Source organism: Aythya marila (genome assembly GCF_965140915.1).
Source record: "Aythya marila genome assembly, chromosome: 4".
Lineage (NCBI taxonomy): Eukaryota > Metazoa > Chordata > Aves > Anseriformes > Anatidae > Aythya > Aythya marila.
Genome location: NC_139045.1, coordinates 57955390 through 58058597, shown reverse-complemented (window position 1 = coordinate 58058597; position 103208 = coordinate 57955390). Strand labels below are relative to the sequence as shown.

General features: G+C 38.8%; 4 protein-coding genes across 6 annotated transcripts; 3 read left to right on the top strand and 1 right to left on the bottom strand.

Annotated features, from left to right (window-relative positions):
• Positions 1-886: 886 nt before the first annotated feature.
• On the bottom strand, positions 887-26961 carry SEPSECS (Sep (O-phosphoserine) tRNA:Sec (selenocysteine) tRNA synthase). The gene is made up of 11 exons (XM_082760167.1): positions 26703-26961; positions 25442-25596; positions 23105-23223; positions 22862-23020; positions 21793-21946; positions 17625-17727; positions 15958-16087; positions 15738-15829; positions 7067-7160; positions 6317-6407; positions 887-4627 (listed from the first exon to the last, which is right to left on the bottom strand). Exons 1-11 carry the CDS (start codon positions 26814-26816, stop codon positions 4378-4380), a joined length of 1461 nt encoding a protein of 486 aa, XP_082616293.1. The 5' UTR covers positions 26817-26961; the 3' UTR covers positions 887-4377.
• A 120-nt stretch (positions 26962-27081) lies between these two features.
• On the top strand, positions 27082-47699 carry PI4K2B (phosphatidylinositol 4-kinase type 2 beta). 2 transcript variants are annotated; one of them, XM_082760169.1, is made up of 10 exons: positions 27082-27179; positions 32495-32652; positions 36965-37165; positions 37744-37875; positions 39202-39355; positions 40324-40391; positions 40734-40833; positions 42047-42180; positions 43285-43344; positions 45557-47699. In XM_082760169.1, exons 2-10 carry the CDS (start codon positions 32518-32520, stop codon positions 45728-45730), a joined length of 1158 nt encoding a protein of 385 aa, XP_082616295.1. In that variant the 5' UTR covers positions 27082-27179; positions 32495-32517; the 3' UTR covers positions 45731-47699. The 2 variants fall into 2 exon arrangements, with proteins under 2 accessions (XP_082616295.1, XP_082616294.1); XM_082760168.1 differs by lacking the exon at positions 27082-27179 and adding an exon at positions 29668-30049.
• Positions 47700-48356: 657 nt separating this feature from the next.
• Positions 48357-59148, top strand: ZCCHC4 (zinc finger CCHC-type containing 4). Its single transcript, XM_082758639.1, has 13 exons — positions 48357-48476; positions 48607-48725; positions 50032-50114; positions 50751-51026; positions 51556-51636; positions 51937-52009; positions 52985-53135; positions 53626-53726; positions 54987-55108; positions 55729-55804; positions 56307-56358; positions 57079-57223; positions 58920-59148. Exons 1-13 carry the CDS (start codon positions 48359-48361, stop codon positions 59041-59043), a joined length of 1521 nt encoding a protein of 506 aa, XP_082614765.1. The 5' UTR covers positions 48357-48358; the 3' UTR covers positions 59044-59148.
• A 399-nt stretch (positions 59149-59547) lies between these two features.
• ANAPC4 (anaphase promoting complex subunit 4) lies at positions 59548-79625 on the top strand. 2 transcript variants are annotated; one of them, XM_082758794.1, is made up of 28 exons: positions 59548-59723; positions 61011-61116; positions 61701-61833; positions 63269-63343; positions 63482-63508; positions 63605-63649; positions 64308-64392; positions 64796-64906; positions 65474-65557; positions 65816-65902; positions 66634-66698; positions 66794-66836; positions 66948-67024; positions 67455-67555; positions 67635-67686; positions 67900-67955; positions 69170-69216; positions 70168-70224; positions 70390-70446; positions 70784-70877; positions 72028-72125; positions 72691-72752; positions 72836-72874; positions 72969-73070; positions 74182-74259; positions 75092-75262; positions 76464-76587; positions 76976-79624. In XM_082758794.1, the coding sequence occupies exons 1-28, from the start codon at positions 59616-59618 to the stop codon at positions 77189-77191; spliced, it is 2400 nt and encodes a 799-aa protein (XP_082614920.1). In that variant the 5' UTR covers positions 59548-59615; the 3' UTR covers positions 77192-79624. The 2 variants fall into 2 exon arrangements, with proteins under 2 accessions (XP_082614920.1, XP_082614921.1); XM_082758795.1 differs by lacking the exon at positions 59548-59723 and having other exon boundaries at positions 61015-61121; positions 76976-79625.
• Positions 79626-103208: the final 23583 nt, after the last annotated feature.

The window sequence follows — 103208 nt, the reverse complement described above, 5'->3', positions numbered from 1 at the left end:
ATTACAGAGCAGATACAGCACAATTTTTCAAGCTCTGGTTTCAAAATTAAAACCATTTGAACAAAGGTTCTCTCTGAGGAGTCACTTTGTAACTAATTCAAGCCTTTAAATAGCTATTGTTTAAAAACCAGCCAGCTACATACACTGTTTTTCCTTCAGATCCCAAACCCTGCCAAGCCAGGTTGATTAAAATGCTGCATCTTAAAATAAGAGGCAATCTAATCACCCCTTATAAACGGTGAAAACAGCAACTCAGTTTTTAAAGCATCGTGAACAAAGGGCTATAGCTCATCTATCATTCACATATGGATTCGTGTAATGATTCTTCAATTAGAATTATTATCTGTACAGCAACTGATGACTGAGAACTGCTGATACACTGCAGATGAGAACATTTGGTAGTCTCTGGGCTCCAGCCTTTCTTAAAAAATGATGATTGCACAATATAGATCACTCGGTTTATATGTGTATTAAGCTGCAATGCCAGCATTTACATTTGCAACATTACAATTTTGCTTTCTTAGGCTCAGGAGAATTTGCTGCATCTGGTAGCTTTTATTTGCTTTGTATCTTCGGCAATCGTTAGGAACAAAGCGCGAATAGGCGATATTATTGCTCAAATAATCCTTAGTTTTGTTCATTAGCTCAGTTACTACAAAAGTAAACTCGGAGTGCGTCTGTGGGATGGATCATTCAGTGTCAGTTTGCTTGCACTATATTATCCCAGCGCTATTTTTATAAGGCTAGTCCATCTGCTCCTTCATTTCTTTCACCTATATAGATTCAGACAGCATAAGAGGTAGCATCAGAGGGAAAGAAAAGCATCTCACGAAACAACTACAGGCGTCTGAGGGGGCATAAGGCGCTTCAGTGGTTCAGACAGCGGCAACCTGAGGGGTTGTTGCCTACCCACGCACCCTGCCACGCTGCCAAAGGTTATGATCTTCAGGGGCAGGTATGTGCAGACCGTGTTTTCTGCAGAACAGGAACCATGCTTGCTCCACAGGCACCGTTTCTTCTACCTGCAATGCTCACTCCAACACTCCTGTTTCGGCAGTTGTTAATACAGCATATGACTTGCGGCAGATGCCAAGTGGGCGGATTGCTTTGCTAGCCCTGCTACGAGGCAGTAACTTTTGGCAGAGCAACCAACTAGGTAGCAAGAGCAGTAACCTCCTCAACTTCTGAACCCTAAGTTCTTCCTGAATATTTCAAGTGCTTGCCCTTTCCTGTTTCACCGCTGGTAACCACGTGACCCATAACAAGACAGGGACAGGTAGCTACAGAAATAGCATGTTTGTGGTGTTCCTACTAAGGATTCCTGCTAAATGAACCCCAAGTGGTATCTGAAGCCCACGACGCTTTCCTAAATGTCTCATTAGTAACACGGATGCTGCAGATTACAGGTTGGCTCTAGCAGATTTTTGAGGTCCGTGAAAGTCTTTAGTGTCATGTGCCTATATAGAGGGCAGGAAAAGGGTCGCACCATTCATTTTTTGAGTTAAGAACCTTCTAACTTCATTGTACAACCTTAGAAAGAACTTCACGGATGGCAAATATTGCCAGTATATTTGTTTTTTGGCAAAGTTATGTCCATGTTATTATAATCTTTCAGCAGTACTACTTCTAGTGGGTGAGACCTGCCATAGCCATGGAATCTCCCCCTATCTATTACACAAAGAAAATGAAAACTCTGCTAATAGTTGCATGTTCCAGTATTATTTTATTACTTTATTATAGACATTGGTGAATAGAGAATAAGTGGTCTATATTCTCCTTGAAAAATACTATCTATCTGTTTCAAGTATGCTGTAAATAACCATTTCTTCTCCATTTCTTTTAAGGTATATCGCCACTTGAATTCCTTAATGTTTCAATATAATTATCATGGCATTATATAATGCTTCTGTCTATATAAATTTAGCATTAATTACAACTTACCACATCTCAGGGGACAAAGCAGGTAAACACAACCATGAACTGGTACAACTTACCAAAGTAACAGAATACAAATATTTAGTTCAAGAGTTTATACCTCATGGTGGGCGTGTTTCTCAAAATATTTTAAACTCCCTGACTTTAATTGGAGGAATGATTAAGATTTGTGAAGAGCTTTAAATGACACACAGACACACAATTTGTAACTAAACGTGTCACGTTAAAATGTTTTTCAATTAAAAACAGGTTTAAAAGCACAAAATCAGAACAAAGCAGGTAATTTTTTCCCTGGATATCTGTTCAGACAGTTTTGTTTAATTTTTTATCTTTGTTTTCAAGTGGGAAGCAATTTGAAGACAGGATAAACACTACCTGAGAAAGCAGTTTAATTCAGAGTAGAAGCGAGTAAATTATTTGCAGCAGACAATTTATTACAAGAACATACAAGGTAGAGTAGAGGTCTTTTCCTCTCAGAAAAGGCAACTGCTGTTGGGTGTTTTTTTTTCCAGTTTCAGGATATTACTCGTCAAATCCTCATTGTAGCTGCTACCATGCAGCCCCCCTAAACTCTCCTAACAGTAGTTCCAATATTCACACTTTGTGACTAGTCATCTGAATCAGTAACTTACGCTCATTCAGGCAGGAAACGGCAATACCCAAAACCAGGAAGAAAGGTATCACCAAGGCCCCGCGGTTTTCACTCTCTGCTCCAATGCTCTGAATACAGAGGGCAGAGTGAGCTACAGAGTTTTGTCCCTCAAGCCTGTGGGAGAGCTTTACTGACTGGAAAAACTGAGGTATAGCATCATCTCAAAACAAAACCAAAAAAGAGAAAAAAAATGTACATCTCCTTACGGCCACAAGGACCGAGTGGCCAAGTTATATTACCTTTCTCCTAAGATGTGCTTGTACAGCAAATAACAACTGTGCCTGTAGTCCAGGGAGCCATCCCTTCCACAAGCTTTAATCAATCTGAAGTGTAACTGTAGCAATAACAATGTGGGAGCAGGTTCAATTTAAACTAAAGATACAATGAGCTTCGCAAGTGAAAGCACCTTCAGGATGATTAGCAGTCTATTAACTTCCACATATGAACTTCACCTCTGGTACCAATCCATTTGAGCACGCTGGAGGGACGGTCCTTTCAAAAGCACTGTTTTGATAAGGCAATTTCCAGAGGGCTCTGAAGGATACGGCTTAGATCCCACCAAACAAAGTAACTAGAAAATTTCCTGACATTTAGAACTCATTAATCGTGGTGTCCCAAGTATTACTACGTTACGGACAAAGAAAAATGTCTTTGAATGTTCAGCTCACTCTGAACAGCAAATGACATAAAAACCTACATACAATGTAGTAATTGTATTTAAGAATAATTAGCTAAAAATTTTGCAACCTACAGCACTGTCACTCCAGTGATATGGAACCTTTGTTCCAGGAACAGACCCTGGATCTATTGTTTCTTTTATGAATTCAAATCAGTAACTGCACACAGCCACAGAAGCGCGAGTGCCAATAGCAGGAGACAGTTCCGAAGTGGATGTCTATAAATTTAAAAACAATGGACTAAAAATGCCAAAACACCCTCAGGTCTCGCTGCCCCTTGAAACTGCTGCATTCATCCCACAAAGCTTTCCTCCTTTTCAATAGATCTCTGACCTGAGTGCCCCTATTCAAGAGTAACCATCAAAGAAGTGATGAAATGAATAAAAATGTTTTTCCCACTCTGCTCCACAGACCCGTGCTTTCACAGCTGCTCTTCCTCAGCATTCCATTGGGTTGCTGAACTATGAAAATGTTCTCAAGAGCTGGGTATTGGCAGGATATGAGGTATTCTAGGTTCTCCTTTGCCACAGATGGCTGCTTTGTTCTAGGCAGTTCATGAGACGTGAGAACATCTAAAAAGACTACTAGTCCAACTCTGTAATTTCTTCACTGAGTTTCAACACTGTATTTAGTAAGGGCTATCCCAATGCTTTTATATAAATCTTTGAAAGCAAAAGAAAAGTGGCAAGTAAGCTGAGGAAAAGCAAGACCCGTTGAGAGTTTTGAGCATTTCTTGGTTGTGTACCTAGACAGGAACTTAGTCATTGCTACAGAAAATCTCGTTAACGAAGAACACATGAGTAAGCATTCTGCGACCAGTCCCAACAGTCACCCACAGGCTGACAGGCCAGGTCAAGACTTTTATGAATGCAGAGCTTTACTTTGGCAGATATTAAGTATACTTGTGTGGTGCAAAGAGCTTATGTCTGACCTTCTAGGAAGGGAGAATAGGAGAATATCATCTGTTTCCTCTGAGCCTGAATTTCACCCAAGTTTTGTTGTTGTTATTTGTTTTTTTAAGAATAAATTTTCTGCACTGCAGCTTCACAATGCAATACAAACCTCATACTTCAAACAAAAATGTATCTTCCTGTGTTACTGCATCTGTATCTTCTAGTTTGCAAGTTGTTCTGTGCCTGTATTAGAATCACATATTTCATTCACACTTTTTTCTTTGTTTCCTTCTTTTCTACAAGTCTTCAAACACTTGTCCAGTCTTTTTAGGAATACGTCTACGTCTCGCTTTTTAATTCCAATTGCTGATGCAGCATTGAGGTAAGCACAGGGATAGTCATTTGAATGCGACATAAAGCCTTTAAAAGTGTAGTTATTCACTGTCTGTACAGTCCCACAAGGAACAACCCTGAAACAAACAAAACTGTGATTCAGTTAAAGATGCCTTGAATATTTTGATGTGATACTCTACGATGAACATATTCATACAAGTTCATATACAGAGCAGTACCTCCTAACTCTAAACAAATGCCTGTAAGCAGGCTTCGAACAGGCATTCTCCAAGTTAGTGCTCAAGCATTGCTATGAGTGACAGTGGTAGCAGATCCTACATTAGGTCAAATCTGTGGGCATAGGGGGATGTCCCTTCCCCTCTCCAATTTAATCACTAAGATCTTCACTTCTGGTATTTTGAGTTCCCCAGCATGGGGTGAAAGACATCTCAGAATCACATTTCTCCCTCACAGTGGATACTTTTCACCACTGCTTTTACCTCTTCCTCATATGAAGAACCCCTACCTACTAAACTCTATTTCTCAGCACACACCCATTCCCTGACAAACCAAGACCTTAATCCACACCCTTCCATGTCAAACTCACCTTATGGCTCTAGTTAAGCCTACCCAAACAGTTAACACCAATCAATCGGTCAGAATTTAATAAATTCCCTGCAATCCATTTAGGAAACTGCGTTCAGACAAACTCCACCAGGATTAGCAGATCCTTACTGTACTGAAGTACTGAAACCACAGCTTATGCAAAAGCCTGTGTGCTAACAAAGCAGGAAGTTGCTATTATTACCACTGCCATGCACCACGAGCCTAACATTTAAAGTCTGTCAAAATGCCAGGTCTAACTGTGTATTTACTGCAAAAGAATCACTTGCTTATACAAGAAAAGGAGAAAACGGGAGCCTTTGTATCACACAAAGGACTGGAGAGCTTTAACTTTTCCAACACGGAACTTCTTGAATCATTCCAGCCAAAGATGACTGAAATTTCAGGACAAGCCAAGGTTAGGACAGGCAAATTAAAAAGAGCCTCTAACTACAGTACATATAGATTTACTGTCATTCATCTGTGCGGGAAGTGGAATAATCCAAGCTAATGAAGCATACCTTCTGATGTGGAAACAATCAACTCTGCTACAGAAAATGACATTAAGTCTACAGCAGAAGCTAGCATGGCAGCAGTAGTATTCAGATTAAAGAATTCTGCCAAAACAAATTCTAAATCATTCTCTTCTTTTAACATGTTTAAACCAAAATCATTAAAAATGATTTGGCTCACATTTCCACATACCAGTGTCAATAAGAATAAATTCAGCTCACACCGGCTCGAGTTGAAGTTGTTTTTTTAACACAGTTAGTTCTGGAAAGCGGGATTTTCTTCCATATGACAAAAAGCTATGCAGGGTATTAAAAGCTTATTCCCCTGACGTCCAGCACAACCGTATTTGTGCTGCAATAAACAAAACAAAGATCTTCCTTAAGCAGCTTACAACTTAACTGTAAGATCAGACAACAGCTGGAAACTAAATGAAACCAAGGGGTTCTAGGGAATAATGACACTGAATTAAATGGGGATAGATTATCTATTTAGTCTACCAAAGCTAACAAAGAAGGCCTCATTGCTAACTCAGGCAGGTACACACATTATTAGTAGATAACACTGAGGAAAAAGGGTATATTACTCTTGGAACAGTAATTGCCACACCGAAATCTGTAATCATGAGGCAACTGGCACAAAACAAGTATTATACTATATATTTTATGAAATCCTAACACAACCCCAAATTTTCAAGCTCATAGCATCCTCACCTTGCTCCAGAAACCTGTCTTGTGAAAAGCATAGATCCAAGCTGGGTAACGGCTACATCGTTATTTTCATCTAGATTCTTCAGTGACATGGCTGAAGTAACAAAAGATCAGATTAATACTACTACAAAGGTAATCTTTTCCCAAAAAGAGAACCGTAGGGGATAAGGTGGATAAGGTGTCTTCCAACAATAAAAGTCTGGCCAAGTATTTGTGTTTAGATACCAAGAAAGAATAAATACGATTATGTTTTGTCATTTTGTTTTCCCACAAGCTGTCATGGATTACTTCTTTGGTTGGACTATACGTAAGGCAGAGATTCTGCACAGGGGGAACATTACTTTGATGTTCAGCAGAATTTTTGGTTAGAACAAATATCTTGAGTAGGAATTCCATAATTTGTTTCACAGCACTGTAAAATGAAGTGAGAAGTAATTACACCCTAATTTATTTTAAAATCTACTTGTTTATGAAGTCTTACAACACGCTAACATCTTCTGCCTGCCTTGATTACAATAAATGAGTACGTTGGACAGGAGCAGTTTTGTAAAAAGTAAAGGGCCTGAGTCACTGCTTTACTACTCTGCTTTTATAGATGGTTACCTTATTGGGTTCAATGGTTTCATCCTGGCTTAAGAACAATTTAATGGAGTGTAGTGAACAATGACTAATGTATAGGAAATGTATATGAAACGGCATTACGAATGCACAGGATATTAGAATTTCTTTTGAAATATAAAAAACAAGAGTTACCTAAGGATATGGGATTATGTGGTGTGTCTAACAGTCTCTCACTGTAGGTATCTGCCAACTTCTTCAGCCCACTTGAAAGATAGGAAAACATCTCCTGGGGAAAAAAAAAAAAAAAGAAAAGATGCAATACTTCTGTTATTAGCTATCAAACAGAAAACAGTACCTATTTCACAAAACTAGTAAATCTTCATTACATCCTTTTTATGTGCACCGAAGAAGTTGTCCAGACGTATCTCTGAAATCCTTTTATAAATGAAAAGCTCCATTTTCTTAACCCTGCTCTTCCCCTCAAGATGATGGAAAGCCCTCTATCTGGACTAATATACGTGTTTGGGATGTCAGCCATTCTCGCTGTGGAACTGAAGCCTAGGGAAGTAAAATCTTGAAGAGATGACTGCTATACAGCAGGTCCTCCCCCACACTAGTATCCTGTTGAAGGAGTTGACCTTTCCCCACTCCTGCAGGAGCTTCCCCTCACCCTGGCCCCACAAGCCAAAGAATGATCTGTTACCATCACAGACAGCCACATTGTGAGAAACTGTTCCTTACATTCCTTCTATTCCTTCCTATTCTATTCCTTCTGTTCCTTCTATTAACGCATTCCAGACTAAAACCAGCACATTGTGTTACTACTTATTATGCAATCACGACTCCCAAAGGTTCATAGACTTTCTGCATGAGAAAAGCAATACAGTCTCTCAAGGAGAAGGCTGTGACTACATGGTTTTGTTTCATACAACATAAAATTCTCCTGAATACTCAGCTGTATCGTGTAGCCAGTCCTTTTCCTGGCATCAACCCCTCCTATTCAAGCCTACTAAAAAAAATGGAAATATCTGAATTCCTGATATCACTTACTTGGATTCCACCCTTATTGTGAAAGTATCATAAAAGTGAGATTCATAAATGTTTTGGCTAAGATACAAGTCACATTGCACATTAAAGTATGCTTCTCTTCCTTCATCCCTGTTTTATTTCTATAATAATCTACAATAACTGCTCATGGTCTTCCTCAGTTTATTGTCTTCCCCCTCACATATCAGCTCAAAACACAACACAGTAAGAATTAACACCATTCTTATATTATTTGGCTTCTCTTCTGTTCTTTTTAATGCTTTGTTTCTCATAAATAATATCAGAAACATGCAGATACTGGGTAGTCTTTAAAAGATACTACACATTAGATTTCTTCCCTTTCTGGCCAAAAGGACTCTGCCTCTCATCTGCTTCAATGTGACTGCCTGTTTCAGCATCCACATCAATATCTGGACCTGACAAGTGATTTTTCATTCTTTAAATAGAGTTGTCTCTTCTGTTTGCAGACCAGTGTCCTGTTCTGACCTGCACACTCTGACAGGTACGAATTATAGCTTGTGATCAAAATTATGCTCTTGAACAGAACCTCCCACAGGTCTTACGAAACCTCGTGAGTTTTGCAGTAGCTAAGTTAGAAGATTACAGATGTTTTTCTTAAGCCACTGCAGTGAAACCAGTCTCACTTCATGAGTGATCAAATGAACGCCACTCCTGACTTGCACTTCCTAATACCATGGAATGAATTCTGCCGGGGAAAAAGAGTACTGTGTTACTGTCTAAATAAATTAGGCTGCAGATTCGCTATCAACCAGACCATAAAGCTTATGCAATACTTTGAACAACAACAGAAAACTATGGGAGACATCTATGGCATTCCAGAGCTTGAAATCTGTGAAGAATCATTCCACTGACATTTTTAGAGGTATTTTGAAATCAAATGATTTTGTGGCTTTAATTCAGAGCTTATTTACAGTTCACTCGCAGAAGTTGAAAAACATTTACTCAAACATTCCAACACTTTTCCATTCCTCTTAGTCCCTCACCGAATATAAACACTTGTTATTTGCTTTCCACAATGAGCATCATTAATATGTTTAGCCATTATATCAGGATTTTTTTGGAATCCAACTCATAAACTAATTTGTGCTCCCTCTGCTGGCTATTTATTTCTACAACCAAAGCAGAGTTTTACAGAACTATACATTAATTGTGCCTACTATGGAGATATTATCGATGAAAACTGCACAGAGAAAAGCCTATTCTGGAAAAGAAAGAAATCCCCAAGCAATTCATTTGTCTTTCCCAAACCTAGGGAATTCTCCATAGCATCTATTATAGTATTTATTAATAAAAGGACTTCAAGTTGTTATAAACAGTTACCCACTGTACTAAATTACATTGAGTACCTGTGTTACTAGATCAGCCTTCACATACACAGGAATTTAGCAGAACCAGTAAAAATGCAAAGATGGGAAAAAAAAACATCCAAATGTGCATTTTTATCAGTTTGACTGAAGCTATCTGAAAAAAAAATCAGAACTTCTTATTTTTACATCCTCTTGATATTTTATAGTTTCAGAAGTTAAACAGTTTGTTGTAAAATAGATTAATGGCCTCTCCAAAAAAAAGAAAAATGAAATATTTTGTGAGGTCAAATCTATAACCAACCCCTATTACAAAATATTTCTATTATGTGGAAAATTTATAAGCACCCTAAGCAATTATACCCAAATGAGCTCTTACATAATTGAATTTCTGCGGTAGACATTCAAGTTTTCTCCAGTGAAGCTAACTATTATGCTGAAGTTGCACTGAGCAACCCAAGCACTAAATATCAATTATGTTTTGTTATTTAATTCTCTTTCCCCTTAAAAAATTAAAACTTTACCACCTCTTTGCACTACATACAGACTGACTCTCACATATGGAACCACAGAATGGTTTGGGCCAGGACCTTTAAGACTACCTGGTTCCAGCCCCCTTTAAAACCATTCCCCCTTGTGCCACACCATTTCATGCACACAAAAAGAGGCTGCAATGCTGAGCACAGCAGCCTGTTAATAACAGCACCAAGAAGCCCCTTTCGAAGGCTTCTTTTCTTGAAATGCAACCAAAAACATAACAGAAACTGTACATGTAATTGTGCAACACCTACACATACTACAGTCTCATTTATAGATTCTCTTGCATTTCAAGAGAAAAAAAAGAATTTTGTTCTGAATTCATAAATCAGTGGAAACTTTAAGAATTACAAAACCAATTACAGAACTTTGAAATCTTTGTATCACAAAAGCAACAGATGACCATTAACAGCTTGAAATTCATCAAAGGTAAATGGTGGGCTCTGCACCTGGGACAGAATAACACTGGTCATAAGCACAGACTAGGAGACAAGTGGCTGGACATCTAGACCACAACCTGAATAAGGTTCTATATATTTCACGATGAAAACCCAACAATTCTCCCACAGATTTGACAAACTACTGTGTAGCAAACTGACTAGGCCAAAAAAAAAAAAAAAAAAAAAAAAAACAATGCAATGAATATCTTTCTTCTTGCAAGAATATTTGAAGTTTTACATTTTTAATATGCAGCATTAAATCTTTTCTCTTAAATTCAATCTTAAGTAGAGCAGCAATATAAACTCCTACTGAACAGTACAAATAATTTATTCCTATCAGAACAAACCATGTTTTCTTACATCAATGATAAAACACAAAATGTAAAACCAGTATTTTACTGAATTGTAAAAATCAAACAAATTCCTCCCACTCGGTGTGGTTTTAAATATTTTAGATGCACACTCCATAAGGACATAAGAACGGCTCCAGATAATCACTCTAGAAAGCATACAGACAGATGAACACAGATATAAAAAGCTCCATCACACCCCAAGTAACACAGAAATATTTTTAAGACGATCAGAATTAAGTAAGAGTGGTACACTGACTAGTTAATTGGATTAAATGCATCGGTTACCTACACAATGGAGAACAGTTAAAAGGTACTAAGCCTGTTACAGAATGTAGGTCCCTTGCTCTCCACCGGGTCTGACATGACGATGGAAGCCCACTGCTCGTGGTATCACCCTCTACCTGCTACATGCAGCCTGGCTCACACAAACACACACATGCAGACAGAGTTTTAAGAGACCTGGCAATACAGAATACGGGGCACAACGTGACTGGCACTGAGCAAATCAAAGCAGTCAATTCATCAGGATAACCTTTACCTAATAGCATGAGTTAAGCAACAATATTAACAGATTTGACTATGGATCTGTTGTTATTGTCTGCACTACAAAAGGACCTAGAATCCCTGACTGGAATTAGAAAACCACTCCTCTATACACTACGTAGACATATCAAAAACCATACTGAGAATCTCATACAAGCAAGAAAAAATGACTGCTGGTTAAATTTTTTCCATCCTTTCTCAAGCAACATCAAGGCTAAATATGACCACGGAGCACATTCCTTGTTACATTGTCATAAATTGACACATTTACCCAGATAGCTGGACAGCACGTATGTGTTACTCCCTTGCTCTCCTGTCCTCTGATTCACTGCACCATTTTATTCCCTCGTATCCAAACATACAATTTCATACTCTTGGAGAATCTCAGACTCCATGAATGCTAGCCTGTCAGAAAATACCATGCTAGGTACATATCTGGCCCCGAGGCTGGTGTCACTGGCAGAATTTTGGATGTTTTTGGTCATGGGATGATCTACATAACACCAGGCCTGTCAGGATGCACCTTTCTCAAAGTAGGAAATGGATTTAGTCTCAAGAGTTTGCAGGGCTGATTGAAGGAGCTTTAAACTTCAAATCTTTGAAGGAGGAAAGGAGTAAAATCAGGCTGGCATGGGATGGCGTGCCAAAGTTTGAGGGGCTGGGTGCCTGCAAGGCCCTTCAGTCTGCTCCAAGATGAGCTGGATATGCTGGGGCTCCAGGAAAGCTGCCCTCCTAAATTTGCTGTTTGTAAACAGAGAGGGTTTCATGGCTGAAGTGGCAATTGGTGGCTGTCTTGGCCATAGTGGCAACGAAGCAGTCAAGTTTAAAATCTTTGAGAATACGAGAAAAACTGCCTGCAAAATTCTGACCCTTGATATGGGAAGAGCAAACTTCAGGCTGCTGCAGGAACTAGTTATGAAGGACTCCTGGGAATATGCTTTTTAAGGTATTGGGGTCCATCAGTGCTGACCACTTTTGAAGAGCCCTCTCTTAAGAGCGCAGGAACAGGCAGTTCAAGGTGTCAGGAGTCAAGCAAGCAGAGCAGAAGGCCAGGTTGGCAGAGCAGGAATCTTCTTCTAGAGCTTTGGCAGAAAAGAAAAGTGTATGACCACTGGAAACAAGGTCAAGGAACATGAGAGGACTACAGAGATGTCATTCACCACTGTGAAAGAAAATCTGTGTGGCCAAAGCTCAACTAGAGTTGAAGCTGGCCAGTACTGCGGGGACAACAAAAAGAGCTTTTTAAAGTATGTTAACAGCAAAAGGAGGACCAGAGGTAACATCGGCCCATTGCGTGATGGGGATGGCCACAAACAGTGACATGGATAAAGCAGAGATGTGTAAGGCCTTTGCCTCTAACACCAATGATGGACCTTGGGGCCCCCCAAGCCCTGAGTTGGGGTACCGTAACTGGGGGAACAATAAATTGCCATCTGACTCTGAACTTGTTCAGGATTTGCTGCTCGAGCTGAATGCACCAAGTCTGTAGGGCCTGAGAGGAGTCATCCCAGGGTACTGAGAGAGCTGCCTGCTGTTATCACAAGACCTCTCTCAATTATTTTTCAGTGGTCTTAGGAATCTGGAGAGACTGGAAGCTGGCAAATGTTGTTCCAATTTTCAGGAAGGGCAAGAAAGAAGACCCTTGCAATTACAGGCCTGTCAGTCTCACTTCAGTGCCTGGTAAAATTATGGAGAAAATTATCATGAGAGTTACTGAAAAACACTTGAAAGACACCACAGTCATTGGTCATAGCCAACAAAGATTCCCAAGAGGAAAGCCCTGTTTAACTAACTTCATTGCCTCCTATGACAAGGTTATCCATCTAGTTGTCCAAGGGAAGCCAGTAGATCTGATCTTTTGGGATTTCAGCAAAACTTTCAGCACTTCTTGTCACAGTGTCCTTCTGGACAAAATGCCCAGCACACAGCTAGAGAAGCACAAAATACAGTGTGTGAACAGCTGGATGATGGGTCGGGCTCCAAGGATTATATTAAACAGGCTGGAGGCCAGTCCCTAGTGGGGTCCCCCATAGCTCCATTTTAGGGCCAGTTTGGTTCAGTGCTTTTGTAAATAATCTGGATGCAGGACTTGAATGCATACTAACAAAGTTTGCAGATTATACTAAATTAGGTGGACATAATGTGAACCAGCAGTGTGCCCTGGCAGCCAGAAGGGCCAGAAATACTCTGGGGTCCATCAGGCACAGCACTGGTAGGGTTGAGCGAAGGGATTGTCCTGCTCTGCTCTGCACTGCTGCAGCCTCACCTCAAGCACTGTGTGCAATTTGGGGCACCACAGTATAAGGACATAAAACCATTGAAGTGTGTCCAAAGTAGGGCTACAAAGATGGTGAAGGGCCTAGAGGGGAAGACGTATGAGGAGTGACTGATGTCCCTTGGTTTGCTCAGCCCCAAGCAGAGCAGGCTGAGGGGAGGCCTGATGGCAGCCTGCAGCTCCCTCATGAGGGGAGCGGAGGGGCAGGCGCTGAGCTCTGCTCTCTGGGGACAGCGACAGGACCCGAGGGAACGGCATGGAGCTGGGACAGGGGAGGGTCAGGCTGGGGGTTAGGGAAAGGGTCTGCACCCAGAGGGTGGTCAGGCACTGGGACAGGCTGCCCAGGAAAGTGGTCACAGCACCGAGCTGCCAGAGTTCAAGAAGCTCTCAGACACATGGTCTGATTTTTGGGTGGTCCTGTGTTGAGCCAGGAGTTGGACCCCATGATCTTTGTGGGTCCCTTCTAACTCAGGAGATTCTATGATTGTTCTTTTCCCTTGGTTGTATGAAATTAATCTCTTCTCAGTAATATTCTGGTCTCTCTGGCTTGAGCTCAAATAACTTGAAATAACACTCATGAATAAGTATAAAAAGAGAAAGAAAAAGAAATATTGGAAGTTTTTTATAGCTGACTTTGTGTGAGTAGGTGTAACTGCACCGATATAGAAAGGAGTACTCAATGTCAAGCTATAAATAGTTCCTGCTGAGAGCCTAATAGCTCTGCCTCTGCCTTCACAGAGCACAGGCAATAAACTATCACTATTACATTTTTACAATTCAGGAACAAACACATTTAAGCAAAAAAGGTTTCTATTCCTACAGCAAATCCAATAAAAGAAACATATTTATGCCATATATAAGGCTATGTTTATAGAGTATACTCACAGTTGATATAAAAAAGACCTGAAGTTGTAAAAATGTAATGCTTTATTCACTTTAGAATCCTACTTCCAAGGAAACGATATAATTTAAAATATACACCTATTCATTAGGACAATTTACTTATGAAAGAATTATTATTTATGACTTGAACAATATTTATATTGCCCATTATGTTATCTGCTGACTGTGTAAACCTAAACATCAAAATCAGTATTGCAGAAGACAAGATAAATTCACTTGAAACTCTTTTGGAGGTGGGAGTAAAAGGAGTGAAATATAAAATTTGCTTTTAATGAAGACACAAATCATACATTGCAATAGGCACAGCAGTCCAGAATAAAACAACCTTAGAAACTGTATTCCAGCAGTGGCAAAAATGTGACTGCTTTCAGTGTTTCACAAGCCACGTTTTCAGTTTGGTGGTACTCCATAGCTTAAGTCAACTAAGCTGTTCTTTTTTTTTTTTTTTTTTTTCTCTATATTCTAGCTATTCCTAGGGATCTCAATTCCAGTACAGAGTATTTGCATGCCTGTACAAGGAGCTAGAAAAAAGTCATAGCATCTAGCACTACTGCTCTGCTCTGATATCAGAGGCAAGAGCAAGCTGTCAGCAGGAAATAATTGGAACTTATTTCATAAATAAAACAACGGAGCACATCATGCATGATTTAAAACTATTAACTTACAGTATGTAATACACAGCATTTCCTTGTCTAAAACCCTCTACAAAAATATTTCTCTACGTTAATGCATACAGGTAGCAACATCAGGCCTTTAATACGTCCAGAATTAAGGACAACTCGATATGTAGAGGTTCCAACTTTAGACCACAGGAATATCTGTGCAATGCAGTTATATCCAACTTAAAACACACAGTCTGGGAGAGGCACAGAAGAAACCTAGCTCTGTATCTAGATAAATGCCTTAAATTACAGTCTTTTAATTGTTTTGTGGCCATCCACAGGATTTATAACTTATTAGAAGTTGTGATTCACTAGAGAATGCTGTACAAAATAATTTAATTAAACACTACCATAGCACAAAACCATGATATGGCCATGAAGATGAGCAGAAACCCCTGGTCTGCGTGTCCAGTCTCTTGGTTTGGTCCTGGAAGCACTGTGATTATAACACTGTAGCATTTCTCAGATTCTACTGGGCAAAATCCTACTGTATTAGTCATACTCTGAAACAACAAATATGAATACTGCACGAGATAGATAGTACAGGACCTCAGTTTAACTCTCTGGCTTGGAATACAACAAGGAAATCAAGCTTATTCATGAACACCATTTGGCCATGAAGTAATTATATTGTATTGCCTTTCCAGATTAAGAACTGCGAGCTCCAAAGAAATTCAACAGCTTTCTATAAAGAAACAGGATTTACTACGCAAAGCAGTTTCGCAACAAGACTTTTAACAGCTGACTTCAAGAAAATGCTGATTTCCAGAAAGCTTACCTTTCTCTCTTTCAGTAACTGTTTGTAGCCACTGGCACCTAGAGACAGAAGTGTAATGAGGACATCTAAAGAAGGAGATGCAGAAGCTCTTCCTGGGAAAAACAAAAACCCAATATACAGATTAAATTTACAAAAGAAAAAAAATGTAGTGAAAGACAGCTGATAATCAAGTTTTCTACAGTTACTTTGTATGGATGAAATCAGTCTGTGAACTACTTACCTGGATACATTTTGCTGATCTCCTGAATGAAGGACGCATCGAAGCCAGCAATGATAGCACCACCTACTGGAACCATAAAATTTTTGTCCAAGCTCTGAACAAAAGCATCTATTCTGCCTACTCGAGCACCCTTTGTCAAAAGGAACAACAACAACAAAAATGCACAGCATACATTAGAAGAGACTTGTGATAGCATCATTATTAAACATAATTCAGCAATGTAACTGAAACAAATGCAATTCCTAAAACTCTCTGATACTGTATTTGTAATGAACAGTTAAAAATTGCAATATTACTTTTTCTTAGTGTTGCTTATCATTATTCATTGTCTGCTTACATAGTGTCTTAAAAATTCTCATTTTGCTGCAATTTGAAATATTGGTTTAGTTCCTGCAAGTCTATAAAATGTAGCTCATTCAGTAACTACCAAAAAAATCCTTGCAATTTAATGGAAATTATGCAGTTAAAAATGTACAAATCAAAAAGTCTCACAGATTCTGATAGTAAAGGGCTACACGTTAATGCTTCATGAGAAAATAAACATTTTTTTGAGATATATAAATATATCAAAGTATCAAGATATATATATATATATATATATATATATATATATATATATATATATATATATAAATCTATCTACATCAAAACAAGAGAACTGCGATGCTCTCCCATGGAAACGCATCTGGGGGTTCTGGCTGATGGAAAGTTGCATATGAGCCAGCAGTGTGCTTGGCAGCCAAAAGGGCCAACCATACCCTGGGGTGCATCAGGCACGGCATTGCTAGCCGTGGGGCACCACAGTATAAGAAGGTCATAAAACCATTGGAGAGTGTCCAAAGGAGGGCTACAAAGAGTTCAAGAAGTGTTTGGATAACACTCTCAGACACATGGTCTGATTTTTGGGTGGTCCTGTGTGGAGGCCAGGAGTTGGACTCCATTATCTTTGTAGGTCCCTTCTAACTTGGGATATTCTATTGATTCTATATAACGCTGCTTGCAAATAACTTCCACACAGTAGATTCCCCCTCTTCCTGGAAAACAAAATGTCCTTATGCCTAGCCAAACACACACTCTTAAAGGGAAAAAATAAAAATAGAAATTAAAAAAGGTAGATTCTGCTGTGTGACTTCAGTTTGATTAATTCAGTAAAATTGAACTGTACAATTCAGAATTATGCACCATAACAGAACCTGAAAAGCATATTCAGGAACATATATGCATATTAAATACTATGAAAGTAGATAAATATTAAAGTACTACATATTATTATTTTATTTTTTTTAAATTGAAAAGTTGAAAGAAATTGAAAATCTGTAACACATTCTATTGAAGGTTTAATCCACATTCAAGTATGACCCATTATTTTACAGTTAGTTATGTCAGTAAATTTATGAAGTATTTTAGGAAAGATTAATAAGGACATAATTCCACCATAACAGACACCTTTATTAAATTAGAAGCACATAATAGAAATAACAAGTATTGTTTTAAGTGCTATGTCCCTCTGCTCCTTGTTCTCAGAAAACTGTTCAACTACCAGGCATGCACAGGATTAGTCTTAGAGCTGTGAAACGTGACAAAATTTGCTAGCATTGTCTCTAATTAGAGATTTCTCTTTTTTGTTAAAAAAAAATATATATATATTTGAAATACACAGTTCCTACCTGCTGGATGAGATGCATACATTTTGAAGACTGAACTCCATAGGCATTGTTGACAATATGGGGAATGTCATAGTTAGCACAAATGACAGCCAGCTCCTCCAGCCTGTGAGTATAAAATTGTAATTCAGAGAAATACTGATAACTATAATTCATGCTATCAATCAGACCTTTAAAAGACTGAAAGGTCTACAAGAGATGAGAAGAACCTTTTTGATTAGTGCCTCATGGTAGTAGTTGTCACCTTAAGCAGCAAAGGTTAAGAAGAACCTGTTAGCTTTTACATGTACTACAAATTGTTGACCCAGGCTGAGATTTTTCATGCTTCACTGAAAGTTTTGTTTAGCACACAGTAAACAGATCCCAAATCACTTCCTTTCAGATATTAACATCTTTTTCATGTTACTTTACTGATAAGTAACAGAACTTTAGCCATTTACGCATTTTTCCTTTTCTTTTAATATTCAACCTGAAAATGGCCTGATGGAAGATTCAGGATGTGTCTTGGGAATTGAGAACTGAGAACATCATAAAAGAGGAAGTTGTGACATGTTTCCAGTTTTGTTGTTGCGTTTTGTTTTGTTTTTTTTTTTTTTTCCTTCAAAGAGCTAGTATTCTAAACTAAATCAGCTAAGCTGATTAACAGAAAGGACATTCTTCAAAGGAATGAACAGCCTTAAAATGATAGCTTTAAATGGATAGCCTTAAAATGTCTGAATGTGGACATCAACACATTAAAATTTTGTTCAATTGTCTACTCAGAAATAAAGAGAAAATTTTCATTTGCCTTTAGAAATTCCCCAAATTACACTGAGTTCAGCTTGGATCGATTTCTCAGTGAAACTAGGATTTATGTGGATGCAGAGGTCATTTCCATTAAGGGACTTCAGCTTTGTAAACACACATATGCTTAATAACCTTTTCAGGGCACTCCCATCATGCTTCATTTTTTTTAATCCCTTGATTTTTTACAAGCTTATGAATATCTTCTAGAAAGAAAAACTATATGTAAAAAATAAGGTAATATACAATAATCTGAAGTGATGATAAAAGGTAATATTAAAAAACAACAGAAAAATCCAAGCCTTCAATGTATTTTTGACTAGATCTCCTTTTGTATAGCCTCCCTCTGTGATTTACTGACACCCATATAAAATGTGACAGAGTAGGAAAACATTTTCCAAGAGGTGACATTCCTTTGTATTCTATTTTTATTACATTGCCCAGCATTGTTTTGTAATGCAAACTCGGCCACAAACCTCCGGCTCCATTTTCTGAACTTCAATCCTTAGGAAAACAGCATCATTACAGTCTTATTTCTAAAGAAATCACCAGTATGTAAATCACAAGTACGACGAGGTAACACCAGTAGTATCATGTACGTATTCATTTTCTACAGTCAAGATATTCAGCAAGAGCTGCATGTCCAGTAATTTTTCACATTTATCAACACCCTGAATCCTGAACTGCATAACATTAACAGGATACTTCAGGAAACGTAACACTACACAGGGCAAAGATTTTGCCTTCCGATCTGGATCAGATTCATCCCTCGCCTTCCAAAGAGACTCAGAGGAAAGTACTTCCCCCTCTGACAGGCTTCTTTTCAAGTGCAGGTAGAGGATTTCACCTACCTGGAAACATGAGGGTTTACTGTTATGTGTGCTCACCTTTCTCTACTTGCTGAGCCTTAGAGAAGCAGTAAGCTATATTCTACAAATCCTGAAAACAGAAAAGGCTCTTTACTTTTCCTACAACTATTCTACTGAATAATTAGATCCATGCTACAATACAGGATGAGAGGGTTGTAGCTTGAAAAGAATATGTGATTATGTATGGGAAGCACACAATTAACCACACCACTTGTCTGCTTCCAAGGATTAAACTGAACCATTAAGAGCAGCTAGTCATATCAGAAAAATAAAGCATTAATCTAAGTTAGGCTACTACTCAAGCTCCTAAAAGCCACAAACAGGACTTACAGAAATATTTTCCAATTTATTCCTTCTTCCTCTCCTGCTTGTGAAAGTTCATTTAAAAAAAAAAAAAAAAAAAAAAAAGCTTTGCTCCTTTTGCTCCTTCTTCTAATACTAATGAAAGTAACAAGATACAGAGAGGGCTCTGCTAAGTACAAAAATTAACCAAGAAGACACTTTTTTCCTTGTGTTCTCTTTCAAATACAGTAGTTTTAGAAACAACTCATTGTAACAGCAGGTAGACAGAGAACTGATGTCTCTCCAAGAAAGGGATTTATACAGGAGTGCATTATTCCAATAAAGTTAAATAATACTTCAAAGGAAAGCTATGGGTACATAGGCACAAACATCTTCCCTGACCTAACAATCCTAAATCACTAATAATTATAAAACACCACTACAACTAAACAAAACCTTAAAAATGTAAACTATTTAAAAAGAGACTTATAAAATGTTACCCTCCAGAAATGCTGCATTTTCCTTCCTGTAGGAAGATGGATGTTATGGCCTTCAATAGCTGACAGTATCCTTTAAATAGAAAGTGTGTGCATTTCCTCCTGTATCTGTGGTATATCATAACACAGTGCCACTACCTCATATTTCATCTCTTAGTTGTAGAGAACAAAACAATCGCGTGTCAAAAAGAGAAGGCAGATAAGGAGAAGATTCATTTACCCAAGCTATAAAATAGACCATTCAATTTTGATAGCTCTGATTTAAGCTAGCCAATAAATTTGCAACTCAACTTCAAACAATGCTCATGGTATTCTGACAGAATTATTTGTTTTTAACTTCCTTATAGCAACTAGGTTAAACCTCTGATAAATACTGTGGTGTTTTTTTAAAGGTAGGAAATCAGAAGGAAACATGCCTTTACTCACCATGTTTCAAACTCAGTAACATTTCTCTTCTAAATTTGCAAAAATTCAACTAATTTTTCAGGTAACACAGTAACTAACAACAACAACAAATGCACTGCAGATGAAAACTAAACATAAGTCTTCTCAACTTTGTGACAAACACAAAATAATTAAAGTGAGGCAACTGAGACACTACATTTAAAAACATGTAGAAAGTAAACCGTTAGTATCTTGCACTTGCATGTAGTACATGCAGGACCACAAAAATATACCTGTTCAATTTTAAAACCTTGCTAATTTGTTTCTTGATACTTATTTTCATAAGCAAAAAGAGAAAGTGGGTTTTGCAAGTAACAGTGCTGCTTAATTTGGTCAAATGATTCAATATACCAAATACTTTATCCACACCCTACTCCAGCAAGTCATTTTCAGATTGAGAGGTTTTTCAAATATTTCAGAACTAATCTACACATAAAAATAACGACTCAAATATTCACTTTCCTATTCCATAACTGTAGTGCCCATCTCTGCTTCAGCTAGTGCTTCAATTACACATTTTTATAGCAACTACAGAAGTTACGCACATGGACATATAACATTAGGAGGGAGTCCAATGTATTGTAAGTGGCGATTCTTTTAATGGTGATTTAACAGCTGGAAATCATAAGAAGCACGAGCAAGCAAGCAGGCAGCAAATGTTCAAACTAAGATATGTTACAATAGGGCAAATCGTATGTTACACTCCTAAAGCACATCTGCACTACAGATTTTCAAGAGTTTTCTTGTACCAGTGTATCTTTATTAGTGCTATGGACACCAGCAGAATACAGAAAAGAGTGGCTCAAAGGGTTTAAATGTTGGCTGTAGGGTTTTTTTGTAGTTTTTAATTAATAGCCTAGGAAAATTCATCATTGGCTACAGAAGAGTAGAACAGGCAAGAGTAATATTAAAATTTGGCATTAGGTGTGGAACTATATTTTCTGGACTATGTTTCTATGCAAGTCTACTCCTACTACTTCTGTGAAATTACTAGCAAATCACTGCCAAAGCAACATTATTAAATTATTAGCAAATCACTGCCAAAGCAACATTCCTTATACTAAAAGTGACCTCAGTCACGTGAGAGAAGGAAGACCTGTATTACCCTTACTTCCATCACACACTTTTCTGAAAGTGGAACATTGTTTGACAACTTGCTGTTACCCTTACCCAAGGGGATTAAAGTATCTGCCCTAGTTGTTGGCAGTAATTAGGCAAGGTAAGAAATACAGGGATCCAAAACACAGTTTTTTCACAATGACAACAAATAAAGCACTTCTTACGAAGACTACTTACCTATCAGGTACCCTCGGAGCAAAGCAAGACGTCGTTGAATGCACACAAAGAATATTTTCAGCACCGAGAGCCTTGATTTTAGCCTCCACTGCCTCAATGTCTGTCCGTAGCTCATCGCCTTCTAGTACATTCTCTATCACCACAGGCTCAAAACCTAACCAAATGGAACAAGACCTGAATGTGTATCATGGACTCTCCAACTGATTCTGGAGTTTTGGTTCTAGAATAAATCCAAAAAAATCTTTCTCCTGTTTACAGATTCTTTTAGCTTTGGATTAAGATGCATTAGTACAGAATCCATCCGTTTCTAATTTTTTGGTCATTTTTATCTAATGAATCTTTTATGCAGAAAATAAGCATTTCCTAGGAACTAAAACCAAAATCTATGCCACCACTGGCTCACTGAGCTGGAAAATTATGGTATCCCTTACTTGCCCTTTCCTTGATCCCACAAATCTGTCTGCAGGAGAAGACAGAATCAGAACAGGGACAGACTTCTACCCTTAGCTTGCTTATACTCTGCTAAACAAGGAATTGCATTTTGGAAAAGATAAGGTTTGAACTAAGAAAGGCATCAAACTCATTTTCTGAGCGAGCACTGACACTGCAAGATTACAAATGAATGGGACATCTAACACTTGCCATGTTCCAAAATAATAGAACGTGCAAGTCAGACGTCTAGCTTGTCACCTTCTGATCCCAGTTCCTAGGGGACATTTGTTTTTTGCATAAACCTGAGAGGGCTGTGAACCATGAGCCTCAGTCTTACAGTGTTCTCAGGAAAGCAAATTAGGCATCTAACTAAGGAATGAATGTCATTTCCTTGGTATTGTGCTCTCTATATGCATCTTCCTACCTCAGCATACTCCAACATTTTATAAGACATTAGGAAAACTCATGTGATTGCCTGTTAGAAATCAGGTGTGTAGAAATAAAGCACTTAGCACTGCTATGCATTAGACCTTTTCTGGATCTTACTCCGAACAAGTGAATTCACTATCACTTTGAAAGATGAAGTTTTACATGTGTTAGAAGAACACAACTGTGTAATCAGTTGTCCCTCTATTACCTGCAGTTATCATTGATTTAAAGCAAGACTTCTGGTCTATACGTGGCCAAATAATGTATTTTGCCTTTGGTCTCTTGTGCCGCAATGTTAAAAAACACAGAGTTAGACTCATGCCAGTTGCCATAGGAACCACAAAGCAGTTGGTCACTGTCTGGACACCTGCACATAAAAAACAGAAGTCAGAAATTAACACGAAGAACGCAGGATATGTATACACATAGATATTTTTAGATTTACACCTACCAGCCAGCTTTATAATATCCAGAACTACTGAATTAGTAAGTTTGTTCAAAAGGCTGGACCCTGCAGCCTTAGGCTGGACTGCAGAGATATCACCTGACCTTCCGATTCCATGGATCAACCTAAACAAAGAAGGTGGAAAACACAAATCAAGATTTTTCATGTTGCAAAGCAGCAACTCTTGCTGACTGAAAAGAACTGTTTGATAAACAACTGCAGAAAATGTATCCAATGTAATACCTGCTATTTTGAGTTCCATTATAACAAAATACATATACTAGTATGAAAGTGTCCTTTTTTTTTTTGTTTTGATCTGTAGATTAACCATGTTCCAGAATGCAAATAAAAACTTGGAGAAGGCCCAAAATTGCAAAACCTTTAGCATCTGGTTTAAATACACGCCAGCAACTTCTTGACGCATGTTGAGCTAGCATGATAAATACTGATACGTCCAGACACAAAAATCCAAAGCAAAAAAAATCAGTTGCCTATAGTGTAACATAGTATAGGCATGGTTGTACTATACGGATACTCCCCTGACAAATGCTTTACCCTCACAGGGCAAAGAAATAATACGTACCATGACAAAACGCCCTCAAAGACATCTAAGTTAGTGTATCTCTTTGCCCATCTTCTTCTATACCTGCAATTCATCTACCTCATTGTACTATTCAATTTATCTATTGTACAATACTGTCTCTCTCTGCATTCTACATTTATAAATAATGTTTATAAACTGTGCTTATAAACCTTAGATATTATTTAGCACCTTTCAGGATTGAAGTATCCTCAAATCATTTATAAAACCTAAACTGACAGAAATAACTTTACCTATGGCTAAAATGCAGCCCTTCAAGCAAGCTACTAACAGTACACACTTATTTATGGCTTTAATTCTGTTTTTGTCTTGGGAATGAAGTAAAATGCAGTCTCATGAGTGGATGAAACTCAGAACTTCTTGGAGCACAGTTTTACAGCTTAGTATTTTTTCCCCACTTCAGGCTATAGTTTGAAACGAACAGTGGCTTGATAATCAGTTGAAACTTGCACCCAATCCTCACTTCATCAAAATATTTTCTTCCCTTAGTTTCTGCTGCTATGTTCTTAATGGTTTTATCACACTTTGTTTTCTTTTCTGCACATATTTACTTCTTTCTAAGGAGCCCTCTACATCTTGCCCTTAGAATGCATTAAGCAGAAAGGACAGACAGCTTCACAACCATCTCCTGCCACCTCTAACTACTACCAAAGTTAGCTGGTAAAACATACTGCAGAAATAAGGAGCATGGAGGAAAGCCACTAAACCTTTCTTTGCTATTGCTTACACTCACAGGTGAAGACGCAATGCCATGGCTAAGGACAGCCTAGGCTCTCCATGGCCAGAAGCTGGGCCTGCCTTCTCCAGCATCTTCAGAAAGCAGCTATATAGATACTCCACTGGTGTGACTCTCTATCTCCCTCATGACATGTCTTAGACCAGACAGCAGTACAGCAAACAAAAACCCCAAACTGATGTATTAGTGGATTTCTCCATCAGTTTTTCATGGTATGGTGGGGCTTCAGAAAGCCATTAAGGTTCAGTAATTCAAATTCCATATGGTAAAGCTCACAAAAATTCTGGCCTTTAATATGCTTTTGTGCTAATATTTCGAGGATAAACATTCCAAGAAGTTTCACTGAGTTTCATTCACGCTGGACGAAATCAGCATACACTCAGCACAGGACACCATGCAAAAAAAGTTTATCTTCAGATATTAATGCAGAGCCACTAGAATTATAGCATCCAAAGCACCTGTCAAGTGTAAGAAGGGCTTCAAGCTATTAACAGCTTTTCTAGTCTTTATAAATCTGCTTACGTCATATATAAATTTTAAATAGACTGAGTTTTTATGCGCATATCAACTTATCACATTATAAATATATTAATGAACATTAAAAATACAAATAGCTGTTCACTAGGAACGTTCAATACTTTAGAACTCCAACATTCAGTACTTTTGAATAATACACAGAGGAGCTGCACAGCGTTAAAAAGGCAAGTAATGCATGAATTATTTTAAAGCAGGAAGATCTCTCCTTGCATTCAATCAATTCAACAACTCAGGCTTCTACCAGTTCAGCATACAGGACACAACCCTGACAAAAGATTTTTGTTATATTCAAGTCTTTCCAATGAGTTATTAATGAAAATTTAATACAGAAAATTGCATCAAGTCAATATCGCATTATACTGTTTTTCTCAAATGCTATCTAGCTCTCAGATAACAATTCGCAGTAAAATAAGCACCTTGGAAACATTAATAATAAAACAGAATAATTCAAACTGCCAATAAGGTGTACCTGTAATGCCTTCGGGCTACAAGTCCTGACGCCACTCTTCCTTCCCTCTCACCCACACCGCAGTTGCCCAGGAAGTTATTGCTATCCATTATGGCAAGCTCATGAAGAAACAGTTCAATGGTGCTTTCATCCCATCCATCTTCAGGACACTTTCCCTTAATAACAATATAAAGATAACTCCTAAACTTGTAAATTAAGAGCAAGCACATCTTTATATAATCTGGTTGATTGATGTTACCCTTCTTTTCTGCGCTGAACTGTAGTTTGTATTTTGATTCTGCTGTTACCTAGTGTTACAAACTTGGATTCAAAGAAACGTTAATAATGATTTTTCCATGTATTCAACACGATTACTATTACCATATCCTGATATTAAAATAGTCAGAGTATTTTTCACTATCAAGTACTCTTTAAGGTACACACACCACCACTGCAGCCCATACATGCTGATTGCTCCCTAGAAGCCTATGGATTATTTGATATATTCTCCACACAAAACCTAATAACTTCTGCAGAAATTCAGCAGAGCAAACTGGGTGAAAATGAGATAATTGGGATAATAGCACCAAAATTATTAATTAGAAGTGGAACATAGTTTCAGTTGTAACTCATCTTCCTATCCACATAGTTTCCTTTCTAGTTATTACCCTAATTCAAGACTTAACTACTTTCTGAAAGTAATTTGTATAGGACTACAACCAGATAGAGTTGTGTGAGCTCCTTTTGGTGTTAGAAACGCAGTCACCTCAGTGAAGTACAGAGAAGACCCTCACAGGAAAGGCACTGCAAACTCGTAAAGCATTACTATTGCAAATCAAAGGTTGGTGTTTTTGTTGTCGTTGTTTTGTTTTTGATAACAGAGCTAACTCGAGCACGTTTTTAAGTTAAAGGTGTTGTATGAAAGCGAAGTCCGTCATGGTGGATGATGCGACTAATGCAAACGTTCGAGAGCTAAAAGAAACTCCGGTAGTGGCTCCGGAGACAAAGAAACACATCCCTCCGGCACCTCACGAGAGGGATTTAATTTTGTTATCGACGCATTTCGAAACCATTTGGCTGCCTGCCACCTCCCCTCAGCACCGCGCGCCCTGAGGGCGCCCTGAGGCAGCCCTGAGGCAGCCTTCCCGCCCCCCACGCCGCGCGGCCCGGGCCGGCCCGTGGCGCTCCCGGGGCTCCCTGCCCGCGACCCCGGCCCCATTTCGGAGCCTCCCGGGCTCAGAGGGAGCCGGGGCCGTGCCGGGGGAGGCGGCCCTGCGGTTACCTGCTCCAGCAGGGCCCGCAGGAGCAGCTCATGGCCGCGGCGGCCCTGCGCCCCCTGGCGCACGTAGGCCGCCGCCACCAGGCGCTCGCTGGAGCCGAAGTTCTCCGCGTTCATGGCCGGGGGGCGACGCCCGGCTCCCCCTCAGCGCAGCGCAGCGGAGCGGAGCGGAGTCCCCGCCGCCTCCCGCAGCACCGCCAGCCGCTGCCCGCCCCGCGGAGCCGCATGCGCCGCCCGGCTGCTCCCCCGGCCCTCCCCTGGTGGAGGCCGGGCCCGTTCCGGGTGCTGCCGAGAGGTGTCGGGCTGCTGCGGGCTGCTCCGCGCCGCCGCCAGCCTCCATCTCCCCTCCTCGACCGGGGGGGCGAGCCCCGCGGGAGGTAGACTTGTCGGCCGCGGAGAGCTGGCCGGGCTGTGCTTGCTTCCCCCAAAAAGCGTAGCGGTAGAGAACAGCCACGTAACGCCCCTCGGGTGCCTCGCAGGGTAAGGAGACCCTTCTGCTCCTCAGGAGGTTTCTGCGAGCTGTCTGTGGTAAATAAAGGTGGTGTGCTCACGCGGCCAAACTCAGGCCAGGCCGGGCCTAGCTGAGCAAGGTACTTCAGCAAAAAAAGGCAAAAGTTCCATGACAGGTAGGGAAACATGCTGCTGGGAATGATCCCCTTTTCTTCCTTTTTGTGTTATTTGGGAAAATAGACAGTTAAGCCAGTTGGAAATCTGGGACAGGCTTTGCACCCTCGCTAGGAATTGCCAGCAAAGCCTGAGCAGGCAGAAACCTACCCACCCTTGTACCGGGGGGCTGGCAGCTTGCCCTTTGCTTTGCTGAAGTACCCAGTGGCTGGCATGCAAAAAAACAAAGAGGCACATTAAACACACAGTGTGTTTGTTCCAGGGCTTAGTCTTAACCAGCCCATGCCTGGTCAACTGAATTTGTTGATGAAGTTTTATCAGATTCTTCTGTTTTACAGTTTTAAGCTGAGGTGGCTAAATAACATGAGAAAAGTACACGGTGACCGTCTTGATTCTGTATGTTTAATTACCCTGATTAGGATCTGTCAGGTGTTTTGGCTGAGTAATTTTACACACCTGTTTGAATTGTCAGCTGTGACTGTGATTAACACAGTTTCTTACCCCTTTCAGCACAAAAGAGCTTTGCAAATTGAATTGTCCTGCTTCGTAGTCTCCGTAGTCATTCTGCATCTGGACTGTTATGAGGCATTGTATTAATATTATTTTAGAAACAGAACTATTCGGCTTGTTCTTTACTTGAAAGGATCACAAGAGGGCGCTCACCTAAAGCAAAAAGTGCACTTTGTGCATGTAGTCGCTGTTTTTTTTTTTTCTGTTTGTCCCGTTCCAGTGTTTTGACGTGGTGCTCAGATTGGTATTATAAACAAATGAGAATGCAGCCAGTGGGCTAGAATGATAGAGGCACACGTGTCAGCATGAGGAAAATGATCAAACTTATTCGCATGCTTTAATTGTTAGTAATTTTATTCCAGGTAGCTAATTGAGAGTATTAGCTGCTCAGATTTAAAATTAATTGTTTGTTAATAACTATTATGGTGGCGTGTATTTTGTTTAATGATGAGCTGTTGCAACACTTGAACTCTGAACCATTGAAGACTGAGGCAATGTAAAGGCTTTGAGACCAAAACACGGGCAAGTTACGGAATTCTCATTACAATAGCTCAAAAGTAAGCGTTAAGTACGTGTACACGTACACTAGCATGTGCAGATGGATCCCTAAAGCAGAAGAAATAATTGATGAGTTATTTCTTGTTTACCTTATTCAAGAGAAATAACTCTCAAATCTTTTAGAAACACATGGGTGAGCTGTTCAACAGAATACTAACAACTCACCCGTAACTACTGTAGCTAACGGGAGAGGCACTCTTCCTGAATGATCTGCTGAGCAAAATGTTAAGAGGTCTCTCATTTTAGTCTGCCCTTTTTGCTTGCTTCACGCAGGAAATAAGCAGGACAATTTTCTGCACTGCATGTTGCATCCAGTTGTTGTATACTTCATATACTTGTTTACTGGGCATAAAACGCCTATTCATTTGGAATCATAATTGACTGAATATGTTCGTTTTTAATAGAGAGGAATGGAAACAGAAATGCAAATGTGAACAGCTTTTAACAAATGTTACAGATACTAGTAATTACGTAACAACCCAACTTTGTTCCAAAGTCCACTTGCTGACAGGTAATCTGAGACAAAACAAACACGAGTGAAGTATTTCAGCAAGGCTTTATTTTGTTAGTAACTGAGCAAAGTAATTTTCTTTCCATGATCCAGGTAATGTACAGAATGAATCATTATGGCATGAATAATTATGAGAATAATGAATAATAAACACATGCTATTGTTTTAGCTGAGAGCTGCCTCACTCTTGGTACAGTCCAGAGCCTCAGTTCTGTAAAGGAACTCCACGTATGTATTTTTGTGCCGTATTTCACTAACGTCTGTGAGTGCTGTGCTAAGGAAGAATGCCCTTGTATAGGGACATGCATGAGGCTGAGTCCAGGTCACAGTGTGGTGGGGTATGATGGGTGATATAAAGTGAATACTTTACTGAGTTCTTCCAGTTAGAGCATGCCAGGACGGCTGTGGGAAGGTGCAAATAATTATGATATGCTGGTGTTGTTTTCCCTCATTGGGAAGTTGCACCCTGCGGCCTGTGCAGAACATCTTGTAAGGTGGGAAGAGGCGTCCAGGAGCCCATCCAGCTTCGGCTGTGGAGCTGAAGGAGCCGTTTCAGGGCTGTTTGTTGCGTTTTGACGCCCATAGGTGCTACTTCCCCGAGGAGCACCGCGCAGCGCTGCCTCACAGCGCCGCTTCCCTAGCACCTGCTGCTTCCCCCCTTCACGAACACCCCCAGCGGGCCCCTCCCCGTCCCCACGCGGCTTCCCCGGCTCCGTTTCCCCCCAGGACCCTCGAGCCCCGGGCCGTGAGGGGAACCCGCGGGGCTCCCCCCGCCGCCCTCAGCCCCCTGAGGCGGCGGGGGCGGGCAGCGCGCATGCGCGGCGCGGCGGCGGGCCCGGCGGTGGCGGCGAGGCCGCCATGGGGCGCGGCGGAGGGGCCTGAGCCCGGCGGCGCCTCCCCCGTCCCCGTCCCCTCATGGCGGAGCCCGAGGAGCCGCTGCTGCGCCTCGCCGAGCCGCCGCCTCCCGCCGGGCCGCCGGCCCTAGGCAGAGCAGCGCCCGGCGGGGCCGTCAGGCTGAGCGGGGAGCCGCGGGAGGTTGACGACGACGACGACGAGGAGGAGGAGGAGGAGGAAGGCGCCGAGGGGGATGGCGAGGAGGAGCCCCTGCTGCGGCCCTCCTGGGGCAGGGAGCCGCGCCGCGCCGCAGGTAGGTGCCGGCACCCGGCGGGGCTGCGGGACCTGCCCGGCGTTTGTCTTGCCCTGTCTCCGGATCCCACCTCGCAGAGGGAGAGGGACGGGGGTGAAAGCCCCGAAACGGGCGGGCTCGGTTATGAAACCGAGAAGCACAACGAGCACGGCTGCTGTGCGGGGTGAGGTGCTGGGGATAACCTGCACAGCCGCTGCCTGCTGCCTCTCCCCCGGCTTCCGAGCTCTCAGCTTCCCGACGGCTCTGCAAGCAGATGGACACCTCGGGGTTAGCTCTTCGGAGAGGGGTTTGTGGCCCTGACCAGGATGTGTTGTCCTCATCATACTATAGGATTTCTTTCCTGAGACAGGAGTAAAAAGAAAGTTTGTTTTGGAAGAACAGTTCGTTTTAAAAGCAACCAACTAACCCTTCCCCACCAATTTGAGCAAAAAAAGCTATGCTAGTAACTTTCCTTTGGGTAGCCATAGGGAGTTTTTGCTAGCATCCTGTGTTTAACCATAAGGAAAACAAGAAAAAAACAGTACTTAACATTTCGGAGTGGAGACGAGAGGCATGTGCCTTGCCCTGCTGGGGCAGTAAGGATGGTGAATGCAGAGCTCTTGAGATCCACCCGAGACTATGTAAGAAAATCTTACAGCAGCATCATTTCTCTCAGTCTCGTTTCCCTGTCCTCGCCTTTTCTGCCTGTCAGACACCTGAAGGTACAGGGGTCTTTCCTGCTGTTCCCTGGGTCACATGGAACAAATGCACCAGATGTTATTCGTGGTTATTATTACAACACCGAGACTGTTCTCATAATACAGTTATGGTCAGAACATGCATAGGAAAAGATTGGTTGAAGGGACTACCTTACTAATGTTAAGAGTATAAAGCAAGTTTAGTATTACAGGAACTGTCATGCTACACTGACAAAATATATTGGTTTAGCTTATGTCATTGCTAACTTGATGGAGGAGCAGGTTGAAGTGTACACAAGGGTTGTCACCCAAGTGTCATTGGGATGTCTTTGTTCAAATACAGCAGCTTCACAGCCTCAGACCTCGTGTGAACTAACTTGAGGCAAGTTAGATGGACAGTTAGCCTGTGGGGGTGAGCCCTGGTCTCCCAGTTGGGGGTTACTGGAAAGAGTCATTTTCACAGCTGTTGCAAGAAGAACCTTGAACACTCAACAACTCTTCAGTTCAGAGACTGTACTAGAAACAAAAAGTGACTGTTACGTGTTTTCACAGTGGAAAATTTGATTATTTTAATCTTTGAAGAAGGAAACCAACTTGGAAGACCCTCCCGCTTTCAATAGACACCGGTTCCGAGTCAAGCTGCTTATTTTCACTTGGGGACTATTGGTAAACTGAAAGGAAACTTCTTAAAACTGCCGATGTCCTTGCTTTCAGCCATATGTTTTTGTACGCCCCCGTCGCCGTAGTGATGGCTTTCTAGTAGCACAGTAGCAACACGAACAAATCCTGTTTCAAATATTTTTATCTTGAGCATACAGCATAACATTTTTTAAAAAAATTTTCATTTAATACATTCTTCCTGCAGTTATATTTAATTTAAGAAAACACGTGACTGAAGAATATATTCCCCGAGACAGTAAGGATTTTTATGGTTATAGGTTCTGGAGTTAATGTCAAGGAATTAAAAACTGACTTCTGAGAAAGCTAGCCTAAAGATATGTTGCAGAAATCTTCAGTTTAAAAACTTGCATGCAGAAAAAATGGAAAAAGTTTGAAGAGTAACGCAAGTACTAACACCTGCCAACTGCTTTTCCAGTTAACTTTCTAAATGTCTTGTATACTTGTAGAGCTGATCTTTTTGTCAGTGTGTGAAGAAGTCGTACAAGTAGGCAGTGGTGCTTTAATGCTGGAATGGTGATGGCATGCTGTGCATGACTGGGATGTGGATACCACTTGTCAGCTCTAGGTGTAGCATACTGCTTTGTGAATAGCATTGTGTCTTAGGAGCAGTTAGCGAACATGCTAGCCAAGCTGTGAGCTGAATAATGTGATACCATTCTAACAGTGGATAATGGACAAGTTCACTTTGTTAGCTGTTTCTACAAATCTTAATAAAAGCAATACATAAATCTTTAGTGCATTCATTCATTCATTCAAACACCCATTTTTATGGGTGTTTTTGATTTTTGTCTCCTTTTTTTTTAGGCTTAATTCTGTAAATAAATCTTTAAAAAATCATTGGAAAGTATAAACACTTTGCAAGGGTAGTCTCAAACGTTGTAAAAGTGTTGTAGATCTGGCTGAAGTTTATTGTATGTGGGTAAATCAGTGGGCAAGCTTGCACTGATTTAGTGGGCTGGATTTTTCAGCCTGCTATTGACAAGGCATTAGCAGGGAAAGTTACTAGTTCTTCTATGTGTTTACTTCTGTTGTTATTCATTCTTAGTGTAAATTGCACTTAAAATTGCTTATTTCCTTATTTTTTCAGGGCACACAGGACACGCTGTTGATATGAATACGTTTTTGGATGATCCAGAATTTGCAGAAATCATTCTGAGAGCAGAGCAAGCTATAGAGTGTGGAGTTTTCCCAGAAAGAATCTCTCAAGGGTCCAGTGGGAGCTACTTTGCTAAGGACCCAAAAGGGGTGAGCAAAATACTTCAAATTCAGAGACTCTAACAACTAATTTTAAAATGAAACTTATAAATTCCTTTTGAATTGAAAGCCTTTTACCTAAAATACTTAATACTTTATGGTATATCAAAATTAATTGTCTTTTATTTAGGATGTTTTTTTCTCTTTGCTCCTATGTGATTGGTAGACAGTCAAGATGAGTGATACAACCAAAACTGCCTTTTTACTTGTATTTGTCTGCTAAATCTTAACTTGGTAGTTTTTGTTTCCTTTTCTTTCCCTTAGTACTAGATGGTACCTTAAATAGATACGATAACATCGAAGAGGTATCCTAAGGTTACTGTGAGACAAAGACGTTAGTTACCTGAATAGATTGCTTGAAAAGTAACTTTTGGGTAGAATTCTTTAATAAGATGACATATTTCTTCACACTTCAGACATACTTTGACACTGTTTTCTTTAAATCAGAAATACTTTGCTTATGGACCTGTTCCAAAAAGTGGAGGACTCCAAAACATTTTCAGCAAATACCAAAAAGACCGTTCCATACACCTTTGATGATTTGTTGTATCCAATTTTAAGTTCCATGAACAATCTTTGGTCTTAGATAGACGCAGATGTTTGTTAATTCTGAAGATCCTATGTGAGGTAGGCATGGAAGCTGTAACACTTCAAGTTTCAAGGTTTTCAGAACACCTTCAAGATCATTTCCTGCATCTCCAAAAAGGTCATTTCCCATTTGTCTAGGGTTTAGCTTAATTTCTTTTTTAACCTTTATTCACATTATTGGTCAGTACAGAATATATTCCTGTTCTGCCACCTACTTTTCGTAGATGTCCAGCTTGTTTTAATGCCAGATCTCTGATGATGGCATTTACACTTTTGAGGCAGTGATTACCTGGCTTAATTCAAATAAATATGTGAATAACTTATGTTGTGTTCTCATTCTAAATTAATTTCTAATGTAAAGTGATAGAACTACCTCTAGAAAATCCAAGAACTGCATGTTCTAGATCAGGCTCTTTGACCAGCAGATGCTTGAGGCTCACAGTGTCCAGGGGCTAATGAGAAAGTAAGCATTGTTTTTGTAACCATAGTGTTTAGGATGGAGCACCTTTTTTCTTTGTTTCTTCCATGGTGATTCTATTGGTTTCATTTCTGTTTTGCAGTGAAGTGTTGGTTTTGTTCCCAGCAGTGACGTGCTTGCCTCTCCCCACTTCATGCAGGTCATTGGTTTGAATGCGTCTAAGAGAAGTGAAAACATAAACTAAAAAATCAGTGATTTTTTTTTTTAGGGAGGCCAGAAAGCTTTCATTGCAAAATATGAAAGTATTTACTAGCATGACTGAGAATAATACTGAATTCCTACCTTGCTTTGAATTTTGCTTTTGTTCTTTTTGCGCTTAAACCTTATCTAAATTTGTTCTCCATATTAAAGGTCTGATTAAAAAAAATCATTTTGCCACTACTGTGACTAGAATGGATCCCGTTTGTAGAATGGATTTCATATCCTGTTTGACAGAGTGTTGCATCATCCTACTTCAGACCAGTTTTGTGACTTGCTTTCTCCTACTCTTCTTGAGTAATCTTCTCGTTATGTGGGAAAGAGCTTATTAAAAGACGCACTCAGCCTTCTTACTGGTCAGCTTCTGCAGTGTTTACCCATGCTAATACCAGGTTAGAGCTAAGACGTTGCCACTAGGTCATCTTACTGATTTGATTCTTCCAGAAATATAAAACTAAAGTTGTCTAATTAAAATGATCACCTTTGTGTATTTTATTGGCATTGTTGTATGCTGATAAGCAGCAGTTCAGTACTTCAGCAGCACTCCTGCTGAAATGATGAATATTTCTGCATTTGTTGCTTACTGTGTAACCAGGAAAGAAAAATAGATTGTCTGCTGCAAACACAAACTCTTCTGCAAGGTGTTTCTGACCGTTCACCTCTTAGCTAACTGGGAATGTCAATGGAGCCTGTCTAGAAATTGGTTTTGGCTTGCACAATGAAGGCTGGCCTGCTGGGCTATCTACTTACTGAGCTGTCTGGTTTTACTTTGGTTCTCAACAGCAGTGGCTCTTACTTCAGGGAAAACTTCAAAAACATGCCTAGATTTGATGCTACAGCACAGTGTGGTCCAGGCGAGCACTGGAACGAGCTAAGCTCCTTCTTGGAGCCTTCAATTTGCGGGAAGTGTTACCCAGAGAGTGACTCAGAAAGGAGATATGAATGGCTTGGCATATACTACCACGTACACCGCTGTGTCTGTGGGAAACAAAAAGCTGCCAGCTTTGTTTTGAGCAGGCAGGTACCTGTGATTCACTGGGAATAGTTAAATAGCTTCTTAACATTTCTAAACCTAACGCTGGGGTTTTGACTAAAGTAGTATACCAAGTACATTCAGTTTCCAAAGCATTGTGACTTTTTTAAAAGGCCAATTACTGATGTATTCTGTGCAGAGAACATAGGTTTGCATCTCAAACTGTCGCGTTACAGAGAATGCTTATTGTAAACATAAAAGCCTTTTGTGGAGGCCTAAATTGAATAGTAAGTGGTTCCTTGCATAGAATTTGCTTGTGATTCTGAAGGTATTCTTCGAATCACAGATAGCAGCATGTTGTAAGCGTAAGGGAACTTTTGTCACTTTGTTTCCTCTTGATAGGAAGCTTATTTTATAGGATGAATGCAAATAGTGATATTTTATAACTTCTTTATTCTGGTAGTTGATGGGATGAATCCAACCGGATGGACAGGACAGGTGCTGTACTCGTGTCTGGTGGCTGGTGTACTCTGTTTACAAATGCAATGAAGCAATTTCCCTGTAGCTAATCTTGTCCAAAGAAGGATTAAAGGCAGGTCCAGAACAACTAGCTGGTTCATCTCTGTAATCTAGCAGAACAGGCAGTTCATGCAGAAGGATGCTAGTTTCTGACAGCCAGCAAACTTATTTATGTCTTGTAGTGTAAAACAGCTATGAAAACTGTGGTACGGCTACCATCAATGTTTGACTTATTGGGAGAGTCACTTTTTTTGTAAAGATTCAGAAAAATTAATATGTGAAAATATTTTAAATGGTTGTTTTCAATATTTATTAGATACATGTAGGACCATCAGGCTAGAGTTTATCACACATAATTGGAAGGTTATATACATTTCAGTGTAATAATAATCTTGCAGTTTGAGGTTAACAAATATAAAATCGTGTAGGAGGCACCTTGAGAAATCACCTCTTTAAGACAATCCTGCTTTACAGCACAGGCATTAACAGGATTCCTGATGAATGCATAGCTAACCTGTTCTTAGCGGCATCCTGTTTCGGAGACAGCACAACCCAGAATTTTGTTCCAGTCTGGTTCAAAAAAGTTTTTATTTGTATTTTATCTGCTGGGTTTTAAGCATACATGTATGATTTCTTGTTTCATTAACAGTAGATGTGTTGTTGTTCGTTTCTCTATAGCAAGCTGTTGCATGGTTCATTTTGTGTCCCATTCTCTGTTTTTTAGACTAAACAATCTCAGTTCATACAATCTTTCATTATTCACATTTTTCTGCTTATGCTCATTGTTTTTTTCAATTTTCTCTAGTTAGTCCACAGATTTTTTGAAGCATAATGTCCAAAATTGGACACACAACTTTGAGTAATTTTAAGCTTTTTTTCTCAGTGTCTCCAATGAAAATAGTGGCTGATGGTATGAATTGTCAGCATCGAGTCAAGGAATCTACAGCAGTAGTAAATTACACCACTCTTTGGAATTGCAAAGTGCAGTTTTTTATTTTAATCTATTCTAACTAAAAGCAATAAATAAAATGAATACAAAATAAAAAATTGATTATTTGCATTCTGTATATTTGTTGCTTTCCTGGAACCATTTTGTCTCTGTCTGGAATATCTAATCAATCTGGAATGTCTAATCAATCAATCAGGCTGAAACTGCTTTTTGAAGCTACTCTTAAAAGCTCTTTTTTATTCTAAAAGGCCTAAAGGCTTTTTAATTTTGTAAAACTAGTAAATGTTAGCTATTTTTGATTTTCTGTTATAAAGAGTTTAATTTGAGTTTGTGCTACTTCTAGAAAAGCCTTTGGTGACGCATCTATTTGATACATCTTTTATTAGATCTATTATTATCATCTTTTTATTTATTAGATTTATATTGTTTTTTATATATATTTTGTTAGATATAATTTTATGATGTTATCTAAAAATAGCAATTGTAAAATGCAATGTTTAGTGTTTAAAATTATTTTGAAAGCTATTTAACTGAAAGTATTGGTTAATATTTTGCAACTTAAAGCATTCTTAGTTTAGTTTTATATTATTTATCCTAGAAAACTATTGGAGTATTCAAACCAAAATCTGAAGAGCCTTATGGACATCTAAATCCAAAATGGACCAAATATTTTCACAAGATTTGTTGTCCTTGCTGCTTTGGCAGAGGCTGCCTCGTTCCAAATCAGGGATATCTCTCTGAAGCTGGTGCCTATCTTGTAGATGACAAGCTGGGGCTAGGAGTTGTACCCAAAACTAAGGTAAAAGTTCAAATACATAAATTATTGAATGCAAATATATGGTCACAGTTGTGTTGGTCTCTGGACTGTGGTTGTGAAGACATCTTTGTGTATCATGCTTTAGCCCTGAGTCAGTTACAAACTATTTTAAGTCCTAGTGTACAGTGGTTTAGCATAGAAGTGACTGTATGATACAGTCAGTGTATGAAAACAGACAGTGGCTGTATGTTTTTTGTTTTATAGGGTAAGTCTGAGAGCTTAATTCTTTTTTTTTTTTTTTTTTTTTTTTTTTTGAGTTACTTTAGCTTTTAGTATTTTCTTGTATTTTTGTGCTTAGTGATTTGGTGTGAAACATCAGGATTGCAAATAGCAGCATATAAAGATTCCAATTTAAATGTGTTTCATCACATTTCTGTTTGGGATATGTAAAATAGCAAATATTCACCTTTTCCTATTAAACTTGCCTGTTAGAAATGCCTGATGCTTCCTTCTTGTTTTCTTGGCAACTGAGCATAAAATTTTCTGTTAATCTATAAAGAAAATGATAAAGAACTGTGCTGTGTTTTTATCATTTGTAATGGATGTTTTCATATTTTAAGGTTGTCTGGCTTGTCAGTGAGACCTTTAATTACAGTGCAATAGATCGTGCAAAGTCAAGAGGAAAAAAATATGCTTTAGAGAAAGTGCCAAAAGTTGGTAAAAAATTTAATCGAATTGGACTACCTCCTAAGGTAAGATTATAGATAAGTGATCTGTGCTTAATCATACAAAACCTTGAATAATAAAAAACCCTTAAAGAGTAGAAGAAAAACCTTGTTGCCTATTTAAAAAACTATTTCTGAAAGACTGATGGTTGATATAACTGTTACTAGGCAAAACCTGACCAGTATTACATTGTTTCTTTTCTTAGACTATATTTATGATCCAGCCAATTTTTATACCAGTTTGCAGTCTAGTTTTTCTGTTGGAGGAGAAAAGCACATTAAAATACTGTACTTTCTGCTTTTCTTGAGTGCATAGTGATATTCCCTTCAGTGTCTTTTTTTTTTATATTGTGTAATTGTTTCTCCCATTGATAGTTATCTATTTCTTTCATATTTCCTAAATCTTTCTCCCCCTTCTATTTGTTTTCTTCTTTTAGGTATCCTATTGTTACGTTCATCCTACCTTCCTTCTTGTGTCCATTACTTCATGACAAAAACCTCACATCTTTCTTGTATCCCCAGAATCTCACCACAGTGTCTACTCCTAATCTTTTAAAACACAGATTATGCACAGCTTTGGTACTTGTCATTTCCAGCAATTTTGATTCATGTGACACGTTATACAAGCTGGTATCAGCATGGTTACTTGACGCACTGTATATTCATCCACATCTCAGCATGTGTGCATCTCTCTGTGTTTTATGTCTCAAATATAATCCCTCTTTTGAATTTTAATCTTGAGCATCTTTGCTGTTGCCCACATATATGGAGTCTATTCCACCTGTAGTTTTCTTCCCTGGACTCTTGGGAAATGTATTTCACCAATTTTCATGCAAAAAGTATCTGTCTTGGAAAAAAATAACTAAAGCTGCTGGTCTCATCAATGAACATAAACGCTTTTCAGAGAGGAAGAATTTTCTGCTGTAAATTTTGGTGAGTTTCCCGTGAACTAATAAACCAAGTATTCCCAATGAAAGAGAATAGACTGTATTTCTTCCTCTTTTCTTGAAATATTGCTCATAATACCAGAGGTTCATTTATGTTGATCTTTCTGGCTACATTTTGTTCATGGTAAACTCAGTGAGTACTTAAAAACACATTAACAAACAAACAAAACAAAAAAAAAATACTAAGGACAGAAGTCTTTTTTAGAATTTAGGAGTGAAAAAGAGAACACTTATCTTTTTTTTTTTTTTTTTTATATGTATATCACTCCTGCTAGGTGGTTCTGTGTAATATTTCCAGTGTTATATACTTTAAAAGGATATCCTTTCAATTTTTCTGTTAATGTTAAAATTATTTAAATGGGCCTATGTGGGAGTGTTTTCCAAATACAGTTCATTAATGTTTCAGGTTGGCTCCTTCCAGCTGTTTGTTGAAGGATATAAGGAAGCTGACTACTGGCTCAGGAAGTTTGAAACTGATCCTTTACCTGAAAACACACGGAAAGAATTCCAGTCACAGTTTGAAAGATTGGTTATCTTAGATTATGTCATCAGAAATACAGGTATCATAGTGTCCTGCAGTATGTCCCTATCCTCTTGATACAGAAATTGTAAATAATGCTGACTGAAAGCTATCAATGAAGGCTTTAACGCATTTCAAATGTTTGTCTTGCAAGTGAAGGCCAGAATGCTGCATTTAAAACTTCTTCAAAACCACAGAACTTCAGATGCAAACATTACATATTAGAATATGATGAAATCCAAACAACTTTGTGTTGGATCAACATTAAATATTAGAATGACTATATCCAAACAATATTTTTTATTTAAGAATTGAAAAACAAATACTTCTTTCATGATACTTCAGTTATGTCAGTAGGCTATTAACTAGCTGTTTCCCCAAATTAGGTTAAGGGATGGTGGGGTTTCAGGATAAGAGAAGCCACAACTACCATTCCTTTTATTTATGCTAAGTTGGATGCCATTAACAGCACACTTTCACATCAGTGCAAAATGCTTTGTATTCGTTGTGACCAGGCACTGAAGTACAGCTGCAATGTGTCTGTGTTCTCCTGGGTTCATGTTTCTTTCACTCAGCAGCTGAGATTCATCTTTTTACTTTGTGGGTGTTTTATTTTTCCTCTAAAATGCAAAGGCAGTTTTATTGAAGTGTTTCCTTTGTTGCTTCACCTGAGCTGTGCATCTGTAGTGTTCTTCAGGCATGCCAGCACCCAAGGATATTTCTTTATTGATGTTTTACTGTATATTCACCCAGTTAGGGAACCTAAAGAAGTAATATATAGTTAAGAATGCTTGGTAAATTTTCAGTCATTCCAGGAAATCAGTTACCTTAAAGGTTTTATTAAAGGTAAGACTTGTTGATTTGGGGGAGGGGGAGTGGGTGGAGGTGAACAGTTTTGCCTGACTCCTTTGGTAAATCGTCAGTTTACAATATTAGTCTTTTTATATAATTTTAGATGCTGATTACTTTGTAAATGACATGTTGTGACATGCATTTTCTTGTTTAAAGACAGAGGTAATGATAACTGGTTAGTCAGATATGAAAAACAAGATGATGGGCCTGATCTGTCAGATAAGGTAAGAAAATACTCTGAAACACTCTGTATTGTTCTGTATCTTGATTTTGCCTGGGATTAAGTAAATGGCTTTAATTCTGGTACATAGTCCTAAGAAATCTGATACTGCAAATTATTCTAGGCAAAGTGAATGGAAACGCTATTTGGATTAGACTAGTCTGAACAGAGCACTGCTGGAAGTTATTTTTGTTCTTTTTTTCTAGTTTGAACTATAGTAATAAAACTGTCTGCTGTTTCTGAAGTACATTTCTACAGCTATTTCTGTGGTGATTATCTTGTATTTTATTGTATATCACTATTTTTGTAATCACACAAGCATCGCTTTAAAATATTCCTTCCCTAGGATATCCAGTGGACTGTAACTGAAGAATCTACTATTAAAATTGCTGCAATTGACAATGGCTTAGCATTTCCTTTTAAGCATCCTGATGAGTGGAGGGCATGTAAGTATTGCATTCTTCAATATTTTTGGGAGAGTAACTTCTAAATAAGTATTTGCAGTCTGGTTTCATAGTTCGTTACTTTTATAACCCATCACTGTAGTTATATATTGAACCTTTACATAATGGCATACTTTACTTCAGAAAGTTATCAACAAATTATATTTCTGCAGTGGTATATGCAGTTCCATCCTTGTTAATGTGTTTTTTTTAACCCTTAGAACAGTGTGTAAACTGGTAGTGGAACTGAAAAAATAAGTGTTTCTCACATTTTTCTCTTAATGTCATAGAAAATGGCTTGAGTGTAAGGATATGCAAATTTTCTATTTCAAAAGTATTTTAAGGGTACTGTTATAAATGAATAAGCAGACAATCTGCATGTTGTTTTTGCTTGTCTTCAGCTTTAGCTTAGCAATCTCCAGTTAATACTATGGCCAAGCAGATTGGATATTGACGTTTCTAATAATTCTAGATTGCGTCTGAAAACATCTCTGACTACTTAGAGTTTAGAGGGAAGTGCCTGGCAGGGCTTACAATTATTTGTCTGACCTATTAGCCAAACAGGTAATTATGACTTAAGTGTGGGCTAGTTTTATGGGTAAAAGGCTAGCTAATTACCCCACTCACAGCTCTGTGTAGTCCTAGACATCTTGATACTCAATAGCTGCTGTCCCAGGTATGTCTCTGCTACAGTCAATTCTGCAGACATGGCAATGCCTCCTTCCCTTAAAGGTAGGAGGAAACACAGCAATGCTTGCCTTCTCTTGAAAAAGCTGATTAATAGCAGCTACGTGAAAAGTTCAGAATATTTCTCTCAGTGTACTTAGAAAAAGACATCTTAATAAAAACAAAAGATTGTTAAAAATAGGTACTTCTTTGTTCTTCAGTATGAACTGAACATCTGATAGGTTTCTGATTGTAGCCGTTATTTTATTCCAGAGGAAACTGCATTACTGCACAAGGAGAAAGTCTCTACTTCTGTTTACAGTATTTAGTTATTGCTTAAACTAAATACTTAAAATATGTTTTCACTGTTTGGAAAAAAGCTAAGTAGCTGCTTTTGTAATTGCATCCAGATGAGGTGTGTGGTAACAGGCAATGCTGTGAAAAAGTGTGTGTTACTGTAAGTTTTGGGAGGGAACACAGCAGTGGTAAGCATTGAAAAATTTAATTTTTGCCTGTTGTTAATCTGAAAATATGTTTTACCTACGTCTAGATCCCTTTCACTGGGCTTGGCTTCCTCAAGCACAAGTTCCCTTCTCTCAGGAGACCAGAGACTTAGTTCTTCCTCGCATCTCTGATATGAACTTCGTACAGGATCTCTGTGAAGATCTTCATGAGCTATTTAAGGTGAGTAGGGTACCCCGAATTTGGCGTTAGTGAAGTACCGAACTGTTCCATTTCAAGTCTTAGCTGTTTTTTCTTGTTATGATTTTAACTTGTGTATGCCATGAAGTAGCTTTAATACTGGCATGGGTTTATATAATTAGAGGAAACTGTCACCATTGTGATTATTCAGCCCATCTGAGAACATAATTATGTTTTTATATATTTAAGTATCACATAATTGAGGCTAGTTAATTTTTATATCACAAATGTCTGTAACGATTCCATTTAACATACCTCTGTAGTGTGTATACACTTAAACTGTATCAGCCCAAGAAATCTTACGTTTAATATAACTTACAGTACCTGTATACCTTTTACATACTTTTATTGTGTAAAGCTGATACTGAAATCTTGACCATTGCTATTTTAAATGAGTTTTCAAGTGAAAATATTGTCAAATTTATTTTAAAGATACTGAAACTGTGCTACAATATTGACGTGTAATGGAATCTCCTTGTCTGAAACATTCCGTAAACAGTTTTGTGTTTTGGTAGAGAACTTGTAATATTCACTAACGTATCTCATGATCATTTGGATTATTCCACTTGAACGGGGTGGAAAAAAATATGTAATTTCAAACTTAATGAAAATGCAGCAGTAATTTGAAAGCTAGATCCTGAAATGCTGGCACTAATGTTTGCATCTGACTCATCTACGGTCAAAGTGACTCTGGGTTTTCTGTTAAACCCAATAGAATTTGAAGGATTTAATAAAACTGGAGGAGGAAGTGGTGTTCCATTTGCAGAGTAAGGGTGTGGGTCCAAGTAGTTTAACACTGGCATTTAATAAATAGGTAGGCTGGCTTAAATGGTGTTTATCGATATATTATACTTTTCTATTTTCTTTATCAATATTCTATTGATATATTCTACTTTTATGATATAGTAAATTGTTCGTTTTCATATATGCAAATTTTCTGCAATAAGTGGACTCTTCTGAAATTTATTGTCTTGGCAAATATGACCATGCATAAGAAGAATATGATTCATTTGCATGCCAAATGCATAGCTGAAAACAAATGGGTCATTTTCTATAGTAAGTGTGTCTTTTTTGTTTTTAACAAAGACTGATAAAGGATTTGACAAGGCTACTTTTGAAAACCAAATGTCTGTTATGAGGGGGCAGGTAAGACTGCATTTTAAAAAATATCTATATATTTAATATGTTGTCACTTCTCAGATGTTAATTTTTGTATCTTGGGGGTGGGAGGTACACAAACTCCTATACATTTGAAAGACACTTGAAGGTCTTTTCATCTAAGACTAAATTTTGTTCTAGAGGTTGTTCTTACTGGCATATACTCAAGACAACAGCACATACTGTTGTTTGTTTTTTTTTTCTTCTATAACAGATTTTCTAAAATGTTAATTGGAGGTTTGTTTGTTTGTTTTTTTGGGGGAGGCGGTTGGAGGCGGGGAATGGAGATGTACATACCTGTATATGCTTAGAAGGTATTTTAAAAAACAACCCACCAAAGAATAGTCGTAATAGTCATGGAAAAAAATGGTGGGGAATTTAGGTATGTTACTAAATATGTCTTAATTTTGGAGGATTAACTTCATTAATGTCTTACAAGGAAGAAATAAGGTAATAGAATTTCTTCATCCTAGCAGATGTCAGAACCAGTGATTAGCAAAGTAACTCAGGTATTTCCAGATTAGAAATTTGGTGACAATTGAAGCAAGGGAAGAAGAGGTTTTCTCCATCTCCTTGCTGCTTTAAAATTGGTGTGATATGCTAGAAAACAAGCTTTAAATAAAACTTAAATGTAATTCATTGTAGAATAAGCTAGGCATAAGCCAGTGATTTGTGAAAACAAGGGAATTGGACTAGATGAATTAATACTCCTTTTAGCCCTGAATTTACTGAAACTGACTTCTGTATTCTGAAATTCAACATGGGTACTTTAAAGGCAGACATTCACAGTTCCAGGAGTGGCCTAATCTGACCTTCTTTCCTATACCAGGAAGTGCCTTGTACAAGACTACTGTTCTTAGTTAAACATAGTCTTGGTTAACATTAGTTGTGTGTGCTAGCTAAAATCCAACAAACCTTATTCCATTTAATTATTAATAGTTATTTCTGAAATAATTATTTGGATAAGTTTGTGCAGTTGGTGGAAGTATGCTGAAGTATTCATCTTAAACTGGGTTAAGTGGCTTTTTTGTGATGAGTCGATTGGCTACAGGGAATCTGTTATTTAAGAAAATGCTACAGGGAAAAAGCTAATCTCTCTAATTGAGAGAGATCTAGCTAAGGATGTCTAAATTTATTATCTCCTAAAAAGGCTGAGTGTGGACCCTTTCTTCCAACGTTTTTCTTGAAGTGGATTTAAAAATTTAAAATTTAGAATTAAAAAAAACCTTTTCTACCTTTGCAAGAATGTGTCACTGCAAAGGATGCCTTCTAGCAATGATATCTAGACTTGCTTTTGGTGTAAAAACCAAAGTATGTTTCAAGTAAGCTTATAGAAAAGTCAGATAACTAGATTGATTATGAAAGAAGATAGTAATTGGCTATTCTGCAAAGCAGTCTTAACTAAAATACCTGTTAAAATACGTTGTTAAAAAAGAAGAACCTAGTAGATAAACATAAGAATGATAAAGAGCAATGTATTTTGTATGTCAGGCTTCAGGTGACTTTAAATCTGAGGAACTGGAAGTCATTAGAAGCATGTTGTGAAGCAGGGGAAAAATTCTGGGAAGAGTTTCAAACCCAGCTTAAAACAATTCTCAAAAATATAGCAATTATGCAACTGATCCCATGATCCTAGGAATCCTATGGAGGATTGCCTTAAAACTTAGGAAATGTGAGTGAAAAGAGGAGTTTTAGAAGAGCTGATTTGCATTAAGCCATGCTAAGGATTTTCTGTCAGGGTTCTTCAGCCATGGAAGTGTGAAATGAACAGAAGGTCAGTGAGTTGCAAAAGGAAACAGACATTGTGCCAGAGGGGAAAAGAAGGGGTTGAGATTACAGCTAAAGTATGTCAGCAAAATTGAATTTGAATGCTTGCTGTAGTTTACAGTAAGGATAATATTGAACATGGAGTAAATTATCCGGGTTGTGAGTACTGAAGTTTTAGAAGTAGTAATTTACTTATAGATTTGTCTACAATACTTTATAAAAATTGAAAGAGTATTAACATAATTAGAGTAAGATAGTCAAATAGCAGTTGGGTGTCACAATGTTAACAAATAAGGTATTTCTACTTGGAATTGATAAATCAATTCTGTAGAAGACTGTGTTATTGAATAAAATGAGTGACAGCTAAACCTATAAGCCTGTTAGCCACAGATGAACTTGTGTGCCCTCACCTCACCTGCTTTTACTCTTTTAGATACTAAACCTTACTCAGGCATTAAAGGATGGAAAAAGTCCCATTCAGCTTGTTCAGATGCCACGTGTGATTGTGGAGCGAAGTAGCACTGGAAGTCAGGGCCGAATTGTTCATCTGAGTAACGCATTCACACAGACCTTTCATAGCAGGAAGCCTTTCTTTTCCTCCTGGTAGCAACAGAAATATATGGGAAGAGTAAGCTTCTCTAACTGTAGTAAGCTACTTCTGTGTAAAGGCTCTGCAATAATGTACTTCTGCTGTATACCAAGAGCTCCGACTGCCGACGCCTCAGAACTTAAATTCTAAAAGACTTAAGAAATGTATTTTGAATGTAATAAGTTTACAATTTTTGTGTCAAAATTGTGAATTCATATGTCAGGGAATGAGAAGAACTTGTCCATACTGTATTTTTATAGGTTAAATTAATGTATTCTGAATAATACTAAAGGGAAGATGCACAGTTTGCATATGCTGAGAAACTGCTTTTGAATACAACAGGAATTCTTTTTGTTTAGTATAAATGTGAGAACCCTATCAATTTCTTTTTATATGCTCTTTAAAAAAAAAAAAAAAAAAGTGCAGAATGTTATCTTTGTGAAAATGCTTTTCCTTGGAATTTCTTCCTGATGTTTTAAGCTGTTTGTAGATTTTTCATAGGCTAGTTACTTGAAAAAAGTCATGCACTTAAGAAAATAATAATAAAAAAAAACTGCTATAGAGACACAAGTGAAAGAAAGGGAGAAGGGAAAATATGCTTCATGTAGACTTTTTTTTTGCACATGGGGACCAAAAATGGTTAAATAGTTTTCAGTTGAATTATAGCAAAATTCATCCCCAGTAAGTACACACAGTTTCTACTGTGACAAACTGAACTGAGTGTACATTTCAAAGGGTGAAGCTTCACCTGTAGCTTTTAGAACTCGTGTATTTAATTACACGTATAGAAAATGTGAGATTTTTGTTGTGATGGATCTATGAAGAAGAATTGCACAATGTTACAGGTTGGATTTTCAATATGAATATAAATGTGTTCATCAGTCACCAAAGTGGTTCTTCACTGTTAATGACAGAAGCACTATTCATCTCAAAGCCTGTCTGCCTTCTGAGTTTCTATCCAAACACACTATTATTTTTTGACTGGAAGAAAAAAAAACTGTAATACATAGAGCACAGAGACTTATAATTGGACTCTTAGCAATGTCATGCTTATTTGCCAATTTTCATTTGTGTTTAAGTTGTGTCTTAAGACTTGATGGTCATGCTTCTAGATCCGTGGCTTATGTTACATGATAAATATTTTGGTAATTTTCTGGACAGTGAAGACTGGGAATGGGAGAAAAATTGCTGCTTTTATGAAACCTTCAGTATTTCAGACATTGCTGTATTTTGTAATTCTAAGCAATACTGTTGAACTCAAATAATAAAATGCTTGTATTTTATATAATTTTGAGTGGATGTAAATATTAATGTAGCATGTTAGCAATTCACTTGATTAACTGAATTGTTTAAGCCTTAAATGTAAAACTTACTGTGCGGTGGAGTTCAAAATGAGACTGAAATGACCACCTTTATAAACTTTCCATGATTTGTTTTTATCCAAACAGTTTATTAAAATTTAAAGAAGGTATTTATGTACCAGTCGTCCGACTGAAGAAAATAAATGTCATAGTTGAAAATGCACAGGTTTTTGCCTCTGATGTTGCCTCTGTCCTGCAAAAAAAAATAGTCCTTAGTTTTATTTTGTTTCAACCATACAACTTCGTGATAACAAATATGTAGCTGTCACAGGGTGGAAGTGTTTGCTAAATTGTATCTACTGAGGTGATGTAGCTGAAGAGGCACAGTAAGGTAAGTTTAAAAGCCCTGGCCCTTGTGTACTGTGCTCTGCAGTCTGTGCTATACAGAAACGTGTTTCCTCATGCCACGCTGTACTGTTTTACTGGTTTTTCATAGTAACCGAGTTGTTATGACTTGGTGACCAGAACACTCGTACATGCTCTCTAGATCTTGAAAGGCTTCATCACGGTATTGATGATATGGGGGGAGAAATTGAACGTGAAGCTGCAAAGCTGCTTTTTGGTTTGGGGTTTTTGTCAATGCTTAGGGTCCTAGGATCACCTCGTCTAGGCATGTGTTGTTCTTTGTTTTTAAATAAAAAATTAAAACTCACAAAACTCTTCTCTGTTCTTTCCACATGTCCTTCCTCAAAAGCATCTCTTCTTTAACACCTGGTTTTGATTTACTGCTTTAGTGGGAGGTGTTGAACAGGTGCTGTGTGTAACCTGTTTACACAACACGCCAAGCTGTGGTACCTCGGTTAATAGGAAGGAGCAACTGAAGTTCAAAACCTTGCCTATTCTTGTTCTTTGTGGTGTTGCTTTCTTGGTTTTTGTTTTATTTATTTATTTTTTAATTTTGGTATTTCAACCAGAGTACTTGTAGCACTAGACCCCATTTGTAGATTTAGAAATCCTTATTGAGAGAAGGGCAGAGAAGTAAAAAATGGTGATTTTTTTTTCCAGAATTGTTCCACAATTTATAACGTTATTTCTGCTAAGCATCCTTTATTTGCATTTCTCAACTGTAATGTTTAATTTTAAGGACTTCATCGGACTAACAGCGGCGTAACGTTAGGAAGAGGGCAGTTTTGGCAGAAGCATCACCTTGACGTAAAGCGTGTTCGGGGCGTGTTTCTTTTGCAGGGGGAGGAGTTGCGTTTTTATTTTTTATTTTTGTTATAAGTAATAAAATTTGTTCAGGAGGCCCAGCCCGCCGCGGGGCTGCCGGGAAGGCGGCGGGAAGATGGCGGCCGGCGGCGGGGCGGGAGCGGGGGGCGGTCGGCAGCAGGCGACGGCACCGGCACCGGGAGCGGCCCTGGCCCTGCTCGGCGCGGTGCCCGGCGCCCCCAGCTGCCCACACGGTGAGTATGGGGTCCTGAGTCCCAACGAGGGGCTCTGGGGGCCCTGACTGAGTGACCGCGGTGTCCGGGGGTGTTAAAGATGTTAAAAATGTGTCCCGTGTGTCGAGGTGTAATGGCGTCTGTCCCGCAGGTCCGGCGCTCCTCTTCGTAAAGGTCAGCCACGGCAGAGAGGAGGGGAGAAGATTTTATGCTTGCTCGGCTTGTAGGGATAGAAAAGATTGTAACTTTTTCCAGTGGGAGGATGAGAAGGTAAGCGAGGGCTGCTTCAGACTAAGTAAACATTGGGGATTTTTTGCTCTATTTTACAGAAAACTGAAAAAAAATATGTTCTGGAAATCCGTGGCAATTGTTTTGTAAATTTCGTCTAATAGTTTGTATTCAGGTAGTGGACTATTCTTGCAGTGGAGAAGTGTTTCATATATAGCTTTCAAGGAAGGCTGTGTACATTTTGAGCAAAACTGGTGTTTGTTTCTGTATCACCAAAACACTAAGGAATTCAAGTTATGAATTTTGCTAATACCATGAGATGTTGAACAAAAAACGATAGTTCTCATTCCAAGTGGTTCTCATCTTCCATGGCTAAGACAGAAAGCGTGGTGGAGATAGGAAGATGGTGTGTAAAATACACGAAATAGTGGGGCCAGTGGGATGCTCAGTAGTCTCAGAAGATCTGCAGCACTTTTCTTAAAGATGTTTGGTCAGAAAACTGAGGGGCAACAAAGTTCAGATTGGTGTGTATTGATGGAAAGCTTGCCATGGCTTCTGTACGCCGCATTCTGTTCCCTTCTGTGTTACATTAATGAGTATCTTGTGGGTATTGTCCTCAACACGTTGACAGGTTGGAATTTATTTGGGTTCATAAACTTTTCAACCCTATCCTAACTACTGTTGAAAAGTTTTATGAAGTGAACATTAAGTGGTTAATCACTTGTATTGATTTAAATGGTATTCCTAGTAAAATTTCACTATTAAGGTCACTTGTGTCACAGGGACTTTTGTTCCTTTGAATTTCCCTGTCTCACCCTTTAAACAAATCTAAGTTTTGTATAAATGTCTTGAAACTGTTAACTATAAAACAAACAAGTATGTTGTGTGGAAGCAAAGTAAGAGAATCAGCAGAGCTGACGTGCTTTTAAAAAAACAGCACACACAAGACTTGAGATGCTTTTCCACTGTCAGTCGTGCAGGGTAAGGTCATAGCTCTGCAGAGGGAATGCAGCTGTTGGAATGCATTCATAGACAGTACATCCCTCTCTGTCTGCATAATAAACATGTTTTGAGATTTTTCCCCCAGTATTACATGTGGTAGAAGAATGAAATTATTATTGTTTTTGCATGGATTAAATTCAGAGAGACTTCTGTTTCGCAGCGTGCCACTACACCGCAGTCATGCTTGTTTCTGAGTGGGGAATCCAAGGAATGTAATAGTTTTCCTGAGCAGGATAACTGAACCATGAGACCTTTGATTGATCCTTTTTGTTTAATACTGAAATTGAATCTACAACGCAGTGATACCTGTTTGTTTTGTAACTTCTTATATACGTAAATTTTTCAGGTGTCAGAAACTAGGCTCGCAGCACGTGAAGAATATAATAGAAATCATCAGCCGCCTTTTACTCACAGACAGAATGTGGAAAGGTATTGTTTCTAAATGCATTTTCTTTAGGAAAAATCAGTCTTACATAGGTTAAGGTACTCTGAATGTGGACATAATAGAGATATTTAGAAAAATAATAAATGATTGACTGCAAAAAGTAAATAGCATGAAACATCTAATTATAACATGGTGTTTTTGACCCAGGAACTGTCTTCTTTTTCATAGATATTTATATATATGAAAATATATATACTTCTTACGCTAATGCTCACAATGTACTAGCAAGAGGTCAGTAGTGGTGTGAGTTCAAAAAGTTATTCCTAACTTTCAGTGTGAAAAGACACAAATGCAGTACGCTAATAATAATCTGAGAGTCTTGTGTATAAGCATACAGGACTGCTTGCTGGTAGTTGTTACAGAGGCTTTGCTCTGTAACTGAGTTATTTTCTGGGAACTCTCAATGTATTTGGCCAGTGTATTATTGCCAAGTGCTTTTAGGGGAGGCTTTTTCAAAATGTCTTTGAATATTTTTTTTCATAAAAAGTACTTCGTTGACATGCAGTTAGTGGAATTTTATAAAAGCAGCTTAAGCAACATGCCTATTTAAATGTATTACAAAATATGAAACTTCTTTCATTTCTTTTATAGAGGGTTTTTCAAAATTTTTTTTTTTAAAGGTACGAGAATTTTGTTCTGTTGTCGTTATCAAAGAGGAGGTTTTGCCAGGAATGTCAGCTACTGCTATTGCCAGCTGAATGGGGAAGACATTCCAGTCACCAGATCCTGTGTGATATCTCCACTGCCCAGTTAAGAAGTCCCAGTCAACTTCTGTATCCACTGGAAAATAAAAAAACAAATGCACAGTATTTATTTGCAAACAGAAGTTGCCAGTTTCTACTGGACCTTATTATTTCGTTAGGATTTAGACGAGTGCTCTGCGTTGGAACACCTAGGTACGTCCGTGGGGATTGTTACGCTTTCAAATAATAGTACTGTCTTAGAACTGTGCAGCTTACTAATATTTAAAATTTAAATAATCTAAGATTCTCCTATAAGAGGTTCACTATGCTTTAATTGGTTGGAATTATCCAGGCATCTAGCGGGACCTTGCTTAGAGCTCACAAGATACACAAGAAGAGTGTAGCAGCACTGCAGTTAACTTCCCACCCAGCCACCTATTTTTTAAATGTCCTTTGTTTCTCACAAAACGGATAACAAGTTTCTTAGCTTATGGTTTGGTGTTTTTTTTTCATGGTGATCCACTAGTGATGATACCAGATGATACCTGAGGTATCATCTTTTAAGACTAACATAGTTTTCTAACTTTAATAAGCTAAGTAGAATTATTCAAATTCAGATTACTCCATTTTCTTTATCTGTTTGGTTTTAGGTTTAGTAAAGTACCAGACATTCTTGTCTTGCAAGATATTTTCTGAAGCCAGTGATTATATGTTAAATCTCTTTGCTCCGATTATACTTCAGGCTTCATGAAATGATCCAGTCAAAAGCATCACAAGAAGAAGATTTCAGGGTTAGAAGCCTTCTGCTAGATATTGATTTCAGGTAGGTTTTGATAAATGTTTATCTGCCTGAAGAATATGTGCAAATATTTGTATTTTAATACTTTAAAAGATAAATTGGTGTTTGTTTTCTGTTTACGATCTCTTTCTTCTCCACTTCTACACACATACACAAATGGCAGCTAGTTTATGAGAAAAAATAATTGTACTTTATAATTCCTGGTACTGTGTTGTCAGTAATCAAAACCTTCTTTGCTAAGGTCTTGTTTTCACTGTAAATGCCCCTTAGGGCAGGCAAGAAGATATTTCTATTTTTCTGTTACTGTTAAAACTTATTTTGCAGGTATTCACAATTTTACACAGAGGATGAATTCTGCCACTACAACATGTTTAATCATTATTTTTTTGGTGGAGAGGTAAGAGCAAGTATTTCTTGAATGCTTTGTAAAGAAGTACATGTTGTTGATGCAGAATTTTGTAAGAATATCCGGTCAAGTCTAGATGGTTTGTTAGAAAGCAACTGTTATGGGATGAAAGCGGTCAACAATACTGGAAATCGAAAAATACCAGTGCCTCTTCATGAATTCTTTCCCACTTGGTTCAACGATAAGTTGCATGTTAAATTCATGCTAAGTTTACTTACCTTAGCTCAGCTTTCCCTAAAAGACAGTTTGGTGTGACTTGTTGCCTTACATAAGTATTGGTTAGCCCTGTTTCTGTGTTGCTACCACAGAATTAATTGTTTTGTTCCCAGCCTTCACAAGCCCAGTGGATGCTCCAGTACTTGTTCACTGATGTACTGGTGGGAGGGAAGAGGAGGTTGTCCTGGTTTATACCAGGCAAGCGAGTCAAAAGATTAAATTTGTCATAAAATGAAGTTGAATTAGTGTCCTAGGTAAAACAAATGCTGAATTTGTAATTTGTTGTTTCTTTTTAAATGGCACATTAAGTACTTGAGTTTGTTAGGAAACTTGCAGCTACAATAGAACATTTACTGTAGGTTGGTTTTTTTTTTTATGGAGGATCATAGTGTAATTTAATTCCAAACACTTTTCAAAGCACTTAGCCCAGTAATTTCCTCTATCGTTTGCTTTTCTCCTGCCATTATTAGTAAGCTGCCACGGATTTGTATAAACATGCTCAGTGCAGTACATTTCACACTGTGTACATAAGGTTTTTTTTGTTTTTTTTTTTTTCATTCTAAAGCCTAACTTTAGCAAGTTCTTGAAAATAAAAAAGAATCCTCTAGGATGAAATGGAAGGGTTCATATACACAAGAAGAAATAACCAACAGTGTTAAAGTTGAAACTTCTAAAATAATAATTATCTTGCCAATACAGTCTTTTTACAGTTCTTTAATCTACATTTTTAGAAATTAATCTTTCTTACAGGCTGCACATGAAACTTGTAGGAAATTCTTGCATCAAGACAAAGATGAAAGAGTTATTATGGTGACTGATCCCCCATTTGGAGGTTTAGTGGAAGCACTGGCTTCCAGTTTTAAAAAACTGATGGCAATGTGGAAGGAGACAGAAAAAGAAGGTATGTATTACAACCAGATAGGTGGGTTAAGCTGTAACATCACTGTAGGAAAAAGTACCTATTTAAAAGTCTGTAATTCTTGTGACTTGCGTGAATGCCAACGCACTCATAATTTCTAAAAATAAACTTCCATATGTTTAATTTACCTTTGTGATAATAAAGTTCTTCTAAGTGCCACATTTTTTTTTTTTTTTAACAAATCCCCTTTGCAATTAAAATGGACTTTAAGATAGAGAAGAATAAGCTATGAAAATAGTAACACTTCTTACCAACCTAGGCAGGTGATACAAATTGTTAGAAGTAAATGGAACTTAAAAGCTCAGTATACATAAACATGCCAAAAACTTCCTGCCCCCTAAAAGAACTAATTATTATGCCCAGAGTGACATGTGTATGTTTATGTATTCAGAACATTTACTGTATTTTTTTTCATGCTTCACATACATTTGGTTTTTTTTTTTAATGTAAATCTAAATCTTTTCATCACAAGGTTATGAGAACCAAGAGATGCCCATGTTCTGGATATTTCCATACTTCTTTGAGTCTCGTATTCTTGAATTTTTCCCAAGCTTCAGTATGATGGATTATCAGGTATGACCAAGCCCAGTTAATTTGCTAAATTTCAGTTGTGCAGTGTGAACAGGAATATGATGAAAGGGGATATGATGATATTAGCCACAGATGGGCCTTTCTCAACTTTTTGTTCTGTTGGAGGCACTGCAAAGCATGTGATGCTCATCCTGTGAACCCCAGATTCTGTATTTGTATTAGTCATACCTTTGATAACTTTGTCACACTCCTACAGCTTATTATATACCTTTAGCTTGTCTGTCACCTCTCCATTAACTCATTTCTTCTGAAATGTTTTCAGCATGACAAAATTTGCACTAATTTTAACATGTGCATATTGCAGAAGTGAAGAGGTAGCTTGAGGAAGAGTGTTTAATTTTACCCAGTTATTGAAATGTCAGTAGCTTGATGGGTAATGCCCAGCCCTGGTAAAAAGAAAGCTTAAGGTCTTTACTATCCAGAACTACTGGGACAAGAGTAGAATTACAATGGATGTTTTTGGAATTACATAATAAATGAAGTTGTCAATGATAAAGAGAGAATTTGGCAACAGTTTCTCTAATGTCGTATTCATTCTACAAGTTGTTTAAGAATGTTTACATCAGTGACTTTTGAGAGTTATATCGTGTATTGATGATGTTAATTTTATTTTCTTATATAACAAGTCTCCTTAAAATTTGACATGGGTATTCCAGACAACATATTTGTATTATGTAGAATGGAATTCCTAGAATAAAACTGGAAACTAATGCTAGTCTAGATTCTGTTCCTATGGGCGTTCAAAGACGAGAATTTCAGGGGCATGTTTTAGGAGGCAGTGCTGGAAAAAGCAGTGCTAATTGGGTTTGCAACTTCGTAATTGTTCTGAGATGGGTTAAGATGGACATCAATTCTTGTTCTGCCGGACAGAACAAACAATATAGTTCTTTTTTTTTTTTTTTTTTTAATAGGTTGCACTTTTGTAGAACAACCCCTTCTTTAGTATAAAACAACCAAAATGTTATTTCAGATGCCCTATGCAAAAGAATAAAAAGGGAGAAGTTAACTAGGATAGTTGCAGTGGTGGGAACTTGGTTTCCTGAGTCTAGTCTGATATTATGCTGCACAAATTTAAAAAGAAATGAGGCAAAATACTTGCTGTAGAATTTGTAATCAAATTTGAGGTTAGAGTCCTTTAGATAAAAATGACAATTTCATAAAGAGAATAAATATGCAAGTAGTTCTGTCTGTGCTTAGCATTCAATATAAGACTTCTTTTTAAAAATTGATGTTTTTTTCTAGGTAGACTATGATAATCATGCACTATATAAACATGGCAAGACTGGTCGCAGGCAGTCTCCTGTCCGTATCTTCACGAACCTCTCCCCAAGTATGATTGTACTTCCTGTAGAAGAGGGCTACAGGTAAGTTGTGTTAACAGGCAAAAGACTGAACGAATGTTTATTTTTAATTAGGGTATAAAGGCTCCAAAAGACTTTGGAATGTGCTCTTCAGTATTGTCATACCAAACGTCTGGATGGCAGGTTCAAGAGCATGTTTCACTAAGTGTAAGGTCACATGTTCTGTAAAAAATGTGTAGGAGACTTGGACATCCAGAAGGAGTTCACATTTTCCGTTGTGGAATGATAGGAAATGTGTACGCCTCTGGGAGATGGAGATGTACAGCTGTCCCAGATAATCAGCTTCGTTGAGACACTAGTTAATAACATGCACACCAAGAGAAGCATCAGGGATGAATGAATTTTACTGATTGAGATCAATTAATGGGATTTGGTTCAATTTACTGCAAAAAATATGTTGCTAATTTGAATTCCTGCACCTGAATTTTTACTGCTTTTTTGTGCAGTGTTTGAATGATTCTGAAGCTCTAGGCATAAGTGGTGGCTTATGTATCAAAAACATAATCTTTGATTCAGCAAAGTGATTTTGTAATCCTTATGTTTATTTTTGTTGTATAAATTTCATTCATATTGCTTCTTTAGTAAGTAATGGACCCAAACACTTACAGTTTTCTTTTTACCAGGTTCTGTGCTATATGTAAACGATACGTTAGTTCTGGCAACCAGCACTGTGAGATATGCAATTCATGTACATCAAAAGTAAGTATTCTGACTTCTTTTTGGGTGATGATTTTAGCAATAGTCTAATAACTTCTGTAGCAATTGGTCTGGTAACAAAAAATATTTTGATACTGATTTCCTTGGGAAACCCCAGACATTTCAAGTTGGTAGTCTTGCTGACTTCACTGGACATCATTCATAACTTGCTGGGAATTAATTTCTGTTTCCTGATTCCTTTCTGTTGGAAAGAGGACTGGAAAGGTTAGCTGCTTGCCGCTAAGACCACACCTTTTGTCAGTGGTCTGTTTTACACATACCTTTCTTCTTATGTTTCAGAAGTTGTAGAACTTGTTAACTTCAAAATGCAGTCATTTTACTGTGGTTGTCACAGATTCTCAACACTGATGTGTTTCAATTATGGTCCTTTCTAAACAGGACCTGTTTCTTTAAATAATGGGGACCATGTACTAGAAATTCAGTTTTAAAATAGAATCAATGTTTTTTAAAACAAATACTGCATTTATTCATCTTTTATTTGCAGGATGGTAGACAATGGAAACACTGTAGTCTTTGCAAAAAATGTGTAAAACCCTGTAAGTACAGAAAAATATTTCTCTAAATAAAAGTACACTTAAGGTATGTTTCAAAGAAACTGAGATGACAAATCAGAAGAGAAAATATTCTGTAAGAGTAGTAAAATGGGATCATACAGAAGACATAACTTAAAGGAAAAATCTGTTTTACACAAGTTGCCATAAGATAATGTAGTTATTTCCACACAGTGGAAATACACCTCAGTTCTTCTTAAGACTTATATTTGTTATGGGAAGACTGAAATATTTTGAGCTGTCATGTGTTTCCTAATTTTGTAAACTTTTTCATTAGAATTTTATAAACACACAAGCAATTGCTAAAATGTTTGTGAGGGCATGATCAAGTTATGCTTCATACACAAATGAAGTTGTATTTAGAGTGATGTTTTATTAGCTGAAGCAACCATTTGAAATGGTTGCCAGTATAGAAATTGTATCTTTGAAAAACCATTTTAACATGTGAGCCATTTTTTCATGTTAAGGTCATGTACAGGATAACAGCTCTAACAACAAAATAATTCAGTTATATTGAAATAGTTACACGGTATCTCTAATGAATATTTATCAAGTATGGTAAGGGACCAGAAAATGAGTATCTATATCCCTGAAAAAGTAAAACAAAATATCAAACCTCATAAAACAGCCTATATTTAAAACTCAGCTTCAGAATGATAATACTGAACCTTCTCAAGATCGTAAGTCATGTTACTTGTTTTGCAGCTTGGTTTCACTGTAACAACTGCAACTGCTGTGCTCTTCAAAACCACACTTGTGAGAAGACTGATGCTGGCTGTTTTGTTTGTGGCAAGGCAGGTCACAAGCGCAGTACCTGTCCCAGTCTCTCCCGCACTAGAACATCATGCCAGTAAGTGTGATACTGTATTAATATAATGAAAAATAGCTTTCAGATGAGAGTTGACCCTATTTCATAGAAATAATTTAGGAAGACAGAATTTTAGGCTTTGCATGCTGGTGCCGTCTTTTCAGTATTTTCAACACTTCCAGTATATTCAGACAGCTTTTCAACACTTGCTGTGTTGCTGGGGAGTATATGCTAAAGGAGGATATGATAAAAACCAGCTTCATTTAGACAGGTAACTTCCTATAGTTTCCAGTTCCTTAACTATGACTTCTTCAAAAGGGATTTATACAGATCCCAAACTTGGTGAATGGTGCATGGCATAGCTTTGCCAAGAACATTCAAAATTAATCTAAAGTAATGTAAAACTTTTATCCCCTTCAGATTTCTCACAGAAGGGCGCTACACAGTTTTTGTTGTTTCTAGTCTCTTTTGCTTTGTTGTAGAATGTTGTTGTTGGTTTTTTTTTCAATCTGGTATTTCAAGTGTTCGCTGCAGTAAGGTCTAAATCTGGACCATGTAATATTTTAATTAATAAGGGGGACATGAATTACATTTATTCTGCCATGACCGTGCTTCTGTAACATACACAAGTGCATACTTATATATATGTCAATAGACAAGAAGTCTATTTGATAGTCTTCAGAAAGAACTAACTGAAAAGAGGGAAGGGGGGTTGCTAAGAGATGGTCCAGCAGTTGGCTCAGTTATTCCAGTTTGGGATAGTTGGCCCACGCTTTTGTAACTTACCCTGCAGGTTGTATGGTTTTGTTTGTGATTCTTGACTTAAATGGAACTAACAGTGGAGATGCAGATCTTCCTTCCCCAATGATGTACCTCTCTTGGGTAGTGAGATTCAGGCAGTTAACCTCTTGGGTCAGCATCAAGATGTTCACCAGCTGCCTGCTAGATTGTAGTGGACTACAGGTGTATTGCTTCATGTCCTGCTATGACATTAATCCAAGATTTTGTTATGGAGTATTAGAGTTAAAATGCAGCAATATTTTGTTTTATGTTACTCCTTCCCTTAACAGTTCTTTGTTTGCTTAAAAAAGTAAAAATGATACTAAAAGAAATTCATGAAACCTCATCTGTTTCTTCAGTCAGGTATATCTTGTACTGGGATGGTTTAGTCCTTTCAGGCTATCAGTATTTTATTTAGCTGATTTCTTACTGAAAATAATGTGTGTTTCATTTGTCTAATAGAAACACCTGTAAATATTTTACTTATTAAAATTACTCAATGTTTTGTGCTATGAAATGCATCCTTTGTAGGGCACAGAAAACAAATAACTTACTAATTTTATTTGGGTAACATATTTGCACTTCATAATGTTATTAAACTTTATCTGTTTTCTTCTACACCTTTCTATTATATATTCTTACATAACCTTCTCAGCTCAAAAGTCCATATGTGCTGTTTTATACTTGGTCAGTGGCATTTTTTAAGTTTCCTATAGGCAGTTAAAGGTAAATGCTGAATGAATACATAAATGAAAATCAATAAATTGCAGTAAAGTGGACAAACAGTTTTAGGAACATTAAATGTCGTAATGCTATAAGATGGAACGTACTGTGAACTTGTTGTGACAGTACTTTGAAGTTCATATACTTATATGGACAGATTATATAAAATATCAGCAAATGTAGAAAAGTCTGTTCCCTGTTTTATTCTAATCTGTTTATTTTTCTTGCTTTACAGAGCTGACAAAAAGCAAAGACAGAAAACTCTGAAGAGGGTAAAGATAGGGATCCATAAAAGATTGGCTATGAAACACGCCATATTCTCCAGAAGAAAAATCAAGAATAAGAAAAAAAAGACATGACCTCTTGATATATAATTATTTAAGAGACTTCTATGGAAAGGCTTTGATTCTTTTTTTTTTTTTTTTTTAATGTTAATATCAACGTTCAAAATAAAACCTGATTTAAAGTGACAGTTCTGTTGTTGCACATCATTACTGGAGCAGAGGTGCGAAATAAACCACGCTCTTTACCGTGTGTTTGTATAATGTCACAATTTTGTGTGTTTAGGTCTCTGTTTTAGTACAGGAGTACTGCTGAGAGGCCAGGTGTACTGGGGTGGGAGTGGGTACTGCGGCTCGGGGTACACACCGGTGAACATGGGGCGAGGCTGAGCGATGGAAAGGCACAAACTCCTAGGAATCCAGGCTGCGTTAGCTCCGTTTTTCTCACAGTAGGGTTTTGTGAGAAGAAAACCGGGGACTCGCCTCAGAGCGGGACGCGCTCCCCTCAGGCGGCGGGGCGGGGGAGGCGCCGCCTCCGGAAGGCGGCAGCGGCGGGCGGGCGGGCGGCCGTGAGGGGCCGTGAGGGGCCGGGGGCTCCCCGCAGCAGGGCCGGAGGGTGCCAGGCGGCCGCCTGGAGGAGCGCCGCCGCCATGCCCGCCTTCAGGCAGGTCGGCGAGAAGCAGCTGCCCCAGGAGGTCGTCTTCATGGCCTGGTCGCCCAAACGGGACCTCATCGCCCTGGCCAACAGGGCCGGGGAGGTGAGCGCCGCCGGCACTGCGGGCTGGGGGGCTGAGGGAGGCGGGGGAGGGCGGCGGCCGCCATCTCGCGGCCGCCCTGCGCCGTGTGAGGGAAGGGAAGGGAAGGGAAGCCATGCTTTATCAGGCTTCGCAGAACTCGTTACGCTTTCCGGTCTTAATTTGCAGAAGAAATCATAGGGTTGGGGCGGGAGGGGTCTGAAGGATCGCCCAGTCCCACCCCCTGCTATGGCAGGGGCACCTCCCACCAGCCCAGGCTGCCCAAAGCCCCATCCAGCCTGGCCTCGAGCACCCCCAGGGATGGGGCATCCACAGCTGCTCTGCCACATCCGCAGCCTCACCACTTATAGCAAATAATTTCTTCCTCATATCTAATATAAATCTACCCGCTCTCAATTTGAAGCCGTTAACCCTTGTCCTGTCACTACAGTCGCTGATAAAGAGACCACTATAAGGTCTCCCCAGTGCTGCCTTTCCCCAGGCTGAACGCCCCCAGCTCCTCACAGCCTCTTGATCATCCTTGTGGCCCTCCTCTGGACTCACTCTAATATGTCCACATCCTTGTGGTGTGGGCCCCAGAGCTGAACGCAGTGCTCCAGGTGGGGTCTCACAAGTAAAGCAGAGAGGGAGAATCCCCTCCCTTGCCCTGCTGCCACGCTTCTTTTGATGCTGCCTGGGATGCAGCTGGCTTTCTGGGCTGCAAGCGTGCATTGCCAGCTCATGTGGAGTTTTTCATCCACCAGTACCCCAGGCCTTTCTCTCCACAGGGTTGCTCTCCATCTACTCCTCACCCACCCTATTCATGTTTGGGATTGCTCTGATCCAGGTGTGGGACCTTGCGCTTGGTCTTGTAGAATGTGCTGATGAAACTCTGGGTGCCTATACTGTGGGATTTTAAAGCATTTCCTATTTAAATTAAATCTGTTTTCAAGCTTTTCTTCTTCCTGAAACTGCTGTGTGGTCATGCATGCAGACTGATTATGCTTTTGGACTGTCGTCGGCAGAGAAGCATGAGTAACCCTGAAAGGGTACAGGCTGCTAAATTCTACAAGGCACCGTCTATTCCTATGTATTGCTGTACAGTAAGCAGCATGCTGGTCTCTAAATCACACAGGAATGAAGCATCTACTCCAGGAAAAGGTGTTATTGAGGATGTGGAAGTTATTAAAGAATAGTAAAAAAAAATGCATCTTCAATTGATTTACAAATTATATTAATGGTTTTATTTAAATTAATGTTTTATTTAAATTAGTATTTTATTTTTCTGTCTTAAATGTGTTTGCTTTGTAGGTTTTGCTTCATCGGCTCGCAAACTTTCAGCGAGTTTGGAGTTTGCCACCAAATGAAAATACAGGAAAAGAAGTGACTGCTCTTGCTTGGAGGCCCGATGGCAAAAGTAATGTAATGTATATGAGGTGACATGCTGCAATAAAAATCCCACTGGGAATCGCTGAAGGTTGTGGTGTTGATACATTTTATCTGCAAAAGAAACTTTGAAGTAAACTGTATTTGAAGAAAAGGGTAGCTTAATTTTATGTAGGTTTATTGAAAGTGATAGCAAAAGTTGAAAGCAATCACAAAAAAAGATTTCCAAGATGAATTTATGTCCAAAATACTGCTTTTCAAGGTGTAGCAAAGCATCCATTTCCTAACACAGCAGATGTTTTTTTATGTGAACTACTAAATTTATTGGGAAAATAGTGAAAAGCTATCTGATCAGGACTGTGTTAGAAGCATGTAAACATGTTCAACATGTAAATAAATAATTGTGGGATCAGGCTTTTGACAAATACATAACTTAAAATATGATGGGAGTTCAAACCCTCATTCTAATTAGGTTTCAAGTGAGAATTTGGAAGCACTGTAAGTGGACAGAGAGAAAATTATGCTCAGAGTTGGACTTTGAAGATGTGTTGTTTCAGTGTAAAGTACAAAGTTTTGCATGTTGGTTATTTATACATTTTACTTGTCCTTTTCTAGTTTTGGCTTTTGGCCTTACCGATACCAAGCGGATTATTCTGTGCGATGTAGAGAAACCTGAAAGCTTGCACTCCTTCTCAGTGGACTCATCTATTACCTACATGCACTGGATGGAAGTAACTGAGGAAAGCAGGTGGGTCTGAGAACCTACAAGTACATTATGGGCTATGTAGCACTACCTTACTAATAATTTATACTGTGTATGTTACAAACAGTCAAATCAGAAAATATGTCATCGCAGATGTCATCTTCTTACTGCTTTATTCTAACCAGAGGGAAAATTTTAACAGGTAGCTTTCATATGCTTATTTTCAGTGCTGACACCTTAGTCTTGTGATTCTTTAGGTTATATGCAAATATTTCAGCATAAAACTGTTAACTTTTACAGCACGTCTCCTGATCCAGTTTATTTCGATACCAATTAATTTATTAAAATAATTATAATAATGTTATAAGGTTATTTTGTTTCGCTAGAAAAGCTATTATATTTAAATCTTTCTTCACTTGTGCTTTCAAGACCTTTAGTTTGGTGTTTACATCTTTTAGCAGTGCATCTTTGATATGACATCCAAACCTGCTGGCGGTTCTGCCATGGGTGTGCTTGCTCAGGAAGTCAGAATGTTGCTTGTAGTGACTGTGAACTCTGTGGCATTAAATAATTCTCAGTAGCACCTGTGAGCTGGGAGATATCATTGTCCCCATTTCTGTGGTCTTACAAAAACCTCTAACGTTCACTTTATTGTATGCTAGGATAACAATTAATAAAACATTTATTTGAAAAAGAGAGGTACGGTAAGTCTGACTGATTTCCCACCCTGCCTCCTGAGAATGGAAACCTTAAGATAGCAAGAAAACAGATATATCACAAGTCGTTCTAGTGTTCTTCTGATTGTAGAATTATAGAATAATGGAATGGGTTGGAAGGGACTTGAAGGATCACCCAGTTCCAACCCCGCTGCCATGGGCTCAGATGCCACCACTAGATCAGGTTGTCCAGGGCCCATCCAGCCTGGCCTTGAACACCTCCAGAGGTGGCATGGGGCATCCACAGCTTCTCTGGGCATCCTGTGCCTGTGCCTCACCACTGAGTGAAGGATAGATAGGGATAGACTTGTAGAGAACCTAATCATTCAGACACATCTAAAGTGTGGTATAAGGACTGTGTTTTAGTCTTCATACCACAGTATGTGTCTTTTAGAGTGAAGCTTTGTTGAGCTGCTAGTAGGTTAGCTGCAGGACTGTACGGGTTTTAAACAGGAAGCCCCACTCAGTAACTGCATTACAGATGATGGGGGATTCAGTGGTAAGGTACTGAGCCAGCAATTACAAACTCTCCAAATGTTCTCCTTTGAAGGAATTAAAAATAAATAAATCAGGCCTGATTTATTAATCTGGTTATTAGATAAATTTAGTTATTAAAGGCCCCATAAGGGATTACTCTCTGATATTTGTATCTTTTTAATATAAGTGACATGTTGAGTATGTGCTGTAACTTCAACATTAGAAATTCTCTTTCCCCTTCCATTTTTACAGTTTGGTTAGTAAAGATAATCTTATTTGTTTTTCAGTGTTCTTACTTCCTTTTATAATGCTGAAGATGAGTCAAATCTCCTTTTGCCTAAATTACCAGCACTACCAAAAAAGTAAGTGTTATACTAGCAATCCAGGAACATGACATTTGTGTTTGTTGTCATTGTTTTGTTTATTAACTATACTGCTCTACAGATGCTTTGGATTAGATGTCAGCTGATTATAATTGAAAATACTGTTTTCTTTTTCAGTTATAGTACAACGGCAAAAATTTTCAGGTAAACTGTGATATCTGTTTTAGTTTTTGTGTTCGTTTGTTTTTCTGGTATTGAGACAAGCTACAAAAAAACCAATCATGTATTTTGTATTTTCAGTGAAGAAAAGTCAGATGAGATTATGAAGCTTCTGGGTGACGTAAGGTAAATTCTGTTTGTGTGTTGTTCTTCCTCTAACATTTATTTATTCATTTATTTGTGGGCTTTAAAATAACGGAGGGGCTTACTTTTACGGTATTCATAATCTGTCTTTAAGGGTCCTGGAGAAAGGGTATGGAATGTTTCCTTTTTCACGTACAAAGATGAAGTTCAAGGAATATACTTTTTTTAAATCTCCATCAGTTTACATTTTTCCTCCTCAATTTAGAGGGTTTGTCAGACACCTTATGAACAACTGCTGTTGGTGCCACATCTTCTTTTCATTAGAAGATTTCTTGGGGCACAATTGAAGGCTGTCCTGCAAAGACCCTGTCTTTGCAGCTGGGTCTGTGTTACACATTTATTGCTGCTGAGATTTTCCTGAGGAAAAACAGTGAGCAACTGCAACAGACTTACTATGTGTGTGTGGTTAGGATAAATGCAGGGGAATGGAAGCATAGCCTTATCAGAATCCATTGCAGCCTGTATTGGTAGGCGGGCTGTTGTTGTAAGCTGCTACTTTTTTCTTCTAGAAGGTTCGAATTTAGCAAAGATTGTATTTGTATGCATTAGAAGCTGACAGATATGACTTGTGATAGTCTAGGAAAAAAACTGTTTATTTCTTTTGATATGCTCATCAACACATACTCTTCTGTTTTGATAGGCTTAATGCTCTCGTCCTTGGAGGCAGCTCAGGGTTTATTGAAATTTATGCCTATGGAATGTTCAAGATTGCTACAGTAACTGGGGTATGTTTCTTTCCCTTCCATGTATTTTTTCTTCAGAACATACCAAACTATAACTGCATTGAATGAAATAATAACATGTGTGCTTAAACATAAGTGAAATTGGATTGTTCAGATTTCAAAGAAAGGAGTACTTGTTTCTCTGGGTTGGGTTGTGTGGTTTTTGCTGGAAAGACATTTCAGCTCTAACTGATTATTTTAATGTATTTTCATTTTTAAATGAAACTAAGCTCAACACTAATCCACATTAAAAAGGGTGCTTTTGTTCTTGAACTGTAGCTGAAAATTCCATGTTGTTTTTAGATGTAATTGAATGCAGTCTTCTTTGTATGTGAATGTGGTAGAGCAGTAAATGCATCATAAGAAATTGCAATATTTCATTAACATTTAAACTGCAATCCTTCAGGTGGCAGGTTCTTGTCGTGGACTATGTTTGTCTAGTGATTTGAAATCGCTGTCAGTTATTACAGAAATACAAGACTCTTCGGACAATGAAGCAGAGATAACATATTTTCAGGCAAGTAAAGTAATTTTAAACTGTTCTTTAAAGGTAAAACTGCTTGCTTTAATTACTTTCAGGTAACATTATTGCTTTCCCATTATTTGCAGAAAAACGCAACTATTATTTTTAGTCTCTTTGAAATTCACCCTGATCTAGCTTTTGGATCTATCACGTTGACATGCAGTTTCACAGATGAGACTGATGGTGATGCTCTGAGGCATTCTTTTAAAATATTACTTTAAATATTATGTGAATTTATTCAGCTAGTTATTCAAAATTTCTTTAGTCTGCACACAAAGGCACGGTAGCAATGCTGTTGATTATCCAGTCTATCCAGACCAGTCATCCTTCAAATAGCTACTGTTAGAAGTCCAGAATTAGGACTTTTTTCAAGAATTTTTTGCATGTATTAAAATTCCTTACTTCTATGAATTAACTTCATTTCCCTCTGAAAATCAACTTGGAAATGAGAAATGACAGCTTTTTTTTCTGGGTTCTCCCTGTCTGTCTTTTCATTTTTGTTATCTAATGCTGTTTCAAAGACAAATCATCTGCTAATGTTGCTCATTTTGTTTGTTATAGCTGGACACCAGTCTATTATCAAGTTATTTACCTGAGGTAACTCGCATGGCCCGGAAGTTTACTCACATTTCAACTCTGTTACAGGTACAGTTTTGTTATGACATCTTTTTAATATTGCAGTTCTTACACGCTTCAATATTCTTAAATCAAGTAATTTTTTTTCCTAGTAGGAAACGTAAGTTGGTTTTAAGTAAACCTAAAGCTCTGACTTGAAAAATTGATAATAAATTTCATTTGTTATCTGCAGTATATTTTTCCTTTGCATTGTAACAGCCAGTTCTTTAATGTGTATTGAAGGGAAAAAAAAAGGGAGTAATGCTAGTGTTTGTTTCTTTCTTGCAGTATATAAAGTTGTCATTGACGTGCATGTGTGAAGCATGGGAAGAAATACTGATGCAGATGGACTCACGGTTAACAAAGTTTGTACAGGTATCGTAGTATTAACTGTTCTTTTGGAAAGAACATTCTTTTGCAGTAGTTCTGCTGTTCGTGCTAACAAACTGTGTATCTTGATGTTTGTGTAATGCTTCCAGATAAAAATTTCTAAGTTCAGAGACAACCTCGTTGCTATTCTGTATCAGTCGCTCTAGCACTGAATATACCTGAGTACAGTCAAGTGCCATTGTATTGTGATCCTCATTTACTTCATTTATTCTATTTTTTTTTTTTTAAGTTACAGTTTTCAGCTTGCACAGCTATTGAACAGTTGCTTTTTATTTAAGGTTGTGTTCTTTGTACTTCAGTCACTGATGAACTGACTGCTATAACTGCTGAGTGGCAGCCCACCAGCATTTGCAGCCTGGTTCAACAGAGCACATGTAACAGCTAGGATTGGGATGCTCATGAATTTGCTTGTATTTTGTGTGCATGGCTGGAAGTTAATTGAATCAAATAATTCATTTATTTATTTTTAACGTAGATTCTTGATGGTGGGAAACTGAAATTTTTAGAATTTTTACTGAGTAACACAACTGAAAATAACTTAAAATACTGGACTTGAATCATTGAATTGAAATGAATTTCCAGTGATCAGTAGTCTGATTTCAGCATTCAAGGGTATGGATGGGTTTTATGATGTACTTTAACTGAGGCATTTGTGAGATTATTTGGGGCTGGATTTAAACTCTTGACCAATCTATTTCAATCATTTTGACTGACAGGAAAAGAATACAACCACTTCTGTTCAGGATGAGTTTATGCAGCTGTTGTTATGGGGCAAAGCAAGGTAGTTACTGTTGTTTTATCTGAGTACGTGTTTGCATTTGATATTGAAATACAAAATGAAAGCATATTTGGTTTTCTCTCCCTCACCCCCTTTAGTCTGGAACTTCAGGCATTGTTAATGAACCAACTCACAGTAAAGGTACGTTAATATTATTTAATATTTTAAAGTGATCTATTTCGGGATCTTTCAATCACTACTCTGTTACATTAATAGAACGTTGTTGTATGTCTGTATTTCTTTTTTTTACAGGGTTTAAAAAAACTCGGTCAGTCTATAGAGTCCTCCTATTCCAGTATACAAAAGTTGATCATAAGTCATTTGCAGAGGTAAGTCAAGAAACTTCCAGTGTATTTTAGATTAAATGGCATATTATATAGTTTGGTAAAATCAGTCGTTCTTTGTATATAGGTGTGCTGGTGTAGAGACCATGGTAATGAAAATTGCACTCTTTTCTTCTTGGGTGATGGAGAGCTATTGAAATAATTCAAGCAGTCTCCATGGTCTATCAGCTGTGTATTACTGCTTGGTGTTTTTATAGGTTATATGCAAAATATTCACATCAACTTTGTGTGATAGTTAAAATCATTAGGACAATATTTGCTTTTCTGTGAAGTGATAGTTTGTTAACTGTTATATGCCAGATGACCTTATAAAGCTCTCTGCTTTACCCATTAAAAGATAAAAATGTGGTGTGTAATGAAACAAAGAGTATAAAAGAAGTATAAAAGATTATACTTCTTTGCTCTGCTTTCCTAGTGGCTCAGAGGCACTGTTATACCACTTGAGTGAATTGAAGGGGATGGCTTTGTGGAAACAAAAATATGAGTCTCTGGGATTAGATGCATCTGGAATTGAAGGTACAGTAGTCTGTATGGTACTTACCCACTCTCATTTTACTTTTGAAAGCTTAATAACAATGGCTTGCTCTCTTTGCAGAGGCTATTACTGCTGTTGGTTCTTTCATCCTGAAAGCAAATGAGCTGCTTCAGTAAGTATAAAGTCTGGAGAATTTTTAAATCTTGTCTTACTGCATCTCATAGATCTATATGCCAAGAAGACACTTACTGGGAGGGATGCTGTCAGCATTTTTTAATAAATCAATACATTTACAGACCTTTCTGTAGTAAAGATGGAAACTTAAACCCAGAACAGCTTATGACATTTAGGTCTGGTAATTTTTTGTTGTTTGTTTCTTGTGCAGGGTTATTGACAGTAGTATGAAAAACTTCAAAGCGTTTTTTCGATGGCTGTATGTTGGTAAGCTTGATGACTTAGTAAACATTCAGTATCTGTTTTGTATGGTAAGCACTGAAATGTTAATAAGTAATTAAAACAATTTTAGTTATAACTATCTATTTATTATTATCATAGAAATTTTCTGGACATCTGTAAGTTTACAGTTGATGAGGCAAGAATAATTATAAATTTATTACCTGTTTTATATTGATAGATCTCAATTCAATTTGTGTGTGTTTAGAGTGGGTATTCTGTATTTGTAACCTGTAGTATTACCCCAGACTGTTGTGTGCTTCATTGAGCAGTTTGCTGGTCTTGACTTGGAGAAATGAAAGGATTGTTTTCAGTTTACACCAAATTTGAAGTACAGTGTAACTCTTTAACTCTGTCACTCACTGTTTTCTCCTATGGAGACCTAGCTTACATTGATGTGTAACTTTCCTGTTAGCAGTCTCTGCATGTTCTGATGCAGGGAACAGAACATAGGGTAGCTGCAGGTGAAACACTAGAAGAAAGATCAGAACTCTTTGTTTTAGACAGCTTGTTTTCATAAAGTGGTTATGAGTAGGTTTATATTTTCTATTGTTTCAGAACTTTTTTTTTTTTATAAAAACCTAAACAGTCTAACTTGGTACTGTAAAAGCACCAGAAATGCAGTGTTTGTGAAGTTACAAACAGGAATATAATTACATGAATTTTAAAAATTGCAGAAAGTAGAACTATTAGAGTTCTGTCATAACATTATTAGCACTTTAAATAATTAAATATTCTCTGTGGTGTTTTTTTGTTTGGTTGGTTTTTTGGAACTAAACAGAGAACTTCTTATAATCCTTTCTGATTTGAAATCAATTCTTTGCAATTCTCTTAACGCATGAGTACTGTCATGGCCCAAATAAGTGTATTATATATACACACACTTATATGCACATTTTACTACTCTTACTATGGACATGAATAAATTTGTATGAACTGTTTATAAAAATTTTATCTCAGTCTTTTGGAGGATATAATGCAGTTGGAAAGGATAAAAGATAAAAATTATCCAAGATTTCTGTTGCAAGTTAGTGGGACAAGTGAAGTTTAATTTCAGACCCAATTCATAATTGCTCACTTTTAAAAATCAATCTTTCTTCTATTTTCAGACTTGTCTTATTATACAGCAATGGAAAATTAAGAATATTAGGAAAAATATTAATACTAATGCATTAAGAATAGCTTTTTTTTTTCCCCCTTAGCCATGTTGAGAATGTCAGAAGATCATGTGCTTCCAGAGTTGAATAAGGTAGTAATAACATTTTCTAATAAATGGAGGTGTATTTTGTATTCTGCTTGACTTAGAGGGCAGAATTAAAGGTTTATTTTTTGTTCTAAAACCAAAATGGTGTCTGTACAATTTCTTTGAGAAAGCTGATGTCTGCACATCCACACTTATACACTAAGGTGCTGTCTTGCATATACTAATTTTCCTATTTTCTTTAATACTATTCTTTTTAGTACACTGTATATGACACAAGACCTCTGTGAAATATGTATATAGCAGCTCTTTAGATGCCCTAAAAGACAAAGCTAGCAGGAGTGGGATTTTAACATCTTTATCAATGCCCTGAAAGAGGAAATAGACTAGACTACACCTGCATCAGATTTGCAGACACTGCCACACTGGATGAACTAATTGGTACACTTGAGGGCAGAGGGAGACATCCAGGAGGAAATATGCTGCAGGAATGGACCCGTAGGGACCTCCTGAGGTTCAACAAGAGTGGATGCAAAATTCTTCCTGGGGAAAAATTTGCAATGGCACAGCCTTAGCTAGCTGGGGAGCAGCTCTGTTGAGATGGACCTGGAGATGTTGGTGGATGCAAGCTGGTCACGAGCCAGCAGTGGGCCCTCGCAGCAAAGACAGCGTGGAGTAACAAGGGCTATACTAACAGAAGCATGGTCAGAAGCTGAAGGGAGGTGATTATGGTTGCTATTTAGGGCTAGTCGGATCACATTTAGAATGCTTTCTCCAGTTTGGGGCCCTCCCGTACAAGACAGGCATGAATAAACTGGAGTGAGTTCAGCAGAGGGCCCACAGGCTGGTGAGACACTGGAGTACTTACCCTGTCCTCACAGCTGAGGGAGCTGGTCTTATTCAGCCTACAGAACAGGTATTCTGGGTTCACCGAGTTGTATTTCTCAACCTTTGCTCCCTTCTTGACCCCCCCCGCCCTTTTTTTTGGTTTTGTTTTAGATGACTCAGAAAGATATCACGTTTGTTGCTGATTTTCTTACTGAACACTTCAATGAGGTAAGTTATATTGGTGTGCTGAATACAGCAGTTGTAGTTAACAACTGTATTTTTGCTGCTGGTAATTGAATCTGAAAAAAATTAAATACTTCAGTCATCTTTTTGTACCCTACTTATTACCTTTGTATTTAAATTTTTGTTTTCTTTGCGTTATTTCTTTTTCAGGCACCAGAACTTTACAATCGTAAAGGAAAATACTTTAATGTGGAGAGAGTTGGCCAGGTAAAGAACGAGGGAATAAATGGAAAAAGAGAATAAAAAAGATAATCCTTCGATGGAGAAAATTCTAAAAGCTATGCCCACTCTTCTTCTCTGTCCCTAAACATCATTTAAAAATCAGTTCCATATGGAAGTGGCAACATATGATCTTAGATGATAGTTCATTTTCTTATTCATTCCTCGAAGTGGTAGAATATTTAATTTTAAAAGCAGAGGTGTTGTATTTAGAAGGGATGTTTCATGGATTCATGAGAGGCTGTGTTAAAGTGAATTCTAATGACACTTACTCTTAATTTGCAGTCTTACAAATGTCTCTTTATTTTGTCTCTTTATTTTCTAGTACTTGAAAGATGAAGATGATGACCTTGTATCACCACCTAATACAGAGGGAAATCAGTGGTTTAATTTTCTTAAAAACAGCACTCATCTTAAAGGTAATATATGGTTCACAACACATTGAATGAAAAGTATACAGAGAACTTAACAAATGTAGAAGAATAATCAGTTTTTTCATGCCTATGAGTTATTTCTGTAGTGTTAGTTATGACATCTGAGCAGAATAAAATAAATGGGCCTTGCTATTTCACAGAGTTTTTATGCAGCTGCTTACTTAGTTGTCTACAATTTTCTGGTTATTTGGAGTTTTCTACATTTTATGTACCAGTCTCAGAAGTGTTGGTTTGGAAGGAATTGCAGGAAAGTATCTGTTTTAAGAGATGTTAATTCCGGTGCAAAGAAGTAATAAGTACCATTTGTTCATATCCTGGGAAAGTGTTCTTGCTTATTCTCTTTTACTGAATTTTATAAACCTCTGCAATGTTCCTAGAGTATTTTGTTAATTAGTAGTGAAAAGGAAGTAAGAGACTGTAGCAAACTGAGGCTGAGAATGATTCTTGTTTAACCACAGAACTTGTAAACTGTAAAAACTTTTACAGCGTAAACTGTCTTGTAACATAATTTGCTACAGCTGCCTTTTCCTGTCATCACCAACTAATTCGATAAAAAGAGGGGACGTGATAGCATTTTCTGTTTGGCAAAGCAGAATCTAGAAAATGCTATCTAAGCTATCTAAAAAGCTGTCTAACTGGAGTTAGAATTTATAATGAGGGAATAATTTAGGAGATCACTTAATCCAGCCTTCTGTTCAAAGGAGAGCTGACTTCAAAGTTGGACAGCTCAAGACTTTGTATGAGTTACAAATATCTGCAAGGATAGAAACCGCATAGCCTCTCTAGGTGCCCAGCCCCAGTCCTTGTGAAAACTTCTCTGTATCTGACTAGAATTTCCCTTGCTAGAGCTTGACTGCTCTGTCTCTTTTCGCTGTGTGCAACTTTGTGAATGATGATGCTCTGCCTTCTGTAACTGCTCCTTTAGGTAGCTGAAGCGAGCAATAGGTTCCTTCTCACTTGCCCTCTTGCTTCTAGGCTGAACAAACCCAGCACCTTCAATTTGTGCTGTAGCTCTAGGAATATCTCATTCGCCCACCACTGGACTCACTCCAATTTGTCACTTTAGTAGCAATGTAATATATTTTAATAGAAAGAGAAGCATTTTTTTAAATGAACCTTGATTCTCTGTTTGCAGAAAGTCCGCTTTTGTTTCCCTACTATCCTGAGAAATCACTGCATTTTGTCAAAAAGCAAATGGAAGGAGTCATTGATCAGTGTTTACAAAAGCCAGCTGTAAGTTCGATTTACATAAATGGTAACTTTCTCTTAGGGGTAACAGCCAACTGAAGATAGTAGCCAGCCTTAGCAAGGCCTGAAGTTTTAATCTTTGCCTTTAAGTGGCTATAACCTAGGTGGCAGCATGCATTCCAGTTTCACTGCTGGTTGTCTTAAACCTTTGGCTGGGAAGAGCATAATGGGGGATTTCTTGTTTTGTGTTTTCTGTGCATTCTGTTTGCCATGTGCATTAATTAACTGTTTTAATATTAATTAAATTATTATGTAATTATTTAACTTTAATTATTATTTATTTATTTAACTTTAATTATTATTTATTTATTTAACTATTAAATAAGCTGTTTTAATATTAATTAACTCAATGTATGCACTGTAGATTAGATAGCTGATTAGTTGGCAATACATTAATCTGTATTCCAATATAAATATCGGTGGATTTTTCTTTCAAATATACTAGGGTTTTATTCTTATTTATGTATTTATTTATTTAATGGTCTTAAGAAGGAATATGATTGTGAATAATTGTCTGTATTTTTTGGTCTGTTTTCATTATATTTGTTAGGATGTGATTGGAAAGTCAGTGCATCAGGCATTCTGCATGTCTCTTTACAAAACTTCTCAAAGGTATTTTTCTACATTTTTTGTAAAGTTCAGTTGCACAAAATTATAATAGTATTTTACATGCTAGTTTTGTTTTTCCTTTTCAGTGAAGATTCCGCACCTCAATTATTTAAACTACCGTTTTTGTAAGTATGCTGCTATTTCTTGTTATATGTCATTTAACAGTTATTAAAATGTGATCTGACTTTTCGTTTCCCATTTTCTCCCCCACTGTTATAGGTGGAATGACAAAGCATCCAATATACATTATGTGCTCTTCACCATATTAGAAAGTTCTATTTCTAAAATATACATTTTGAGGAGACATACAGATACTTCCAGGTAAGAAAAATAGAGGAAAAATGTTTTGTGAGATTTAGCATGTGTATAGAGACAGTTACAACTTGCCCCAACACTGGAAGTTGCCCCATTCCTGGAAGTGCTCAGAAACAGGCTGGATGGGGCTTTGAGCAACCTGGTGTAGTGCGAAGTGTCCCTGCCCATGGCAGGGGTGTTGGAACTGGGAGATCTTTAAGGTCCCTTCCAACCCAAACCATTCTGTGATTGTATGAACTATGACTCCATTTGTTTTGCTCTTCACAAAATTACTTGCTTGTTAACTAAGAAAGCTTACAAGGAATGATGAGGCTTTCTGTTTTGTTCTGTCTTACCATAAATATTATTCTTTAGTTAACTCTTTATAGCATGCGATTTAATACACTAGGGAAAAATAGGGGCATTGGATTCATAGCTTCAACTTATAGAATACATCTCTTTGGGGTGTAGTTTTGGGCACCTTCAGGAGTTTCTGTACCCAAGATATAGTTTGTCACTGCCTAGTGGTGCTGGTGTAGTTGTTTAAGGTGCATTCTGTCAGTGGAACCACTGAAATGACCAGGGTTTAGAAAACAACAAAAACTTTCTCTCCATAAAATACTGACTTTTATAATCCATGTCATTTAATTTGAGGAGATGACAGGGTGAGAATTTCTAAAAACATTTCTACAGCTGAAGAAAACACATGATGAAGCTATCCTCAGTGTTTCCAGTTGAGAGCTTCTGATGACAAAATTATAGCCTTGTGGAGTAGTTTCCATCCTATTTCCTCCCTCATTGGTATCTTGGACAGCCTGAACTCATTTTCTATAGATTTGAGAAACAAGTAACTTAATGGACCTGGGACTGAAACAGTTGAGCCAAGACTTCAGACACAAACTGTATCCCACAGGCCAACTGCAGTTTCCCATTTGACTCCATTAGTCACATTTTGCTGAGGGGCAGAAGAAATCAAAAGGTTCGCGTCCACCAGTTATATCATTTTGGGATTTAGCCATGTGTTGTGCTAGGCTTAGACAGGCTTACACCCTCTCTTACTACAGCTGCCATTAGAGATTTTGTATTTTCTACAAGTGGAAAAGGAGTGTCACCAAGATAATGATCTCTGTCCTTTTAGGTCTGTCAGTAACGGAATTCTAGCAGTAGAGTTTGGAAACTTCCTGAACAACAGTATAAATGAGAACTCGGACTCCAGGTCAGTATATTTGGTTGATTTTTCTTCCCAAGTTGCACACTGCTGAATTAAAGATCATGTGTTCCGGTGTTTAATTTACATGAGGTTACCTTACAAGTTATAATTTGGCTTTTATCCTGCAGATTAGCATTTGGGATGCCAGACTAGCTTGTAGTTCCTGAGTGAGTCAGGCCATAAGACAGGTGCCATGCCCACATGTCTCTTAATACCTCTAGAGATGGGGTCTCCACCACTTCCCCCGGCAGCCTGTCCCAATGCTTAACCACCTTCTCTGTGAAGAAAGTCTTCCTAATGTCCAGTTTAACCCCCCCCGGTGCATCTTGAGATCATTGAGTTATTTTGTACTTAATCTCAAGGTCAAGAAGCTTTTTAGTTTTCTGGTTGAAAACTAGAGCTTTAGCACGTGCTGAAAACAAAGCTAATTGGAAACAGCTCTTGCTTATATCTGCAATCTTCTTAAAGTAAGATAGAATGGGAGGCACCTCAGAAGGCATGGCAGGCTAAGTTAATGCTTTTAATGTAGAACGGCCAAATGTGGTGGCTCTCAGTACCTTCAGCTGTGTTTTGGAGTTATCCTTGGTGTTTGTGTTAACTGTTTCTTACGTTTCAACTGAAATGGGAAGAAATAAGATTGCTAGTAATGTCCTTCAGTGGCATTTGTCCTGTATCTTACAGGAGTTTTTAGCAGTCTTTCAGTGTCTTAGCTGTAAGTCTGACTTTTTTATTTACAGTAAAGCTCCCTGTTAACTACTGAATAGTTGATGTGAGTGCTTTGCACTCGCTTTTATTCCTTGATGCTTTCTAAAATATAAGCACTGTTTTATTTCTATAGATGCTACAGTTGTTTAGATGCACATTTCTATGATGATGAAACTGTAACTGTAGTTCTGAAGGAGAGTGTGGAACAAGAGGGGAAGGAGAGAATCTTGGCTCAGCTGCCTTTATCTTCAGTATACACAGATGAGGACCAAGAAGGGGAATTCATCTGGGATTCTACTAAAAGGTACTGAAAAACTTTGAAGCCTAAAAATGCAGAACTGAAAAGCAGATAAAGCAAATATTCTAATTGTGTACTCCATGTATGTAAATATTTTAAATGGAAAAACTCTTTATGTGCTAGAGAAAGTGTGGTGAAGGACTGAAGTTTCATAAACAGTTTGTTTCATGGGCTTTGTTTTGTTTTAGTTTTGTTTGTTTTTTTGGACAGAATACTACCTGTGCACTTGGTTCTACTTTGACAAAATCAGAGGAACGATTCAAGGCATCTCGTAGAAGCAGAAACCTTACTTGTTTTCTGAAGTGGATGCTAACTTTGCTGGTCAGAATATTGAGTTTAGGATGTTTTCAGTGTATTTGGTTATCTGCCTCTGCCTTGTAACAGACACATTTTATTTTTTTTCGTCTTTCCCCTGGTAGTCACACTTAGAGCTGTTGTCAACTTATCATTGAAACATGGGTTGATGGTTCTTCTCCCTGTGTTGGTACAGGAGGGAGAGAGCATCTGGGGGAGCTGCACACAGAAAAAAAGCCATCGTAGTTTGAGTGGTGAATCCAAGCTTTTAATTGTTGTGCCTCATTTGCTTTTTCTTGTTGTTCCACGTGCCTTTCTGGTGGATGGATTAAGATATTAAGATGGATTAAGATATTAAGATACTGCTCTGTAGATTCTTTTTTTATGCCACAAAGAAATTTATATAAAAGAACAAACAGTATTAAAAACCAGTATGAACTAATCGTGGCCACTGTAATAGGGAGTTCCTTCATACAGTCCTTATGAGTGGGAGTGAACAGATAGTTTGGCTAAGGTCATGGAGGCCAAACTTCTGTATAAGTGGAATATTGCCTCCAGGACTTCGTTTGGAAACTCTTCTTGCTGAGGAGGGGTTTGAAGGAAGCCCAAGCTCAGTTTCTTGCTATATCTGTTATCTGTGGCAAGATGGGACTCTACAACTCCCTCTTGTTCTGTTGTAATCTTTTGCCTCAGTTGAAACATGCAGTGTCTCTTCTGTTGGATCCTCTTCTGCAGAGTATCTGGAGTATCTAGAGTCATGGGTTTATCTGTTTGCTGCATATGGTATAATAAAAATTAGACCAAAGCCAAAAAAAAAAAAAAAAAGGGATTCACAGAGAATTTTTTTTATTATTACTTTTTTTTTTTTTACTGGAATTTTCTTTGTACTAGTTTTGTGCTTCTCTTCTTGCAGACTGGAGGAGCAGAGTGGTGAGATACCCACACGCACCGTCTTCTTGGAGAACCAGTGGAGAGTGCTGGAGAATATGAAAGCTCAGTATGTTGCTGTAAATGGCATTAGAAAAGTTTCCTGTGTGGTAAGTACAGTATCTGTGAACAAGTCTGTAAAAAATTAAAGGAAACATACTGTGGCTAGAGAGGGTGATAACCTGTTTTTGGTAGTTTATTGAGGCTTATCAAGATGCTGATTTTTATCACTATTTACATATTGATTATTCTGTTAGTCTGTTATGAATATGTCAGGATACAATCGTACCTGTCTCATAAAACAACCAGGAAAAACCTTTAACGGAAGTTAATAGATGAACTAGTTTTACTTTTCAGCCTGCAGAGCAATAAAACAGTTGCCAATTTCCTTGATACCTCCATTTCAGAGATAAAGGCTATTTTCAGGCCCGTTGGGCAACACTTAAATTGGTATTGGTGCTTTCATTTTTTAATTGAAACTTCTTCATGTTTCCATAGCTAAGTTCAAATCTCCGTCACGTGAGGGTGTTTGAGATGGATGTAGAGGATGATGGGGAAGTTGAGGAAGAGGAGGAAGAAGAAATAACTCAGACTGCAGCTGGGGAACCTGAAGAGCTGAATCAGTCTGCAGATAACCAAGAAAGTGTCTGTGGTGCATCTGCTGAAGAACTACCTGATGAAACAGAAGAACATGAAACAAACCTGGAGCCTTGATAGAGACTCTGATACTGATAAAGGGACAAGACTGAAATCTGCCTTTAGGCTGCTGAGATGATGTCTCCTACACGCTCTGCAGCATTAACATGTTGCTGGGTGTCAATTCTGTATCAGTTCTCTCACTTCTCAGCTAAGACCATTTGAGTTCAAGAGTATACTTACTTTTTTTTGTTGTTGTTTTGTGTTTTTTTTTGTTTTTTTTTTTTACCTGACACATTGGCTTGGTAGGAACTACATTTCTTTGAGTCTTCCATGTGAAGCTTTTTATAGGTGGGGAGAAAGAGAAATGCCAACTAAAGTTTTTATAGTTAACCTGATCAGTCCTGAATACTGAAGATAAAATGAACATGTGTGTGAAAACAACAAAACCCCAAGTTTTAAGGACCAAAATATTTCCCTGTCAGACTTCATGTTCTACTAATGGGTACAGAGGCTACTTGTAAAGATAAAATTTAAGTGTGTGTATGGCCAGCAACAGGCTTCCAGATCAGTATAAAAATAGTGGGCTACCAAAAGTTAGCAACTCTTACTTAAATACTTTTAAAAATTATTCTGATAAAAATCTCTCCTCAGTAACACAGTATTTGTTCAGTTTGCAGTTCCTTAGTTTTCAGTACAACGTTTTCTGTGTACGTGTGTGTGTTTATGTTTTGTCAGATGTCTCAGTCCCCTGGTTTGTATGAGATTGCTCCAGTCTTTCTCCTCCACCCGGTATTTTTGTAATGAAAAGTTACAACAGAGGTTGTTTTTGTTTGTTTTTATTATTCTGATGTGGTGCTGTGGGTCACTGTTGTGTTTTTTTTTTTTTTAAGTGAACTTTCTGATGTTTTGGACTGATTGTTTGGGGACGCCTTTCTAAATAAGCTGTTTAACTTAGAAAGCAACTTCTTATTTTTAATTTTCCTCAGCAGCCTCCTTGAAAGCTGCTGGTTGTTCAGTGTTCTCATCTAACAATGGTTGAAGGCACAAGGAAGCTGTAGGCCAGCAGGAGCAGGAATGTCCATTCAGGTGTTCTGTGAGAAATGCAACTACAGAACCAACCCAGCTCAAGCTTGCCCTTTTGTTCTTCCAGGAAACTTTTGCCTCTGTTCTTTCTTTAAGAATTGGCACACTGGAGTGCTTGGAAACAATTATTTTGCTATATTTTCTGCTGAGTATCTTTAGTCTGCCCACATATGAAAATGTGATCTGCCCTGCCCGTAATTGTTTCTAAATTTGTGTTAATAATAGCCGTGTCCCATTTCACAGGGGCATGCTCTTTAGCAATCTCCCTGGGGTTATTCTGTGCACCTTTCTAGTCCGGTCTTGGATGTACTTGAGTCAATGGGAGTTTTGTTTCTGGCTTGAATAAGTACATATGTACTTGCTGCATTTCCCAGTGACACAGTACAAAAGCAGCAGTCAGTGCTACTGAATATATTGCCAGTTCCTTCTGTCAAACTTTGTCTTAATTTTTCTACCTGATTTCTGTGACAGTAAATATTGGTAATGTGTGTTGGTAATGTGCTTATGCATCTTTTTTTTCAAAGGGAAGCAATTGATCTTGAAGTTTTTGAGGATTTTGGTGGTGTCTGAACCTGGTGAATTTACTTTCCACATAGATCTCTTCTTCATCCTCCTTTTTTAATGCTAACCGAAGGCTCATTCAGCCTTTTTTTGCTGTTAATGATTTCTCATTCTTGGTAGTATAGTAAAAAAATATGTATATTTTTCAGCAAGTATGGCCCCATTTTGCTCTTTATAATACTAATCTTTAGGTTTCTAACAGTCAACTACTGCCTTTTTTCTAAAGTCTGCCTGGTTTGCATGTGGTATTTCTTTTTTTTTTTTTTTTTTTTTTTTAAATCTTTGTTAGCTTTTATTTTTCAGCCATTCATCTCGTGTAGTCCCTTTTTCAGACTTCTTGTCCATGGCTTTTCTGCCTGGTCTCCATGACACGCAAATTTAGCACATTGCCAAGTTTCTGCTTCAGTCTCTCCGCAGTTAGTGCTACTTTGCTTCATGGTCTGGGCATGCCGTGATCTGTCTGTGGTACCGTTGCCTCCCGCTTCTGAGGATTTGATTGCCCACTCACATCTGTCTTTATAAATAGGCACCTGAGCTGCTCTCAAAGACAGGAAGTAAATAGCGAGAAATAGTGAATGTAGGCTTGCTCTAGTTAACTGTTCCTTTTTGCAGAGTGGAAAAGAGATGTGTATTTCTCTAACAAACCTGCAGTTGGTCCTGATGCTTCTTGCTTTGAAAAACTCACTGCAAGCTGTTTTGCATTTGTTTAAGCCCCTATGTAAGCCTCAGCAAAAAGGGAAAGCCATCTAGGTGAGTACTTAAGTTCTTTAGGAAGTTTCTGTGGCCTGAGTTAATACCTGTAGCCAGAGTTGGCCCATGTGTCATCAGAAACTGCAGTGATATCTGAGATCTCTTGCTTTTGCAGTTTAATCCAATTTTTTGCTTCACAAGCTGCTGTGGCAGCAGTGCCAGCTTAGCTCGCGCCATGGAGCAATGGTAGCAGCCTAAGAAGGACATTCTGGAGAGGGAAATGAAGACTTCAGCATGAATTCCTTCATAAGGAGGTGCATAGGAATGAGGAGAGAGGATGAAAGGGGTTGTCATAGGGCGAGTTTCATGAGAAGAGATGCAAAATGGCATAAGGATCTCTGTGGAGAATACCACTGTGGAAGAATTCTAAGAAAAAAAGAAAACAAAACTCTGGAAGTAGAATAGAAGAAATGCCACTTGTAGGTGAATAAAATGCATTTAGCTGTACCTTTTGGTTGAGTAATAGAGCTGCTAGCAAATCAAGAGGCGACTGGTGCCAGCAAAGCCCAGTGCTGAAGTAGATTATAATGGGATATAAACGTTGTGTTGGTGTTCTGGCATTCTTCCCCCAGGGGGTATTGTACGGCTGCTGCTCCTGTCTGGCTGTTTTACAGCTCAGTGCAAATGATGTAATCATGCCTACTACTGTGAATCAGAAGACCTTGGGTGGTGTTTTTTTTTCCCCTCCAATTCCCACACCTTAACCTCATAGATAAAGTAAAGAATCCTATCAGGTTTTGTTCTTACAGATCTCCCCAGGAGCCCTACCTCCTAGAGTGAGTCTAACATTGGAAAAAAAAAAAAAAAAAAAAAAAAAAGAAATGAAAAAACTACTTAGGACCTAGTATAGGAAGTAAAAGACTCAGTTTTTAAATCCATACTGTTATATGGATTACTGTCATGTAAAGGGAATTCAGTCCCACCCCAGCAGAGCTCGTGCATGTTGGATCTGGTGTTGGAGTTCTCTCGGTAATTTGCTTGGCTGAAAAATCTTTGATGTTCTGCAACCTGGATATCGAGGCACTTGCTAGCCACCTGAGAAAGTGAGGTTGGTTTGGAAGACCTTCCAAACTGGCCAGTACAAAGGAACTGGGAAAAGAAAGAAAAAAAAAGACAAAACAAAACAAAGCAAACAAACATCTCCACAACATCTTTCTCACTCGAGTGATTCTTATTCATGTTAGAGGCATATCCATTTTCTCTGTGCCCTTCTTTATTAAACGAGTTACTCAAATAGAGACTGATTTTGCTCCTTATCATTCTCAAGAAAATTCATATATAAATTCTGTAATGAAGATGAAGGCTTACCCTAAGGTGCACTGAAAATCATTCTCTTAAACAACCACTGCAGATAAGAATCGCAGGGCAAAGGTAAGGAATTTGTTCATCTGGTCACATATTTATTTTAGACTGTTGAAGTAACCTACGGTTTCCTGAGGATAGCAAAAGGCAGGTGCTTTCAAACGTGATCATCTGAAGAAAATAAAGTTTGTCTTTCTGTTTGTTGAATTAACAATATTCCCTTTATGGTGGAATCCTAGTAGGCTAGAAGCAAATGGACAATACCCTATGCTTTGTCTTTTAGAAATGAGTTGTATTTGTTATGTTCCCTCTCCTGCACCTGGTCTGTATTGTGCTCGGTGCTGCAACTACTTAGCTTGTCTTCAGGATACTGAAATGCAGGAGGAAGATGGAAGGTATCAGCAGGCACTGTGATTTCCTGACAGTGTAGATTAATTTTGAGATGATGTTATTTTGGTCAGTAGCATGAAAATCAACATACTGTTTGCCCTAATTTCTAGTCACTTTATTTTTTAAAAAAGTATTAGGCCAGGAGAGTACTGGTCAGTAAAGCAGATAAGAATGGTAGATCTTTTTAATGCTTCCCTTGTCATGCCTAGAAATAAATATCTTCTGAATTAGTTTATTTTCTAGATCATTTTTCAATGTAGAGTAATGTTTTGAGAGAGAACACAGCATGCATGTGATCTTGTTTAAAGGCTAATAAAGAAACTAACAGGAGATGGCCACCTGTTCATAACCTATGGTCAAATCATGGGTAGTTCAGTCCTTACCTTAAAATACTGTGTAGTTCTGCTGTGCAGTAAGCCAGTTTCTGTGCTTCGTTCCACAAAGGATTACCATTTCTGCCCTTCTCTTCCATGGTTGGCGGACACTGAAATTTTGGAGAATTGTAGTGCTAGGGTAGGTATGAATGGGAATGCCTGGGCGTGGAGGTGCCAGAAAGAACAAACAGCAGGGCTATAAGAATGGTATGTGCTGATGTCGCTCAGATTAGCTGTCTTCAAAGTCCTTGCATGCATCTACCTGCAGGTGGTCAGGAGGCAAAGGACCTGAGCAGATGAGCCAATCCTGATGACTCTCAGAGGCAGGACAGAATGGACAGTGATTACAGAGTGATTATTGGGAACTCCTGAAGGATATAAAAAGGCCTATCCAAAGTCAGCACCGAGCTGCCAGTCTGAGAAGAGCCCCAAGTCAAAAGAACTGAATAGCCGGTGTTCCCTGCCTCCTGTGTGGTCACAAGGAGTCCTAGACAGACCTGGATTCAGGAGTCTTGGTGCCTGAATGTCGAACAGACTTCGTGGATACATGAATCCAGCCAGGTACTTGTGAGCACGTGAATATGAGGGTGTGAGTGTGGATGAACGAAATCAGCTCTGTTTTAAAATGAAACCAGCTTCCCTTCTTACACTGCATGACTTTAAGGTTTGCTGTGTGGCTGCTACGGTGCTGATTACTTAAATAATGGCAAGGAGGATGGATGTAGCCAGGTGGTTTTCAAAGACCGAAAGGATGGACCCAGTCTAAGGCGAATGAAAGTGGAGAGCAAGAACTGGGTGTAAAGCTTTTTTAGCAATGCATCTGTTGAGATCTTTTTGGAAGAATAAATCAACATACCAGTCAGTATACCAGTTCAGGGATATTTAGATTTTTCTGTGGTATCTGTTCATCACCTTGATGTCTGAATGTAATTTAAAAGCAGGTAGCTCTGGGCCAAGTTCCACATTTGATTATCCCTGTAAAAGGTGACTGGAGGTTCATGGATAGAACTGAAAGCGGGTGTTGTCCTTAAATTCCTACTATCTTTATCACAAGGGTTAGCAAATTGTTTTGTTTTCTAGATCTGACCTACTTCTTGGTCTGGTGTCTCACCAGAGTTTATCACAGATTCTGGAAACTGTGGTCACGCAGAGTCAATGATATCAAGACTTAAAATAAGCAGATAAAGAGAGTTCCTCACACTTGGAATCAATATCCAGACTACAGTAAAACAAAGCCAAACAAACAAAACAAAACAAACGGGAAAAAAAAAAAAAAGGCAGCTCTAACTGCTTCACTTGAAATTAAAAAAAATACTGATGCTCCTAAAATGGTGCCTCCAAGTAACAAGTGACCAAGATGTTCAGATTCCTATCTGCTTTTTCACTTCTACCTATCTTCTGAGGTGAATCTCTGCTTAGTAGATGAAGTTCAGGGTTGGTCTCTGCCTTCTAACAGCAGCTGCTAATATGAAATCAGAAGTGACTTTATCACTGGGCTCTTATTTGTCAGTTACTTCACAGCCAGGTAATTTTCTTCCTTAAAAAAAAAAAATAAATAATTGAGTATTATTTGAACTGCAGGCAAATCTACAACATACTAGGTGTGCTCTGCTCCCAAGACAGTTTGTACCTGGGAGATATCAGTCTAGCAAGAGATAAAGAATACAGAACACAGGCAAGGCTCCCATTGTGTTCTCACCAGAGCAGGTAAGTAAATTCACTGGAGAATTTGCTTGCATTTTAGTCAATGGATGCAGATCGTGTTTGTGAGATTGGTGTATTGTGTGGAGGTTTCTAGGATTGAACTGACGGCAATCAAGGGTGATCAGTGCACAATATAGAATTTCTAGGCCATTTTCTTGCTCTGATTCAAAATAACCCTGTTCAGCTTCATTTGTTCTCACAGGACATCGTTCTATTAAGAGTCTAATTAGAGGAAACCACATTTTAGAGGTGATAGGCTAGCAAATGTGAGACCAAAGCAACAAATCTAATTGGAATGTACCATGGATATAGTCGTCAGCCTCCCCAAAGTGGGGGAAATAATTCTATTTTTCTACCCCTTCCTTTATGATTTTTCAATTTTTATTTATTTATTTATTTATCCTTTGGTTTGCCTTTGATCCCCTATCTGATCTTAAAAATGTCTAAGACTTACTCTTATCTGGATGTGGAGGCTTATCCCTTGAGGAGTTCTTAAAACATTTTTACCTCACCTGATGTGTAAGGTCTACATTTACTGCGCTTACCTTTTAACTGCATTCCTTTTGTATACTGCCTCGTTAATTTCTAATTAGGTACAAGCCCTTGAGGGATTCTCTAAAAATCTAGTGACAGTATGAATTTGCTAAAAGCTACTTCACGGGCACAACCCTGCACCGAAAGAACAGCCTTCTACCTTTGGGGAGCTGCAGAAGGGAAGAGCAGGGAAAGGTCTGTGTCCCTCTGCAAAATACACCCAGGCCAGAGCCCAGATACTGTATACACCTATGTCTTAAAAATGCTTGCCTAAACCAGCAGTATCTTTTCTGTAGTATTTTTCCTAGACATTCAGAATTGATTAGTTATTGTTACGTACTGGCACCTGATGCATTTGGTTGCTTTGGCACCTGCAACAGCTGTGGATAACCCTCTTGTGAAACAGCTTGGAGCAGAAAACTGTTCTGATATGTAGAGAAAATGGTTGTCTTGCTAATGAACTGTGAATCACTCCTGGTTCATCTGATGCATTGCTTCTATTGCCGGGAGCATGTTCCACTGCATGTGGAATGAGAGACTGGCTGTCTCATCCCGAAACCTAGGAACTGAAAAAAAATCAGTTGCCTGATGCTGAGAAATCATTAATTTCTCAGGATTTATATTCAGGGACTTTTGCCAGTGTTCCACAAGAACAAGGCTAATGATACCACATTTTGATTTTACCCCTTCTCCTATCTATTGAGTTCTTACATAACTTTAAAAATAGAATGAGTATTTTTCCACATAAAGGATCATTGTAGATGGCAGAGGTATCAAAATGATCACTTGTCTGATAATGGATGAGATAACTGTCTTACAAAGATGCAGTCTGTATTTTGGAGAAGTTACTGATGGTTGAGAGAAAGTAGGATCTAATTTAAGTCGAGGGATCTGGTGGCTCACTTGGGAAGAATGATATTCTTAAGAGAGTTGGTTTGAGCTGGTTTTCAGGGAAAAGAGAGACCGTGATGACCAAAGAGTAAGCAATTTTAAACACATTGCAGCTGGAGGAGAGTGAAGAGATTTTCTGTTCCCATGGTGGATTAACAACTGATGGGCAGCTAAGCTCCACCATGCTGGTCTCAGCCCCCCTTTCTCAGAAGGACAGGGGCAGAAAATATGGTGAAATTCAGCTTTTGTTCACAGCACACAGGATGGTCCTAAACTCTGGGTCTTGGATGGCACTTTGTAGCTATGGCTAAGTTGCTGCCCTCAGCCCCATAGCTTCGAATCTGTGATAGCGGACAGCCCGTGCTCACAAGGGAACTTCAGACTATTCCTGAATGTTGGACTTTGATCATCTGAGAAGCTGCAGGTTACTGCTAGTGAATGAAGTAACCTGCTGCACGCTTCTGCAAATGCTTTTAACAGAAGCCTGTCTTCACTACTCTTATTTCTCTCAGGAGGGAGTCCTGAACATCACTCCTAGAAGTGGCAGAGTAAGTCTTCTCCCATGGCTTGACACCACACACACGCTTCTGTTTCTGCACCCTTTGAGCCTTGGGGAGATAGCTCAAGTTTATATTCAAGTGATGACATTTTAAAACAAGTTGTTGAGTTGAGTTCAGAGAAAAGTATAATTTCCAGTATAAAACCTGCCTTCTTCCACAAGGCTTCAAGGAGAACAAGCAATTCAGACAGAATCAGGTTGACTTTCCAAAATCAGCACCTCACACCCTCATTTGAGTGTTTGCAGTTATCACAGAATCACAGATCACAGAATCACAGAATTTCTAGGTTGGAAAAGACCTCAAGATCATCGAGTCCAACCTCTGACCTAACGCTAACAGTCCCCACTAAACCATATCCCTAAGCTCTACATCTAAACGTCTTTTGAAGACTTCCAGGGATGGTGACTCCACCACTTCCCTGGGCAGCCTGTTCCAATGCCTCACAACCCTTTCAGTAAAGAAGTTCTTCCTAACATCTAACCTAAAACTCCCCTGGCGATGGAGATGGAGAGTCATAAAATATTATGACGATATTTTATTTTGCCTTTGGATGTCTTGTGATTTGGAACATCTTAGGATGCTCAGAGAACAGAATGAGAGCAACCTTATGGAGCTGTTCTGTGAATATTGTCTTTTTGGGGTTTTATTTTTCTCAAATCAGTTTGTTACCCATTATAATTTCGTTTGTGATCTAATTCTAAGGATTTAGCACATATTTTATCACATAATTTCATGGCTTCATTTTCAAATATAATTTTGCTAATTTATAGCAAACTGCTGTGACTATCTCATATCTCACAAATAAAGTATGAGTGGATGGAGGCAGGAGCTGAACAAGAGAAACTTAGGTGCTGTGTGGAATTGCACTGGTGTTTTACGGGGGTATAGGAATTTTTCCTGAGTGTCTTATGATTGACATGATTGTTTTGGCATCTATATCATCTGTCCAAGCTCTTCGTTATTGCTGCCTTCTTCATTATCATCGCTTACGGAATGGACTTTGATCTATTTTTCCTTACCCAATCTGTTGCAAATAGTGCTTATATCACTTTCTGTGCATCACAGGCTGACCCAGATGACTTTGCTTATAGGAACTTTGCTGCTGCCTGTGCTTGTATAGTGGTAGTAAACAGGCGGGGATGATGACCTCTTTGCTCTGTTTAGGTTCACAAGAGGATGCCAGACTTGGCAGTAAAATATTATGTTACTAAGGTATCAGCGCTGCCAAGTGATGCCAGTTGAGACTGTTTCCTAAAGCTCCCTCTCCCAGGACAGAGATTTGTTTTAAAGTCAGTGTCCTTGCCAAGCACAGTTTGACTTACCAGTGCTGTGTTTCAGTGCTTTGGCAGTATCTGAAAATGCCATCACTTTGCGACACCTTGAGGTTAGAAAGTATTGTTATTATTTGTTTTTCAGGTTGAGAAGCAACTGTGGTTGGACATGGATCCTGCCATGCCACAACTTTCCATGTCTTCTATTCTTCCAGCTGCTGGTTTGGTATAGCAGACTTCTGCAGTGAAAGTCTGCTCCTCAAGCCAGCTCTTCATAAGAGGTGATTTGCCAGAGGTGAGCAGCCTACAGAGAAACAGCTCTAGTGGAAATTTCTGCTGGGTCCTGCAATCAGAGCATTGGGTTCCTGTTTGTTGGTCTAGTTTTTGGAGACTTTACACTTCTTCTATCATGACTATTTGACCCCAAGGCAAGCTTTGTAGTAATTTTCAGGAATGTTCCTTAATAACATACATAATTATTGTTAACACTTTAGGTTCTTAGCCTCTGATTCTTTTGTTTTGCCTACATATCTAGAAGCCCTTTGAAAATGTGGGGCAGATGCAAGGTGCTGTAGCTCCATAATAGTAAAGGTTTGTTTGGAGAGGTGAGGGAATGTATTAGCCATGGGTAGCCAGCAAAAATTTCAGGCACTGGCTTAGAAAAAAATGTTCACTGTGTTGCAGATGACTGCATAAACTGGTTAGATGATACTCTGGTTTCACCTTTGTTCACTAGTTCAGAGAAAATATCATACAGCAAAAAAAAAAAACCATAAGTAAATAGTATTTTTGTAATCTAGTATTTTCCACAGTTAAATTAAAGTTTAGATTACTGGTAAAACTCCAACTTTGTCCACATGCTTCTGCTCTCCAGTTTTAACCTGTATAGTAGTAACCATATCTTGTTATAACCATATCATAACATGTAACTTGTTATAACCATATCTTTGACAAAGCTCTTAATTTAATGCTCAATTTTAAGCACTTGCAACTCTATAGTAATTTATTTTGAAGGAGTTGATCGTTAATGTGAGGGAGACTACATTTGTATTTTCAGTGGAATTCCCATTCAGTCAGAATTGCGGATTAAGTATAATTATTTCCGGGATCTTGTCTTCTCAATCTATGGGAGTGTTTTAAATAAAACTGGAAATATTTGATAGTGCCAGTTCGACTGATCAGGAGGAAAATGTGTGTTGTGTTTTTTTTCATTCTAGTAGGCTTTCCAAATGTTATTTTTAAAACTTTTTTTTCCAGAGTTGAGAAATTTTCTAAAAATAGTTTTATTTTGTCAAAGCAGAAAATAACTTTGCAAGCATTGAGAAGAATAGATAAGTGAGAACACCCGTGAGACATGAAAGTGAGTACAAAGTCTCGTCCTACGCAGACATTATCTACATTATGGTGGAAAAGGGTTTTTGATCCAAATGTTATGATCCTCCCAGTATTTTTCATTTCTCATTGTGATACATGAGCATGGGATTGCTTTTAGACATTTGCTGAAGTAAATATGTGAGGGAGGCACAGTTTCTGTAACTCATTGCTCAAAGTTGCTTCATTGTTTGGGTGGAGTCTACCTAACATTTGCTTGGTAATGTAAACATTTGGGCCAATATTCAGTTTCAAATAACTCAAAATCATTTGGCTAAGAAAAATAAAAGTTTTTTTCCTACTCTATTCTTTCCCAGAAGCCTGGAACAAGGAGTATTACAGATCCCTTGAACGGTATTTCTGAGCTGTACGATCTTCACTCTCACTTTACTAGTGTTACAGAGGCATTCTGGAGAGTGAAATTAGTAAACTAAGTCCTTTATGTTTGCATGTACACATTTTGGATAACAAACTGTTTAGTTTTGGGGAGAGTGGTAAATGTATGTTCCTCTCCCAATATGTATTCAAATCCATGTTTTCAAAGTTATTCCATAAAATATAAAACATAGGCCATCGCAAAGACAAGATCGTAAAAACAAGCACTTTAGCTATCAGGAAAACCCTATTAGGTTTATATCGAGATAGGGAAAGAGAAAGGGGAAAAATATGCGTATCAAATGCGTGTTCAATTTTTACACTTTCATTGAAAAACTAAACCCAACTTTGTCTCTTGGGGGAAAAAGAGAAGCAAAACTATTTTAGTACTTTAATTTAGCTAACGAAGTATTTATCTGTCTTGTCTGGATGTTAGCAAACATACACTGGAAATAGGGTCAGACGCAAGGTACTGCACATAGCATGTTTTCTATGCATCCTCATAGTCTTGTGACTACGACAGTGACAGGGATCTTTTCAGAACAGGAGTTTTCTGGGAGCTCATGATGAAGGGAAAGTATTTCGTAGATACTGGTTGCGAGGTTGCGTTGATTAGCATGGGTGGGATATCAGAAGGACCAGGGCTGGGAGTGGAAGAAGAATCCAAAAGGGACAGTCATCTGGGTAGAGCATGGAGAGTGGGAGGTGAATGTGGGAGGAAATGAGACAGACATAGGTGGAGACAACATTAGTCAAAGCTGATGACATGAAACCTTGAGTCTTGGAAAGGGAACCAGCAGAGAGTTTGAGAGCAACCCCAGCCTGTCCGATGCAGACAGACATGCTGTCTTAGTGCAATTTGGTTCAGGCATGGAGTGTGCCTGGAGACCTACTTTTTGGGTTTATTTCCTCATGTGAAAGTGATGACCAAAAAAAAAAAAGTTATTTTCTTTAGCATGCTTCCATCAAGTAGGAGGTCCAAATGCATTGCCGTTCTTATCAAGTCAATTCAATTTTGTCAGCAATTTTGCATTTTATCTAGTGGAATGTGTCAGCGCTTGCTAAGGTGTACCATTTGCTGTACAGGAGTGGTAGGCATGTTAAAGACTGTAAGGTTGCCCTGCATCTAAAAATAAAAGATTCTGGCAGAAAGCTAATGGAAATCTGCGTCACACATTTTTATTTGAAAGAAATCGGATCTGGACATAAGAAAGGATTTGTCTTAAAACTAGCAGACTAGCACAGTGCTTTTATTTGAAGGAGTAAATCATGTCTGGACATAGTGAAAGGTTTATTTTCAGTGTTGTAGGCAAATATTGGTAATACTACTGCAATGCCAAAGATGTAGTGCTTCTTTTTTCTTTTTTTCTAATCTAGCTGAAGTTCCTTACCTATCCAGAAATACATGAACTAAAATGGAGCGTGCCTTTCTGATGTCTCCCAATAGCTCTCCAGTACTGCTTCTGCATGCTGATAAGGCTGTCTGTTCCTATCTTAGCACCAGGTAACTCTCAAGGTTCACATGCGCTGGTGGGGCTGTGCTTTGAAAAGACCCGTGTTGCATCTCTTAGTTAAAACAAAGAAACGAGTTGTTCTTGTTGTAGCATGTGCAGTGACTTAGGGCTTCTGCCAGACTGTTAAATCACAGAATCACAGAATCACAGAATTTCTAGGTTGGAAGAGACCTCAAGGTCATCGAGTCCAACCTCCAACCTAACGCTAACAGCCCTCCACTAAACCATATCCCTAAGCTCTACATCTAAACGTCTTTTGAAGACTTCCAAGGATGGTGACTCCACCACTTCCCTGGGCAGCCTGTTCCAATGCCTCACAACCCTTTCAGTGAAGAAGTTCTTCCTAACATCTAGCCTAAAACTCCCCTGGCTCAACTTAAACCCATTCCCCCTCGTCCTGTCACCAGGCACGTGGGAGAACAGGCCAACCCCCACCTCGCTACAGCCTCCCTTGAGGTACCTAAAAAGAGCGATAAGGTCGCCCCTGAGCCTCCTCTTCTCCAGGCTGAACAAGCCCAGCTCCCTCAGCCGCTCCTCGTAGGACTTGTTCTCCAGGCCCCTCACCAGCTTCGTCGCCCTTCTCTGCACCCGCTCAAGCACCTCGATGTCCTTCTTGTAGCGAGGGGCCCAAAACTGAACACAGTACTCGAGGTGCGGCCTCACCAGAGCTGAGTACAGGGGGACGATCACCTCCCTAGCCCTGCTGGTCACGCTGTTCCTAATACAAGCCAGGATGCCGTTGGCCTTCTTGGCCACCTGAGCACACTGCTGGCTCATATTCAGCCGACTGTCCACCATCACTCCCAGGTCCTTCTCTGCCTGGCAGCTTTCCAACCATTCCTCTCCCAGCCTGTAGCTCTGCTTGGGGTTATTGCGCCCCAGGTGCAGGACCCGGCACTTGGCCTTGTTAAATGTACAAATCCATTTAAAAACTTGGACCAGTATGTATGGATCCACAAACTATTGTGTAGCAATGTTTGGTTTTACAAAAATAAGCTAGTGAAGTGAGGTAGCCACCTTGCAGTGAGAGCAGAGCAAGCCCACTGGCACTGATAAGGGCATGCTTAAAGGACAATTATTGTGGAATGCCTCGTGTGCCATAAATCCACGCCCTACCTCACCTTACAGCAGCTCATTTAGGTAGTGTCATCCTCACATCTTCCTATAAAGTAGAATCGATTTTGGTAAAACAACAACCTGGGCCCTTTTTAATATTGTTCTGATGAGCACATGGAGAATACATGGATGATGTATATCTGCCTTGGTTCTTGCTGTTCCTGGGCTCACCAGGACCAAGTGGGTGCTTCGTGTGATTGTGAGAGCGGCTGTGCACCAGGCACGTAGCTCTGAACGTCCGGGCTTGGTCAGGAATTCTCTCCTGAGATGGGACCGCAGCAGGTGGGCATACGCTCCTGCTGTTATGAGCACATCTGAAATGCACACGGACCTGATGCATGCTCTCAACAGATTGGTGAAAAGCTTGCTGAAAGGCATGATTTTTATTTTTACTGCCTCAGTATAAAAAATGCTGCCCCCCAGCCTGCTTGCTGTGTGTGTTAAGTAAAGACATGCATCATTTATTCTTTTTTTTTTTTGTGTCCTGCACATGATGAGCTTACCACATGTGCCCAGCTCATGCACTCTGTGTCTAGTAGGTCTGACTGCCAGCAGTCAGTGCACACACATTGTAGGGTTGGTCTGTGAAGTGGCCATTTATCAAGAATTTCTGAATACTTGGTAGCCCAGCTAGCTAGGTAACTGTTAGCAGTTACCCAACACCCAGAAATCACAGAGAAATGGCCAAATGAACTCTCTGGAGTGGAAGGAGAGGATCTGTGTGGGAAGAAACCCCCAGAAGCTTGGCAATGCCATTTCCTTACTGGTGAATGATTTTCATGGTTTATTACACAAAGCACTACAATTATTTTACAGTTCTGGATGTTTGGCACTTTCATTACTTTCTCTATGCCAAGCTTTAACTTTGTACCAAGGACAGAAACCTTGGAAAACCTTTTGTTATTGTCCTTTTCCCTTTGCATCCTTTCTGTTTCAGCTGAAGTCCATATTTGTGACCTAAGGTTTCTGGTTAAACCTGTATTTTACCATTTCTGACTGTGTTGTGATTCTGGAGGAATATCACCATGCCCTCTTTGCTGGCCCTTACTGATTGCTAATGGCCTGAAAAAAGGGAAATTAGGATGTGAAGTTTGGTTTCTTGGGTTCATTGGGCTAACTGGGGATGAGGGGAATGTGGCTGGAGCAATTATGGACCTTAAGAAGCCAGCTCAACCCATTTTGTTTATTACTTACATATTTTGACTATGCAGATCTTTTTTTGCTTGTTTATCTCTCTGATTGTTTAGCTCACTCTTGTCCAGTCTGCCTGGACATATTTGCTGCTGTTAAGTTCAGAGTGATCTCTTTGTATTAATTGCTTAGAAGTCATCTAGCCCAATTGTTTGCCATAATAACTGAAAGCAAGTACAGAAAATGAGAATGCAGATTAGGTGGATTTGTTTTTAAATTAAATGAGTGGAAAATATTTACAAGATTCATAGTTTTCTAAATGCAAAAGCTGCTATTGAATTCCTGTTTGCCTTCATCTTAAGTAACCAGGTATTTCTGGGAGCCTTCCAGCAATGTTTTTATTATATCAGATGCCAGAGTCCTCTGCAGGATGACCTGCCAGGGCACTTGGACACTTTCTCTACTGACCTAGTGGTTACGTCTGGGAATCTTTTGATACAAAGGTGTGTAGATCAGCCGCTGCCAGAAAGCTTGTCCCAAGCACTGATCATTAGGAGCTCATCCTGGAAGTGCTTTGGGGAATGCATGTCATTTACTGGTAGCCTTATCTGGCCTACTTTAATCTGTCCTCTCTTTGTTTGCACAGTCTGAAGTGCTCTGGCCTCATTATTGGCACTTCAGAAACACAGGCTTAATCTTCCTTTGTGGTTTGTCCTAAAATTCCTCTTTAGTGTAAGAACCTATTCTAAGCAGTTGTTACATTGGTGACTATGATACACCTGTGATGTTTTGAGAAATTAATATATTTTACCTGGCCAACAGATAAAGCTAGGAAACAAACAAACAAACAAACAAAAAAGATTTACTTTAAGGAAGAAAATTGCTTCTTCACTGTCTGTAAATTCATCTGTCACAGCAACTGACTGGTTGGAAAAAATATATATATATTACTTCTCCCTAATATCTTGTTTTGCTTTTGAGGAAACTTAATGGCCATCTTCCCAGCTCATGATAATCTACTCTTTCACTTAAATAGTCAGTGAAAGTGAAAATGGGTTTGAGCTCACCAGATCAAGAGGGGAAAATGATTTTACCTCTATGTATTCAGATTAAGTGGGGGAGATCCTGTGATTGCTTCATCAGCATCATGTTCCCTAAACTTGTGTCTGGTTTGGCTGCTTGGTTGCCATTTCAAGATGCTCTTCAGAATGCACTTGGAAGGTCTCGAAGACAAATAGTGTGCTGCGTGCTGGTGCAGATAAAATACAGCTGGTGGGCTGTGGGAGTTGAGAGATGAGAGCAGAGACATGACTTCTCCTTTCTTTTCTTTCACTTGCACAAATTTTTGTTTTCCAAATCATAGCAGGAAGTCTCTTCATTTTTTTCCAGAGTAACTGCATTATTTCTATACACTGTGAGCAGTGCTGCCTAGGAGATGTGTACTGTTCAGATGCAAAGGAGCAGAGACACGGCAGTTTTCCTATTGCAGAAATCCCACTGAACTGCAGCTTTTTCTGTCTCTTCATCTCATCCACCTTGTATTGGTGGTGCAGCTAGAAGAGCAAAGCACCCTCCATCCACATCACCTTTACAGAATACTCACAGAGCATTTGTATTCTGCCTCAAAAAGAAGGTTGGAAAACAGCAGCGGACTCATGCTGCCACCCTTTCCTGCCAGGATCATTGGCTGGTGTGTACTGAAAGATAATTTGGACCAAAGCAAAGAGGAAACTGGTAGCTAGGCACTGCATAGACAGCTGAGCAATCACTTGGTATCAGAATACCACAGAGTTTGGGGCTTGAAGTTTAAACTTATCCAGCACAAATCTCTGATTAAGGTGAAATGGTTAAGGTTCGGACTGGATTAGTGATTCACTCTGTTAGAAATTCCCAAATTAAAAATATGAGCAGCCTTTCAATAATACATGCTAATTGCCAGAACTGTTTCAAGGGGAAGGATTTGATTGTCCATCGCTCTAATAGCCCTAGCTGCTGTAAATAATTTGAAAATCTGTCTTAATTGCTTGGTAAGCACTTTAGATTACTGTATTTATCCATTTAATCATCTTCTCTATAAATATATTTAAAAATAGGATGATTAAATAAGCTTTTCTTCCTTTCCTGATAGAAACAAAAGGGGACCTCAGCCTCCTTGCAAGGCTTGTTTTGAAAACATCTAATAATTATAGGATGAATGAGTGATTTGTATTGCTTATTTATGATGCCTCATCTGGATTTGCCCTTGCCTGTGAAGCTTCATTTGGACCTAAATTAATTAGATGACTCTAATTAAAGGAAGGCCTTTGACTTAGGAGCAGGAAAACGTGTTCGCATGGAGACTACACCCTCGTCTTGATCTGACAGCATCCTTGAATGATAGCACTATGTCATAATTAGGCATGTCAAACAAGTTAAAGAAGATGAATCAACTTATAAGTGGTCCCAGAGGAAGAGGTGGAGGATGACTGATCTCCAGAGGAGGTGCAGAGAGCAGAACACATAGGGTTTCTTAAGTGAGAGGTATCCTTAGCTCCCAATATTTCTGTAAGTACCCAATGGCTAATATTTAAGTTCTGAAGCTTGGAAACATCCCTTAAGTGCAGAGGTGAAGGAAGCAAATGCCTCTAAAATAAAAGGTAGGAGAGTGAGCAGTAACACTGCTTGTGCACAAAAGTAATGTAGCTGTGTTGGGTAAGTAGAACAAAATAATTCATTTTTAAAGAAGTAAAACCCAGATCTTAAGAACACCAGTCCGCACAGCGCTTGGCTACCTTCTGCCTGTTCTACATAGTTCACTGTGCGTGTTTCAGCAAGTGCATGCACTTAGTCCCTCTGGGAACTCACACAAGTAATCAGTATCCTTTTGAACATGGACCTCCACACACCACAACCTTTATGAATCATTTGGTTCAGGGGTGATTCTCCAAAACTGCTAAGCACTGTTGAGCCAGTGTTGAATTAATGATTGAAATAATGTTTACATCTGATCTTGGGGCTGCTCAGATAGCTACGTGTGGGTGCAAGTGCTGCCTGAGAAGGAGGTATCAGCAAATTATAAAGCAGACTCAAAATACAAAGTTGTGTCCTTGGTTCCTAAAACTGTGTGACAGCATTCAGAAATGGTTAATATTTCTCAGGACATTTTAGCAATGTTCTGGTAATGTCAAATGGACAGCCCAAGCATAAACTTTGTTTCTATTCCTGTGGCTGGGCCAACATCCATGGTTGTCTTATTAGACTTGATTAGAGACCAGCAGCCCTGGTACCAGAGGAAGAGTAGGGGCTTTGAGTGCATGACAAGGACAATGTCAGGATTCTACTTACAAGGCTTTATTTCTGAAGAGAGAACTGCAAACAGGAGCAGGAGGAGCAATTGTGAGTGATTTTTCTGTTTCTTGGCTTTTCTGGAGGGGAAGCCACTGACTCAGAGGTCTCTAAACACCAGGAAGCACTTCTTTACTGTGTGGGTGACAGAGCATTTACCAGAGAGACTGTGGCATCTCCCTCCTCGGAGATCTTCAAAGCTGACTGGACGTGGTCCAGGGCAGCCTGCGCTGGGGAGGCCCTGCGTGAGCAGAGGACTGCACCAGATGACCTCCAGGGGTCCCCTCCAAGCTCAACCATTCTGTGATGCTGTGAAAATGATATTTTTTTAATGGTTTATTATGCAAACTTTCACAATATTGCAAGAATTAAAAAATAAAAAATATATACCCTTCATCGCTGGAAGAAGATAGTTAAATGTGGAAAAAAATCAGGTAATTTTACCAATGTTTTGAGCCTGTAACTGCTGAGAGATGAGAAAATGGTGTAGAATGAACCCGTGACTTTGGGATTTTTGGCATTAAATGAAGGGATCAGACCCATAGGATGTAAGTGAAATCCAGTAATATCTTCTAGTTGAGGTCAGGGTTCAGTCTGCAGATAGAGCTGTGTGATGATAAGGCGCAGGCATTAGTCAACAGTCATAAAGCTGAAGCAGGTTGTCATCTGGCGAGTTTCTTCCTGCTCGCAAAGAAAAAAAAAATAGCAGCATGTTTATCTTCTAAGATGTTAACTCTAAACAGAGTAAGGACATGGTGAAAGCTCTTCTGTTACATAGAATTAATAGTCAAGATGCTTTTTCAATATTAAGGCCATTTATTCTGAGAAGAAGATACGAAACGAAAATTACAACTGAAATGCTAGTTGTGAAATGGACAGAGGGAGAAGATGGGAACCAACCTTCAGTCTACTCCAACCTGCCATAGGAAATTTCAGAACTTGGCACCCAGCTGAAGGACATGTCGGTGCAGTAAAACCAGTGCTTCCAGCTCATGGGATACATCTGGGGAACTCTGAAGCAAGGGAGGCAAAAGCATCTTGGAAGGTATCCAGCTGAACATCAGATGGGTTGCGCTCTACATTTGTGATACTTTTGTTTTCAATCTCCTACCATGACCTGAAATCTTCCTCATAAACTTCTGTTTGTTTTGTCATTAAGATCATTTGGCACCATAGGGGACAAGGACTCTCAGGATGACATCAACATGCTTTGGAGTTCACAGATGAGAAATAAAGGATGTATTTGTGTATCCCTGTGAGAGGTCAGTGATCACATGAGCATGGGAAACACAAGAGTTGACATGATTTTAGATCATAACACAAAGGACAACACTGAGGTAAATCAAAAGCTAAGGCCTCTCTTGCAAGGGAAAGAGGAGAGAATGATTCCCACTACTTTGGGGAAATGTTAAAGCACCACCTGAGGGGCTTTGCACAGGGAAAGGCATTCTAAATGTTTTAAGGAGGGAGGCAAGAAAACACATGGAGTAAGAAATACAACTCGCAATTTTACAGATCCTCCTGAAATAATGGATGCCATCTTTGAGGGGAGTGTATGATCCTCATCTGGTTTTGGCTCAAGCATAGCAGTGCAGGTTAGTGAGTAGATATCTTACAGATTGCTGTAGGTTCAGATTTAAGTATTGACCTCCCTGAAAGCAATATGAAAGTGCAGATGTCATACTCTCTTTTGCAAGGAACAACTACGTACATATGTGTAAGCATATGCAAAGCAAAAAGAACTCTGATTCATGTCTGAGAAGATAAGTCACCTCATCAACACTGTTCCAAAGTGCTTGCCAGATATAAGTTATATAGAATAACAAGACTAACAGCTGAAGTCTCCTTAAATTGTCATTGTGTGGTCTTAAAAAAGGCTTTTTTTCCCCCTAAATGCAAGTGAAATTGTTTTGTTCACAAATGAAGCAGCTTTACATAGTATCTGCTCTCTCAGGTGCAATAAGAGTTGCTAGAATAGAGGTCTGCAGCCAGCTGAGGGGTCAGTCTTTGCTGCTGATGTGAACTGGTTCAAGAGCAGGCGGTCAGCAAGGTGCGTAGCCTGGCCCTCCTCCGCCTGCACTGGCTGCCTGTCTGTGCCCCGCAGCTGTTGGTGGCTGCCAGAGGCCAGATCAGAAAGATGACAAATTCATCGAGCTAATGTCTAATCGTCCATTTTCAGGTGCTCTTTCCTGAGCTCGACTTCATCTTTCTTGACGAACAGCAATTTAAAGTGTTTTCCTACTCTGATAACTGCATTCAATTCACTGCTGCAGTGAAATTAACAAACGGGTTTGATCGATCATAATTTTCTGTAATTCTAATAGTTTTCTGAGATTAAACTGATGAGGAAAAAATGTTCCTTGCAGAAGCTAGCTGTCTGGCATTATCTCATAACAAACCAACTCCTGAAATTTACTCAGTGAGTTATGCAGCTCCTTAACCAGGCCAGATTAATCTTTAGATAATGTTTGATTGCTCTTGATTACATTTTTTTTTGTTCTCCTTTTGCTGTAATCAGTATTAGCATAATAAACAGCTATATAGTTATGTTAAAAACCAACGCTTAAGCTCAAAGATCAGAAAGTGATATACAAATAACCTCAAGTTTCTTGTAACAGATCTGTATCTGTCTTTGGGCGAGGTGGTGGTTAATAACATGACCTGAGCTCCTGATTCCTGCAGGCACTCCCAGTCAAAGCAGCAGCATGCTGCTGTTTAAAATAGAAAGTGGCACTGTAGCTGGGACACAGGGAGAGGCTGAAGAGGCTCCTGAGCACTGGATTGCATCCCAGGTGTGTTCCTGGTGGCGCAGACGCTGTTGTTCCCTCATCTCCTCTCTTTCCCCAGGCTGGTCACTTCTCTCCCCTCCTCTCTGGTCTGAGCCTGACCTAGTTCTGCACACCCTGATGGCTTTTTCATCTCTTCTGCTCACTTTAGGTACCATGTACCAGCCTCCTCCTCCCTCCAGTCCCTCATGTCCCTCTGAACTTTGTGCACATCACTGCCCAAGCCTGCAACCCCTTCTCCCTCCCCAGCCACCACTCCTTTCTGGAGTGCCCTAAATCCATCAGTGTCCCACAGCTTTTCCCCATTTTGCCTGCTTGGCTGGTTCCTACTGCACCCAACTGCTCTTCCTCTAATCCTTCCCTCCTTCTCAGGCAGAATTCCTTTCCAGTCTCCTTCTCCACTCAGAGCTTCCTTCCCTGGCTGTCTCCCACTCCTTACTGGAGTTACCAGTACTCCCCCTCACATCTGGCTCCCTTCTTACTCATCCCAGAACACTCATTGATTTCGAGACCCTAATCTCACTGTCTATCTGTGACCAGCTATGACTGCATCTCCTCTCTATTAGATAATCAGTTCTTGCCAGACTCTCATCTGTTTCCTCTTCCAATCTGTTTTTTTTTTTTTTTTTGTTCCACACACCTTTATTTTGGTTAAATGGTTCTCCCTGCTGTGCTGGTGGGCAGTGCCACCAAGGCCACCAGGGGCACAGGAGACCAAACTTCCCTGGTCCTAGCTCCAGAACAGGTTTCACCTGGCGTTGCGCTGGATGTTTGGGGCTGATGTGTGCTTTGCAGGGCTGGAGTCCAGAGCTGTGCTGAGATGGAGCCAACTCAGGCAACTTTATGTACGAAACCCATTGCTGCTATTACTGCTGGTATCTTTAAGTGCTTCCATGTTGTTCTGCTCTCCTTGGGAGTGCTTGTGGTAACTTTTTGTCTTCAAAAATAGACTAAATTGGTTTTAAACAAAGGAGATTGGAGGCTAGCTGGTGTTGTCAGTACAGATTTTGATACCTGTTTCAGTAGGGCTAGGATTTGTGTCATGATGGTCACTGGTTCTTATTTCCATGCTCACAGCATTCAAAGCCTAAAACCATGCATCATCTCTGTAGGGTACCCGTGTGTGTGTGTCTTGAGGAATTAGCTGAAAACATAAAAACTCTGTAACTAAGTAGTAAGAAGTCAAAATATAGCCACGTAAGCCTGCACTCTAAATTGTGCTGCTTCCTGTTTATGTGTGCGAGTCTCTATTATATAATGTGCACTTTCTCGAGGAATATGCTAACAAGTCAGGTTTTGCCCCAAATTGAAGTGCATCTTGTAAGAATAAACACAAATTAATTCCACTCTGTAGTAGCCCTGGATTTTTATTTTATTCTTTATCCTGTATATAAAATCTTAGGGAAGTTGTATATAAAACCAGTCACTCCAAACATTTGAGAAGCTCTCTAACACAAATTGCTATTTTTATTTTGCTAACGGATCTATTTTTTTTTAATAATTCATAAGACCTTCTCTACCTTTAACACTTCAGTGGCACAGAAACAGTAGCTGTAACTTGTGTTTGCACATGGGATTCCAGGAGGAATTTTTGAAGGTGGAGAGAAAGAAACCAAGGTCAAAGACCTACAGGGTGCTAATAGATAGAAAGTGGAAGAGATTGGAGATGGACTTGGAAAGACAAAACTCCTCTGAGGGAAGTAAAAGAGAAGCAGAAGGCTGACAGTGGAGGAGAGAGAAGGCAACGCTAAGCAGAAGAGTGTGAGCGCCTGTGTCAAAGGAAGGAAGGTGAGGATGCAGCACTAAGGCTGAGATCATTGCAAACTTTGGCAAGACAGGTTTAATGAAATTACAGATTGCGTTATATCTGAATGTCACCTGGTACGAAAAAGGGTGCGGCCCAGTATCCTTTTGTGTAGTAAGTAGGGATGTCACAGCAGCAAGTCTGAGGAACTTGTCATGCATCTAGAGCAGGCAGCCTTCCAAAACGCTTCCAAAACTCCCAAAACTGGCTGTTGCCAAGTTTAACTTTGTTCTTACTTCCATAAGTATATCAAGAAAATTTATATAAATAACAAAGGTAATGACAAAAGATGCCTGATTGTTATCTGTGGAGTTACACAGTCCTACTGGGCAGAGGGGCTGCCCTATCTCCATGGCCACACTGTTGACCCACTGTCTCCCATAGGCACTGTTTTTCTGGGCAAGGAATCCCATAGGTTTTCAGAGCACCTCTGGTGACGTTATACTTGAGGGATGCTGGACAGGACTGAATGTGGATAAAGGTTGTGTGATTTGGCTGCTTGTTCATTTGGAAATGAGTCCACTGACCAGTTGGCAGCATAGCTGGTGTCAACTGGTCCCAAATGAGGCAGCTTCAATGTAGATACATGGTGGGGATGAATTAAAATTTTGCCAGCTATGGAAAAAGTGTGTTAATACACTTACTAGTTTTCATCCATTGCTGTCATAGTCTTTAATGGAAATGCATGACCAATATTAATTACAATTTTACTTTACATGGAAAATGTCTGGCAGTAGGAGTGTACAAAGTAAATATAACACAGGAGAAAACAGAATACACCAAATAGAGTTAGAAATTATTTATTTTTTCCATTGCTTTTTCTTCCATATTACAGTCTAACTTATATTTCTTATCTGTGAATATTTATTTGCAATTTTAAATCCATTCAATTTTATCTTTTAACTATAAATATGCTAGGATGAATTCAGGAAATGAAGAATGACTTGTGCTTGGATTTGCCTTTAGCATTCAGTTCTAAAGATAAAAAAAACAAACAAAAAAAAAAAAAACAAAAAAACTTGGAAAAAGTACTTCCTCTGTACTTAAAAATATATGCTTTTTAAATTTCTGTGCAGATTACTCAGTTTGGCAGATTGGCAGTATGCTCAAGCTAGGATCTGAATAGTACCAAGTATTTAATTTCATTACCTTAAGAAAAATATTTAAGATATTAAGGGTGGACAGGGAGAGACTTGGAATACAATCCACAATTTTATTTTTCTGAGTATTGTTTACATTGGAAACAGTCAATTCAGGGGGGTACTGACTTTCCCTTCATCAGTTCTCTTCAAACCAAGCCTGAGTGTTTTCTGTAAGCCAGATTTTCTGTAGGCTTCAGCCCACTAAAACTGTGGGTTTGATGCACAGTCAGTTGGTAAACTCTGAAACTGCAGGTGCATAACTCAGAGGAGATAATAAATAACAACGCCCCCCTCGCTGTGTGTGGGAAGCTTTCCTGAGTTGTTGCTTTTAATGTCCTGCAAGGCTGTGGTGCATGTTCTCAGGTACAGAAACAATGAAAATGAAGCATCACAATTAAGGAACAAAATATGGCAGCTGCAATCTCTGGCTTGCAGAGTAAAGCAGAGTGGAGAGCAGTTTCCAGCCTATGAGCAAACTTATGCCTCTGCCATTGTTTCTTTAGCCAGGGACAAATTGCCTAAAAGTGCTTTGCATGTTCTGACCGAGTTACTGGGAGAAGCTTTCCTCTTGTCTTTCTGAAACAATCCCAGATGTGTAACTGGAAAACAGGCTGGTTAGAATCCAATATTTGTATTGAGAAAACTTTTCTGTGGGCTGGCTCATTTAAATGGGACTGCTGAAGTGAGAAAGGTGCTACCTACTGTGAGCGTGGACACAAAAATCCAGCCTTTTGCCTGCCCCTCTCACCTGCAATGTGTGCTGTACCAACCAGTACTGACCTGTTTGTGTCCACTCAGGTTTCAGAGGCAGTGTCTCCAAAACAAGGCTTTCTTTAAAGCCTCTGAGCTTGCAGTGATAAATGGGTCAGCCTCGTGGATACCTGCAATTCTGAGTGTTACGCAGCCTCAAAACTTGGCCTTTCATTTGTTATTGTTCCAGAAGAAGTCTCGTGAAAAGGCTGTTTTGTCCAGAGCCACCTCTTTGAATATTGTTTTCTTGCTGGTTGCAAATGGAGAAGGTTCAGCTCTTTCCTGAGAAGTCAGTGGGTGGTGAGCCTGCCTCGCTGGTTGGGAAACACACCTTTTGATCGGTGGCCCTGGAATCAAGATAGCTGGGTCCTATTATATTCTAGCTTGTGCCTGCACATGTCTGGTCAAAGCATGGCACTTGCAAGCTTCATGGGGGGTATTATTTATTTACTTGAATTTACTTTTTTCATAGTGCATAGTCTTCCTCTGGCTAGGTTGGGGTGCCCTATTGTCGAGCTGACTTTCCTTCAGTTCCAGGAATGTGACTCTGCTTGTTTTGTTAATGCTTAGAGAAGCTGGTGCTAAAGATAGTAACAAAGAATCACGACTATAAAGGTAAAGAAAGCTAAGAGAAAATCTGGGAACTCTTGAGTATGAAAGTCTTCAGGTTTGGTGCTTAGCTTTTGTATTTGGATTTTTTTATTTGTGATCAAATGAAACTTTGACAGATAGGTTCACAGCTAAGCTGACTTTCGATCTGAAAGGCTAAAGAGCTTTTCAAACAAACCACTTCACTTCTTTTTTATTGGATCATAAAGCTGTCTTCCCTGATGCTTCATGGGAATGAAGCAATGTTCAAGAGAGGCTTTGCCTGCAGAATTTGACATTTTCAGAGACTAGAAAAATTGAGACTTCTCAGCTTCTTTGTCTGTCTTCATCTACAGTTCATTGCCACCCCAGCTGGAGAGGTGTTTAGTCATTCTAATACTGCAAAATACAAGAGAAGTAAAACTGTTTGTTTGTTTGTTTAAAAAAAAAAAAGCATTCTGGCAGACCACTTTTCTAATTACTTATTTGCATCATTATTTCAGCTTAGCCTTCTTTGTTGACTCCTAGGCTTTCATCACAGAGGATAAATACAAGGAAGAGCAAAATAACTAGCTTTTAGTAAAACCCTCAGAACACAAGTGATAGAAAATCTGTTATCTACATATGGTGAAAAGCTTAATGAGTGTGTAGCAGGGCTACAGGGCTGTCAAAGAGGAGAGGGATGGTTTTACAGGGGCTTTACACTGGAGCATAAGCAAATGCATTGCTTTGAACTAAGATGAAAAATATTTGCAGAACATTTCTTCACAG

Coding starts and splice junctions, on each gene's coding strand:
- ANAPC4 (XM_082758794.1), top strand. CDS start 59,616: ATGCCCGCCTTCAGGCAGGTCGGCGAGAAGCAGCTGCCCCAGGAGGTC. Junction 64,393..64,795: donor AGATTGCTACAGTAACTGGG/GTATGTTTCTTT, acceptor GCAATCCTTCAG/GTGGCAGGTTCTTGTCGTGG. Junction 72,875..72,968: donor TTATTTAAACTACCGTTTTT/GTAAGTATGCTG, acceptor CCACTGTTATAG/GTGGAATGACAAAGCATCCA.
- SEPSECS (XM_082760167.1), bottom strand. CDS start 26,816: ATGAACGCGGAGAACTTCGGCTCCAGCGAGCGCCTGGTGGCGGCGGCC. Junction 17,728..21,792: donor GCTCCGAGGGTACCTGATAG/GTAAGTAGTCTT, acceptor TTATACTCACAG/GCTGGAGGAGCTGGCTGTCA. Junction 7,161..15,737: donor AGTTACTGAAAGAGAGAAAG/GTAAGCTTTCTG, acceptor TTTTTTCCCCAG/GAGATGTTTTCCTATCTTTC.
- ZCCHC4 (XM_082758639.1), top strand. CDS start 48,359: ATGGCGGCCGGCGGCGGGGCGGGAGCGGGGGGCGGTCGGCAGCAGGCG. Junction 50,115..50,750: donor CACAGACAGAATGTGGAAAG/GTATTGTTTCTA, acceptor TTTTTTTTAAAG/GTACGAGAATTTTGTTCTGT. Junction 53,727..54,986: donor TCAGTATGATGGATTATCAG/GTATGACCAAGC, acceptor GTTTTTTTCTAG/GTAGACTATGATAATCATGC.
- PI4K2B (XM_082760168.1), top strand. CDS start 29,818: ATGGCGGAGCCCGAGGAGCCGCTGCTGCGCCTCGCCGAGCCGCCGCCT. Junction 42,181..43,284: donor ATCTTCATGAGCTATTTAAG/GTGAGTAGGGTA, acceptor TTTTTAACAAAG/ACTGATAAAGGATTTGACAA. Junction 43,345..45,556: donor TGTCTGTTATGAGGGGGCAG/GTAAGACTGCAT, acceptor TTACTCTTTTAG/ATACTAAACCTTACTCAGGC.